The 103,427-nt window shown below is 44.5% G+C and overlaps 2 protein-coding genes across 3 annotated transcripts; one reads left to right on the forward strand and one right to left on the reverse strand.

Moving 5' to 3' along the window:
• Window positions 1-3,140: 3,140 nt before the first annotated feature.
• On the reverse strand, window positions 3,141-34,200 carry KXD1 (KxDL motif containing 1). Of its 2 annotated transcripts, XM_069216336.1 has the most exons (6): window positions 33,911-34,200; window positions 24,584-24,696; window positions 22,552-22,704; window positions 19,743-19,789; window positions 18,812-18,928; window positions 3,141-4,732 (listed from the first exon to the last, which is right to left on the reverse strand). In XM_069216336.1, the coding sequence occupies exons 2-6, from the start codon at window positions 24,676-24,678 to the stop codon at window positions 4,500-4,502; spliced, it is 645 nt and encodes a 214-aa protein (XP_069072437.1). In that variant the 5' UTR covers window positions 24,679-24,696; window positions 33,911-34,200; the 3' UTR covers window positions 3,141-4,499. The 2 variants fall into 2 exon arrangements, with proteins under 2 accessions (XP_069072437.1, XP_069072438.1); XM_069216337.1 differs by lacking the exon at window positions 18,812-18,928 and having other exon boundaries at window positions 33,911-34,191.
• REX1BD (required for excision 1-B domain containing) lies at window positions 34,175-89,199 on the forward strand. The gene is made up of 6 exons (XM_069216338.1): window positions 34,175-34,221; window positions 46,980-47,024; window positions 47,951-48,033; window positions 70,225-70,429; window positions 87,218-87,306; window positions 88,759-89,199. Exons 2-6 carry the CDS (start codon window positions 47,022-47,024, stop codon window positions 88,829-88,831), a joined length of 453 nt encoding a protein of 150 aa, XP_069072439.1. The 5' UTR covers window positions 34,175-34,221; window positions 46,980-47,021; the 3' UTR covers window positions 88,832-89,199.
• Window positions 89,200-103,427: the final 14,228 nt, after the last annotated feature.

Below are 103,427 nucleotides of genomic sequence, written 5' to 3' on the forward strand. Positions count from 1 at the left end.
CGAAGTGGACGTCGAGGAATGAAGGACTTCTATTAGCAACTTTGACTTCAACTCCGTTGTCAGAAAAGGCAAGTCCAAAATTTCAGGTACCTTTCTTATGACCTCATGGTAAGATGTCACCTCAGGAGGACGTAAAGCCCCTGGAGACAATAACTCTCACTCTGGGGAAGTGTCTAAACCACTTGCCACGTCTGCACCTTCAAATGGTACAGGAATTTCACCCTCTTCCAGTTCTGGGTCCTGATGGGAATCTAAATAGTGTTGCTCTTCTAGAAGCCTCAAAGCCTCTCTACAAGACCTCAAACTTTACGCCAGCAACAGCATCGGAAGAGAATACACCGGTGTTGGTTGTGGTGCCGGCACAGTCAGTGTCAGCACTGGTAACTCAGATGACTGAGCCGTAGAATCCCTTCAATCTGGAGTTAAGTGACGCAACGTTGGTTGTGACCTCTCCGATGTCGGTTCAGGCGCTACTGTCGGTCGGCAAAGGAGTCACCTTCCTTGGTGCCGTTGAAGGCCAGAGGTACTGAGCCATCGGCCTAAAGGGCAGGAACAGAGCCTGCCTATACGCCGCCGGAAAACCTTCAAAGGAGAAGGACAACGGACCTGTGGGGCCAGTCAGCGCACCAGAGGGAGTTATTCCCTTGTTGAAAATTCTATACATAGCGTTCAAGAAGTTCGTCGGATCTGTCCCGGGAGCTGGGAAAGCAGGATTCTCCCACTCTTGAAAGGATCCAGACGTCAGCGTGACCACTTCAGTCTCCTGATCTGCGAAGTCACCGGAGTAAAGTGTGCCACCCCAGTCATAGATGACACTGGGATCGCCACTAAAGACATGCCGGTGAAACTTCAGCCGACTTCAGAGGAGGAGATCGAGGCCATGGACTCACTTCGAGAAGACAGATACTGGGAACCATGATGTTGTCTCTTCTTATGCAACCTCGAAGACCAACGAGATGGCGACTCCACCCAAGGTCGGAACCTCCAACAGCCTTGCTTGTCCTCATTCGCCTTGGCCAAGAATAATTTCACTTCTCTCTCTCCTTCAGAGCCTTAGGATTCATACTCTGGCATGACGCACAGACCCCAACGTCATGATCAGAACTAAGGCACCAAAGACAATCTTCATGCGGATCCGTAACCAACATCTGGCCTACGCATCCCCAACAAGGTTTGAAACCTGACTTCTTAGGTGGAGACATAGTGGCCTATCGAGACAACAAAAGCTTAATTCCCTTGAAACAGTGTAACTAACACAGAGCAGTAGGAAAAACCGTTACACGTCAACGGCACAGAAAAGAGGGAACTGACGTCAGCAAGCCAGTGAGGACTTCTTATGGCTCTGACAACGTCAGATGGAGTCGTGTGTGGAGCCCTCCTATTGTGACAGCTTTGTCGACGTGGCGAGCTAGAGAGAAGAATTACGTCAAATGCTGGCGGTTTGGGGTATTCAAAAGGTGAGGAATCCACATGTAAACATATCCATCACAATGTCATTTTTCTCCTTATGTTTTGAAGAAGATGAATGACTGTGAGGTGATCCTGAAGACTGCGGCCTTTATAAGACCCATGAGTGGTGTTTTTTAAAGGCCTTTTTGGGCTGCTCACTAGAAGAACAGGAGTGAGGGGACCGGTCCCTCATTTGTGACCTTCTTGAGGACACAGATGAGTCCTCACTGTCAGAGCCAGACACAGGTTCTTTTCTTGATTTTAGCTTCTGGAGCCAAACCAGCAGCCTCCCTTTTCTGTCTTTTAAAGCTATATTAGAAAAGGTCCAACATACCTTGCAGTCCTTAGCTGAATGTTCCAATAAAGACATTAAATGCAATGTGTCTCCTCAAAGTGAAGCATCTTCTTGCCAAAGGTCTTACAGGCCCTGAAGAGACCTCTTTTCTCCTTATCTGACATGATTGGTGAAGAAAAAGTCAGAAAGACCACCAACACAATACTTTGGTGTAAGAGAGACAACTGGTGAAGTACAGAAATGTAGGGAAAAATTCCCAGCAGTAACTCTGAAAAGTTGTGACTGAGCAGAGCTCAGTGGAGGCTCCCTAGCACGACGTGTGGTAGAAAATCTGAGGGACTGAATCTTCTCAAAGGACTGTTCTAGAGGGCAAAGCAGCATGATTGGCTGAAACCTATATTTGGTCTATTTTTTACATGGACAAGGATATGCTACTAAAGTGAAGGGCCTAAGGCCTTCGTGCACTATAGTTAACATTACATTGCTATTGTAAGGTACCGGGGACTCCCATCTCAATGACGGGGAATGATTCAAGCATGTGAATCTACAAAAGTTCCAATACTGGAGTAACAAAGGTTTCTCTTGCACACAATGGGACCAAAAGCGCTCATACTTCATGGAGATACCAGTACGAAAACCATTCAGACACAGCTAAAACACTGATAAGTTTACTCATGGTTTAAATATGTATATGTATGTACATATGAGTGTGTATTTATGTGTGTGTGTGTGTATATATATGTGTGTATGTTGTTCTATGCTTAACATGTTCATAGGTCATTGCATAACTCCTAGATAAGTTGTTATATTAGATACTTATGAATACCTGCTCTCATTTTAAATCACACTTTGTCTATCCATCACCATATATCATGTCTCTATCAATCTATCCTCCATTCCCACTCTGACTCATCCCAAATCCATTTTACTACTTTCATCTCCTAAATAACCCTGTCTAAGCTTTTCCCTCCTCTTCCACATCTGACTCACCCACAACCTCACTTTACTACCATGATCTCCCAAACAACCCTTCTAAATTCTCCCTCATTTATCCCACCCTGCTACTATAATCTCCCTAACCCTTTACACAGACTCTTCCCTCCTCGATCCCCCCTTTACTCATTCCAAGCCTAAATCTTATTACCATAAACTCCCAATTAACACTTCTGGATTCTTCCCTCCTCCATCCCTCCATTACTCCACTCAATCCAACTAATAAACTTGCATATCCGCGGCTCAAATTAACTCATAATAATACTAAAACTGTACTCGTATTTCCCTATACTAATCCACCTCTAATTCCTTTTGGGTTCCGGAGTAGCGTGCTACTTGACAAAAAGTGCTTAGACGCCTCGTCAGGGGCAGAAAGCGCTACATAAATACTATTACAATAAGCTTATATTAAATAAAGCAGCTTTATTTATGGCGTCACTTTAATAAAAAGAAGTGTCCAGAACCTTGACAAAGCCCGCAATTACAGTGGTAGAAACTTTGTTTCATGTCATCTGTTTTTTCTAAGGCATGTTTTTTTCCTTGCATTCTCTTTTTACATGCATTTAGGTCTCAATGAGTTTACAATGATCAATATTCTGAATATAGTTTGCAAAATCACCAAAAAATCATTAACAGTGTCAACTTTAGTAAAACTCTAAACCACTAGAGTTCTCCACAGTACATTCCTACAAGATGATAGACAAGTATTCCCTTTCATATGAATAATTTAAATTTCATTTAAATAGTCTAGCAGAACACACACACACACACACACACACACTTCAATCATGTGCAGTTAATATTCAATTAACAAAGCAGGTAATCATTGTGAATGGCACACTGTAGAGGGCTGACACTGGTGACAAGTTGAACAATATAGATAGAATTTCTAATTATTTGGGGTTAATTGAAGCCTGATGACAGTTCAGTTGCATGCCTTTTAAACAGAAACTGGATTTTGTACGGCTAACAGATCAGAAAATACATGTTCTACATAGGGTTAGAGCTGCATGTTGGGCTGAGTTTATACATGCAAGCAGTGCCAAGTATTTTGTTTGCATGAGAGCCTGTGGTAATCAAAGTACCTGCCATGAGGGTGGGTTGGTCCACATCTGTCAGAAGTTAATACCTTAACTTCTACAGCAAGCTGAAGTATACAGAATAGATGAAGTATACTGGTTTTACTTCTTATACAAACAGAGAAATGAGTGGACCACAGACCAGATAAGCCACCTTTGCAAATTTGGGCACAAGTATAGCAAAGAATACTTATGCAAACTTGGAAATTCCAAAGCTGGCCACATTGTGCACCAAAACTCTTTAGGAAGATGTAGTTTTGAAGCTGAACTACAGCCACAGATACTTTTGTTAACTGACTGATCCCATCCTCTGGGGGCTTTGCCCCCAAGTGGGAAACTCTCTGGCCCTCTACATGGGTTGAAAAGGATGGGATATGTATGTTTGTGACATCCTTCAGCGACTTTTTGCTCCAATACTAATACAGGAAATTCAATCTCCATTAACGTGCCAAATATTACTGTTTATGAAGCTTTTTCTAGAGGTAAGTGGCTTTATCTAAGTGAAAAAACAATTTGGAGAGGGCACCTTTCTCCATTTTCACAAGTATGTGTTTGGGAGTGGTGGTAGAGAAAAGGAAGAGGGATACACTGAGAAAGAAAGATGCAGGCCATTGAATTTCTCATGGACAGTTTAAATAAGAAGTGGTTTGCGCTCTAACACAGAAGGAAATATTGAATATTTTCTAGTCCTGCTCCTGTGTCTCTTCATCTGTTAGATTCTGTCCATTCACAGACGGTGTATCTGACTGTCCCAGTGACAAATCCTCAAAATCCTGACTCATTGTGGGTGAAATTATGTCAGGGCTAGTGTCGCAAGACTCCGTGGCTTGTTCAGAAGTTGCAACGGTGGTGGCTACGCTTCTTGGAACAGGATCAAAATCGTCATCATCTTCCAAGATTGGAGATTCGTGAACATCTGAAAAGGATGAAACAGAAATCGCCGTTAAATTTATCCACAAGATTTCCAATCTTATATCGCTAACTGATTAGAATGAAAATGGTCTAAAATACGTGGAGGCCTTGCAAAGAGGCTGTTGGATAGCTATTTTAGCCATGTTCTAGACACGTTATTTTAGCAAACTAGGCCTGCAGCTGTGCACTTTAATGCAGTTACATTTTATTCAGCGTTGCTTTATTTTTCTAGCAATAGCTTCATTTGCGGTGCAGTTTTATTTTCTCTATCTTGTTGTTCTTTTGCCTAGGAAAGCATCATGTTCTTAGTAGGACATTTATTTTACTTTGTGCTTTCTTCAAGGCTACAGTCAGATAGGGTTCCCAACAAATGTGGTATGCTATGTCTCCAGCATTCACAGAAACACACAAACTCATACGTGGGGATAATTTCTTAGAATGTCAGCTGTTTTATTATAAAAACACACCTTAGTCCCAGACACGTTAGAGGGAGATTCCAGCCAGAGGACCACAACTGTATGCTGATTGCTGCAAGTTTCGCTACAGCTACTCGCTTAGACGGCCGAGCCCGGAGTCAGATGGGGATGGTGTCTCTCTAGACCTCAGGCTTCTTCTTCAGGTATGAGGGATGATGTTCTTCCAGGGGGAAACCCGAAGGGCAGATTACGCTTAATATGCTGTGCTCGTACTTAGCGAAGGTGAGGGGCTATAGATCCACTGCCCTGTTTTTAGACAGCATGGTAGGACTGTTTGTATGTTTTAGACTTGTAGTCACATGCCTGCTCCTATCGTCTTTTATTATCCTCGTTATTGCTATGCACCTGCTTTTATCTAAGATGCAGATATTTTGATAAATGCTTATTTAAATACATTCTGCCTCTGTTGTCTTTGCCGGAGTGAGATCTTGGTAACTGAAAGAAAGGGATGCGATCGGATGTACCACGATTCCCTGGGAAGTCTATCTTATCATAAGCCTGGTTGCCACAATCATCTCGGTCAGAGATGGGGCGCTGCTAGTTAGCCGGAAATCCCGGATTAGGCCGACAGGTGTCACCTGGTGTGGAATTGTACTTGGTACCCACAACCCAGGCGACCCTACCACCCAAATCCAGTAGCCTCATTGCCCTAATGAGAACCTACGCGACAAAGCTGCCTGTACGGGGTGCAAAGCAACAAATTGCAATGTGTACTGAAAATCCCAAAGGGCAACGGCATTCATAATGCACACTTTGTTAATGTTTGTGTGGCGCAAGTGAAAGGAAACATTACCTTTCACCACTGAACCACAAGGGAATTCCTCAATGCTTTGCTATCGCTTGCACATGTTTAGAACACTACATAGTGGACACCTTCCACCGTACCTGTTACGGCTGGCAGCAAACACAGGTCACATGTTTCCAATGCCGGTGTGTTGAGAATACAAGCTTAAATATCAGCTCTCTCTCTCCCTCCAGTAGACACTTGCGCCTAAATTTGCTGGTGTGCACAAGGTATACTACACTACCCAATTCAGTCTCATGTGGACATGCTAAGTAAGCATGCAATGCTGTGAAGCCACTTTGAACAATTGGTCAAACTAGTCTTAGCTTACAAATGTAATACTATATATAAAAAAAAAAAGTATAGGTCAAACATTTACATCTAAGGCAGGAATCTGGTAAGGATTTGTATCTAATAATTCAATGTATTGCTTGCTTTCACCAAGGCATTGTATACAGCAATATAGGAAAGGGAGGGGGGGAGGGTCGGGACTGAGAAACTTTATTAAAATATTTATACTACAAGGTAAAAGTTCCGCAAAGAAACATGGCTTGGGACGAGTAGGTAAGAGACAATCAGTGCCCAGTAAGGAGTGACGATTTTTGATAGAAATATGAAAAAAGAAGAAAATAAGTTACTTTCCATGTAACTATAGTTCTCCAGTATTGGAATCTTTCATAGATTCACATGCTTGAACCATTCCCCGTCGTCGAGATGGGAGACCCCGGTAACTTAGAACAGACAACGTCCCAAAGACATAACAGGTATAACATAAAAACTCTACATTTTAGCAATCTATCCAAGTCCTTATGTAAAAAGGAACAAACTTGAACCTTAGCCAATCAGAGAGCACCACCCTCTAGAACCCTCCTGAGAGAAGCCCCAGTACCTCAGATGAAAATAAGTTACTTACCTGTAACTGTAGTTCTCCAGTATTGGAATCTTTCATAGATTCACATGCTTGAATCACTCCCCGTCTCGAGATGGGAGTCCCGGTACAATTTTCACAAGTAATGTTAAAACCTATTGAAAAGAAAAAAGGCCATAGGCCTCTTCAATTTCATAGTCTATCAGAGTCATTTTGTGAAAAGGACCAAACCTGATCCTCCACCAATCAGGCGACAGCACCCTTCAGAACCTCCTGAGAGAAGCTCTAGAACCTCAGATTTTCCAAACACAAGTGCGTATATTATGTTGAATATATATAGAAAGAAAGAGGTGAAGTGAGCTTCTCCGGGGAGGCGGATGGGTCGCATGTGAATCTATGAAAGATTCCAATACTGGAGAACTACAGTTACAGGTAAGTAACTTATTTTCTTACTCCAGTATTGGAACTTTCATAGATTCACATGCTTGAATCAGAGTAGAAAGCAAGAACTATGCACATTGTAATATGACAACACCTCTAATAAACAAAATATCTTGAACCACAAAACGTTATTATCATCATGCATAAAATCATGAACTATACAAGTATACTCCCATGTATGTATGTATATATATATATATATATATATATATATATATATATATATATATATACTTATCTCTAACACATACAGATATACCTGTGGAGATACATGATGGAATTCGAAGAAAAAAACAGTAAAAGAAATTATTATTATAAGATACTACTGTAATATGATCAATGTCTGTAAACCCGCTTACTTATGTGATTGTGATAGCGTTCTTTTATCCTTATGTACGTTTCTGTTTTTCTCTTTTTTTTTTTTTAAATGTAAACAATGTGCATACATGTTATAGGATGGAGGGATGTAGGAGAAATGGCTCACCTTCACCTGTAGAGATTCCTGAGAACCGCCTGGCCCACTGTTACCTCCCAGTGAGAGAGGGATTCCAAGCAGTAGTGCTTAGTGAAGGTATGACAGCTCTTCTACGTTGCTGCCCTACAAGTGTCTTGTAGTGGCACTCCGGCAAACAGTGCCGCTGACGATGAGACTTTTCTCGTACAGTGAGCATGCACAGATGACTGCAAAGGTTTGTCCGCTGCTTGATGGCAAAAGCAAATGGCTGAGGCGATCCATCTAGAAATACTCTGCTTGGATAGTGGGTACCCCTTCCTAGGAGCACTGTACACCACAAATAACTGATTAGAGCGCTGAAAAGATTTTGTCCTGTCCAAATAAAATTGAACGCATCTTTTAACGTCTAAAGAGTGTAATGCCCTCTCCGCCGGAGTAGATGGATGAGGGAAAAAAGACTTGAAGACTAAAGGTTCGTTCATGTGAAAGTCTGACGGAACCTTTGGAATAAAATGCGGGTTAGTGCGCTTTAACAGTCTATCGTGTTTAAGCTGCAGGAATGGCTCTTGGATGGACAGCGCTTGCACCTCGCTGACCCGCCTAGCTGATGTAAGGGCTAGCAACCTTCAACGACAAGAACTTGAGGGAAGCACGGTGGATCGGTTCAAACGGATGCTTCATCAGTTGTGCCAAAACAATATTCAGATTCCACGAAGGAGGTGGTGGTCTGAAAGGAGGGTAAACACTGAAAAGCCCTTTTAGAAATCCCTTAATCAGCCGAGAAGAGAAGAGTGAGTGGTGAGAGTAGAGGGTCAATCCGACGCTGATGACACCAGGCACAGAATCTTTTCCATTTACACTGATACGTCTTGTTCGTGCTATCCGCCCTGGCCTTCGACAAAATATCCCTGCAGTCCTGCGGGATATTCAAATGTGCAAACTCTCTGTGGTGAGGAGCCATGCTGATAACCGCATTGACTGCGGATCGGGGTGCCGAACCTGGCCGTTGTTCATTGTTAGTACCTGAGGTAACGGCTCCAGTGGAATATGAGGTTTGACTGACAGAATGAGGAGCTCCGTGAACCAATGTTAGCGCGGCCAGTACGGGGCTATCAGTATCAGAGTGCACGGTTCTGTTTTCATCTTCGTGAGGACCCTTGGGATCAAGGGAATGGGAGGAAAGACGTAAGCAAAGATGTCTGACCAGACTATCGAAAACGCATTCCCCCAAGATCCCTTTTGGTGATGCCAACTTGCGAAAAACCGGCATTTGGCGTTGTTCTTCTTCGCAAACAGATCCACCGTTTGTGTTCCCCACCGGGAAAAATCTGGTTCAGTACTGTCTGGTCTAGCTCCCACTTGTGGCAGTCCGATTTCTGCCTGCTGAGTGCATCTGCTGTCTTGTTGTTTATTCCAGGCAAGTGTACCACTGATAGTGTGATGCCTTGCTGCGAGGCCCAATTCCAGATCGCTTGGGCTTCCCTGGAGAGGGTGAGAGATCTTGTTCCTCCTTGTTTGTTGAGATAGTGCATCGTAGTGGTGTTGTCCGTTCTTATCACCACTCGCAATCCTGAGATTCTTGGGAGAAACGCTTGTAAGGCCAGGTGCACTGCCCTGAGTTCTAGCCAATTGATATGCATTGATGCCAGATGCATTGGCCATTTGCCACTTATTTTCAGGTCCTGTAACACTGCTCCCCAGCCTTCCAGTGAGGCATCCGTTGTTATGGTCCACGGGGCTGGCTGTTAAAGAGACGAGAGGCCAATTGACAGATGGTGCTTTTGAGACCACCATCTGAGAGTTCTGATCATTATCTGAGTTATTTGTACCTGGTCTTCGAAAGTGCCTGATATTTGGAGCCATTGACGATTTAGCTGCTCCTGCAAGGGGCGCATCTTTAGCCGACACAGAGGGATCAGAGGTATGCATGAAGACATCATGCCCAACAGTGATTTGAAGAGACGGACAGTAACCTTTCGTCGTCTCTGTATGGAACACACTAGGGTCAGTAATCATTGTTGCCTCTCTAACGTGGGACATGCCATGCCGGATTCTGTGTTCAGTTTTGCTCCCAGAAATGTAATATTGCGTACTGGTAGAGGGTTGGACTTCTCCCAGTTGATTGTGAATCCGAGATTGGTCAGTAAGGAAACACACTTTCTTGTTGACTTGTGTGCTCCTGCGTAAGTCTTTGCCTTTATTAAGCAATAGTCTAAGTATGGAAAAACCTGGTGCTTTCTTCTCCTGAGAAAGGCTGCGACTGGTGCTAGGCATTTGGTAAATATTCTTGGGGCTGATTTGAGTCCGAAGGGAAGGACGCAGTATTGATAATGGCTCCCGGCTACGGTGAATCACAAATATTTTCTGTGGGCAGGGTGGATGGGTATGTGGAAGTATGCGTCTTTTGAGGTCTAGTGATGACATAAAATCTCTTTGATTGAGACGCAGAAGGACGTCTTGCAGGCGGATCATTCGGAACGATTGCTTTTTTAGGTATACATTTAGTTCCCTTAAATCAAGGATCGGCATCCAATCCTTCCACTTTTTCTTTATGATGAAGAACCTGGAATAAAATCCTGTTCCTCGTTGGGCCTGAGGCACCTTCTCTATAGCTCCCTTGAGAAGCAGCTTGTCGACTTCTTCTTTGAGTTGCTGAGGATATCTTGAAGGAGTCCTGCAGGGAGGTATCTGGATAAATTCTAAAGTATGGCCCCGTTCCACTAATTGTAGGACCCACTTGTCTGACGTAATGGTTTGCAAATTGACTGAGGAATAAGGAGATCCTCCCGCCCAGGGTGACAGGAGGAGGACTGAGCGTAGCCGGTGCCTCGAAAACATCAGGTTCTACGAGCTGAATCTTTTGCCGGGCGGGTTGAACGTCCACGGCCTGCCGGTCTACTATAGTCTGGTTGAGTCGGTTGCCTTTGGGAGTAGTATGGACGATACTGCTGTGAGGATGATGAATAGGAAGAATATCTCTGTTGTTGATATCCCCCTCTGTATGAGGGTTGGCCACACCCGCTAGGACGAAAGGACGATCTTCGATATTGCAGGGTCCCTAATGACCTTGCCGTGTCCGTGTCCGTCTTGATTGATTGTGGGGCTTCATCAACATGTTTTCCAAATAGCGCTTGGCCATCAAAGGGTAAGTCTAGGATTTTATTGTGGACTTCTGGGCAAAACGAGGTGGCTTTAAGCCAGCCCGGTCTTCTTAGTACAGCTGCACCTGCAAGCGGTCTAAAAGCAGTGGCCGCTATATCCATTGCACAGTCTATAAGCTCTGCAGACGTGCGTTGACCTTCTTGTACAGTTTTATTTGCCTCCGATCTCGCGTCTTCTGGCAGTTAGTTAATAAAAGGTGCAATATCCGCCCAAAGCTGCCTGTCGTTACGAGACAATATAGCCAAGGAGTTGGCAGCTCCAAGTACTAGGCTAGCCATAGACGAAAACCTTTTCCCTATGTTGTCTAGCCGCCTACCCTCCTTGTCTGGGGGTGCAGAAATCGGGGCAGAAGGATTCTTTGATCTTCTCTGAGCTCCCTGAGCTACTACTGAATCCGGAGGAGGATGTCTTGTTAAGCATGTTGGTGCATCATCAGGAGCTTTGTATTTTTTATCCAGACGTGGCAAAACTGCCGTGACTGTTGCCGAATTATTCATGACTTTAAGGCCCCCTTCCCACAGGTAGTTCACCATCGGGACAGAGCGCACAAACTTCTGAAAGGGTTCTTTAAAATCATATAGGAAACAGTCTGTTTGCTTCGTAGGTCGCGGTAAGGCAAAACGCTTGGCTGCCCTCTCTAAAAGATTGTGAAAACCTCCAATGTCTTCTGGTGGGGATTCCACCTTCGAATGAGAAGGAGAAGATGGAGCAGGGATAATGTACTCGTCCCACTCTGAGTGAGTGTCTATGAGCTCTCCTTCTTCCTGATCCCCTTCTGAGATGTCGGTGTCTTGGGGAATTGTCATGTCCGGAGTGGCCACATCTGTGAGATGCAAAGACGTTGGTCTCTGATGTGGAGTAGAAACACCAGAAATAGGCGATGGAGGAGGCTGTTCTCCTTGAGGAGGAAACCTTCTGTTGTAATCCACTAACATCGCTCTAAGGCCAGTAAGCAGGTCGGAAGGAATATACGCTCCCTGTTGATATTGCTGATGCTACGAGTAAGCCTAGGGATCATAAGCTTCCTCATATTCCTCCTCTTCCTGGTACTTTACATTCAATTCAGAAGGACTGTGGGCTGTTCCAAAAGGCCCGTCTTCATCTGAATCTTCATCTCCCTCCAAAAGATGTACTGGCACAAGGGAGGATACCTTACTAGGTGATGTGTGGGTTGGAGTTAACTTTTCTCCGCTTTTTTGCTGTTTTTCCCCGTCGACGACGTGTAAATCGACTTCGTCATGGACGGTGCCGTTGACGCTGGACGCACAGTTATTTTAATAGCAGAAAGCCTCGCTGACGAGTTCGACGGCGATAGGGCTGACACTGACATCAGCGGCGTCGACGATGACGTGGTGTAGACGGTCGTCGACGCTGATGTCATTGTTGCAGCTCTCGCCGACGGCGGTGTACTTGTTCTCGTCGATGATGTCGCCGGCGGAGCCGTCGACTATGGAAATCCAGAAGTAGCTGTTGTCGTCGGCAATGCACCCACCGACGGTGCCGTCGACAGGGAATCCGTTGACGAAGCCTTTTTTCCAGTCACAGAGGATGGCTTTTTGAAAGGCACAGATGGTGGAACAGATGAAGACTTTCTGTGCCTCTCAGGCCTGGAAGAATGTCTTTTCTCTTTAATTGAGACTTTAGTTGGGGAAGAAGATGGTCTGCGACCCTTATAAGACCCTGAAGCAGTCTTTTTGAGGGCTTTTCTTGAGATGTGTGAGGGAGATCTAGAGCGTGATCTTGCCCTTTTAGCTGATCTCTTAGATGTTGATGATTCCTCACTCTCAGAATCAGAAACTGGATCCTTCCTATGTTTTAGTTTCTGCAGCCGTATTAATAATCTGCCTTCCCTATCTTTTAAGGTCTTAGAAGAAAAAGTACAGCAAATCTTACAGTCTTTGGCTGAATGATCTCGGTACAGGCAGTAAATGCAGTCTTGGTGAGGGTCTTCAGAATGAAGTCTTTTCTTCCCACAAGTCTTGCAGTCTCTGAAGAGACTTTTCTTTTCCTTGTCAGACATAGTTGAAAGATAGCTGACAAATTCAAATAAATGAGTTTCTCTGAGAGAAAAATAGTTGAATAAAGGTGTGAAGACAGAGCAGAGCTCTGAGAAGACTCCCTAGCACGACGTGCGGTAGAAAATCTGAGGTGCTAGAGCTTCTCTCAGGAGGTTCTGAAGGGTGCTGTCGCCCGATTGTGAAAAGGACCAAACCTGATCCTCCACCAAAATGACTCTGATAGACTATGAAATTGAAGAGGCCTAGGGCCTTTTTTCTCTTCAATAGGTTTTAACATTACTTGTGAAAATTGTACCGGGACTCCCATCTCGACGACGCGGAATAATTTAAGCATGTGAATCTATGAAAGTTCCAATACTGGAGTAATTTCTACTGCACGTCGTGCTAGGGAATCTCCTCTGAGCTCTGCTAAGTCTGTTCTTGTGGAAGAAGATCTAATCACTATATCTGAATTTCTATTTACTCATTGAGTGTTTCTGACTTACACTCATACTTTCTGGAGCCTGTTGTAACAGCAGGATGTCTGACAGAGAGAGAAAAGGTCTCTTTAGAGCCTGCAGGGCTTGCGGGAAGAAAAGGCTCCATTCAGAAGACCATCATACAGATTGTATATATTACCTCTATCCTGAGCACTCTGCTAATGACTGTAAGGTATGTTGTACCTTGTCATCGAAGGCTTTGAAGGCTAGAGAGGGGAGACTGTTGATATGGCTCCAGAAGCTTAAATCAAGAAAAAACCCTGTCTCGGACTCTGGTAGTGAGGAGTCTTCATGGTCTTCTAGGAAGTCACAAAAGAGGCAAAGATCATCTTATTCTGGAAAGGGTTCAAAACAACCCTCAAAGACTTTCAAAAAGATCCTCCTCTAAGTCCAGGGATCGACCTTCAACATCAAAAGAGGTACCTAAATCTTCCTCAGAGCCTTCTACACCCCCTCCAAAAGGTGAAGGTGTTCGGAAAGCCTTCTACAGCTTCTGAAGACAGACCGGCGACGACGATTCCACCATCAACGGGGTCATCGTCGTTGACGAGAACGTACACAGTGGCTGCATCAACGACGACAACAGTAACCAGTCTATCGATGGTGACTTCTTCTTCGTCGACGACATCCACGACGACGGTACCAAAGTCTAGGCCGTCGATGTTGAAGATCAAGACGTCATCGGCGATGACTGACGACAACTCCGTCGACGACACCATCGACGACGAGGATTCCTATGTCTACGCTGTCGTCGGCGACACAGTCGATGGGAGCACTAGGGCTATCGGAGACGACTCTGTCAACAAGCAGAAAAACACAGTCTGTTTCTGGGAGGGGAGAGATCACTCCAAGAGCTACATCCCCAAGCAAGGTTACACCATTAATCCCAACTCATCTTTTGGAGGAAGATTCGGATGAGGATGGCCCGTCTGGGGCAGCCCATAGCCCTTCACAACTTCATGTTAAGTGTCAAGAGGATGAAGAGGCATATTATCAACAGTATTATTCTCCTCAGCGACAGCAGGCATACGTACCAGAGGACATGGTCAGTGTCCCAAGTTCCTTTATTTCTGATCTACAGTTTATGTTATCAGATTACAAAAAGAGGTTTCCATCAGCGCCACAATCGGACATTCAAACGGCGCCTCCTCCCTCGATGCCTGCCACTCCAGTGCCACAGCCTAGATCATATCCTAGATCGGCCAGAAGTACCCCGCAGAGGTCTTTCATGCAGGTTACTGACTCTTCGGATGAAGAGAGAGAAGAAGGAGAATTGCAGGATGCCAACTTGGATTGGGACAACTATATATTGCCGACACCCTCATCTCCATTGCCTACTCCGGTGGATTCTCCCCCAAGAGATATTGGGGGTTTCCATAATCTGATTGAGAGGGCAGCAAAGACATTTGTGATACCCATGCCATCCAAACAGACGGATTGTTTTTTATATGACTTCAAGGAGCCATATCAAAAGAGTTTCCGCTCCATACCGATAGTAGGCTACATCTGGGAGGAAGGTCTCAAAGTGATGAGAAATCCAGCTACGGTGACGGCAGTCTTGCCTAGGTTGGACAAAAAGTATAAGGCCCCAGAGGACGCCCTGGCGTGTCTAGTTAGTCACCCGAAGTCGGACTCCGTTATAACCCAGGCAGCGCAGAGGCGTTCCAAAAATCCATCAACGCCACTTTCAGCTCCTCCAGACAAAGAGGGGAGAAGACTGGACAACATCGGGAAGCGTTTCTCTTCCATGTCTGGTCTAATAGTAAGAGCAGCAAATTCATTGGCAATCCTGGGGAGGTATGACAGACAACTGTGGGCTGATATTGCCCCGTATCAGGACCACCTTTCAGAAAACTCTAAGACGGAGGTGAAGAAAATCCTCCCAAGGTGCATCTAACCACTCAGCAGAACTCTTATCAGGGCTAAGGGAAACTTTAAGATTCCCATTTCCACCCCTCCCCTTTGAAGCATCAAATGTTGGTACTAGCCACAACATGCAGACTCACATGGTGTAGGAAGCTGGCTTGGTGTGGGTACCTAAGGTGCTTACACCTTATACTATGTGCCGGTATCGCTATTAGTGTAGTGTAGGCAGTGACTAGAAGCCAGGCTCTCTAGAGGTAGCTGTGGATGAGCAGTCAAGGCTTATCTAGGAGACATGCAAAGCTCATGCAATACCACTGTAGTCACACAGCACTTACACACATGAAAGAAAACACTCAGTGTTACGAAAATAAAGGGTCTTTATTGTAGTAACATGACCAAAACACTAAATATGTACACTAGTTATCAGCAATAGGCATAGAAAGTGATAGAAAACAGTGCAAATGCAAGTAGACAATAGTGATCGCAGGGAGAGGCCAAACCATATACTAAAAAAATGGAATGCGAACACAGGACCTCCACCTAGGTAAGTGGAATGTGTAGAGGGGAGCTGTAGATCCTATGAACCCCCAAAGATGAGTACCACAGTGCCCTCTAGCGACCAGGAGCAAACAAATAAATTACTAGATTTTACCCCAAACCATCCAAAAGGAAGAAAATGAAGAAAATGCAATACCCAGACAAGACTGCAAAAAAAACAGCGGTAGATTCCTGAAGAGAAAGACCCGTGGAAGAAGGGGACCAAGTTCAGAAGTCACAGAAGAGTACAGGAGGAGTAGAAGCTACTACCCACCCAGCTGTGGATGCAGGAGTTGGTCGACGGAAGGACGAAGACGATCAGGAATGCAGCCCTGGAGCATGTGAAGAGTTCCTGGAGGATGCAGTCGACGTCCCACGCTGGATGGATGATTGCAGTCGGTCAGGGGCGTGGAAAAGCCACAAACAAGCCTTGACAAAGGCAGAAGTTGCGGTGAAGCAAAAGTGGAGCTGCCAGGGACCAGCAAGGTCCAGGGGTCTCAACCCACGTGGGGGAGGGGGGGGGGGGGGGGGAGGAGGAGTACTAGGGGGACCCTCAGTAAGGAAGAGAGTCCAAAGAAGAAGAGGCAGGCCCCACAGGATACCCACTGGATGAGGACCCAGGAGTCACAGAGGAGCCCACGCAGCACTAGTGGAGAAGGGTCCCACACCACAGGAGAAGCACACAGAGGGCTGTGCATCGCAGGAAGGAGGGCTGGGGCTACACAGAGCCTTAAGACCCCTTGGAGGAGATGCAAACAAGCCTTGGCAGCTACAACAGACGCGGTGCACTGGGGTACTGTCCTACATGGGAAGGCAAGGGCTTACCTCCACCAAATTTGGACAGCTGGCAGAGAGGGCCAAGAGGACTACTCTGGACCACAACCCATGATGAAGGATCCAATGAGCTCTGGATGAGAGGAGATCCAAGTAGCCGGTCTTTGTTGCAGTTGGTGCCTTCAGATGCAGGGGAGTGACTCCTTCACTCCAAGGGAGATTCCTTCTTCCTTCTTGTGCAGACTGAAGACTTGCCCCCCTCAGAAGATGCACAGTCGGGGAAATGTTGCAGAAGCCGGAAGGAGCTGTGGAAACAATGTTGCAAGCAAAGTCTTTATTGTGGATGCAGATTGTCGGTTCCTGGAGGGTCAAGTCACGGTCCCAGTGGCTAGAAGTCAAAGAAGAGGTTGCAGAGTAGTCCTGCTGGAATCTTGCAAGATGAATCAGAGGACCCACCCAAGAGAGAGACCCTAAATAGCCCTGAAAGGGGGACTGGTTACCTAGCCGGATGACCACCTATCAGGAGGGGGCTTTGACATCACCTGCCTGACCTGGCCACTCAGAGGTCCCCAGAGGTCCCTGCCAACTTTGGATTCAAGATGGCAGAACCCAGGTACCCTTTGGAGGAGCTCTGAGCACCACCCCTAGGGTGGTGATGGACAGGGGAGTGGCCAGCAAGATCCCAGTGAACACAGTCAAACACACTGAAAACAGGCAGAAAATGTGGATAACCATCCCAAGAAAGAGGGTAATTTCCTACTCATGGCTTCTGCATAAGGTTAGAAAACAAGGCAACAATAAATAACCCACAACCACTGAAAACATTCCCCGCATACTATGGAAAACAGGCAAACGGCCCCATTCCCCAATCCAGAGCACTCTCCTTTGGGGTTATTCACAACACAAAAACAGTGTGAAGAAAACTTGAACATAGACGACCGCAAGGAGTCAGCTCTATTATCAAACCAATCCCTTACAGACAACTGCTGCAATCAACACCCTCAAAAGAGCTAAGATACCAAGCAATGGGCAGTATCTTTGCTACACAAACCCTGCATTTTGTAACAGATGTCATGGTTTGGTGCACTGGGAGGAATACAACTTTTGAGTGATGAGTGTAAATGACAATCCAGGGAATAGAACTGACCTTTGCTAAGTGTTGACGGCCCTAATGTCTAGGTTTGATTACATAAAAGGAAAAAGTTACTGGTCTCCCCAAAGCACGGCTTCTCCTCCTATATGTTGTGCAACAGAGCAGCTCATTGTTTTTCTGGCATTCGCTGTCAGAACCACACCAGGATTATTGTGCTGTCTAAAAATCCAAGTAGGCCCTTCAAAACACCCAACTCAATCTACTTTCAGGGTCATCCACTACAATACCCAAAGTTACCTGATAGAAAAATTAACTCCAGTTGTAGAGTCACTTTGTTTTAAGAATTCATGTAATTCAGAAATTCAGCAAACAATAGAAGATCTTCAATGAAGGTGGTGCTAACCTAAGACACTGACTCAAGACTCTTCGCATTAGTAGATGCTTCTCAACAAAGATTAATTCCTTATGGTCTGAGTTAATGCTGTACACTGACGACACTCAAGTTATTGTCTCAGAAAACACCACTTTCATAAAGAAAAATTTGTCAAGTGCATGTCTAACGTCACCTTCTCAATGTATCGCCATTTCTTCACACCCATTGGAAGCAAAACTGACTTATCTTCAGCAACAAACCCTCCAAATCTCGTCCTCTTGGGGGCCTCCCGAGCTGCGACCACTGCCCACCCCGTCAAATTACGCTTGCAACCTTGTCTTTTTTTTTTTTTTTAAATCAATCATTCTTTTCGCCTGAAATAAATCAGGTCCCTGTAACCTATTTTTACATACCAAGGAAAATAAGGAAAATCATAATCTTCCTCCCAGTCTCGGCTCGTAAGACTGTAGTACAGGCTAATATCACCTCCTGCCTAGATGTGGTCATGTTTTGTATCTTGAGATCTAAACATACCTGTCCTGACAACTGCTGATGGTTTTGAATGCTGCAGCATGCCTCCCTGTGACTCTTCTTCCCCATACCTTTTTCTGTATTCAATGGGAATAGCTGCACTGGCTCCCCACCTGGAAGTGCTCTATCTCCAAAACCCTGTATATTACTCACCTTGGCCAATTCGGGACCTGTGTCTCTTGTACACAAATTTACTGATCATAACCCAGCTTGCAGCCTTTGCTCACCTGCTACCAACCTTGTTGCGGTTCCCGGCCAATGAGCAGGCAGCCGCTCTTTCTCCAACTTGGATGCCAAGCTCAGAAACTCATTGCCTGTTAGCATCAGGCTGATTATTGGCCACACTGAGTTCAGAGGAAAAAAAAAATTAAACATGACTTGTCCAGAACAATAAACTTCCTTTCCACTATTTTCTTCTTATAGGGTCTGGACGTCTTTAAGTGAAATTACAGCTTTTACATATCCTAGTAACATAACTGTTCTAGTTGCATGCTTGGATATCCCATAGGAATGCTCTAGAAGCTCAAGCCAGCAGTTTTTAGAGAGCCCTGCAAAGCGGAACCTTAAATGTGTAGCAACGAGTGTTTGCATATAGTCTTGCAATTCAAATGTTCTGTTGTCTGTTACTAACCTGAACCTTTCATGTACTGGGACAATGCACATCTGAGGGGAACAGTTTCAATGTGCTAGAGACATTAAAACCATATATCACTCAATAATTCTCAGCAGTTATATTTTAATCTGCTACAGAATGTCTCCTTCTACAGTCAGTCACTCCTAACTGTATCAGTCTTATGAATGCATCATCCTCTGTGAACAAGCTTACACACATCACTTAATGTTGAGCCCTTAAGGCCTAGTGACTGCTGGTACTGTTTAAAGTGACTAAACATTTAATGATGCAAAATTTAAGCGAGCCTCTTCCAAGTATGAGTAGTGCTCCATAGCCAAGGCAGAGTTTGTTTGTGTATAAGAAAAGTGTATTCTAAATAAGTATATTTCTACATCCAGATAGGGCTCCTGATGTTTGTGGTTGACATAATCAAGTCAGTCTTATGGTATGTGTTCTTGGTGATGGAGTGCAATAAAAATAAAGTCAACTACGTATAACAACATATAGCTGTTAGCAACAGATTTTTAAGAATAAAGAGCACTTACTGCTAAATGCTTCAGGGTATTGTTTTGCCAGTTTCCCTTTAAGAGTCCTAGAACGGGTAACAACAAATAGGTAAACAAATTTTCACTAAGACATCGTGTGTTAAAGAGAAAGCACAAACAGTTACATTAAAATTCTGTTATTTAAAACAAACCTTTTTTAAAAACATACTCATGAATATAATTCAGTGCTGAGCTCTGCAGCTCAAAATAAGTGTCACTTTGCAGGCTGCCTTCCCTGGGACTTGCTCTGTAAGTAACATCCTAAAAAGGGTTGTAGAAGGTCAGTAGGATGTATCATTGCTCATGCGGACAGTAGTTTTTAGGGTCAAGCGCACAAGCGCTCTGACTCTGTTGTAATCTCTCTTTGAGCTTTTAACCACGGCCATGTCATGCCTGTCACTTTCATTGGTTCGTGGGCTTGCCTTTTAAAATCCGCTTGATTTCATTAGTGAAAGGCATGCACACGTCATGCCTTTACCAGTGTTTAGCCCTCCTTGAGTGCACCGGCCAACTACTGAAAACATATGAGGCTCCATGTTTTCAGTCTGGTTTCTGCACTACTTTATCTTTTTATTTTCCACGCATCGCTCGGTTTTTTCATTTTCAATTTCAGTCTGATCGCGCTGCATTTTACATAGTGCGATCGCGCTCATTTTTTTCTTTTAATTGTGTTGCAAGAAAAGTCCGGTTGGGAGTTTACAACGCTAATACCTCTAACCCGAGCAAACGCGAGACCGTTGCATTGTAAATGTTTGTTTTCTAGTGTTGGGGCGGAGTCAGGAAAATGTCTGAAAAAGTGAGGGAGTCATCGGGAAAAGCAGAGAGATTTGATAAGGATTTTCTGGTCACTATATAATACTGAAGAACCTGTTTATAATACAACATAGCAATGTATACCACCATTTTAAGAAAGCATGGTTTTTAAACGATTGAAAGGCATGACCACTATTTTCAGAGTAGCCATACAAGCTTCAAAGTTTTTTTGTCTGGCTTGTTAAAGTGAAGGCTCTGAAGCACAATGCACATCGAGAAGATCTAGGTTCCAACACAGCTTTCCCACTTGATTATTAGGAGTTTCATTAGACTGGGAGAACAAAACCATTGCCATACATTGGTGATGCTCCTGCCCCACCAAGCTTGTGGTTCTCCCATCCCATTTAGTAGTGGGGCACCACTAAATTTCCTTTGGAAGAGCCTTAAATGGCTCCCCTAGCTGAAATCTTGGAAATGGTTATCTGTCCAGTACTGGACAGCCAAGTCAGTGGCAGTTATCCCATGTTGCAGACATGGAGACCCTGCAAGACATGGTGGGCCTGCAAAAGAGCATTTCAAATGTCCCAGATGTGCACAGAGAAAACTCTGTGTGCATTCAGCACATCTGTCTTTTGCTTTGCTGCAACAGTCCCGTGCTTTGGGGATTTGATGTTGCAAATTAAAAGTAAATGCTGAGTGGGAAACTACAATATGGCGGCCTACTTAAGAATAAACAATAATGGAAATTCAATCATCACACTAGCGGATGCACTACATTAAAGAGATCCTTACCAGGCAGATCACTAAATATTGTAGGCAGTCCTCACTCATGAAGGCATAAGCTTGGGCTTCAACCCGACCTGACAACTGGCAGTGGTCCTATAGAGGTCTAAATGTTTTAGAGAGTATGATCTTGGGCCAAACGCTTACTCGCCGTTTCCTTGTCTGCAAAGATTGAGAACTCTTACAAGTGGGTTAAATGCTGGTATGAACATAGGTATAAATAATTTCAAATTTACCTTATAAGGACTGGCACACACCTTGAACAGGCGTATTACTGTATAAAGACTGCTGCAGCACATATCCCACAAACGTATTAGAGCACCCTCAAATGTTCACGTGAACATGGACATATATACTATAACATTAAACAACTGTTCACAGGAAACTCATTTGTAATTTACATATAATGAAACAGGAAATCCTACATATAATCAATCAAATAGAAGAATATTTTCATTAAGACAGTCTACATTCTGTCAGGCATGAGTCAACAATCAACAACCAGTACCGAACTTGTAATTAACATGGAACACTTTTTTTTATTCATGTATGTAAAAGAGCAAGTCTGCCACATTGATGACCAAACAGAGTAGTGAGAAGGAGCACCCCAAGTGAAACACACCAAAACCAAAGCAAAAAGAGGTATCTATTTTTGTAACAATAACTGGTGTATTGGTACAAAGTAACAGACAGCCACAATTAATAAAAATACAAATGTGCACACAGGGCAAGTCCCTAGATGATATTGAGAAGCCCATGGGTTCTGTCTTTGATATTGTTGATCGCATTTCGACTCATTCAATGATACCAGGGTCTCATCGGGACATCGAATAACCTGGGGTATGGTTGCCTATTCAATAGGCTTAAGAGATCGAATGGTATCAGTCCTGAGAGGGCAGCTGCATTCGCCAGGGGCCCAAAGGTACCCAGATATAGGCAAAACAAGAACACCGCCACTACAGGTGCTTCCCTGTATTAGAAAGATGAACAAGAGGGCTCTTCCTTCTCTGTTTTAGCATCTCTCGGGTCGGGAGGCGTCCTATCCTTGCTGCATCGAACAACCTTGCCTCATCGAAGGCATCCAGCTACCCTGCAGTTCTTATGGGTATACAGGTGCCCTCCACCTCTCATGGTTTTTAGCGGAGTACTCTTTTAAATTCTATATCCCTAACACACCGGTGTTCTTGTTCCATTATATGTACATTATAAATGAGTTTCACATGAACAATTGTTTCATGTTATATCACACAGTTATTAGTCATACCCATCTCACCTGATTCTTCGAAACACCATATCAAGCTCCTTTTTCATATCCACCAAGGTACGCGTATGATTCAAGAATCTCTCATTCATTTGCTGCATTCTTCCATTGGAAAGGTTGTTGAAGTTCAGTAGCATCTCATTCGTCTTTTCAAACCTATCCAGCCTGTAGAAAAATGAGTGGAAAAAAGGTGTGGCTGATGTTATCAGGTATGAAGGAAGAAAGATTTACAAGTGTAACATTTCCTGGATACAGACTGCCATTAGAGTATTTTGCAAAATGTTGGTTCTCCTACCTTTAATTTGAAAGAAGTGTGGTGTCTTTTTTTAAATGATTTGGCAGGATTTATTTCATGTTTAAAATGACGACCTAATGAAAATAAAATCCAGTTGTCCCTACCCACTACTGCATTCTCAACAATACACGCTGAAGGAAATCCATTTGATTAATGCCTGGTCTCATTAATGTACTTTACAAAAGCAGAGGTTCCTGTTTGATACATTTTATGTTCATGCGCATTTCCATTTGATTAAGACATTTTACAGCTGCCTTGCCATTGGTCAGCGACAGAACCTTCAACTAACTGTGGGGCAAAGCATTACCCTGCAGGATTAAAAACCCACTTGGAGAAATGAGATCCAACCATATCAAGCAAATTAGAAATGGTATATCTTCGTTGTCGGCGAAAACTCTCTCAACAAAGTTTCCCAGGGATTTCATATGTACCTGTTATTCAACTGATGCATGAGTCCATTGCCGAGATTATCTCTCAGTAGAACCTGCAGTTACAAATGTATGCAGATGCTATGCAGCTGCAGATCCGATCGTGAAACAAAAACAAAATCTATGTTGAAAATAACACTTCATATTTGAAACATGTTTCCCATTGGATGAAAGACCACTACCACTGCCAGAGTGACCTAAGGATGGAAATTCTCATAGGCGAATAAGTGATACGCGGCAGTCTGGTTTTTGGCTGGCCTTATGAGTTAGGTCCCAACTCATATTCCGCTCTAACCGTGAAACATTCCCAGAGTATGACTCGAGGCTACAATTCAACATTCTGGGCCCGATTACAACTTTGGAGGAGGTGTACCAACAGCCGTATTACGAGTTCCATAGGATATAATGGACTCGTAATACGGCTGGTGGTATATCCGTCACTTTTGGGACGGATTAACACCTCCTCCAAAGTTGTAATCAGGCCCTCTATGTTGTGGTGCTAGAACAGACACTCCTCCTGCTTTAGTTATCAAAGCCATAGGAGCATTAGTTTTATTACGACGGGAATCCTATAACACTTTTCAGACTGGGGCCTTAAAGAAACATCTTGAAACTTCGGAGACTGCTGGGGGAAAAAATAAAGCTGCAAGACATTTCCACCCGGTCTTCAGAGATTCGTTCTGGCCCCCAGTGGAGCTAAAACTGACGTGCAAACATTTCTGCACCATTTTAAAAGCAGGGGTTTGATATGGCCCAAAATACCTGCAGTCTCTAGTCATAAACTACATACCAAACTGCAAACCGAGGCCAGGCAAAGCCAACCTACTTGCTCAGGCCAGATTACTCTTATAACCTTTGCAGAATTCCAGGCTCTCAGACCGTGGTAAGGTGCCAATCTAAGTTGTTAGCGGTCAGAAAAAAAACAAAGAAAAGTCCGTTTGGAAATACTTTTCCTTCAATAACCTACACGCAGCCTCCTACTTGTTAAAAAAAAAAAGGACATAGCTTCAGAAAGAGCAGTTTTACTCCATTGATATTTAAATTTATTACAATATTAAACGTCCGACCTAGTTATTACTTTTGACTGTCATCTAGGAAGAGACTGATATCCTTAAACTGCCTTTACTAATACAATTAGTACCTTCAATTGGGCCCCCGTAACAAGCCAGTACTTTAGAAGATAATACAAATAAATGAACAAGGTGGTCAAGTCATAAACATTTGCAGCTCAGGAATTCAGATTCATTCTCAGTAGACCTACATCAACAAAATGAAAAAGAGTTGTTTTTTTCTAGAAAGAAGGGTTTTTAACATTACTAACATGTGTCTCTGAGCCAAAATGATGGCATTGACATCTTCAGAGTTCACCATGCTTAGCATTCTTCCACAAAACACGCCAGAAGCGGTTGGGTCCATATTCCTCTTCAGTGTGACCTACAAGACAAACATAAATAGGTGAGGCAGATTTGAGAAGTAAACATGAATGTAGTTACATGTTTTATCATAAAGTTTATATATAGGTTCTAGCAATATATAGTTGGATACATCATAAATAAGTTTAAATCGTGTTAAATACAAGTCTTCTATAACTCTGCAAGTGTGTTCAGGCATTCACAGTGAGCCATTGCATTTACATGTCTGAAAAGCCATCTATTCATACATACCAACAAAAGTAGAAAATAACAAGAACTGGTGTGACCACAGAGCTGCTCTGAATATCAAAAAATATGGTGTCCTAATATGATGCAGGGAGTTCCACAACAGCAGGGAAACATGCAAGTGGTTCAGAGTCAGGGACGGGCGAGAGGAAGAGGACGTGGTGGAAATGGAAATCGTGTTAATCTGAAAACTAATGTTAATCCAGGTGATGCGCTGGCAATGAAGAAGATGTTACCTTGTCATGCATGCTGGAGTCTTGGACACAGGAAGTGGGAATGTGTTATGCAGATGAATGAACATAATCTTTTCCCAAATTTAAGAGGACCGAGGAATCGGAGTCCTAATGTAAATGTCCAGAATATGAATAATCAAATGCAGATTCCGCAAGTGCAAATTCCCCAACAGCAGATGCCATGTTTTCAGGTACCACAAAAGCAAATGCAACAGCAGATGCAAAGGATGCAGCAGCAAATGCAAATACCTTAAGCTCCAATGGCACAGCAGCAGGTAGTGGTTCCTCAACAGAACATGGGGCAAAGGTTAAGTCAAAATAGTCCACAGTTGATTATGCAGTACACATTATACAGTGATGATGAATTGAGTGATGAAATCATGAGTGAGTTCAGAAGATGAAGAAGAATGTGTGCTAGCAGCTTCATTAGAGGTGGATCAAAGTGGTCCTTATGTAAATGGAACAGTTATGGGTCATGAAGTTTCAATCCTGGTTGACACAGGAGCTACACCTCTACTGTCAGAACTGCAGAAGTTCCCAATGTGCCTCTTTCTGGGAGAACAGTACAGGTTGTAGGACGACTAGCAAATCAACACCTGACAAATCCAATCACTAAATTGATTCCTGTTAAAAATTGTACTTTTGAAGGTATGTACAAATATGTAGTCTGTGACTCAAGTCTAGTATGCCTTGTACTAATGATGGAATTGCCTTTCAAACAAAGAGTGATGTTGAGGAAACATGCATACCAGTTGGCTGTAATATAATTAATGAAGAATTTCCATTGATAACTCTTTTTCACGCATTTATAGTACAGGACCTAACAAGTGATCTACAATACACAGCAATTTTAAAGGTATGGGATCTCTCGGGATCTGATATTGGTCTAATTAAAGGAGTGGAACTAGTTAAAGTCACAGTTAAACCTAATGCAGTTTTACTGAAAACTCCCCAATATCACATGGCACCAGATATAATCGAATGATTTACTCCTGTAATTGCAGATTTAGTTGAGCAAGGAGTTTTGAAAGAGGTGCTGAGCAGCCTATGTAATTCACCTATTATGGGTTTGCGGAAACCTAGTGGAAAGTTTTGCATAGTTCAGGATTTGAGAAAAATAAATGACAGGGTGGTCAAATGTTGTCCAGTGGTGCCTACTTCAGCAGTGATTTTGTTCCAAATTCCATGTGATGTAGAATAGTTCACAGTAGTGGACTTGTCACAAGCACTTTTCTCAGTGCCTCTACATGAGGATAGCCAGTTTCTATTTTGTTTTAGATTTTGCAATCCTGTGTATTCCTGGTGTAGACTTCCACACGGATTTTCAGAATCCCCGTCAATGTTTAATCAGGTGTTGAAAAAGAATCTGGAATCATTGGAAATAACTTACCAATCTACATTTGTTCAGTACATTGATGACTTAATGGTTGCTTCAAATTCATGAGAGGCATGCAGGCAAGATTGTATTGCTTTGCTGAATCATTTGGGTAAGAATAGACATAAAATGTCTCCAGCTAAATTACAGTACTCTCAAAAAGAAGTTAAATATTTGGGACATCAAACAGAGAAAGATGTGAGGAAAATATCCAGAGAAAGGGTTACAGCTATATTGCAAAGGAAGCCTCCTGTTACTCACAGAGATGTCAAAATGTTTTTGGGAATGGTGAGTTATTGTCGCCAATGGAATCCCAATTTTTCTGCAATTTCCAAGCCTTTTCAAAGATTGACCCACAAAGATATTAGTGATCTAGTATACTTGGATGAAGCTCGTATGAAAGCTTTTACTGAGCTGAGAGAAAGTTTGTGCAGAGCACCAGCTCTGGGAATGTCTGACTACATGAAAACATTTCCACTGTTTTGCCATGAATAGGATTGTTGTGCTCTTTCTGTCCTGGCACAGGTTCATGGTGGCGTAAATCATCTTGTAGCATATTTTTCAGCTACATTAAATCCAGTTGCCACTGCTTTACCAGGTTGTTTGAAGCAGGTGGCTGTGGTTGGTGTTAGTCTTGCTCAAAGTAAGAGCATTGTGATGGAACACCCTTTAACTGTTTTGTTCCCTCACTCAGTTGAGGTCTTGCTTACCAGGACCAAGACACAATACCACAAACTATCATGGTCAAACTCACATTGGCAGAGATGCAATGATTCAAACATTTAAGCAATCTTGGTTCAATCCAAAATGTAGACAGGTTGCAGAAGCAATTTGTCATAGATGCATTACATGTCAGGAAATGAATGTGGGAAAAGAGAACTGCTCTCAATCTGAGTCACATTGGAAGAACAGGTGGTCTATTTCACAGAATGCAGATGGATTTCATTGAGATGGACTGGGTGTGGTGGTAGAGGTATGTGCTGGTGATTATTTGTGCATTTAGTCATTGGATTAAAGCCTACCCTACACGTAGAAATGATAGCCTCACAGTAACAAAGCTATTACTTAGGGAGCTAATCCCAAGATCCGAGTTTCCAGCCTCTTTAGATTCAGATAGACAAAGTCACTTCAATAACGACGTGATAAAAATGCTATGTTCAGCCTTAAACATTGAGCAGAAGCTGCACTGCAGTTATTGACCTGAAGCTTCTGGATTAGTGGAGTAAATGAATGGTACTCTGAAAGCTTGACTGGCAAAAATGTGAGCATTCACAAATCTGAAATGGCCTGATGCTTTTCCTTTGATTCTGATGAGCATGCGAAATACACCCGACAAAAAGACTGGACTCTCGCCACATGAAATATTGATGGGCAGAGCCATGAGATTGCCAGCTGTTCCTGCAAATGCGCTTGTAAACTGATGATTTGGTGCTGTATTACTGCAAAAGTCTAGCTGATGTGGTTTGCTCTTTGTCTCACCAGGTGGAAGCAACATCCGTGCCAGTGTCACAGTCTGTGGGCCGGTGATTGGGTGGTGATCAAGAAGCACGTGTGGAAGACTTGCTTCGGGCCTAGGTGGAAGGGTCCATTCCAGGTCATATTAGTAACAACGACTGCGGTGAAGTGTGCTGGAGTTACAAACTGGATTCATGCGAGCCATACTCGAAAAGTGCCATATCCTTTGGATGATGAAGATCTAATGTTCCTGAGAGCAAGGCAGTTCAAATGGAGCAAGTGACAGAAACAGAGCAAGAGACTGCAGGAGTAAAGACAGCGCAAACTAGTAAGGATCCTTATCCATATATCCCTCTGATAGCTGAACTTGAGGATAATCCTTATATTCTTCTAGCAGCAAAAACCGTGGTGAATGTAGCAGGAGAGTCAAGTCCAAGCAGGAGGACTCCCCCAGAAGCAGACGACTGGGAAATAGAAATAGAGCAAATATTGTTTCCTGAAGTAGCCGAGAGAGGAGATGAGCTGAATTAAAAGTAGTCCGATTTGACTCCTCCTGAAGTGAAGTGGCTTGTGGTGCAGGTGAAACAAGTCAAAGAACTTGTCAGTTTCCTGCTAGACCAAGTAGAGTTTCAAGGCCAGTTCTATCATCACTGTCTGGAAAAACTGTGAAAGGGTATCAGTGGCCGCCCTTGCCTGCAGCAGAAAGTTTCTGATGTGGTGTTAAGCATAAATGAGGAAGCAGAAACAGCAGAAGAAATAGATCTGAGTGAAGGAGAAACAAGTGAAAGTTGAAATTCAAAAAGGAAAAGAGTTGCAAGTCGAAGGTACTGAAAAGGCACACCTTGCAGCTGAAAAGTGGGAACATGAGTTTATGTCCTTTTGTTTTGACCGAGAGAATCCAGTTCAGCATTTTGGAACTTGAAATCACATTTGAACTGAGTTTTGAAATCACACTATTGAGTGACCAAGCGAGACATTATACACTAAAAGTGATATTCAATGAACAGCAGATTGTGATCTACTAAAGAGACATTTGAAACTGATTTTGATAAAGCATCTAAACCGAATTTTGACAAATTTTGGAGAGTCTGAAAGTTGCTGTAAATATTTGTAAAGAAGACCCAAGATTATTTTTGATTTTTGTTATGACTGCATAGTAAATTTATATTTTTCTTTCTTCCACTTTTTGATTCTTTACAGGCCAGGAAAATGAATCATAATAGAAACAACTGGTGTAAGTATGTGTGTGTTGGATTGGCAGTGATATGTATGTTGTTATGTTTGTTGTTGATTATAAGCATGAGTATGTATGATAAAGCTGAAACTACTTACACACTTTCTCCAATACAAGAGGTTACTACACTTTCTGAGTTAGACAGGTTCTATAAAGATGAGAATTACTTACATTTTGACAACTCACAAGAAGATCTTTCTTCTAATGTTTACTATTGTTTGTTGTACGAATATGTTGAAACTATGGATGTGAGAAGATGTTATGTTAAGTTCCTTCCTCAATACAAGAAGGGGTTACATATTATAGCTTACCACTAACATATGGGATCAGTTGTAGTCTTTTATTAACAAAGGTTTATAATCAGGATTACATACAGTATTTTTACTTGAATTTTGATTTAGTCTTTTCTGTTGTTCCAGTTAACCAACACTTACACAGTAATATTGCTAACGCTAGAAACAGACATTGTAGTGGGTTCCTTTGAGCCCACACTGACATTTGGTACAGCTTATGCTCACAGGAATAATTTAACATGCATGCTTCCACCAATTGAGAAGAATTTCCTGCATCAGGCTGATGATGGAAGAGAGGCAATTAAAGACAAAATTGAGAAGGGCTTAGTAAAACACAATTATAAAAATGATCATGCATATAGTGTAACTAACACGCAAGGAAAGCTTGCTTTAGATTTCCAACATGTAGGGAAGCTTTGTATAGAATCAATCCAGAACTGGTACTACGTTTGTGGGAGTAAGTGAATGCAGACATGTATTTCTAGTTAGAAAGATATGGGATCTTATGTTAAACGGACATGACCCTGCAATTCCAGGTGTATATTATATTTGTGATAAAAATGCTTATTTTCGTCTCCCTAGAGGATGGTATGTGGCTTGTTATCTGGGAGTGGTTTTGCCTAAAATGTACCAGATTGACAACATAAATGATATTCATGACAAATCAAGACCAAGATCAAAAAGGGCAATCTATTCAAAAATAATTGGGGATATATTTGGAGCAATTATTCCTTCTATAGGAGTTGTTCTGAATGATATGACGATTCAAAAATTGTCAATAATTGTGGCTAAAATGTCAACAGATTTTTCTGGAGAGATACTTCCCAGGAACACAGAAATGGCTGTGGTCCATTCAATGGTTCTTCAGAACCCTCTTGTGTTAGACATTCTTTTAGCAAAAGAGGGCAGAGTCTGTCAGATGCTTGAGGCGCAACAGTGTTGCACTTTTATTCCTGACAATAATAAAGAAATTAGAAGTTACATTACAAATTTGAGAAATTTGAATTCTGATTTAAAGGACCTGAAAAAACTTGGTGTGTGGGAAAGTAGAAGTAAAACTTTTACTAAAATGGAAAATTGGTTGGGAAATCGTGGTCATGGTTTTTTGGGAACAATACTGAAACCATTAATATTAGTGACTGTGGGGGTCATTCCTACTTTGGCGGGCGGCGGAGGCCGCCCGCCAAAGTACCCCCGCCAGAAGACCGCACCGCGGTCACAAGACCGCGGCGGTCATTCTGGCTTTCCCGCTGAGCTGGCGGGCGCCCGCCAAAAGGCCGCCCGCCCAGCGGGAAAGCACCAGCAACAAGGATGCTGGCTCCGAATGGAGCCGGCGGAGTTGCTGGTGTGCGACGGGTGCAGTTGCACCCATCGCGATTTTCAGTGTCTGCCAAGCAGACACTGAAAATCAAAGAAGGGCCCTGTTAGGGGGCCCCTGCAGTGCCCATGCCAGTGGCATGGGCACTGCAGGGGCCCCACGACACCCGTTCCCGCCAGCCAGGTTCTGACGGTGAAAACCGCCAGAACCAGGCTGGCGGGAATGGGGTCGGAATCCCCATGGCGGCGCTGCTTGCAGCGCTGCCGTGGAGGATTCCCTGGGGCAGCGGGAAGCCGGCGGGAAACCGCTGGCTTCCCTTTTCTGACCGCGGCTTTACCGCCGCGGTCAGAATAGCCCCAGAAGCACCGCCAGCCTGTTGGCGGTGCTTCCTCCGGCCCCTACCCTGGCGGTCTCGGACCGCCAGGGTAGGAATGACCCCCTGTGTCTCTTATATGTATAATTGGATTTTACAAACTGTGCATATGCATAAAATTACAAAAGGCAAAAAAGAAAGAGTAGGGAAGAAATAGAAATGGAAAAGGTGAGAAGCAGATACTTTCACGATTTGATCAATTTTGAAAAATTGATCAAACCTAACTGCAGAGATAATAAACAAAGTTTTGAACTGTCTTATTAATGAAGTGTTTTTTTGTGACTGCACATATTGCCATGAGAGGAGGGATTGTTGAGAGCCAATATTAATAAAAATATGAGTAGGGAAATCTCATAATTAGCATGTACTAAAAAAAGTTAATTAGAGAAATGTGTTAGAAAAATAAAACGTGCATGTTTGAAACGTGGTTGACATGGTGTCCGCCACACTGAGTTCTATGTGAAATAATAAATAACATTGACAACATAATTTGAAGAATCATGACCATTTGCACTGACAAAAGAATATTTGATGAATAAGACGAATAACTTGATTATTATTGAATTAATAATAAATATGATTTGAATATTAACATTTTTATTTCTTCATGTGTTAGCATTAGTAAAAAAAAGCCTAAGCTTTAGTATTTTACCACAGTACAGTGTTTGAGATTGTTATGCTGACTTCATTGAAATTCTTTTGTAAACTTTGTGTATTAACTGTTCATTGAAAGCTCACAGTAGAAATCTACTGTCTTGTTCCACTCTGTTCATTCTGTACTTCCTTGTGATAATTATTGTAAGTTCAAACGATGGGCTTTAGTTTCTGGTAGGAAGTATTGTTAGCTAGTGTGTCATGTTCTGTGCTGTTGTCTACAATCTTAATATTCTGCAGAAGCTGCCGACCAGAGGGGAGGGTCAACATGTGCCTATAAAGAAGAAGCCATGAGGAAACTTACAAATTGAAGATGAAGTGAAATTCAATTGGTTGTTCAGTGTAACAGTGCATAGTCTTGCCCAATAGGACTCTAGCTAGTGATTTAGGTAACTTTAATTTAGCAAAGTTTGAGATGATGTAGTTCAGTTGATGAGAAGAAGTAGTGTTATGTTTATGATACTAACAGTTTGGATACCTTATGCCCAACATTTCTCAACTGTTGCCCTTTTCATGTTCCTGAGTCATCACTGAAGACCTGATGTTTCTGTGCTCTGCTGACGGAGACTCAGCTAACTGTTGTTTCCTTTAAAGGTATAACCAATGTGCATTTGTTTTCCTGTTCAGGTTTCCTTTTAGAAATCCAACCACTATTTTTGTTAGCACTATAGTTAGATGTTTTCCAAATTATTTTTTTATCTTATTTTAATGTTTGCATGTGACAAAGCCCAGCCAACACATGCTTTTTGATTTAAAAAATTTGGTAGCAAGGATGTCTGACCCAATAATTAAAATGTTTGTTTATTAATCGATTATGACTGATTCAACTGCACAACTAATTAGATCTGTTGTTATTTCTCAATTAATTCTGTTGTTATAGTGTATAAATCGTTTGGAGAGTTTAATGGTTATTGCGCTTATTAGAGTAAGCTTCTACAGACATTTTGGACAACCTGTGTTGTTTCTGTATTGTTATCCTCTGGTTTCGCGTACTACTTACGTGAACTTAGCATTGTTAATATAAGGGCAATAAATGTGAAAACTTTACTAAAGTAGTGTGGTGATCCATGGCCACCACAGGTCATGGTGAGTGCAAATTACTGACTCCTCGTTGTATTTTATTGTTGTTTACGGCTATTGGTTCTATGATCTTATTACTCCTGTCTGAGTCAAAAGATTTGATTCGACCAATGAAGGTAGTAGATGTCAGTGCCCTATTTCATGTCACCTATCCTAATTTAGGAGGTCAGATGCCCACACCCACAGTTGTTTACTTATCATATTCTATCTGAATCCTGCTGCTATGGGAGATCAAGTCCAATCGATGCCTGCAGGTGAGTGCTCAGGTCTGCATAGTGCCATCTTATCATGGCTCAACTGTGTCCCATGGTAGATTTGCTGAGGAATGCCTGCTACAGTTTATGTTATGTAGCCCCTAGCAATCTCTGGTCTGTGTTTTTTTTTGTCCTTTACATTGCTGCCAGGCCATCACTACGCTACTTCTAGCAATGATTAAGACCATAAAAACCTACTTTAACAAAATATTTATTATAGCCCAGTTATTTACTTCATTTTCTCAATGACTGAAATGGTGTAATTAACCCAAAGTGTAATCCCATTTAATTTAGCCTGATATAAAATCACGTAGTGGTATTTATTTTATGAGATGAGCCGCCTGTTTCCAATACATAATCAAACAAAGGATTGTGTGTGGGGATTTATGGAGGCGGGCAAAGCCTAACTTCTGGAAATAGGACAAATATGTATGCTTATATACATAATTTGTAGCATTCTGGTTTTTATTTCTAAAACAACTTTAAAAATCATGCAGTTCCGGGGGAAGTGCATGGTTGTCGATAACAAGCGATACCATTTCCAAACTGAAATGATCAACTTAAAAGGAAGAAAGGCTCATGTTGCAGGCATATCTCTGCTGCTGACGTTGTACCTCGAGGACTTATTCCAACACGTGCGAGACATAATACAATGAAGAACAAAAGGCACGATGCAAAAAAAATAAGACAGGAAGCAAACAGGGGAAAGCGGATAACTCACCCAAAATTCAGCGTTTCCCCCAAAAATATAAACGGCATGGGCGTCAAACGTCACTGGACGGCAGGGTTTTCTAGAAAGACGGGAGCGGTGTTAAAATGTGCATAAAACACGAGCCCAGACAATCTCCCTCTCCCTCTCCTGCAACCTAAGAGCCTCAAGTCCTCCCACCACTGCTGAGCCATAGTTCTCGGCCACTTCCTGCATCTGTGCTGTAAGCTGCGCTCTGAGTGGCCCCACAGCGCGCCCTTCCTATTGGAGGATGGTTAGCCTGCCCTGTTTACCTGTCACTGGAGGAGTGCACGAAAACGCTGGTATGGTAGTTTGTTTTAATTTTTAGATGTTGCACAGAATTTGCAAGGTGCCAGGTTTCTAGTTGAAGTTTCAGATATGCGTACCCCAGCGTGAATGACAGAACGAAGGACTTCCTTGCTGCTTAGCAGCTCATAGAACGGGAACGGCTCTGGCCAATGGGAGGCGGCGATGAGGAACCTATCAGCGCCCAGGAAGCAGCTCGTCCAGGAAGTGCACTGCAGCGCTGCGAGCTGAGAATAACGTGCATTTTCTGTGTTTCGACCAGGGAGCAGTTTATGGTTTCTTTTAGTTTCGAGCTTCACTCGTTCACACTTTCTGTTTAATTTCTAACCTCCATTTTCAGGCGTTTTATATTCTTCATATTTGTGGATGTAATTGGGAAAATATCACGTCCTGGGAAAATAACATCTCAGGTGAGTTTCCTTATTTTTACGTTTTACTTCTGCAATGACATATTGTTTTGATGTGTGTGTGAAAAGGTTTATCCGGGCCTCCTGTTAGTTTCTACGATTTATTTATTACAGCGGGGAAAAACATTTCTACATAGGTCCATACTTTTTGTATTTATTTCATTTTTTATAACGCCCCACCAGTATTCTTCTAATTATTGTTCGCTTGCGATGCTCTTTGAAACTTACTGGTCTCATCGTGTGATCTCTAACTAGTCCTCTATTTTTAGGACATTAGCTTAAAGCATAATGAGAATTGTAAGTCAATTCCTGTAATGGGACAAATGAAACTACAAGTCCCAGCATGCTTTGTTTTGTTGTCTGAAATAGAGAGGACATGCAGAAGATCAATTCAGTTGACATGGTTCCTGTTGATGAAGTAGAGATGGCCACTGTAAAAAAAAAAAAAGAACTGTAAAAGGGACTACAGAAATAACATTATATAGTCAGCAATATATATAACGTAGCTAGTCTGAGAGGCTGGACCAGAAATGCACTGCACGTTCCAAATACTACCACGTTACAAGTATTTGGGGCACTTGGCAAAAACGTTATGGGGGTCACTTTTGTAGAAACTAATTTTATTACCCATTTCCCGCTAATTCAAGCCCACATTAAGCCAAACAATAGTGAATTATAAGTAAACGTTTAGAAACGGTGGCAGGCAAAAACAACTGAACGCAAAAGCTGCCTGGTGACCGATAGCCAAATACAACCTTGTGCGCTTGCACAAGTATTGACAAAGACAAATGATGAAGCCATTTATTTTTCTGCTTGGATCTAGATTTTGTTTGCCTTGCAGGAACGATACTCAGACCCTTCAGGATACTGCGGCATGAACAAGGACATCTTGTGGAACAACACACACACACACACACGGCACGCATAGTAGAAAGATAAAGTGTAGAAAAATGTAAATGAAGTAGCAAGTGAAAAAAAGAAGTGAAGTTAATACAGTGATCGGGAGAATGGAAAGGGAGAGAGAGATCAAGTAGGTAGGGTGAGTTGAAATAGGGAAGGAGGTACACAGAGAGATTAGTGAGAGGAGGTAATGATGAAGAAAGAGAGGCTGCTACAGGAGGCGCTAGCCAGAGGAAGTTAATAGAGGAACATGTAAAAAAGAGGGGAATAATAGAGGCAATGTGGTGAACAAAGGTGAGTTAAATGAAGAGGTGAAATAGAGAGAGGTCACCTAAGGGGCGTGGTGAGAGATGGAGGTGAGGTATAAAGGCAGATTGGGGTGAAAATGTGAAGTAGCTAGAGGACCGATAAGACATATCAGCTGGAAACAGAGAGGTGCGGTATAAAGAGAAAGCATAGGTCCACAGGTTAGATAGAGAGTGCAAGGTATGGATCTAAAAACGAGTAGAGCGAGAAAGCTAACGAGCTGAAAAGGTGAGGTGAACTAAGGAAGGAGAGGTAAGACGAAGTGGGTGAACGAAGTTACCAAAATAGAAGGAGGGATGGATAGAAAAGCTGGGTAGAGAGAATGGCAAGGATTTAAGAACTGGTGAGGCAGAAAATGATGAGATACAGAAAAAAGAGAGGGAGCGAAAAAGAGATGAAGTAGCTACAACTGAGGCAGAAAGAAAGATCAAAGGCCAAGAGAAAGCCAAAGAGAGTAGCAGGTGAACATAAGTTAGAGTTCTACAAAGAACTATCGAGGTGAATGGTGAACATGCTAGGGAGAGAGATAAGAAAGAACAAGAGGTAGAGGATTTGGAGACAGAAAGGTAGATTAGAGAATATATACAGAGAAGGGGTTGGACTCCCAATACAAGTGGCCCACAGCCGCATCCCTAAGGGGGATACAGCTTTGGGCCATTCTATGTAGCCTGGAAATTCCAGAAACGTAGTTACCTGGTCTGCAAATACGGGCCTGGAAATGTTGGCCCCAGAAACACCTCAGCCAGACCAATTGCAACTGAAGGCAACTACAGAACCCCGCCCAAGCCCATTCGCCTCCTGCACAGCGGCTACCGCTAATGTTCCTCTGGTCCACTGCAGTCTCCCAAGGCCCTAGACAGCCTGCTCTGCCCTCCTCCACAAAGAATTCTCCCCACTGTAATTTACCAACTGCCCTAGCAAGTGTACATAGTAGCGGCAAAGGCTTGTTAATGGGCGTGGAATCTGGACTATCCACGGAAAAATACCCAGTAAAACTGATTCCACTGGTTATTCACCATTAGGTGCTCATTATAATAGCCACATTTTGTGTGTGAATACTAGCCAGACTTTGGAAACTTTGGCTCCCTGTATTCTTGCACAAAAATCTGAATTACTCATAATAAGAGCCTCAAAGGTACAGGGAGGCAAAGAGTGGAAGAGCGTTTGAGATGGAGACCTCTGACTGACCTGATCACTTTATTGTATTGTAATTGCATTTATATAGCTGTTCCTACCCCCTCATGAGGCGTTGAAGTCCTATACGTTGAGACGCTCACTAATCCTGGGTCAGTGGTTAATCCAGGTATTCCCATGGAAGGTAGTGGCCCTAGGCAATTGCCCACTTTGTCCATGCATTTAAACAGCTCTGGTTCCAAATGGCAGCCATGTAAAGCCGGGCGATTGACTCCTGAGTTAATGAGGGCACAGGTCTCACATTTGAGAAAAGGTTTAGGTTCATGTCACACAAAGTGAGCAGTAAGAATGCTAATTCAGGACATTGCCTGTGCCATGGTTTTAGACTCATTCGTTGTAGTGGTGGTGCGTTGTCCCTTTAGAGGCAGTACATGTTAGTTTTTCCTGCAGTTTTATTTAATGCTATTTTTTTCCTTACAATTTCATTGTTTGACTCTTACAAAAATGTATGTCTCTTGGCATCTGTCTGTGTTCTGTTGTAAAAGTTAAGCTAAGGGCTCCATTTTGCCTTTCCTCCATTTTTTAACAAACAACTATTGATAAAGAGAGATCCTTCACATATGTGGAGCAGCAACCTATCCCCCCGGTTAATATTGCACAATTGGCAACAAAGTGATTAGTAATGAATGAAAGAAAATCCAAGATGACACTTTTTACACAACAAATGGTGCAGATATGCACATTCATTGCTTTTCTGATGCATGCTCCATAATGTGACTTTTAAATAAAAGTTTTAGTTACCTCTCCTCACTTTTGCATCTTGCACAGAGTTTACACCTCTAATATTTAAGGAATAAAGTACCCCTGCTGTATTTTATAAGGATATTATTGCAGGTGACTGAGGAATTCCATAACCATATAGAGGAATGAAGCCAAAGGCCCACTTCCTTTATAAGGTGATGGAACTCTGAGGTGACTTGCCATATTCTTATAATGTACGCCAGATGGTACTTTATCCCATAAAATACAAGGTCACACCATCACCTTTACCATAAACCACTTAAAACCTTGGTGCGTAGCTCTTTCATTTGAAAGAGCGAGCATGTTTGCAAACATTAAGAATAAAAATAAAACCTTTATTGCAAAATTTAACAAATCAAAAAACTGTTAGATATTAGACATAGTTCAATACAAGTCTGTTTAAAAAAAAAAAAGCTGCAGGAATGTGTAGAAAGATTTTAGCTTTTCTGTATTTAAGGATTGGCAAAAATAAGCATATTCTTTTTGCTTGTCACTGTAAGCTACTAAAACAGAGTGGAAGAAAGAAAGGCAAATGCTCAGTTTTCGTTGTTGAACAGCTTCTTCAATTATGCTTCATGACCTGACCTGCTGTTTACCTCTGCTGCTGGCAGTGGGCATTGTGACGTCAAAACTCAACTGTAATAACTTATATTAGTCGAGTTCTGCCGTCTTTTCTTTATAATTGGTGACACGGTGCGTCACAAGTCGCTGATTATATATAAACTAGAGAATGCATTTCTGCAGGGATGACAGAATCCTTTAGTGCAAAATTAAACACATCAAAAACCTGTTACATATTTGTTGCAAACCAATATTAGACATAGTTCAATACAATATTTACATTTTTAACAAAATAATCTTTCAAGAAATTATATGTACATAATTGCATTGAAGATCGTTCTCTGATAAATCACAATTCATAAATATAACTTGTTGCTGATCACCTGTGAAAAATACAAACCTTTACACAAGCCTAAAACTAATATAATCATCTGAAGAAGCTTAATCTCATAAGTGCAATAACCATCAAACTTTCCAAAAGAATTATACAGTATAGCAACAGAATTATTTGAGAAATAACAACAGATCTAATTAGTTGTGCAGTTGAATCAGTCATAATCGATTAATAAACAAACATTTTAATTATTGGGTCAGACATCCTTACTATCAAATTTTCTAAATCGAAAAGCATGTGTGGGCTGGGCTTTGTCACATGCCAACATTAAAATAAGATAAAAAAAATAATTTGGAAAACATTTAACTATGGTGCTAACAAAAATAAGCGGTTTGATTTCTAAAAGGAAACCTGAAAAGGAAAACAAATGCACATTGGTTATATCGTTAAAGGAAACAGCAGTTAGCTGGGTCTTCGTCAGCAGAGCACAGGAACATCAGGTCTTCAGCGATGACTCAGGAACATGGAAAGGACAACAGTTGAGAAATGTTGGGCATAAGGTATCCAAACTGTTAGTATCATACACATAACACTACTTCTCATCAACTGAACTACATCATCTCAAACTTTGCTAAATTAAAGTCACATAAATCACTAGCTAGACTCCTATTGGGCAAGACTTTGCAGTGTGACAGTAAACAACCAATTGAATATCACTTCATCTTCAATTTGTAAGTTTCCTAATGGCTTCTTCGATACAGGCACATGTTGACCCTCCTCTCTGCTCAGCAGTTTCTGCAGAGTATTAAGATTGTAGACAACAGCAACAGGACATGACACTCTAGCTCACATTACTTCCTACCAGAAGCTAAAGCCCATCATTAGAACTTAAAATAATTATCACAAGGAAGAACAGACTGAACAGAGTGGAATAAGACGGTAGATTTCTACTGTGAGCTTTCAATGAACAGTTAATACACAAAGTTTACAAAAGAATTTCAATGAAGTCAGCATAACATCTCAAACAGTGTACTGTGGAAAAATACTAAAGCTTGGTTTTAAGTTTTTTTTTTTTATATATACAGTGTATATATATATATATATATATATATACATATTATTTTTTTCTTTTTTTCAAACAAAGCTTCTGTAACATAACCCAGAGGAAAACTATCCATAGAATAGGGTGAGTCAAGCCCAATAATGGCCTCAAGAAACTCACATTTCCTGATACAGCGGTATAAAGAATTTACATTTATGCACTGTCTAGGGTCCAAGACGTGCAAGAGCCCTCACAGAAACTGTTTTGTGACCCTGCTGAGTGAGTGAGCATAGCTATCACCTGGTTTCATACCATGATAGTGACCTTCGTCCAGTCGTGAATTTTCACCTAATGGTACAAAGCATGCTGGAATGTGTAGGTGAAAATGCATGCTCAGTATTCTTGGTGCTGTCAGCAGAAGACTCGGGACTGGTTAAAGGTGACATGGAGTGAGTTGACTGCTACGATTGGGATTGGAATTGGAATAAAGTTATAATATATGGTATTCTGCAATACCTGTATAAAAACCTGTCTCTAATTTTTTTGAAATGAGCTAGTTGTGACGCACCCAGTTGCCTACTATAAAGAAATGACATCAGTACTCTACAGTAATAACTTTTTACAGTTGAGTTCTGATGTCACAATGCCTGCTTCCAGAGCCAGCAGCTGTGGTGAAAGAGAGGTCAGGTCACACAGCATAAATAAGGCAGCTGTTTAAAACATTGCATTTCTTTCTTCTACTCTGTGCAGTGACAAGCAAAATATTTATGACACCATATTTATTTTGTGCACTACTTAGGTAATTATAGCAAAGTTAGAATGTTTCTGCATGTTTATACACATTTTGAGCCACTGTGCCTTTTTTTTATTTAAAAAAAAAAAGGCTTTAACTAATTATAGCTTATTTCCACAAATATCTAACAGCTTTTTGATGCGTTTAATTTCCACTAGATTCTATTTTTATTCTTCATGTTTGCAAATATGCTCTGTGTCTTTCATATGAAAGTGCTATGCTCAAAGGTTTTAAGTGGTTAGTGGGAAAGGTCCTGTTGTGACCATATATTATTATAAGGAATAAATGAGCTCAAGTAATACATGATACGGATATTACAAGTCACCTTGTAGTTCCATAACCTTATAAAAGAACTCCCCCTTCAGCCTCGTTCTCACATATGGTCATGGGACCACTCAGTGACTTGTAATATCTTTATAATGTACGATAGGGTACTTTATTACATATATATATAAAAGTCTTAACAGAAGTAACTTTCTAAAGGAGCTATTACGAAGCTCTCAAACCCTTTGTCCAACATGCACTAAACCTCAGGCAGTGTGTTTCGTGATTGTATGGATTTGTGCCTCTGGAGGCACCATTTCCATCATCCTGGGCTTTCAGTTAACCACATGACCCATCCTGGGAGTTGGGTAATGTATAACGTAATTTGTCTTGGGGTATCAGGTAAAAGACCAGTCCAACACAGTGAAAATTGTGAATCCAGTGGCACATGTTTACATGTCTCCCTTTTGTCGGAGAGGGAGGCAGCAATACTTCCCTAAAATTCAATGCTTGAGGGGAACAATGTTTGTAGCAGCCCCGGATTGCCCTGAGTTGCTTTACTCTCTCCAGGGGAGCTAGAGAGATGAAGGTTGCAGGAAGCCATACAGTGACAAAACGGGGAGCCACAGTGCACGTGCCACAAGTCCCAAGCCTAGTATTGAGCACAACATTTGCTTGTCCTTCAGTGAAGAGAGCACATTGTTGCACACAGATTAGACAACTGGAGTGGGGATCCATATCCATTGGAAGAGGCCAAAGCATCATCAAGAAGAGTGACACCCAGCACCAACATGAGGCCCTGCAGAAAGCCAGTGAAGGGTAAGTCAAACATCATAAAGGGACCACACAGCCACTAACTAGTGCAGTGGGAAGGCTTGGACACACAGTAGTCTTAGCAGGCAAAGACATAGGCCAGGAAATCTTACTCTTGGAAAATATTTGTGAACTGCATTTTAGCACGAGCAAATATGGATGTGTAGATTTGCTCATGCGAAAATCTGTTGAATGTTTGCGAGTTCATTTTCCCTCCAACCACTTTTTTCCCCAACTGTAGGCTATTAGGGTGCCTAAGAAGAAGCCCATGCTCGGGTTATTCTCCACAAAAAAGGGGGAACTGACCAGTCACCCAGCTAAGAAGCATCAGGTGATGCAGACAAAGTAAGTACACCACAGCAGGGAGCCTTAATAGGTGGGATTCACAGCCACCAAGTGAGGTGCACAAGGCCATCAAAGAAAACAACCACAACCTATGATCTTCAGGGTTCCAGGTGTTCTGGAGTCAGGAAATGAAAAAACTACACAACTCTGTTTGGGAATATAATATGGGCTTTTATGAATTATGGCCGGGAGGGCAGTTCAGCTCAGAGACTGATAATGCACTCAACTTTGTCATCACAAACAACATCTTTTATAGTCTTGGAATACCTTGTATGCGTCTTATCACTTGCCATGCATATTAATTTCAGCGCTTACATTGTTATCTCTACTTATTTTAGCACAAAGCAATATTTCTCCTTGGGAAAGCATCTAAATGCGTGTTTAAAGGAAAGCGAAGGTTATACATCTGTCATGGATACGTTTTCTAATAATCACAATGCTTTTGATCTCACATTCTGTCCTTCCTCAGCTAGCTCCATGCTTGGAAACATTTCTGTCTATCCTCCCTTGCACATTTGCTGGCCTTCAAGCATCGAAGCTTATTGTATTCCCTTTCCAAAACCACCATGATGTACACTTTCCCTTGTGAACGTGGATCAGAATGTATGACCTCCCTGTGAACATGTTATGAAGTTATGACTCAAGCTTTCGTGTTGTGGCCTTCTACTTCCAGCTGCATTATGAATAAATGTTCTGTTCACCCCTGTCCTTGCACCCCCAGCATCCTCTCTATCCTTGGCTCTCTATTTGGATATCATGAGCATTTTAGGCCTGTACTCGTCTCTAACCATGTATGATTATGCACATTTTCCTCCTAATTAATGCATTAGCAAAAGTGGGCCTTCTCCTTTTTTCCACTTTTTCAGTAACACAGGGAATATATGAACACTGATATCAGCAGCAAAGAGCCACAGACAAACACAGTGGAGGGACATGCGCGGACATAGTTAAAGTAGAACCCTGGCATAGAACCCAGCAAACCATCTTTGCCAGCATGTTGATTTGTGCAGCCCTCCAATAAAACCAAGGCAGCTTCAAATAAAAGCAGGTTTTTTTCTGTACCATCAACTAACCCTTCCACGATCAGCCACTGCCACTACAGGAATCCCTTTATCACATTTTAGGAACCACTCCCACATGCACCAATTCTACAGCATGACAGCTTCATATTGCATAAAAGGAAAAAAAACACAACACTTCTTGTGATGTAAGGGCTAGGATAAGCAAGTCATGGTAAGCAGGGCTGTGGAATTCCTACAGCCCGACTCCCAGGACATATAGTTTGGGGTCAAGGACAACAACTTTTAATGTTTACTTTGTCCTTGGGGTGAGTAGGCTCAACCCCCTGCAGCACAAACCCTTTGCCTGCCAGTTTACAGTGTCAAATTAGGGATCAGGGAAGGGCATTGTCTGCAGTTAAGGTAATATTTGTGTCCACATGTTAATGCTGTTCGAACTTGTATTTATTGTTCAATAATGCAAAGTCTTTATTATTAGGGCAAGCACTCTGAGGAGATGTTATAAGCCTGGACTGCACTACTGACAGTGGTCCCAGTATAAAAATGTGTATAGGTTTGCAAAGTTTAACCGTATGATGCTATGTATAATGTTCCCAGGATGCTGTCTGATTAGATGCAGAAATTTGCAGAAGCTTGGAAGCAAGATTGACAAGTCTTTGCTTTCAAATAAAATGTTCACAAAAAATACTACTATGAAAAAACATTTTGCTAAACTAATGTGACATTTTAGATACAATTTCTTTGTAGCATCATCTACTAAAATGTGTTGATGCATGCTAGTATTCCCCAAAAATATTCGTAATGGAAAATCCTTGCAACCAGTTTCAAAATCATTATGGGAAACATGAAAATGAACAGTCGCTGCAAATCCAACAGGTCTGACACTGGTGGTCAGCCTTGTGGTTTTCTCAATGTGTGTCTTGTTTTGACATGTTATTTGTAAAACTTTATTGTTGTGGGGGCTGTCAGGCCCTCACAGCTATAGCAAACATTGGCAAAAGGCAGTGATATTTGTTGGTCTCCAAAAGAACATATTGCCAAAGTACTCTGGCACTAGACAAAAGGACTTTGTTAACTCAAGACCTAATTAGGGGCCAAATTCCTCAATAAAGTCACAAAAGTGCATCAATGGTACATGCCTTTACATTAGTGCAGATTTACAGCTTTCATTAACTCACACTAGTTTACAGACGTATGCCAGGAAATCCTACTGCCAGAAAATAATTGTGAAGTGCCTTTTTAGCACGAGCAAATATATGTGTGCCAAAATGTGTTGAGTGTTTGCGCATTCATTTTCCTTCCAACCATTTTTTCCCAACCGTGGAAGAAGAAGTTTTATTTTTGTCCTTGTTGGGAGTAAATGTCCAACCTTTCTCAGTGTGGCAAAAATAAGAGAACAGCTGGTAAAAAAAAAAAACCTCTAAAACATGCACGTTAGTGGGTTTGAACACACTCCAAAGCGCATTCCAACCCTGGAACATTTGCTTAACGCTACCTCCAGCCCCAGTATGTAGATCTGTGTAAAAGTGACAAAATGCAGGAATTTCTAGAATTGAAACCCTACTATGATAGGAGCCCTGGCATAATCAGAGAGGCTTTTATCAGAGTTCTTGTATAATGAGATGTCTGCCATAATTTATCATCACCCTACGTGGCACCAAATGGACAAGTGGATTTCTTTTTATAGGACAAGTAGACTTATGAAGCAACCTGTCCCATGGACAAGTAGATATTTTATTAAATTCCACACCCCGGGTAAATCTTGTAACTAAAATATGCCGCGCTTAGATGTATAGATGTCATGTGGCCTCCAGCGTTCTGTCAGGGCTCTGCCTACTGCCTCTTCACATTGGAACCACACAACCAGCTTAAAATCGATCATGGCAGCTGGATAGCAGCTTTGGCACATTTATGCAACTACCTGCAAAGGCCTGCATTCCCACCTATCCAGGCTCTGACATAATAACTTTGGACCGATCTAATGCTAGCTATAGCCTGCCTCGTCCTCAGATACAACAGTGAGAGCAGTGAATAAAGGTTCTTCCAACGCAATGATACTCAAAGTACGGTCCACGGCTGCACGGGGCCCTCGTGGCCTTTTAGATGCACCTCCCTGGTCAAAAGCAGCACTGGGTTTGTTTTTACTCAAATCGGCCCCACCATTAAAAAGATGTTAAATAAACAGGCAAACATTTGTTTTCAGGTTAACTGCAGTTAAAGAAAGGAAGTAACAAATGTTTCCTGTACCACTTAACTTTAGGAACGCTTTTATTTTTAAGACATCTTGCAACAAACATGAAAACATGATAAAGTTTCTTCAGAATTCAAAAAGTGTATTCCATTAACATGCAGAACTGTTTCTCCTTAGTACATCAGATTATATCAGTCCATTGATAAGTATTTTCATTTTTAACATGATATCACTTGTTATGTGCTTTCCTTGAGTGGCCTGGGTTGCTATTATACATTGACAACATAGTTTATTAAATCATACACAGGATAAGTATTTTGATAGCACACATCATGAAGTCATATATTTCAAGGTCCTCTTATATATGCTAATGAAAAAATAGGAGGGAAAGTAAAAGAAAACAATTGCCTAGGATCACATAGTAAGTCAAGTGGGTAAGCCGGGATTGATCCCATGTTTTCTGGTTTCACATTGTGCAATTCAGCCACTAGATGTACATGCTTCGCTTCCCCTACACCCACCTTACAGTCCCAACACCACCCTGCTTGCATCAATGCGGCCCTCAGTCACACCATAGACAAAACTATTTGGCCCTTGGGAAAATGGTTGTGTGCGCCCGTGCTCCAGTGCCTGGTAAGAAGGGCTGCTCTTCTAGGTATTTACAGGATCTGAGGTTCTTGAAGTCTTAGTTTCTTCACTTATTGATTGCAAGACCTTCATCCTTGTCACACATTGCATGTGACCTCACCAGCTGCACATATTAAATGAGCAGAAAACCATTGTGTATGTGTTATTTTCTTGATTGAGTACTTGTAGCTACTCGTAAGCCCATAAACCTGAAAAAACATGAACAGCTTCCCACCTTAGGCTCTCCTTCATCCGTTCCTGTCACCACCTGATTCTACACTGCACAGATATTTCAATGCTCCACAGTCAGCACCATCATTACATGCAGAACATCAACAGCAGCAAATCAGTTATGATACTTTGTACCAGGGACTACCTGAACCCGCTGAGCTGTGTGGTGGCACATGTTCCATGAACCACTGATATGTTACTAAGGAGCACTTATTCTAGCACGATCTAATGTCATTACTTATTTTTCACATCATTCCTTGTATGAGGAAGGGCCATGCAGAAGAATGCAGCTAAACTGTTGATCTCTCAGAACACAGTATTGAGTCCCATCATTTTATTATGTTTAACAATACGTTACCATACCATAACCTGGATATTGTAGTCTTTGTAAATGTTTGGGTCTGGTATGGCCCGCGATCTTGCGCAGCCTACCAGCTTTTTTTTCATCAATTAACATAAAGTAGTAGGAGTGGTAAACATTCAGCATTCAAGTTTGGTATAGGTTGCTTCTTTTAATGTTGTGGGATCTAACCTTTGTCAGTCTTTCCACTCCACATTCTCATTACAGTGATCTGCTAGCCTTCTTTTTACTGTGATCTACTTGCCTTCTGGGAACAATAATCTGTATATGACCGATGTGCCATGCGCATAAAACATTGGGGAAGACACTGTGATCCTCTTCGACTTGAAAATGTGGTTCGGATAAAGACGGCAATGCTTGCTCTGTGATTTTGGGAATCAAACTAAAACTGATTACGTACAACACGTTCACCTCAGCAAATGTAACTGGCACAGTTTAGACTGGCTCACTGCTCACATTTTGAGACTGGTGACCCCTACCCTTGATTGGTCCAGTCACTGTGCTTTTTTCAATTCAAAATGGCTCATCAGTGTGTTAGAATATTGGGGTGGATTACATTTACTGGTTTGTGTACCAGTAATTGTTAAATTTCTAAGAATCTCTTTTACTGTCTCTCTTCTTCTAGTGGTTTCTTGATTCTGTACTCTGTTCATTGACATCTATTGGAATGGTAAGTATTTCCATGTTTTTTTAATGTAAACGGTGCACATGTTGCCAACACTGATATACATGGGCATAAGCATGCCATATTTTTAGGATTATTCACATGGGAAATATTCCATACATTAAACCTATATGGGAATCATTTCCATTGCCACTGGCTATCCTGAAAATCTGAGTTTAATTGTGCCCTTGTCCAGCAGCGTTGGCTGCATCGGTTGAATTTATGTTCCCACTGCTGTCAGAACTCCTGGTACAATTGCATTCTCACAAATTCCACTTGTTTAATATTTACTAAGTAGGCATGTGAGAAATTAAGTTCATTTTTTTGTTAGTCTCTAATTCACCATTTTTTTAAATCTCTTCAACATTTCTTTTTTCAGCTCCCAGTGTAGTACAAAAAATACCTTTAAATGTTCTGAAACTGTTAACTGGTGCCACAATGTTTCCAAACTTGGGCAGTAACAAAATAGACGTTTCTTTTATATTAATTTCATACTAAGACATCTATGCTTGCTTGGGAAATTGCCCATTTTTGGAACATTAGTCTTGAACATGCATCTAAATACAACTAGTGTTGGAGCTGTATTGCACAGTAGGCTCACAGGCATGCTTCATAGTATCATTCATTGGGAGCCCTACAGCAGGCTGGGGTGATGTTCTTGATTCTCACCAAAAAGCGCACTGTCTGACAGGATTCCAATTTTGATGTGCCAGAGGTCCCGCATAATGTACTAATTTAGTTCGATAGCATCGTATATAACAGAGGTGCTCAAAAATGGCGCCCTTATACCCTTTCGTTAAATTTCGAAGAATGCCAGAGTAGGCTAAGGCCAGATTCAAACCTTTGGCCAGACGTCTGGGCACAAATGTCTCAATTGTTAGCCTCTTAAACACTCTGAGTTTGCCCTAATATATATTATTTTTTCCCTTAAGAGTGATGGTGAGTTCAAGGCCCTGGTGCAGAGATTCTACACCTTGCAAAATGAGCGTGTGGAGGCCTACCGGCTCTTTGAGGAGTAAGACACTTTTTTCATAATTCAATTTTTAATTTTTTTTAACTCAGCAAATTTCTTTGTAAACACACCAGGGGAATAGTCAATTCGGCACCAGATTTTGTTTTAATTAATTATGTACGATTTTAGGGATTTTATTGGATAATGTCCAGTACATTTTTTGGATTGATGTACTGGGAGTGGATCCTATGGGAATTGCATTGTCTGTTATGTTATGTTACATAGTATTTGTATAGTGCAATCTTCAGCTTTTCTGGTGCCCCCTCAGCATTGTATTTAACGATGAGTACATCTTAAAGAGCCACCATCACCAAAGTTAAAATCTTACATTTTCAAATTACCAGTCAAAATTGTGTTATTTTACTTCCTCATTTATTCTGGTTTGTTGGAAAAAATAATCTTCCAAATCCTGTGCAGATCTTATCTGATTTCTGCTTCGGCTTCACCTTCTCCGTTATGGGCTCTGATACACTTCTGTGCTTTTGGAACTTGTGCTCAACAGTATTATTCCATCCTTGCAGGCTCAAGTTTATTTTATAACTAATGACAGTTACTACAATATTCCGCAATTGCCACAATATTCAACAAATTAAAAACCTCATTACAACCTAGCCCTAGAAGCAATGAATTGTTTACATACTCTATATTAAAACACTGGAATGTTGAGAGCCCCATCTAAGACAACGAAGTGACTCGGGGCTAATAATGGCAGGTATATGCATCCGGCTCAAACATTCCAATGTTTGTCTTTCCGTTTCTTCCTTTTTAATTCATAGCATTTTACCTTCAGTGGGAGGAATGTTCTAATATAGCTATTGTGCCCCAGCCTCTACCAATTGTTAAAGGCCCTCTCCGTCGGTATAGGCCCTTGCTTGCAGCTTGGTTCTTTAGCTTGGTCGTGTAACAACCTGTACAGCCCTCGGCAGGAGGCTATCATAAATAAAACCTAATTAGCCCTGTACAACAAGATTAGTATTGGCTGTGAGATGCTGTACTGATATAACCAAAAACTTAAAAATGCATTTTATATGCAAAATCTACTGCCCCCAAAGCCTGTAGGGTCATTGCAGGTTTGAACTTTACTGTCTTGTCAAAACTTTCCTAAATGATTTGTTTTGCGGTCAGCAAAGCTGGAGTGGGACACAAGATATGAGCCAATAAATACTTCCTAGTGTAGACACTTTTACCACCCATCATTTGTCCCAAGATCCCTCTTATCCACTCCGGTTCTGGATTATCGGTATTTTGTCCTGAGTATTGCCTTTGTGCATGGGATTCCCTTATTTCCTGTGTGTACCAGCCCTGAAGGCCTCTTATTTACGTTGTTTATAGGGTCAGATTATAAATTATGTCTAATCCTTTAGTTAAAATCCTCCCACTAGACCCCAAACCTCTGGGACAATGTGAACGGACAACACGTAGCCCTTGATGCTACTGCGGATGAGTGTACATCGACCTTATTTTACTGTTTACCTCCGTCAGCAGCACAAACTTATCTAAATATTTTATGTTTGTTTAAATGTTGTAAGCTGTATTACTTTACGTTAATGTCTTATCTGTCTAATATTACCAATCGTTAATACCTTTGTGTAATCATCTCAGCACAAACACGCTTACGTATCTTCTTATTTGGCATGTTCATTACGTCTGTTAGGAAAGTTTACAAATCCTCGGTACATAAATGCATCTGTACATTGAGCTCGCTTTGTGTGTCTCGCATAGGCTCGCTTCTGACTCCTAACAGTTACAAGTGCAGCACAATAAAACATTTTCACCTCCTCTGGGGCGAGATGTCAGTTGTGCATACACTGTCACCATGTCGGTGTAGTTTTCTGCTGCCTAATCCAGTAAAACCTAAGGTTCCTCGAGTGGGGTGGTGTCAACAGTGCCTGCTATTCTCACTTAGACAGAATTTAGAGCCTTGAAGTCCCTCTGATGGGCAGCAGATGGCAGCATATGACTGTAGCATGCTGTGTCAGATATGCCTCAGTTTCCATATTTGCCCAGGGCCTGCTCTGTGCAATTGAGAAGCAGCGCGCAGAAAGCCAGTCTCTCGCAACAGTCTTCTCAGGAGTCTAACGCCCAGGGCTTTATGTGGGGTGGTCCCAGTCTTAGACTTGCCAGTAATTTAAAAAACCTAACATTGAAACTGGTCTTTATCGGGCTCTATGTTCATGTACTCAAATTAACGGCTGTAAAACCTCTTCAGGTAATCAAAGTCATCAATGTAATTACTGTTTACATTTCAAGTTTCACTTAATCTTGCATTCCTTGTGTTTGTTTTTTCCAAGATGCTGTGTTTCTGTAGTCTTTCTTCGGGAAACATATTACTCTTGTATAATGCCTACTGTGAAATGAGTCGCCTCTAGGTGTCTGTGTGAGCTGAGGTTGTGAGTGGCTGTTTTTAATGGGCCACTATTGAGAGTACTGGAGTTAAAGCTGAAGGCAGGGCAAGTTTCTTACAGTGCCTGTCACCGGGTCATAAAGTTGTTCCGAGAACATGCTAATCCAATCCTTGGCCTCTCTGCAGATTGCACACTGTACCAAATGTAATTGTGATTCTGTGTGGATGGATGTGAAGGAGGTGCACAGCTGTTGAAATAGTGACCCAGCTAAAGTAAAAGAAAATCATTCAAACAGGTGTTATTTGTATAGTGCTGCTTGTCCTCCGAGAGGGTACCCAGGCGCTTGCTGCAGGTATTTATTCAAAAAGCCAGGTTTCCAGTGGGTCAGCGAGGGTGCTGTGTGGAGGGGAACGCGTTCCAGACTTTGGCTGCAGGAGGTGAAGGCGGTGGTTCAGGTAGGTGGGTCCTTGGTTATGGAGGGCTTAGTAAGCATGGGTCAGGAGCTTGAAGTGGCAACTTTTCTGGATCGGGAGCCAATGGGGGCCCTTCAGGTGCTGGGTGATGTGGGTTCTCTTGGGCAAGTTGAGGATCAGTCTGGCAGCTGCATTCTGGAGTCTTTGCATGACTTCAGTGGTAGTGCCTGCGTAGAGTGTGTTGCCGTAGTCCAGTCAGCTGGTGATAAGGGCCTGAGTCTCTGTCTTCCTCATGCCGATGGGGAGCCACTTAAAGATCTTGCGGAGCATGTGGAAGCAGGCTGAGGAAACTTCGTTGACGTGGCGTTTCATGAAGAGTTTGTTGTCTAGAATGATGTCGAGGTTGCAGGTGTGATCTTTTGGTGTGGGGGTGGGTCTGAGCTCTGCTGGCCACCAGGAGTTTTACCAGAGGGTTGAGAGTCTGCCGAAGATCAGAACCTCTATTTTGTCCATGTTGAGCTTCAGGCAGTGGTCCTTCATCCAGACAAATACATTCTTCATACAGTTGTGGAATTTGTTCTTCGTCTTGGTGTGGTCTGTTGACAGCGAGAGGACGAGCTGCATATCGTTAGCATAGGAGATGATGTTCATGTTGGGCGATCTCGCAATGTCTGCGAGTGGTGTCATGTAGATGTTGAAAAATGTTGGGCTTCAGGAGGAGCCTTGGGGGAAGCCGCAGATGGTGCGCTTGACCTGAAAATTCAGGGTTTTCAGTGGATATGTTTTGTTTGTCGGGAGAATGGTGATGTGAAGACAATGAAAGGAAGTGCATGCAGGAGAGAAAGTGAACAGAGTGTGTTGCATAGGAAAGATGTGAGGTATGCAGATTGAGGGTAGCATAAAGATGTGGGGAAAACAAAGGCATAAATGTCCAACAGAGACTCTGCAGAGAAAAGTGGTGTAAAGTAAAGAACAGGAATGATTGGGGCACTCCAAAGAAGTACTTTAATTTGTAAAAAACAACAACAACAAAAACAAGCATTTACAATGCAACGGGTCTCGCGTTTGCTCATGTTAGAGCTGATCGCGTTGTAAACTCCTCACCCAACTTTTCACCTATTGGGCAAAAGTGCATTTATGGACATAACCCGAAAAAGTGAAATTAACTATGTAAAGCGCTCGACTTCTGCCAAGCGAGATCGCGCTCGTAAATTAGAGAAAAAGAAGTCCACGAGCCCGATGGAAAACAGCGAGCCTCGCATGTTTTCTGTACTTGGTCGCTGTGCTCGAGGAGGGCTAACCACCGGAAAAGGCATGACATATGCGTGCCTTCGACTAATCGAAGCAAGCAGATTTTATTAGGCAAGCCCACGAACCAATAAAAAACACTGACGTGAAGTTGACAGGGCTCCGAGCCCTTTTCTAAATACTAAAGTGTCTTGCTGCGATACGCATGTGCGAGCGCATGCAACGCAGGCTCGACCCTAAAAAACGAAGGGCCAGGGCTCTCATCAGGATGCCACTTCAGCTTATCCATTGACCCTGCCAATGCCACCAATGGCAGAACCAACACAACTTCTAACCATCACACTCCTACAAGTGTGACAGTACAGATTATTCCAGGCCCCCAACGCTTGGGTAGCAGGTATTAGTCATATTTAATGTATACTGAATTAATAAACAGCTGTTCTGTTTTTCTCCAATTTAGAAAAACAATGCCATCATGTGTCATAAGGGCAGGTGTTGACAATTAGGTGCCAGTGTCGAGCACCAGAAACCACTGGCTCAAATTAAGCACTGCTCCGAAGAGTATTTTCATTCCATAAATTCTAGTAATGTTTATTTCACTTCTTCTGTTTTCAGAATTTAAACATTTTCAATTCCAATTATTCACAAAAAAATATTTTCTTATTCATTTATGTACTAACAAGCACTGGCAAAAACAATAAGGTTGTCTTGTTTTAGATGCATGTTCGTTACTGTGTGATATGTCTGTCTGTAATAACGGAAAGCTCACACAGAGGCACAGGTTTTAAGCCACAGCCTTAATTCTATCAGCCATGCCTTTTGGAAAGTATTCCTATCTACGCTTCTTAGTACCCAAACCTTTTATAGACCCTCCCTACTTTTTTCATCCCACTTAACGCCCTGCTAATGACGCACTTCACTGATCTTGATATGCGCACAGAGTTATATTTTTATAAACTAATTTTATTAAAGCAAACTACAGAGTGAATTTTGTCTAGTCCCATAGTAATAGGTTTCAATACAAACTTGTTTTAATGAGCTCAGAAGGACTAAAACTGGGTTAGTCCTGATTTCATGCAGATAATCTGAATACATATATTTTTTTAATTCAGCCTTCCAACCAAATCTTGGCTGTTTCATAGATGTTGTACATTTATAGGAATTCCTATAGTTTATCAGTTTTGTAAGGATGGAGAATAGGACCAACCCTGTGAGGTTTTGGTTCTGTGATATGCAGGATAAACAGATCTCGACAGTAAGCATTTAGCTCACTGAATCATACTGCCCAGAGTTATTTTATGAATTTTTCAGGACTCAGGCAAGGCATATATTAGGGGCCCCTGTCCAGAACAAAATTTTCATTTTATTACCCGTTTCCTGCTAATTCAAGACCTGTGATGTGAACCAATAATGAATGTATAAGTCTGTGATGAAGATATGCATGTGAGAGAGACTGAAAGATCTTTTTCCCAGGGGCCTACGGGCAGGTGGGGGCCCTGGGCAATTGGCCACTTTGCCCGTGCCTTAAAAAGCTTCTGCTGGATTCAAATTTTAAAAATCTTTTTTCAGCACCAGGCTGTGCAGCTGCCACTTAAGTTAATAAGCTATCGTACTGAATGTACGTGGATAATCTGCCTCCAGCAGCGGCTCATCTGCAGCGGCCGAGGAGCGTCACCCCCCCACCCCCGCCAGCAGCAGCCACTGCAAACCATTAAAAATGAAACCATAATAAACTATGTTTATTATTGTTTTGTTGTTAAAGGGGCGGTGCATTAGGGATGACGAGGGAGAATGCACAGCACTCCCCCTCAGTGCGCATGTATGTTTGGCCAGCCATCTCGGCCAAACACACATGTGCACTGTACTCTTTCCAGCCAGGCACTATGTTGACAGGCTGGAGAGAGTAGGCACAGGCTCCCAGTTTGCCTGAGATCAACAAGCCAGGGCACTCCAGCCAGTCCTAACTCTGCTTTCATGCAGCATTAGGACTGGCCGCAGGGCGCTGGGAGCCTGAGACCAGGACGACGGAGCAGCAGCAGCAGCGAGGCAGATAAGTGTTTTATTTTTTTATTTTTTTAAATTCAATGTTTATTTTGCCATCCCACTCCTTCATTGCGCAGCGAGCCGCTACTGTCTGCCTCCTGATCTTCTTCAAATCGATGGTCACGATTTGTGAGCTATTAACATCTCGCACAGATATAGGGTCAGTCACTTGAGTGAAATGCAACGTGGCCTAGCAGTTTAAATGTTTCATGTGGAACTAGGAGACTAAATTGCTAATCGTCCCTTTCCCATTTCACCAGACAGTGTGATCCTGGAAAAATACATTATTTCCCTTTGTCACAGGTCCCTTAATTGCTGACCCTGGGATAGCCTACAAAATGGTTACTAACTCGTATCAAGCGTCAAATAACATAATTACATATAAACTGGTCACTCCTTAACAGCCGTTACTAATGCTCTATGTTCACGTTGGAGCCAATTATTCTTAACCTACAAATATAGTTGTGGAGATTTATGAAGCTCTGACTGGTCTGCAGTCTTTTTTTATAGTGGTTGGACAGAGGACCTTTCTGCCTTGGACACAGATCATAGACTTATTTATTATGGGAATCGCATCTCTGACGGCCTGAAGGTGAAGGCAGTTGTGTACTTGTGAGCTGAGCTCAGCGCCCCAGGTGTGTCTAGTTTCACTTGATAGCATGAAACATAGTCTTGCCTGTAGTAATCATCCAGCTATATTATTTGTAGTTTTTTCAGTATTTGATATTGCATGCACCTAGCTCCAAGGAGAAGCGGAGGGCTAAGCACATTTTTATTGTAGTGGGAGCATCTTGAACATAGGATTCTGATTGAGTTACCAAAAAAAGTATGTGGGGCAGGAGAAGGGCCATGTTATCTGGACAGGACTGAAAAACCATCTGAGTTGTTTTTTTTAATATACTCACTCCACTCGTATTGTTAGTTTGATGTACACTATGGTGAAGTGATTTGCCAGAATCACAAGTCTTTGCTCAAATGCTAAAGCCAAATTCGAAACCAGTGGTCTAGATTTGAAGGTGAACAACGTGGTGACTAGATTCCTCTCCAGGCTTCATTGCCTCATCCCAAAGTAAGAGGTGGGAAAGCCAGCAAATTAATAAGGAGAACAGAGCCAGAGTCGAGCAGGTGCCTGGCTTGGGTATACAAGCCAAAGCATGAACTGAACCGTCGAAATGTTTGGCATGTGAAGTGCACAACAAGTGCCATGTAACAGTCAGGACAAAGGAGGCCCAGTGAAGTAAAGTGATTGCCCAGGATTTCACAATTTGGTCAAGTGGGGATGCTGGGATCTGAGCCCAGGTTTCCTGGTTACACTTTGTGCCGTTGAGCCTGCTTGAATAGCACTGAAGAGCTCTCCTTTTTGTTCAATACTTTCAGGAGGTAAGCTAGTGCACTCTGTTAAAGAAATACAGATATCCCATGTGAATACAGTTTGATGCAAGCAGTCTTTTTAAAACGAACTACAAAGTTAAGCGTTAGGTAAGGCAGAACACTTTGATACTGTCCTTCCGTTGATTTAACAAAGATTTTTGAGGGCCTTGACAATGAATAGCACAACAAGGAGTTATGGGAGATTCCAGAGTTTGCTCTCTTGTTTCAAGCCTTCAGTGTGACAGATGCACCATGCAGCCTGGTTGCAGATAGTATTTCAGGCACTTGTTTTGTGTTTTACATTTTGGAAAACGCTCAGGTAGAAAAGTGCCATTCCATATTGCATTTATGCGCTCAACATCCCTGCCTTTAGCAGTGACTTTCTTACATCAGTTGAATTATGGAGGGAGAAGGGCACTGTCTTAGATGGTGTTTGGCTACATTTCATCTGGCCGGTCTCCATTAGACAAGGTCCAGGCCAGAGGCCAACATTAAACCTGGACCAGGCTGGTCCTAATGCTTGGCTCACCCACTGGTACCCAGAATAGGTTCAAGCTAAAATGGTAACCAGCATTTAACCACAGAAACCTACTAATTATAGAGCAGAAGCTGGATTCCAGCAACCCAACTTCATTGTTTTCCATTTCTTCCATCATTACTGTTATTACTCTCATTATTACTACTCCTGCCTTCTAGTTCTTCCCTCTTCACTTGATTTGTCCACTGCACCTTCCTTTTCTCTGATGCCCATTCCTCCTCAACCAGCCCTGTGATCACTCACAATTTCTTTGCATATACTGCTTTCTCCTTATCATGTTCTTCACGATCTCTATCTCCTTTACTTAATTCCTTCCCCAGTCTTTCCTGCTCTCCCTGTCCCTTGGTCTTCTATAAGAATCATCTACCCCTATATATTGGCCCCTCCCTCGCACACAATCCGTCCCCTTTGTTAGTCTTATCTTTCCCCCGCTCATTACCGCTCTGGCAGTATTTTCCTTCCAGGGTAGGAGACAGATGTTTGTGTAGAGAGCTTTGTGTTACAGTTTGTACTTCAGCTATGAAAGCTTATGTAGTGAGGTGTAACAAAGTGAAGTCTGTGCTTCAGAAGCACATCTCCCTTCCACCTATGAGGGTCAGTATACAGTAGGTATGACAGCGAAGACAGCGTTTCGGTAGATCTTTTACTTATGCCACCTTCATCAGGACAAGCAATAAGGACTTGACAGAGTGACAGAAAAGGTATCGTCATCAAATAGGAAAACAACACCTTTTCCTGCACGATGCACCCATAAAAGACATCAGAGACAACTTCATTAAAATGTTGGGTATGATGGACGCTCTAGTGAAGTAGATTAAAGAATTTTATATCATGACTCATGAGTAACCCATGTGTCTCAAACGTGTTATTATTATATATTTATATATATATGAGTGCAAAAGCCAGTATATCATATGGTCTTCCAACTTAGGCAATAAAAAATATGTCGCAGGCCTTGAAAAATCTACTCGCCCACTCACTATGGCAAGTCATATTTTATCATATTGAGCTATTTTTAGGCCCTACTCGCCCCTTTTGGCAGTTGACAAAGAAGATGTATTCTGCTCAGCCAGAAAGTAAAGGAGCAATATAAAACACCTTTAAATTTTGTTCTTGTCACATTTGCTCTATCTTTAGAGACAGAGGTCAAACGTCAGTTTGTCTTACAATAAATTTTCTTTCTGACTGCAGAGTTCCAGGATTTTGTAAGATGAACTGTCTGGCCTGCATTTAGAAAGCGTGTGAAATGAAAGGCTGTAGGGTGTCAGGTTTCACTTAACATTTAAATAACTAAGTCAAATGTACAAATATTTCAAAATGTATTTCAGTAGTTGTGAAAGCCCATTGTTTGTACTTCTGTGTGGTGAAAAAAAAAAAAATTAATCGAATGAAAACAAATCACACTTGACTTGGTGATATGCAAAGAATAAATATGTATTTTGAAACCCAGTTTTCACTGATTGTTAATACATTATATAGTTTTATCAATAAAGCTGCAAGTCAGTGAAAAGATTTTTTGACATTTCTTGGAAAATGATTGCCTGTAAATGACAGTGTGCAACCACATCATGCTTTATTAATTTATTTATTCAAAGTGAGTGTTTAAACATAAACTGAGAAACATTCCTGCCCTGATAGCAATGCTATTAGTAAACTAAGAATCAAGTCATGGATCATGCATCCCCTATATGTGGGCTAGATTATTTTTATACATGGAGCAAACGTTTAGTCTATTTAATTAAACAAAAGAGTTTTTTTTGTACAGCAGAAATGCTGAACTTCCATATTTGAAAGTGCACTCATATGTGAGAATGAAGAAAAAGGCAACTGTAAACTAAAATATTTGCCTAAGATCACATGATTTGAGACTTATTTATGGGTCAAGTACGTTACACTTATGGTTGAGTAGATTATTCTAGTTACTCAGCCTGCAGGTTTACTAACATTTTAATGATTTTTCGAGGCCTGTGTTGAATAATATATTGTGATCAAGATCAGAATGCTGTGTTGTAGGAAAGTACCATCTTGCCTGGCATGTTACCCCCATAATTCACTGTATGTATGTTGTTTTAGTCCATGTGTCACTGTGACCCTGCCAGGCAGGGCCCCAGTGCTCATAGTATGTGGCCTGTATGTGTTCCCTGTGTGATGCCTAACTGTCTCACTGAGGCTTTGCTAACCAGAACCTCAGTGGTTATGCACTCTCTGCTTTCCAAATTTGTCACTATTAGGCTAGTGACTAAATTTACCAATTCACATTGGCATATTGGTACACCCACATAATTCCCATGTATATGGTACTGAGGTACCCAGGGTATTGGGGTTCCAGGGGATCCCTATGGGCTGCAGCATTTCTTTTGCCACCCATAGGGAGCCGTGACAATTCTTACACAGGCCTGCCACTGCAGCCTGAGTGAAATAACGTCCACGTTATTTCACAGCCCTTTACCACTGCACATAAGTAACTTATAAGTCACCTATATGTCTAACCTTCACTTAGTGAAGGTTGGGTGCCAAGTTACTTAGTGAGTGGGCACCCTGGCACTAGCCTAGGTGCCCCCACATGGTTCAGGGCAAATTCCCCAGACTTTGTGAGTGCGGGGACACCATTACACGCATGCACTATACATAGGTCACTACCTATGTATAGCGTCACAATGGTAACTCCGAGCATGGCCATGTAACATTTCTAAGATCATGGAATTGTCACCCCAGTACCATTCTGGTATTGGGGGGACAATTCCATGATCCCCCGGGTCTCTAGCACAGAACCCGGGTACTGCCAAACTGCCTTTTTGGGGTCTCCACTGCAGCTGCTGCTGCTGCCAACCCCTCAGACAGGTTTCTGCCCTCCTGGGGTCCAGGCAGCCCTGGCCCAGGAAGGCAGAACAAAGGATTTCCTCTGAGAGAGGGTGTTACACCCTCTCCCTTTGGAAATAGGTGTGAAGGGCTGGGGAGGAGTAGCCTCCCCCTGTCTCTAGAAATGCTTTGATGGGCACAGATGGTGCCCATCTCTGCATAAGCCAGTCTACACGGTTCAAGGATCCCCCAGCCCTGCACTGGCGTGAAACTGGACAAAGGAAAGGGGAGTGACCACTCCCCTGACCAGTACCTCCCAGGGGAGGTGCCCAGAGCTCCTCCAGTGTGTCCCAGACCTCTGCCATCTTGGAAACAGAGGTGTTGGGGGCACACTGGACTGCTCTGAGTGGCCAGTGCCAGCAGGTGACGTCAGAGACTCCTTCTGATAGGCTCTTACCTGTCTTGGTAGCCAATCCTCCTTCCTTGGTAGCCAAACATCCTTTTCTGGCTATTTAGGGTCTCTGCTTGGGGGAATTCTTCAGATAACGAATGCAAGAGCTCACCAGAGTTCCTCTGCATTTCCCTCTTCACCGTCTACCAAGGATCGACCGCTGACTGCTCCAGGACGCCTGCAAAACTGCAACAAAGTAGCAAGACGACTACCAGCAACATTGTAGCACCTAATCCTGCCGGCTTTCTCGACTGTTTCCTGGTGGTGCATGCTCTGGGGGTAGCCTGCCTTCACCCTGCACCAGAAGCTCTGAAGAAATCTCCCGTGGGTCGACGGAATCTTCCCCCTGCTAACGCAGGCACCAAAAGACTGCATCACTGGTCCTCTGGGTCCCCTCTCATCCTGACGAGCGTGGTCCCTGGAACAGAGCAACTCTGTCTAAGGGACTCCCACAGTCCAGTGACTCTTCAGTCCAAGTTTGGTGGAGGTAAGTCCTTGCCTCCCCACGCTAGACTGCAAAGCTGTGTACCGCGTGATTGGCAGCTGCTCAGGCTCCTGTGCACTCTTCCAGGATTTCCTTCGTGCACAGCCTAGCCTGGGTCCCCAGCACTCCGTCCTGAGTGCACAACCTTCTGAGTTGTCCTCCGACGTCGTGGGACCCCCCTTTTTTAACTTTGCGTGGACTCCGGTTCACTCTTCTTCTAAGTGCCTGTTGGGGTACTTCTGCGGGTGCAGCCTGCTTCTGTGAGGGCTCTCTGAGATGCTGAGCGCCACCTCTGTCTCCTGCTCCAAAAGGCGACATCCTGGTCCTCAGCAGCACCCAAAAACCTCTACTGCGACCCTTGCAGCTAGCAAGGCTTGTTTGCGGTATTTCTGCGTGGGAACACCTCTGCAAGCTTCATCGCGTCGTGGGACATCCGTCTTCCAAAGGAGAAGTCCCTAGTGCTCTTCTTTCTTGCAGAACTCCAAGCTTCTTCCAACCGGAGGCAGCTTCTTTGCACCTTCATCCGGGGTTTCCTGGGCTCCTGCCACCCCTGGACACTGTCGCGACTATTGCACTTGGTCCCCTTGCCTAGCAGGTCCTCAGGTACGGAAATCCGTTGTCAGTGCACTGCTGGTGCTTGTTCTTCCTGCAGAATCCCCCTATCACGACTATTGTGCTCTCTGGGGGTAGTAGGTGCACTTTACTCCTACCTTTCAGGGTCTTGGGGTGGGGTATTTTTCTAACCCTCACTGTTTTCTTACAGTCCCAGCGACCCTCTACAAGCTCAATTAGGTTTGGGGTCCATTCATGGTTCGCATTCCACTTTTGGAGTATATGGTTTGTGTTGCTCCTATCCCTATGTGTTCCTATTGCAACCCATTGTAATTCTACACTGTTTGCATTACTTTTCTTGCTATTACTAACCTAACTTTGGTTTGTGTACATATAACTTGTGTATAGTACTTACCTTTTTACTGAGGGTACTCACTGAGATATTTTTGGCATATTGTCATAAAAATAAAGTACCTTTTATTTTTAGTAACTCTGTGTATTGTGTTTTCTTATGATATTGTGCATATCATATAAGTGGTATAGTAGGAGCTTTGCATGTCTCCTAGTTCAGCCCAAGCTGCTTTGCCATAGCTACCTTCTATCAGCCTAAGCTGCTAGAAACACCTCTTCTACACTAATAAGGGATAACTGGACCTGGCACAAGGTGTAAGTACCTCTGGTACCCACTACAAGCCAGGCCAGCCTCCTACATGTGTCCTTTAAAGCACATCTGTCAGGGGTACTTGTTGTCAGTCATAATAGGACTAGATAGTCGGATCTTTAGTGATAAATCGATTTTGGCCCCACACCAACTTCAAAAACAATAGTCAAAAATCTTGGTGTTTACCTGGTCGAAAACCTGTTAGTGTCTTATCATGTTAATAAGATTCTGTCTGCTTGTGTTTTTTCAGTTAAATATTGGAAACATCTTCCTTTTATTCATCAGGCAAGTCGCTGGCTAATGGCGCAGGCTTTAATGTTTTCAAGGATTGACTATTGTAACAGTCTGCGTTTGTGGGCTCTGAAGGCTACGAAGGCTCCCGTTACTTCCGAATACAGTGATTCCCCTGATTTTCGACCTTGATAGACAGTCACATATTTCAACGTTAGGTGTACCTCTGCCTGGTGTACCAAGCAATGGTGCACAATCTGCTCCCTTCGGATTGAAATATAGTAGAATTTTCACATTAAAAAAAAATCTTGGTGTGCAGGTCGAGCCTTTGACTATTTATGAGCCAATTTTTTAGAACTCGTCCTTCGCTCCCTAAAATATGTTTGGCTTGTTATCTCCCTGTCAAATTGAAAACAAATGCCCTGCATGTGTGATATGTTTAGGGTATATGTGTGCATCAACTTGAGCCGGTTTTAGCGCCAAAACACCTGTTACGGCAACCGTTTACGCTTCAAAAACCTATTAACATAACATCTTTCTTGATCTTTCCATAAGCCATTAGAGATTGGCGGCTGTAAAATGCACTACATACTTTAAGTGATAGCAAATTAATCGATTTATTGATCATGATTGTATTGATGGTTTATAATATGATGTCTTTTTGGAATTAATCTTGCGTACGGTATGAAGAATACGTAATTTGTAAATGTTGACATTTAAAGTACCTTTCTTTGAATGACTGGTAGGAAACGTGACCATTGGTGGTTAATATTACAAACTTGTATAGACTGTTCATTCTTGACCAAAAATCGGTATCTTGGTCTGCCCTTCTGTACTAAATAGAGTGTAAGAAGTTGCCAGTGCTGAAGTTTGCATATTATGTTTTTATCAAACTTCATAACGTTTGCGAAGTCTGAAATTTAAGAAGAAAAGAAAAAAAACATTTCCTTTTTGTGTTAATGGTAAAGCTAGTTGCAATGGGCCAGGAGGGGCAGTAGACGGACAGCCAAGTAACAGCTTGGCAGTAGTACCCCCGTCAGAGCCTGCCCACTGTCCAGGACGGACTGCTGGTCCTCAGTGTCCCTTCCTGCGAGCCCTCCACAGGGCCCCTGCCAAGAGCTTCAGTCTTCCCAGTCCTGCCCAAAACACTACCCCCGCCCACTGGTATACCGCCTACCAAACCTTCATGTTGCTGGAAGCCACCATCGCCTGCAGAGCCCACCGGATAAACATGGCCACCGCTAGGAATAACACTTGGTGCACAGTGGCCATTTGTGAGGATCCCACAACGCTGTGAGGCTCCCAACACCGGCGGGGCCAAGCTCATGCTAAACACCACCACAAAAAAGGACTGACACCCGTACACACCACCACTTATGGCCATAGAGCTTGGAAAATACCAGGGATACGCCATGTCCCTTTTTTCCTCGTTTTACTTAGCCATGTTTACGCCTGGCACGAGAAAGCCATAATGGCTACCAGATGACAGGCGTATGTACTTCAGCTATTGGTGGGTCGCTGCCTGCTTTCATGTACGCTACCTTGATTAACAGACCAATTTGCTTCGTTTTTCAAGGCACACTAATCCCTATTTTTGCTACAAGAGGATGAGGGTGCCACACACATTGCAAGCACTTCAAGAACGTAATCAGCGCTTCGTGCAAGGCTGGCGGACCCTGAGATCCATCTGACTTTTGAAGCCTCCTGGCCAGATCCCCACTGCAGGTCTGGAGTTTGTTTCGTTCATTTATTTTGATAAAACATACACTAAACATGTCCGTATGATGGCAGGGATACAAGGCCTTTCATGCCCGGTTGAGTTCTCAGAGCATGAAAGATAAACACGAGGCACTTAAACTCCATATGTTCACGGTTAGCCGCTTCCCAAGACGCTAATTGTTGACAACAATTGTTTGTGAACAGGAGCCTCTTCTCACGGTTGGAGCCGTGGGCTGTGGCCCACACCTGCGGCCTGACCTCCATAGCTGCGGCCTGGCCTCTGTACCTAAGGCCTGGATTCTGTACCTGCAGCTGGCCTGTGTACCTGTAGTTTCTGCTCTGCATCTGTCCCTTGGGCTTTGTACATGCGGCATGGCCTCAAACTGCAGCCTGACCTCTGTAGCTGTGGCCTGACCTCTGTAGCTGTGGCCTGACCTCTGTGGCTACGGCCTGACCTCTGTGGCTACGGCCTGACCTCTGTAGCTGCGGCCTGACCTCTGTAGCTGCGGCCTGGGGTCTGTACCTGCAGCTGGCCTGTGTACTTGTAGTTTGTGCTCTGCATCTGTCCCTTGGGCTTTGTACATGCGGCATGGCCTCAAACTGCATCCTGACCTCTTTAGCTGTGGCCTGACCTCTGTAGCGGCGGCCTGGGTTCTGTACCTGCAGCTGGCCTGTGCCTGTAGTTTGTGCTCTGTACCTGCGACCTGACCTCTGTACCTGCGACCTGTACCTGCAACCTGACTGATGTATCTGTGGCCTGACCTCCGAACCTGCTGGCTGGTTCTGTACCTGCAGCTGGCCTGTGTACACGTAGTTTGTGCTCTGCATCTGCCACCTAGGCTTTGTACATGCGGCATGGCCTCAAACTGCATCGTGATGTCTGTACCTGCGACCTGACCTCTGTAGCTGCGGCCTGACCTCCGTACCTGCAGCCTGGGTTCTGCATCCGCTGCTGGCCTGTGTACCTGTTGTTTGTGCTCTGCATATGCCACTAGGACTTTGTACATGTGGCATGGCCTCAAACTGCATCGTGACGTCTGTACCTGCGGCCTGACCTCTGTACCTGCAGCCTGAGTTCTGTACCTGCAGCTGGCCTGTGTACCTGTAGTTTGTGCTCGCCATCTGCCACTTGGGCTTTGTACATGTGGCATGACCTCCAACTGCATCCTGACGTCTTTAGCTGCGGCCTGACCTCTGTGGCTGCGGCCTGACCTCTGTGGCTGCGGCCTGTCCTCTGTGGCTGCGGCCTGACCTCTGTGGTTGCGGCCTGACCTCTGTGGCTTCGGCCTGGGTTCTGTAGCTGCGGCTTGGGTTCTGTACCTGCAGCTGGCCTGTGCCTGTAGTTTGTGCTCTGTACCTGCCACATGGGCTCCGTACCTGCGACCTGACCTATGTAGCTGCAGCCTGACCTCTGTATCTGTGGTCTGGGTTCTGTAGCTGCAGCTGGCCTGTGTACCTATAGTTTGTGTATGTATCTGCCACTTGGGCTCTATAGCTGCGTCCTGACCTCTGTAGTTGTGGCCTTACCTCTCTAGGTGTGTCATGACCTTCTTACCTGCGGCCTGACCTCTGTGGCTGCGGCCTGGATTCTGTACCTGCAACTGGCCTTTGTACCTGTAGTTTGTGCTCTGCATCTGCCACTTGGGCTTTGTACATGCAGCATGGCCTCAAACTGCACCCTGACCTCTGTAGCTGCGGCCTGACCTCTGTAGCTGCGGCCTGACCTCCGTACCTGCAGCCTGGGTTCTGCATCCGCTGCTGGCCTGTGTACCTGTTGTTTGTGCTCTGCATATGCCACTAGGGCTTTGTACATGTGGCATGGCCTCAAACTGCATTGTGACGTCTGTACCTGCGGCCTGACCTCTGTACCTGCAGCCTGAGTTCTGTACCTGCAGCTGGCCTGTGTACCTGTAGTTTGTGCTCGCCATCTGCCACTTGGGCTTTGTACATGTGGCATGACCTCCAACTGCATCCTGACGTCTTTAGCTGCAGCCTGACCTCTGTAGCTGCAGCCTGACCTCTGTGGCTGCGGCCTGACCTCTGTGGCTGCGGCCTGACCTCTGTGGCTGCGGCCTGACCTCTGTGGCTTCGGCCTGGGTTCTGTAGCTGCGGCTTGGGTTCTGTACCTGCAGCTGGCCTGTGCCTGTAGTTTGTGCTCTGTACCTGCCACATGGGCTCCGTACCTGCGACCTGACCTCTGTAGCTGCAGCCTGACCTCTGTATCTGTGGTCTGGGTTCTGTAGCTGCAGCTGGCCTGTGTACCTATAGTTTGTGTATGTATCTGCCACTTGGGCTCTATAGCTGCGTCCTGACCTCTGTAGTTGTGGCCTTACCTCTCTAGGTGTGTCATGACCTTCTTACCTGCGGCATGACCTCTGTAGCAGTGGCCTGGCCGAACCTCTGAGCCTGCGGCCTGGGTTCTGTACCTGGAGCTGGCATGTTTGTGCTCTGTATGTGACACCTGGCCTCTGTACATGCTGCATCCTGGCCTCCATACCTGCAGCTTCACCTCTCTGCCGTTGTGGCCTGGGCTCTGCACCTACATATTGGCCTTTGTACCTGTGGCCTGGGCTTTGTTCCTGTGGCCTGATCTCTTTACCTGTGACCTGAGTTCTGTACCTGCGGCCTGGGCACTGTGGCCTCGGGTTTGTACCTGCAACCTGGGCTCTGTACTTGCAGCGTGGACTCTGTATCTGCAGCTTGAATCCTGTACCTGCGGTTTGAGCACCGTACCTGCGGTTTGAGCACTGTAACTGCAGCCTGACCGCTCTACTGGGAACCTCAATCAATCAATCAAAAGGTCTTGTTGAGTGCGACATCTCACCCTAGAGGTGTGGGGGGGGGAACGTGTTTTTTGGCTTTGGAGGGTTTCTGCAAGCCTTGGCCGGATGGCAACGGCGGTCAAAGAGCCAAGTCTTCAGCTGCTTTCTGAAGTCCTTCAGAGATGGGGAGGTGCACAGATGGAGGGGGAGGTCTTTCCAGGACTTGGCGGTGAGGTGGGAGAAGGAGTGACCTCCGCAGTGGGCCAGACAGATGCAGAGGACGAGGGCCAGGGCGAGGTTGGATGAGCAGAGTTCTCTGGTCAGTTAATGGAATGTCAGGAGGTTGTTGATGTAGGTGGGTCCGGAGTTGTGGAGAGCTTTGTAGGTGTGCGTAAGGAGGTTGAAGAGGTAGCTCTACTGAACGAAGAGCCAGTGGAGTGCCCTAAGGTGAGAGGAGATGCTGGTTCTTCTTGGAAGATCGAAAATAAGTCTTGCTGCCGCGTTCTGAGTGGTCTGGAGATGGTTCAGGAGCTGCTTCATGGTACTGGTGTAGAGCGCATTGCCGCAGTCGAGTCAGCTGGAGATGAGGGCATGGGTAATTGTCTTCCTGGTTGAGATGGGGATCCATCTGAAGATCTTTCAGAGCATGTGGAAGCAGGCAGCGGAGATGGCATTAATCTGCTGCTTCATGGTCAGCTGGGTGGCCAGGATAATTCTGAGGTTGCGTGCGTGGCCGGTGGGGGGCCGAGTGCGGAGGGCCATCACGTGTCATCCCAGGGAGGGAGGGCTTATTCCCAAAGATGAGGACCTCTGTTTTGTCCGAGTTGAGTTTGAGGCAATTGGTCTTCATCCAGGTGGCAATGTAGGTTATGGTGTTTTGGAAGATGGTTCTTGTGGTGATGACGTTGTCTGAAGGATAGGACGAGCTGGGTGTTGTTGGCACAGGAGATGATGTTGAGTCCGTGGGTGCGAGCGATGTCTGCCAATCGTGTTATGTAGGTGTTGAAGAGGGTGGGGCTGAGGGAGGAGCCCTGGTGGACGCCATAGATGGTGTCTTTGCACGCAGAGGTGAAGGGTGGTAGGTGGATCCTCTGTGTTCGGCTGGAGAGGAAGGAGGTGATCCAGTTGAGTGCATTGCCTTGGATGCCACTGCAGTGGAGTCTGGTGACAAGAATATGGTTGCAGACGGTGTCAAAGGCTGCTAATAAGTTGAGGAGGATAAGAGCAGCTTCTCCACCCCCCCCAACCCCCCCCAGGTCGAGGAGGCATCTGATGTTGTCGTTGCTGCGATCAGGGCAGTCTCGGTGCTGTGATTAGGCCAGAAGCTGGTTTGGGATGGTCAAGCAGGTTGTTTTCTTCTTTGAGCTGGTGGTTGATGGCCTTTTCCAGGACTTTGGCGGAGAATGGGAGGAGCGAGATGGGAGAGTAGTTTTTGAGTTTGTTGGGGTTGGCAGAGAGTTTCTTCAGGAGGTGCCTGACCTTGGCGTGCTTCCAGGCATCTGGGACGGTGGCTGTGGTGATGGAGGTGTTGAGGATTTCCGCGAGGGAGTTTCCGATTACTTCTCTTCCTAGGTTGTAGATGTGGTGCTGGCAGGGGTCCATGGGGGATCGACAGGGGATGGCGTTCATGATAGAGATGGGGTCTTCGGCGGAGAGCTGCTTCCAGTCGGTGACCCGGTAGGGGAGGGAGGTGCAGGTTTGGGTGCACAGGTGGTTGAGGTTGGTGGGCTGGGGGTTGAAGTTGCTGTAGATGTCAGAGATCTTGTAGTGAAAGTAGTCAGATAGCATGTCACAGAGGACTTGGGAGGGGTGGATTGTGTTCCCTGTGGGAGAGGGTAGGAGAATTCTCTGATGATGCTGAAGAGTTCTTTGATGTTTTAGAGCTTGCCTCGATGCAGGTGGTGAGTGCTTCATTCTTGGTCTCCCTGCGCCGGAGGTGGTAGCTGTTGATCTGCGGATCTGAAGGAGTCAAGGTTGGTGGGGGGTCTTGTTGGAATGCCAGTGTTTCTCTAGTTTCTTGCAGTGGAGTTTGAGGGTCAGAAGCTCTGGGGTGAACCACCTGGCTTGGTTGGGGCGTTTACTGCCTGTGGTGCTCTTCCAGGGGCAATGGTGTCGGCGGCTGAGGAGATCCAGTTGGAGAAGTTTTGAACACAGAGTTCGAGGGTATCTGTGGGGATGGGTCTTGCTTCTTTGAGGGCAGTGGTCCAAGGGGTTTCTGTGACTTTGCCCCAGTTGAGTTGAGGAGAGTAGGGTGTCTCACTGGGGCTTCTAGCTGGCTGTTGATGGTGAAGTGGACGATGTTGTGGTCTGTTCAGGTTACTACAGTGGTGTGGGAGAATTTGGCTCTGTCTGTGGAGATGGGGTCCAGTTTGTGTCCTGCGCTGTGCGTGGGGGCAGTGACCAATTGTGAGAAGCTGATGATGCACATGCTTTCAAGGAGCGCGGTGGAGTTGGTGTCATCTGGGTCTTTTAGGTGGAAGTTAAGATCTCCCAGGAAGATGTAGTGGTTGGGGTTGATTGCCACGGGGGCTGTGAAGTCCAGGATGGAGTTGCTGAAGCTGTGGCTGTGGCTGGGGTTGAGGGTTCTTCTGATTGTGGTTTTGGCATCAGGTTTGATCTGGAAGTTGAGGTGTTCCATGATTGGTGTTGTGTTGTCATCCGGGGGCAGTGCAGTTGAGGGAGTCCTTGTAGATGATAGATGATAGCAAGGCCTCCGCCGTGTCTGTCAGGGCGGTCAAAGTGGATCATCTTGTATCTGGGGGTGTCGCGGTGACTATGTCGGGTGCTGATGTGGGGGTGAGCTAGGTTTCAGTGATGAACTTTACCTCAGGGGCAAGGGTGGTTATGGTGTCCCAGATTTCCTTTGCGTGCCTGAAGAGGGATCGGACATTGAGTAGTACACAGTGGAGCTGTGCTTTTTTGCTGGTAGTCTGCTGGGGGGTGATCGCAGGGGTTCTTACATCGCAGGAGATGCAGCAGTTGTGGCAGGTGAAGGGACCTTCTGTGGACCAAGGTGAGGCCATACTGCAGTTGGTGTTCCACATCTTGGGCATGAGGTTTCGGATCTCGTCAGAGGCGTACCAGCGTTGGGTTGAAAATCCAGGGGTCCTGGAGCTGGGTGCAGACGGGCTTGCCTTAGGTGTGCCTGCGCAGCGGCCTCCATAAAGTAGCCCTGGGAGGTGAGGGCAGTCCAGGAGGCGGGAGGCCTGGGGCTGGGCCTGGGCAGGGAGGAGGAGGCCAGAGAGTACCGGTTGCCAGCAGTCCTCGGAGTGCGTCAAGGGGGCTGGGGAGGGAGGCAGTGAACGGGAAAGCAGGTGAATGCAAAGCGCAAGGGAAGTAAGAGAAGAAAAAGGATAAAGAAATTGAGAAATAAGGAAGTAAAGAAGGAAGCTCAAAAGAATAAAACAAGGCAAGTCAAAGAAAAGAAAAACACAAAAAGCAAGGCTCAGAAAGCAGCGGGAGGACTTGGCAAGGGCCGGTCATGAATCACACTGCTCTGGGGCACCGCTGTTCTTTGAAGTGATCTTAGTGCTACTCCTAGCAGGCAGGTGGTCTTAGGGCAACCTGGCATCTGTGGCCTGGGCTCTGTACCTGCTGTTTAGGTTCTCGTCCTGATTTTGGTTCTGTACCTGTAGCCTGGCCACCCTACCTGAGGCCTAGGTTCTGTCCCTATGGCATGGGCCCTCTGTGTGCTGCTTGTCTCTGTACCTATGTACTAGGTAGCCAAGGGTTGATGTCACTCTGACAATCAACTCCTCACAGGCGAGGGAACATCCCCTGGAGTCCTATCGGACAGAGGATAGAGTGGACTGACCTGTGTGGCAAGACATCCTACCTGTGAGCAAGGCAAAGAAGCAGCTACCCTGCAGAAGGGGCTGATGTGAAACGTACTGTTGTGAAACTTTGGTGAGAGTTGATGGGAAGCTGTGTAGGAGGATGTATATAGAGGGAGAAGGGAGTACAGGGAAGGAGATACAATTATTTATTGCTTTAATGTGTTTACTTTAAAGGTTCCATGTAGTAGTTATTCTGTCAGCAGGCCACTTCCGAATATTTATGCAGGGACGGAGGGAAGGGGATGGATAACACTGACTTCCACACATGTGGACAACATCCCTGCTTTTGCATTCATTTTGTTTTCCTTTCTACTTTAACATAATTTTTTGAGGATTTTTTGCTGGTATTTGTGATTTTGCCTGTCAGACACCTTTCAGGAGGACCGAGGATGGCAGGGACTGCTGGACCACAAGAGTGGGAGTTGGGATCTTTTGCCACTGATTACCCTGGGCCTATCTTAATTTGGCTCTGAAAAGTAAGCCAAGTACAACCCTTTCTGCACTTAACTCGGTTTTAATGAGGCGATCAGTCACAGGCTTCGCAGGGAGGCTAATGCGAGGGTACTCGTGCATCAAGTCAATTATATGACGGTTTGACATATCAAGCTGATAGTTTTGATGAGGATAGTTTTTGCACCATGTTTACAGAATGTATTTGACTTGTGTGTACATGTATATTTTTTTACCTGGTGGTCAGAATGTTTTATTTTTCTCCTAACTGTATGAAACATTGCCTTCCAGGGGACATCAGGCCTACCTGAGGACCAGCCCGCACTATGGGTTTGTGCAGTATAGGCAGCTGGTCCATGAAATCACCCTGGCTTTTGGTGGCATTTCCAAAGAGATGATACAGATTAAAGACCGCTTCCGAGAGGTGTACGACCGCTCGGACCTGGCGCAGCACATTGAGAGAATGCAAGAGCACGAGAAAGAGAAATTGGAACTGGTACGGTGTGGTATGGGTACCTTCCGTGGGAGGGTTTTTGGTTCATCGACTGTGTAACTGACTATGGAACGTTTCGGTTAACAGGCAATTTATATAAAGTCTTATGCTCATTAAGCACCTAAGAAACAAACAATGCATACAAGATACAATAGTCCACTACTGTAAACCAACTATGGTACACAGACACACCTGGTCCCATTGTTCAATAATTTTCTGCTATTCCAAGGTGATTAAATATTTGATAAATAAAGCAGGTTGCTTCCCTCGTTGAGATGTTGGCTGCAGCCATGCAAAAGGCATGCGGAATACTTGATGATGTTGAAGCCCACCGCCTCCCCACACATTCTCTATTGATATCTTGTGAGCAGCATGATGTCTTCACTTCTTCATCTTCCATGTTTCTTCACCTGGGTGATTCAGTCCTGGGCAGGAGACGGCGATCTATCCCTTGGGGAGCATAGGCAGCTGAATTCTGGTTTCTTGCTCTTACTTGGGTGAGTGCCTAGTATTTGTGCTTCTTGGATATTGCGTTTTTATGCCCGGCTTAGGACTGTCCCTTACAGGCATTGGCATACAGAGCAACATTGAATTTAAAAAAAATGATCAATCAGCATATTATAAATAACAGATCTGCTATCTCGAGCATTAGATTATCCTACTGTAGGGATCACGTTAACCCATCATGTGGCCTCATTATAGCGAGTTTAGGTGCATGTTAAGTAAAATAACGTAGGCATAATTGGTCCCTCTTGATATTCTACATTGACGTTCACATCATTCCACCTACCTCACTGGGAAGCTGCGCTCCATGCGTGGCACAAGGCTCCTCGTGTGTGCTGTGGAAGATAAATCCTCCATTCCTAGGAGCAACTTTTATGGTGCGCTCTTGTGGTCTCGCATTGCCATTTAGATATTCATCTTATTTATAGCCTAGGTTTTGCATCTGCTATGCCCTCTTATACTAGCCTCCTATTTCCAGTGATCTGTCCCATCTAAATTATGACTTTGCAAGACACTCAAAATCCTGGAGTCCACCTGAAGCTCGGTTTTCTCAGAGTCTGACTCTCCTTCAATTCAGATCTCAACATCCACCCTCCTCCAAAGTGTGAGCTCCCTATATTAGGGATGGGCATAACTGGGTGGCCTTGACTTGTAAATTCTACCCATGGGGTCTCTCCTCCCCTTCCTTTGCAAGAACTGTGCAGAAGTTTGATCAGGTTCTTGCTACTGCGGTCACATTCTGTGGTTGTGCGTTTGACAGGATAGTATTCAAGACCTGTGTCTGGTTCATTTATGTCGCATTCAGAAGACCCCAAACTATGTATGGCAGAGGCAAACTCAGCACTTTCTGTTTTGGTTTCTTAGTTCTGCAGCAAAACAACTGTTTGAAGTTCCAAAAATAAAATATAAAGAATGAGCAAAAGAAGATCTTCAGTCCTTGATGGTCCCAAGGTATGGAATAACGTAAATTCCTAATGCCATCTGAAAAATAGCATTCTAATTTGTTTTCAAAGGGGATTAGAACTTTTCTTTTAATTAAATAACTAAACATTGTTGGACACTGTTGTCAATCCAAGTATCTCGGTGTATGTAACCTTCTCTGTTCTTTATGAACCCGCTGTTTGATGTATATTGGTTTGAACATACTTTGCCAAAGTAAACACCAATTACGAATTTTGGAAAACTTAGCCTTTTCAAACACATTCCTCTCACAATAATCTAAATGACTTTTCTACACCCTATTATTTTTTCTACTCACATTGCTTTTACCACAGTTAAGCATATATTCTTAACAAGGTTCAAATATGTTGGTTTTTTTCCTCCAGCTCCACATAACTATGTTGGGCCAGCAACATCTTCCCTCTCATTGATTCTCTACATAATGACTTGGCACCATGATTCCGACTTGCCTTGTCACTTTTGGAGCGAGTTGTCATCACAAAGATGGCACGCCTTCCGAAGCTGGTGTACATCCTTCAAAATTACCCATGCACATTCTACCTTTATTCGTTTAGAAACTTCCCTCCTTCCCTTTAAGAAGATTCACGTGGGGGTGGGTAAGGCACATTGTATAGTATTGTTAGAGCTATGTCCAAGTGCTTTTATTGGGATAGTAACTATCTTGTCATGCAACCGGTTCTTCAATTTGTTATAAATTATTGGATCTATGGGTTTGGTGGGCATTGAGTTATTGTAGTCCTCTTCACTACAGTATGACGGTGGTACTTTACTTTACAACCTCCAGCCACAAAGGCTATTTTGAGTGAGTCTTCCTGTGTAAGATTCAGTGGCAGGCTAGCTAACTCTTGACACATCCCTCTTGGCTGCGACACAGTTGGACCAGGGCACAACCCTGGGGTGTCTTAGAGTGAGATGCAATACATATTTCCCAAATAAACAACATCTTTTCAGCTGCAGTATTGTCGCAGCTGCAGTCAGATTGCAACTTGCACAGATCCCAGTTCCTTCACTACTTGCAATTACAACATGCATTGCCTCCCGATTTTGAAGACCTGGCGAAAATAGCATTGTTGTGTCTTTTAGGAGCTAGGCTTACTAGGGGAGTTCTTTAGAAGACAATGGTATCCAAACTTTACAGATCATTAGTCATTAATATTCCGAATATCTTCCCGGATTTGCTGTAGACGTAGGAATCTATTGCGGGTGATGTAACAGAGGGCGACGGGAGAGATGCATTCATGACTTCTAGGGAAGTGGCTATTTTTGCTCAAGATAGTCTCATCCAGTTGACATATTTACACACACTGCACTACAGTTGAGAGAGGTTGTAGAAGATTGACTGTGAATGCTCTCCTCTGTTTGTAATGTCACTTTACAAATGGCTCCTTTTTCATACGATTTGGAGTTGTCTGCTTATCTAAACTTTCTGGGGGAGGTGTTAGAAATTCTACCATAGTGCTTGGTTAGTCAGCTGAGCCCTTCACCAAATGAACCTACCTCATACAATGGAACGTGCGTATCAATAGACTCTTGAAGGCTTTTGTTTTCCTATGATTGGTAGCGATGCAGAGAGAGTTCACTCAACATTGGCGAGCTGGCATCCCAAGCCAATTGACTCTATGGATAAGGGGTATGAACATATGTCTTTTCTTGGAAAGAGTATGGTATTCTAAGTGTGAACGTCTCCCAGGAAAATTGCAAAGTAAAAAAAATATTCACAAGGTGTTTACGGGGTGAATAATTTCATGTAATTATCTAGCTCCTTGAGCAAAGCGCTCCCTGTTGAATTAAGATCTGCAGGTCTCAGTTGGGGCTTTGACAAGGCCTACTCAGTATTTCATTCTTAACAGGAGTTTGGCTTCTGAACTCTGAAACCGAATAGAATGTGAATATAGGGACCAGATTGCACAGGGTGAAATGAGTCTTCCCACCATCACACGATCTAAGAGGGTCTCCCTTGGGGAAAGTTTTGAAATGAAGCCAAAATGTGCATCTAACCGCTCACTTTCCCAAAGAAATGTGTTAAAAACATTCCCTTTAACCCCTTCGCTGCCAGGCCTTTTCCCCTCAGGTGCCAGGCTGCTTTTTGGCTATTTGGGGCAGTTCGCTCTTAGGCCCTCATAACTTTTTGTCCACATAAGCTACCCACACCAAATTTGCGTCCTTTTTAACCAACATCCTAGGGACTCTAGAGGTACCCAGAGTTTGTGGGTTCCCCTGAAGGAGACCAAGAAATTAGCCAAAATATAGCGAAAATGTAATAAAAAAAAAAAATGGGGAAAAAGGGCTGCAGCAAGCGGCTTGTGTTTTTTCCCCTGAAACTGGCATCAACAGAGGGTTTGCACGGCTAAAATCACCAGCTTCCCAGCTTTCAGGAACAGGCAGACTTGAATCAGAAAAACACATTTTTAAACACAATTTTGGCATTTTACTGGGACATTACCCCATTTTTACTATTTTTGTGTGCTTTTAGCCTCCTTCCAGTTAGTGACAGAAATGGGTGTGCAACCAATGCCAGGAAGCTAAACATTTCTGAAAAGTAGACAAAATTCTGTATTCACCAAGGGGTCATTTGTGTAGCTCCTGCAAGGTTTTCCTACAGAAAATAACAACTGAAATAAATAAATATTGAAATTGAGGTGAAAAAAACAGCAATTTTTCTTCACGTTTTACTCTGTAACTTTTTACTGCGATGTTAGATTTTTGAAAGCAATATACCGTTATGTCTGCTGGACTCTTCTGGTTGCGGGGATATATAGGGCTTGTAGGTCCATCAAGAACCCTAGGTACCCTCAGCCAATAAATGAGCTGCACCTTGCAATGGGTTTTCATTCTATGCCAGGTATACAGCAATTCATTTGCTGAAATATAAAGAGTGAAAAATAGGTATCAAGAAAACCTTTGTATTTCCAAGATAAGGTGTTGAGAAGCAGTGGTTATTTGCACATCTCTGAATTCTGGGGACCCCATACTAGCATGTGAATTACAGGGCATTTCTCAAATAGAAGTCTTTTTTACACACCGTCTTATATTTGGAAGGACAAAAAATGTAGAGAAATACGAGGGGAAATAACACTTGTTCTGTATTCTGAGTTCCCCCAAGTCTCCCAATAAAAATGGTACCTCACTTGCGTGGTTAGGCCTAATGCCCATGACCGGAAACGCAACATGGACACATCGCATTTTCCCAAAGAAAAGTGACGTGTTTTTTGGAAAGTGCCTAGCTGTGGATTTTGGCCTCTAGCTCAGCCGGCACCTAAGGAAACCTACCAAACCTGTGCATTTTTTAAAACTAGACACCTGGGGAATCCAGAATGGGGTGACTTGTGGGGCTCTCACCAAGTTCTGTTACCCAGAATCCTTTGTAAACCTCAAAATTTGGCAAAAAAAACACCTTTTCCTCACATTTCGGTGAGGGAAAGATCTGGAATCTGAGAGGAGCCACAAATTTCCGCCTACCCAGCGTTCCTCCAAGTCTCCCGATAAAAATGGTACCTCACTTGTGTGGGTACGCCTAGTGCCCTCGACAGGAAATGCCCCAAAACACAACGTGGACCCATCACATTTTCCCAAAGAAATCAGAGCTGTTTTTTGCAAAGTGCCTAGCTGTGGGTTTTGGCCTCTAGCTCAGCCGGCACCTAGGGAAACCTACCAAACCTGTGCATTTTTTAAAACTAGACACCTAGGGGAATCCAAGATGGGGTGGCTTGTGGGGCTCTCACCAAGTTCTGTTAACCAGAATCCTTTGCAAACCTCAAAATATGGCAAAAAAAACACTTTTTCCTCACATTTCGGTGTCGGAAAATTCTGGAATCTGAGAGGAGCCACAAATTTCCTTCCACACAGCGTTCCCCCAAGTCTCCCGATAAAAATGATACCTCACTTGTGTGGGTGGCCCAGGTGCCTGCAACAGAAAAAGACCAAAAACCTGGAGAGATTGAGGGAATAGCACAGTGAGTTGATAAGCACATATTTTTCTTTTATATCTCTTAAGACTGACTCTGCTTTGGGGACCCACATAAGTGAGGTATAATTTTACTTGGGAGACTGAGAGGAACGCTGGGTGGTAGGAAATGTGTGCGGTAGCAGTGATCCTACAAAGAAAAGTGAGGAAAAGATGCTTTTTAAGGAAATTTTGAGGTTTGCAGAGGAGTCTGGGTAAGAACATGTTGGGGGATCTACACAAGCCACACCTCCCCGGACTCCTTGGGTTGTCTAGTTTAAAAAAAATGTCTGGGTTTGGTAGGTTTCCCTAGATGAAGGCTGCAACCGGGACCAAAAATGTAGGTGCCCTCCCCACCCCCCCCCTCCCCCCCAAAAACACAGGTAGTTTTGTAATTGTGAAAAGAAACGCACTTGGGTTATGTTAAAAAGACCCCTCACCCATCAACCAAGTTGGTGGCATGCTTCACATCGGGGTCCCACCTGAGACACCTAGCGTGTCACGGGTGTGCTACGATGCCTGATTACAGCGCAACAGGTTTTGTCATTTTTATCACACATACTGGTTGGATTTGTCACGAGGTTGAGTGATGGTTCAGTAGATCAAAATAAATTAACGAGAGATTTCCCAAAAATGAAATGCACTGTTAATGACAGAAAGGCCAAAAAACTGAACCAATGACTCGCAGCTCGTGAGCTGTAAAGCCGCAACAAGGCACCAACCGCTTTACAGTCTATTCATACACCTTTCATACATGACATGCACAAGACCATTCACGCCGCCAGCCACGGGCCCAGCACATTACAACACTCGCATAGACAGACGGCGCCCCTCAAGGGCCCATCACTTTCATACACCCACATGCCTGATACAGCAATCACACCAGCTGATGGGAGTGTGTGGACTGGCGTTTGTCTGGCACCGCCAGCCAAGTGCCACTCCACGCACACCGCCAGCCAATCTCCACTCCACACAGACCGCCAGCCAATCTCCACTCCACGCACACCGCCAGCCAAGCGCCACCCCACGCACACCGCCAGCCAAGCGCCACCCCACGCACACCGCCAGCCAAGCGCCACCCCACGCACACCGCCAGCCAAGCGCCACTCCACGCACACCGCCAGCCAAGTGCCACTCCACGCACACCACCAGCCAAGCACCACTCCACGCATACCGCAAGCCAAGCACCACTCCATGCACACCGACCATCACTTTTTTGTTTGTTTTTAAACAACAAAGAAACCACTAACTAATTATAAATAAGTACAAAACTACAAACACAAAAGCTCTTACTGAATACATGACAGTAATGCCAACAGTGATACTGAACATATGAAAATATAAAATGGCAGGTTACGCTCACGGTAGTTCCTAGAAATTCTTCTGTGTGTGGCAACTCCTGAAACAGCTTGCCACACACAGCCCAGGCTTTGAAGGACAGTCCGGACAGTACATCCGGCTTTCCCTCCGGATACCTCTTTGGGCACAGACTCTTCATTTCTTAGCGGGAAAGTCTTTTTTGGGAGTGGGAGGAATCTGATCAGGAAATTGGCGATCTTTCAATCTAGCCACATCCTCCACAACTGCTACTCTAGGAACTCTTGCATGATCCACCATAACAAGGCTCTCTCTCACTGACTACTGAAATTTAAAAATGTCATCCTTGACTCAGGGGAACAATCCTTAAACACAATAAAAGCATTAAAAGTTGCTAGATTGAACAAATGAATAGCCAACTTTTTATACCACATGTAAGACTTGCGAACAGCAGCGTAGGGTTCCAACCTCTGATCTGCTCTACCAGCACCACCCATGTGCTTATTGTAATCTAAAATGCACACAGGTTTGTGCACTTCAGCAACTTGACCCCAAAAAGCCACAGGTGAAGTACTCTCATCATGGATGGTCGTTAGCATGTACACATTCCACCTGTCTACAGATTTCAGAGCTAGCAGCTCATCATTCCACAAGGCACTGCACTGTCCCCTCTCAAGTTTTTTTTACAGACAAGCTCCCTTGGATAGCCTTTCCGGTTAGAGTGGATTGTGCCACAAGCAACAATGTCCACTCTGAACAACTCCTTGAACAACTGAACTCCAGTGTAGAAGTTATCTACATACAAAAGGTGACCTTTATTAAACAGTCGTCTACCAAGTTCCCACACAGTTTTCTCGCTAACTCCAAAAATGGGCGGACAACTGGGGGGGTCAATACTGGAATCCCTACCAGTGTAGTGCCTAAAAACTAAACAACCCCTGAACAGGACCAAAGACTCGTCCACACTTATTTCTTTGCCTGGCACATAGACCTCTGAAAACCGATCTACAAAATGATCAAGGACAGGCCTAATCTTAAAAAGATGGTCACAATCAGGGTGATCTTGTGGCAAGGCTAAAGCATTATCAACAAAATGCAGCATCCGAAGAAGAAACAAATACTGATTACGAGTCATCGTTGCAGGAAATATAGCTGTTGCCATCAAGGGGCTAGTAGACCAATAAGAAGCCAGTGACGGCTTCCTTATCAACCCCATCAAAAAAGTCAAACCAAGAACTTTTTCATCTCTTCCCAATTTGTGGGAATCCAATGGGTAGCTCTAGACTGAGGCCCAGGTCTGGAAGCGTTGTCCTTCAAATACTGCTCTGCATACAAATTAGTCTGCTCATCAATCTCTTCCAAAAATACATCGTCCATAAACAACTCAAAGAAATTGACAGGCAAAAAAAATTCCGTATTTACTGAACACCCTGGGAGACTAGTAAAGGCAGGCAACTGTGACAGCTCCATGTTTGTGGCAACCCAGGTGTCAGGTCTTCCAATGGGAAGCCTTTCAGCCGCTGGCTGCTGCACCATTGGCACATCAATGTCCTCCTCGAAAACAGGCCCTTCATCTGTACTGAGAGTGGCTTCCTCACCAGAAGACTCCTCTTGGACAGAAATCTCACTGCCAGAATCTCTCTCTTCCTCCTCTGCCTCAAATGCAGAGTCCGTCTCATAATCAAGGTCAGACGACTCAAAAAGCATGCCAACAATCTGCTGAGCAGTCACTCTGCGGCTAGCCATGATCCTTTCTAATAAGTGTAACGTGGCAAATGCACCAACAACAACCAGCACTGTCTAAACTAAATAATAAACAAAGTGTGGCTTTATCACAAAGAGTTATGTACTCAAAAACTATACCACTCACTTGCCTGAAAAAGCTAGACTCACCAGCAACTAATCTGCACGGACACAGCAATCACAATTATATCCCACTAAAAGGAAAAGCATATTAGACATAAGACAACACAAATATCATTGTGCACAAATCTAAGGACAATTTCACATACAATCCTGCATTTAGTACACCACCTACAAACATGTCATTCATGCATGGCAACAATACTCCTTTGGAGTAAATTTACTTACCTAAAACCTGCACCTATGCAAACCGCAGGTCAACCACTGCCATAAAGAGCCACAGCAGAAGAAGCAAAAGCTTTGAACTAGAACAAAAAAAAACAAAAAACTGTTATAATCACACATGCAAATACTTCGCCAGTTGAGAAACACCCCACAACCAAACAGTTAAAAATGTTTCCTGGTGTTTAGTGGTCTCTGGGGCAGATGGGCCTAAAGAAAAACTGCCCAAAAGTGTTTCTCCCCTTGTCCAAGGGGCCGCCCCCCCACAAAAAAACAAACCACACAACATCCCTGGTGCCATCGTGGCTTCTGCCCCCCCCCCCCCCCCCCCAGAGCAGAATGGCTTAAAAATAATGAGCCAGAAACTGTGTAAAATATTATTACCCATTGGGGGAGCGGCCCTTGCCCAAGGGGCTGCCCCCACACAAAAAACACAATCACACAAAGAAAATCCCTGGTGCCTAGTGGATTCTGCACCCCTTTGGGGACAGATGGGCCAAAAACAAAAACGCCGATCTGCCCCCAAGGGAGGCAGAACTGCCCAAAAGTGTTTCTCCCCCTTTGGGGGGCAACCCACTCACAAAAAACAAAAAGCAGCACATCCCTGGTGCCATCGTGGTTTCTACCTCGAGCCCCCCCCCCCCAGGGGCAGATCGGCTTAAAAATAATGAGCCGATCTGCCGCGGGGGTTGGGGGGCAGAAATGGCATAAAATATTATGCCCCACTGCACAAAAAACATACACACACGCAAAGAAATCCCCTGGTGCCTAGATAATTCTGGGGGCAGATGGGCCAAAAAAATAAGGCTGATCTGCCCCCAAGGGAGACAGAACTGCCTAAAAGTGTTTCTCCCCCTTTGGGGGGCAACCTTTGCCCAAGGGACTGTCCCACCCACAGAAAAACAAACAAACAGTAACACATCCCTGATGCCATTGTGGCTTCTACCCCCTGGGGGCAGATCAGCTTAAAAATAATGAGCTGTTCTGCCCCCCAGGGAGAGGCATTAACGGCATAAAAGATTATCCCACGTTGGGGGAGTGGCCCTTACCCAAGGGGGATCCCCCACACAAAAAACACACACAAACATAATCCATGGTGCCTAGTGGGCATTCCTGCTGCCCGATCGCATCGTGATCAGGCAGCAGGAATGCTAGAAGAGGCATAGAGGGAAAGGAAAACCCTTTCCTTTCCCCCGATGCCTCTTTTGAAGCAACCCTCCCCCCCCGGGCCGAGGAGAAACCTACCACCTCTTCTCAAGACGTGCTGGAAGCAAATGGCTTCCAGCGCGTCGGGCTACTCCTAATGATGTCCGTGCGCAATCGTGTGCTGATGTCATTAGATGGGGTGGGGGTGGAAGGGGTTCCCCTTCCAGCCCTGCCTGGTAGGGGTGGGAGGGAGGCCATCTAGGGGGGGGGGGGGGGGGAACCAGCGCTTCCCCAGAGGGCCCGGTGCAGGACGTAACGGTTATGTCCTGGGCACCTGAGCGGTGCTGCCCAGGACGTAACCGTTACGTCCTAGGCATCCGAGGGGTTAAAGGTCTTTGTGTAGGGCCACTCCTGAAATTCTACACTAACTAAAGATTTGCAAAGTGTTCTATTTGTCCTATGTGCATTCAGATGTATCCCTTCTAAAGAAAATTTCTGAAAATGTAAGAAACGGTTCATTTTGCAGTACAATTTTCACTAAGAGTTGCCTTTTAATTCCACCCTTACTTTTTGACACTTTTTGTCCTACACAGAATATTAATTATATACTACAGCAGAAAATAAACTTCAGAGAGGCAAGGAGGAAACTTAAAAGTTACACAAGTCTTACAATATCAGAGCTCTCAGTCAGGCTGGTCATATCTTACACACTGAAACAGCAGAACCAGGCCACACACATCTTACAGGCTCAGGTGAAAGCAGACTAATATATCAACAGTTTTGCCTTAAAAAGCTCTGGTGTACAGATTATGACATGCCTCCACAGAAGTCATCAAATAGCCACAATATTTGTGATAATGCACGAAATATCGTATAGCATCATCAGTGGGACCCAAATAAGGATGTGTTAGGACCCAAATATAATTCTCAAATATTTTATAAGTTCCTCCTTTTGTCCCAGAGATCTACTTACTATGAGAAAACACAATTTAACTCAAAATACACGTCTGACAGACTGATGCAACAGCTGTTGAAGACTGTTGAGAGGGATGCAAGTCTCAGTAGGCCTTGTTGCATGCCAGAGCATCAGAGTACTTCATTGAGATGCAGGCGATGGAGCTCGGAGAAATGGTATAAAGCCACTTGAAACTAGTGAGAGTTCCCCCACTAAACTGCTTGACCCAGCAATAGCATGATAATGCTGTATTCAGGACACAAGTCCTAAAAAAAAAAAGAAGTGGGGGGACTAACCAAGTAAAGCAATGTGCATGCCACATCACAGCGCTTGACATCATGCATGACATTACGGGAAGTGGCATCATGACTTCACAGGAAGTGACATAAGAAGTGACATCAGATCTGAAGACCTTGCACATGTTTAGCAGGTCTATCATTACTACATTTGAGTACTTTACGAGATGTAATAATGAAAGCTGATCACTTCTTAAGCGTGTTACTTGAATTCCCTGTCTAAATGAATTAACAGCCAATGGGGATAAAGGCTGGTGTATCACTAACTACAGTAGATAAACCACTAAGTGCTACAAGCTAGGCACACTAGCTGCTCCCAAAAGGTTGTCACCCACATTTAGCAGCAGACATATCTCATGTTCTTATTCTTGGCATAATTATATCTAAACCAACCTCACATTCACCAGTGCAGTCAAAGGATAGCTGTCCCTCTAATCAGTACCACCAGAATACCCACAAGCATTCATCCATCACTTTTTCGTATATTTCAGTGTGATTTCACTAGTGGCATTATCAGCTCGGGGGAGCGCTCAATATTTCTAAGTTCATGTTTTCAAACTATTACTTTTAAGAGCTGCAGTCATGTAATCTAAAGTACTAAGGTGAAAAGCTTCCACATGTTATAAAAATACACTTTTTAAAAAGTCTGAAGCAACTTTATCATTTTTTTATATAACTTTCTTTACATGGCAAATATTTTCATGGCTCTGCTCATGTATGCTCCTTGAGCCATACCAGACCCTTTGCTCAGCTCTTTCTGTTAATATAGTGGCCCACCCATCAATACTTAGTCTACAGTGATTTGATGTCACTGTTGCTGGGTTGATCAGATTTTCACTATCAGGCCAAGACCTGACTTAAAAATGATTAAGGGGTGTCCCACCCCATCCCCCGCCCCCTGAAGCTACGTCCCAGGATTTAAACATTTTTGTTGCTTTGCTACTGCTTTGTGTGTAATCTTTATAGTATAGCAGTGCTGGAATTGGAAAATCTGTACTTTGGGAACCTATAATTTGGGGGTTAAGGTGTGGCAATGGCAAGGGGTGGATTCACAAGGGGGGTAGTCATGGAAAGCAGCCTGACAGTCAACGTCTACATTTAAAAAATAATCTGCTACAAAAAATTGCTAACACGGAGAAACATGACAGTAAATCTGTTCTGTCTTAATTGGTTGCAAAGACAACATTTTAAAATATCTTATTGGGGTTAAGGCACCTGCTGCAGAGATCTCTGTGTCCAGTAAAGCTCTTGGAATATTAGTAACAGTAAGATAACTCTGGTGGTTAATGCACTTGGTGGAGAGATCAAAGTTTTATCTAGTTCCAGTTTTGACTCAAAGTGGCATAGAGAGTAAATGTGTTTTCTGCAAAGCACACCTTGTTAATACAAATTACAGATTTTTATTTTAAGTAAAGAGTTAAGTGGATTACTGATCATTTTGTTACTTGTAGTTTATAAATTGCAACCCTTCTAATATAGCACAGTGATCTATGAAGGACATGTGACTCCTACAAATTGTAATCCTCACTATCTGTAACACATCCTCAAATTGCATAGTTCCCTATGTTAATCCATCACTAATCCTTTTTTGGGTTCCGGAGTAGCATGCTACCTGCTGAAAATGTGATGCCCTGTTTGGAGTAGTAAGCGCTATATAAATACAGTTACAATTCTGCACATTGATTTACACTCTTGTATGATTTATTGTCAATTTAAATTGTGTGATGTAAAGCATTCAGACACCCTACTTGCAGTGAGAAGCACAATTAATATTAAAGAATTAAATTAATAAAAGTGTTTTTTTTTTATTTTTGTGAGTGTAAATACTCGTCCATATCAATACATCCGACATTCTTAAAATGTATGCATGTGCACAGCAACTGAGCAAAGTCAAAAGCTTGCCTTCAAATGGTATCTTCTTTTAAGTACTTGTGAAAAGATAACCTAAGCCTTTGCTTCCTCAACATTGTGTTAGCACTTAAGTGTGGGGTCAGATAGCTCCCAGCCAGGATCAGTCTGAAACAACAGGAGAGCTGATGGCCCATTAACTTCCGTTTTTGTTTTTGGCCCAGCTGGAATCTTAAACATGAAAGCAGTGCCCTTCCATGCTTGCACGTTGCTGCTGTGAAAGGAAACCGAACAACGTGCAGGCGCTGCAAATTACACCGTGACAATTCCAACATATTATACCGGGGCCCAACTTCTTGGCAGGGAGATGGCGTCCACCCTGTGACAAAAGTGGGTGCACGCTGTCCACCTGGGTGTACCCCTGACTTGTGCCCTGGCTATAATGCATTGCTGCTCGGATTTTATAGATTGTCTCATGCCAGCTTGGTTCATAGGATACTCTGGGGGTGATTCTGACCGCGGCGGTCGGCGGTCGCCGCCTGCCAAGCGGTTCCTGCCGAAAGACCGCTCCGCGGTTAAAAGAACGCGGCGGTCATTCTGGCTTTCCCGCGGGGCCGGCGGGCGACCGCCAGAAGACCACCGGCCGGCCCAGCGGGAAAGCCCCATCAACAAGGAAGCCGGCTCAGAATTGAGCCGGCGGAGTTGAAGGGGTGCGACGGGTGCAGTGGCACCCGTCGCGATTTTCACTGTCTGCACAGCAGACAGTGAAAATCTTTGTGGGGCCCTCTTACGGGGGCCCCTGCAGTGCCCATGCCATTGGCATGGGCACTGCAGGGGCCCCCAGGGGCCCCTCGACACCCCATACCGCCATCCTGTTCCTGACAGGCGAACCGCCAGGAACAGGATGGCGGTATGGGGTGTCAGAATCCCCATGGCGGATTCCCATGGGCAGCGGAAAGTCGGCGGTACACCGCCGGCTTTCCGCTTCTGGCCGCGGCTGTACCGCCGCGGTCAGAATGCCCGGCGGAGCACCGACAGCCTGTTGGCGGTGCTACCGCCAACCTCCGCCCTGGCGGTAATTACCGCCAGGGTCAGAATGACCCCCTCTGTGTTCCCATGCAATCCTCAATTCTTAAGTGTCACCCTGCCAAATGTATTTATATAATTAAAAGTTTCTGCATCAGTAAATCCACATTCTGGGATCTCAATCAGTCTGTGTAGATAAATAAGCCATATCCAGCACATGGATCCGTATGAGAATGGGCAAGGTGACATGAGTCTTTTTTCTATTGAGCTATAGTGTCCGTGAGTACTAAGTTATGCGACGAACAAACAAACAGAGAGAATCTACTGCAATATGGAAGCAGATTGGCATGGCAAAGGCCTTGTTGTTTTCTCTGGCATCCTCTGTGTGCACAGCTAAATAAATTGGCCGCTTTGCGGTATGTTTTACCACAGTCAGTTCTTTGCTGACATGTGTTGTGGCATGTTTGTCAGAAGAAAATGGCCCCCTTGGCGCTGGCTGCGTGTAGGCTGTCACGAACGATGTAGGGTTTGTGGCAGGGCATAGCAGTGCTGCTGGGAGAGGGTGGAGGCCGTGTTGTTCCCTGGCAGTGCTGCCTACTCACCACAATGGAATCCAAACAATGCCATTTCAGGGATAAGCAAAAGACGAGGATAAACATTTATTTTTCTAATTTAAATGTTTAAAAATTGCAAGGAGTCATGTTGGCCAGTTGAATTCCACTTGCTTGCTTTTAATAGTCAATGAAAGAAAATTGGGAAGATTCTTCTTTCAACACAGTCTATAACGATCATCTTTTTATCACTCAATAGAAAGGTATTATAATTAGCTTAAGCTCTCAAAATACATTTTCCTGTTCTCTAATATAAACCCTTTTATTTTTAGAGAAATAGCTTTTACCCTGTAAACCACAGTGTACACGATGGATGAACACTATGTCCCTATTTCTGAAATCTCTGAGCTCGGAACATGATATTGCTGTATGGCTCTTTAAACGATAAGTAGCTAGTTGTTGGCAACCCTGTTATGAGAACTTTTGTGCCTAATGTGCATAGGGTTCCTGTCCAATAGAGCCTCTATGTAAGGTCTAAGATCAGATGCTAAAGGTCAGGGTTGCTTTTCCTTCAAAGGTATGAGCCAGATCCATAAAAGGTTTTAGGGTTAGTTGTTCCCCTGCACCAAGCAAGCCTTAGGATTGAGAATTTGTTGTCAGGACATCTTGCAACATCCCTTTGTGAATCACGGATGCAGCAAAATGGGTGCCTGCTGCATGACTGCCCCAGCCCTAGAGCACTAGGGAGTATTTATCGGTAAAAAGGAGTATTCATGGGTAAAAAAACAATCTAATTGTGCATGTGCTACACTTTGAGTTTGTGAATTGACTCGTGAGGATATATCTACGCAAGCAATCTTGCATAAAATATCGTAATAAATCTGTCTCAGTATATCCTTCTGTCTATCGGGGGATATGCATGAGGTACTTCGTTTTTATGGCTACAACCATACCTTTATTGTAACATAACTCTTTTGGAAGCAGTGGGTTTTAGCCCCCTTTTAACAAGCTGCACCACAGTGTCTTGGGGCCCTCTGATTCAATGGGTGCTTTTGAACGCAGTGGGAAAATGAGGATGTGGGATCAACAGTAAGCTGCGACCATCTGGACAAAAGGTCTAAGACCTTGATACTGAGAAGAGAACAATGTGTTGATATCCTTATCTAGCATTTATCTGCAAGATTTAACAAACACACTGAGGCATACTTCATAAGGAGTAAAGCAACTGAACCAGTGCAAGGTGTTTGTGGTCAACCGTGAATTTTCTCTGCATGTCAAGTGATCAGTGACTTGCAATCAGAAGGCTGGGCTGAAGAGGGGCTGTTCTACTGATTAACCAGCACATTCATTTTTTAATTTTGGTTTAGTGCTTAGGACAACAGAGTATCGCCTTTGACTGCTTTGTATACAAAAACCTAACTCTTCTCTCAATCCTTGACTTGAGGCATGATAGCCTCTCCCACTTGATGAGCACGCCTTCACATAGGTTGCCTCACTTTTCTCAAAACAGCTGCAGCTTTGTTATGCCCTGCTGCATTTGTACTTCCAAAATCGCGTGATAACACTGACCCATTGCTGTAGTCTGAATTCCAAATGTAGATCTGCAAATGAGTACAAAGAGAGTTTTTTCGTGGTGTTTATTCTTATAAATACTTTGACGTTCTGTAACCAAAGTGTGCTTGTGTGAATGAAATCTATATCAACTTTTTGGGAAAGTGGATTCAATAATTGTTAGTTGATAGAAGTGCTTTTAATATTATTTTTAGTATTTACATATTGATGACTTTTTCTCTGAAAATTCTACATGAATATGTGTATTTCAGCTACGAACAATATTTTGGCTGTGATCCTTTTTTTCTTGGCCATGCACCTTGTCTCGGCCCAAGAATGCTCATGGTTGGAACACTTTCCACCCCAGTCTACGATCACTGTGGTTCCTAAAGCCCATGTGCTTTGGCTTCTTTGTCCTCTCTTTTCCGCTGTTGATTGTGAAAGCTTTGGGTGCTAATCTTTGGTCTGCGCAGGTCTCTGGTTAGAGTCTTATTTTGTCTTTTCCCTGGGTACAGGCTGCCTTGGCATAATGTTATATTTGTGGATTGTGTGTCCTTTGGGTAGTATTGGTTCACTCTTCATCAGAAGTTTGCATTTCTTGGCTTTCAGACTGCCAGACTGCAGATTGCCAAACAGAACGTGCTGGATCACCCAGGGACAGAGACATATCAAGAAGAAGTTCAGGAACTAAAACACAAGTAGGTTGGATACCTTCTGACATGTTGAGTTCTGTATGTTATGTGTATTTGTATAGCACACTGTCACCACAAAGGTATTCTGGCCCTGGTAGATGGTTATATCACCACAGTGTACTCACATTGTTGGGGTCAGATCTCTATCCACAACTATAGGCATACTGTACATCTGGTTATTGTTGTTCATGCAAAATGAAAAGGTCCCATATCTTGCTCACCACTGCCTGATCGATGATACTAGATGTTTGAAACAAATACCATTAAAGCATCTCCAGAAGGGTCGTACCCAATAAAGCATAAACAAAACCAAAAATGACTACCACTTAATAACAAGAAACTAATACTCCAGGCCAGTCCCGTCCTCACAGCAAGAAGAGAGACTTGTTGTTATGGATAAAGCTTAAGGCACTAATCTTATTTTTTCCAGCTCAGCCACTCAAAAAGATTATTCTCTTTTTCCTTCACCATGGAGGGAAGATTTAATGATGGCAGTCCGGGATGATGGGTTTGATATCATGGATTGCAGATGTTGTTTTTTTGTTTTTGTTTTCGGGGCTGGTACTTTGTTAGTAGGTTGTCAGGTGTTTGCAGGTGGCACTTGGGGCAGGGAAGGGATTTAGCTGGAAGCTCATAACAAGTTTTAAAGTAGTTTGCATCCTTCATTTCAGTTTTTGGACCAGTTAGCACTTGTAAGTATTGCCCCATATACATTGGGAGCTTGGCACCTGTGAAAGATTAGAGAGTACAGTGACTGTACGCATCAAGTCAGTTGGCCTTTGTCTTACAACCAGGGCCTGACCGTACCTATTGACCAGCTAAGTGGTTCTGGTTCGTAAGGCAATCACTAACCTTCAATTTTCCATTACAACTGTCATCCCTTTAAAGAACATGGATTATAATGGTATCCATATTTTTGGGAGACGGGTCTACTGGTCCATGCAGGAGTCTGTACCTAAACAGATGGCCGTGATCACCACAGTGCAAACTTCAAGCCTTACTTCTGAGAATACAGAAAGCAGGCTGACCACATCCTGTTGCAAAGAGGGATTTTGCTAGGGTGCTATTTTCACATTGGCACTGGGAAGACCATGTGATAGAATTTAGCAAAGACACTGTGTCACATAGCCCTTGGCCACCTTCCTATATATGTCCCTTTAATTTTACAAAGTGTAGGGTACATCAATAAAAAACAGAATGCATAAATTGGCCTTGCTCTCTGTCGCTCGCTTCCTCCCTTCTGTCTTCCTGTCGGTAACGCAGACCAAACAAAGCCATTGCCTAGGGCACTCAGTAATTGCGTTTGTTTAGAGATGCCGAATATGCAGTGCTGATGAGATCTGTGGCATAATGTGGCTTCTGACAGGGTGTTTCATAAACAGTACCTAAAGTTATACATTCCAGCTGATGCAGCCCATGTGTCTTTTATTTATACTTTCCATCCATCCATTTTTCTAGGATAATTAAAACCATTGCAGCAATCAGCGAAGTGCTGCAGGACTTTAAGTACGATTCGGAGGAGGTGGAGTGACGATCACATTGCGGAACTTGCAGATGGCTTAAAGTGGGCTAGAAGCAAACCTTTGTTTGGAGAAGCAGCTTTTCGTAGAACTATTTCATAGGTGGTCTTCATGTGGCCCGTTTACTGCCCCTTGATGTAGTAAGCGCATTTTCTTGTCATGTCTTCTGCATCTCATGAATATACACAACATCGTGCAGATTTCTGGAACAGATGATGACGACTATGTTGACAACGAGATCTGTTGATGGAAGGAAGTTTCTACAGCTTTGCTACCCTTTGTGGAATGGAAGAATATCGGGATCAGAAATGTTTATGATAACATTGCAATTATGAGCATTCCGTCTTGGACAAAATAAAATATTTCCTTTGTCAACAAATTTGTGTTACTCATGCAACCAACAAAACCGGGTTGAATGCTAAGTAATGGGGTCCTTTGCATGAGCTATTGGTACCTGAGATATATCAAGACACCTTAAGAGATTGGCATGAAGTACCAGAATAGACAGTGGTGATGATAGGTATAATGAGGAGCCACGCACTGTCCGGAGACATTTTGTGGACGTGATGGTGGTACTGTGCATCATGGAGTCCGAATTTCTACCCAGTTACTCATAAGTTCTCTTTTGCTCCACCCATATCAATTCCCCTCTTTTACCCTCTCTCCATCTCTTACTCATATTTCTCCCTTGCTCTATCCCACCCCTACTCTCTCCTTCTCTGACATCTCCTGTACTTCCACTCATTTTTTGTTCTTCTCCCTCACACATCCATTAGCTGTTCTTTCTCCCAGCTCACTCGTTTGCCTTCTTCCCCACTCTATCCCGCCTTCTCATCCTTCCCTCTCTACCCTTGCTCTAACCCCTCCTCTTCTCCCACTTGTCTCTCATACAAATCCTGTTCCTTTCCTCAACTCACATGCTGGTTTCTCCATCATACCTCTTGCTTTCCCTTTTCTCTAACTTCTCTCTTAACTTTCGTACTTGTACATTCCCTTTCTCCCTCAACCTATCTCTTTCTTGCAGTTACTCATAGGCTAGCACTAAAAGCTAGCCAAGGCTAGATTGTAGTGTGGGGGAGCTGTCTTTCATTATGGCCCTCACAAAGGTGACTGGAAGTTGTCCTACGCGCTCCCAGAAGGCTTTACCTGTGGCAATCACAGCTGATCCTCATGTACCCCCCCTGCAACATCTTGACTTTGCCCATGATTCCACCAGAGGCCTCACTTGCAGCTTACTATCAACACTTGATAAAGTTTCACTTCTTTCACATTACTAGCTTTTATTTTCCTCACTTGAATATTGACGCCTGTAGTTTTCTCAATAATCCTTCATTTTGTTTTTTTTGCAATACTTTTCCACAAATATTTGACTTTTATTTTTTCATAGATACATTCTTTCACTGCGATTCACTCTCCACGTCATCCATACTGTGTTTCTAAATTTTGCCTACTTTTTGGGCTCCTATGACCGAAGATAAATATTATTTAAAACTTCTGTTTACCTGCTGTGGTAGCCACGGACTTAACATCCTCGAACATTCTTGCTAAATGTCTAAGATAGTGTTCATTTTAATTTTAATTTCTCCTTTCAATTTTTCAAAAAGTTGTTTACTGTATAAGTTATATAATGGAGACAGTGCCATTAACTTATTTGCACACATTTCTCCTCGAACTTTATTTTGCTCCATTATTCAGGGCAACCCACCAGCCTTCCTCCTTTGCGATGATTTTTCACAACCAAAAATAAAATAAGGTCTCAAAGAGGAATTTTACTTTTAAAGAAATTCTGTGATGGCCCTGGTTTACTTTGCAAAGCCCACACTTACTATCATGAGGCGGGACTTCCTTTACTGGTGTGATAGAGTGACCGTCACTCAGTTTTAGCCTTCCTGGTTTTACTCAGTATGCCAGTAGTGTACACCAACTTCGCATCAGTAAGTCTCCCATAAAACATAAGAGAGGAAGAGGACCATATAACAAAAATCCCTTCATGATAGTGACTTTGTAGTGAATCACGAAGGGACCACCAGAGACAAACGGGGACTGCATGGCTCCTACCATGTCAGGGACACCTCAAATATAAGAGACAGGCCTTGACATGCTCAGTATTTTCATTAACGTTGAGGTGCCTGAGGTGTTCCCTTTGCGGTGTTTTGCTGCACGTACCCCCTGACCCACCCAAGCTCAATGCAAGCTAAACAAGCACCCCCGTCTGTCATATAGAATGATCTCCTGCTAGTCTCTGTTCTGTAGTGTTCAGTTTAAGCCATGGAAAAATCACATTAAAAGTTAAATAAAAAGGAAGAACATACATTTTCAGAACAGGAATTCCGTCACAGGTTCGTTAGGCAAGAATTTTAAAATCTATATAATTCATGCCCGTTGAAGCCTGGGGAAGGAAACTCCTACATTTCCGGTGTTTATAAAAAAAAAAGAAATAAAAAAAAAGCAGAACTGTGCGGGAGTTATGAGCTATTATGGCAATTTTTGAAGCTCGCGTGGAAATCTGAATGCTGGATGTTGACAAGCTGTCAGGCCTTTGTTTTAGTTTGGAATTCGGCAGAACAGCTCTCTCAATTGAGACCAGCTCTGGAGCTGACTCTCCTGCGTCCCTACACACTTAACAGAGACGCTGAAAATGGATTTTTGCACCAATTAAAGGCGAAGCAAAGGTTTAGCATGCAAGGCCCGTCGTCCATTTTAGGGGTGATTTAGACGCAGACAGCAGTTGAGCCCCCTGTATCCGACCATGTAACTTAATTGTAAAGTTGCCTCCTTTTGTATTAGTTAGGAAGGAACTAGAAGAAAGCTGCTTCTTGCCGTCAGCCTTTTGATTTCGAGCAGTTTAAAACTACGTGTTTTTGGATCAAGTGTAGTTTTGGGGCTCCGTGCAGCCATTTTGTTTACACAACTTCTTTGGTATAGATTCGTGGGAAACTGTGCCACAAAATAAACTACATAGTAATGTTAATGGTTTAGTGCAAATCAAACTTCATGAAAAATAATGTTTGACGAATGACATTTTGGGTGGGTTGGGGTATTAACTGAGTACCCCATCCCGCAACCACAGCTGGCCTTTGCTCAGAAAGTGCCCTGGACAAAACCGAACATGGCACCCATCTCACCTGCCTTCTTTGTCTGTGTATTGAAAATGTGAGAGAGGTACATGGAAGGTGAGGGGGCAAGGATAAGGTACACCGTGAAAATGAAAGAAATCAGCCAAGGGTGCTGGCAGCCTCTAGAAAAAGTGTTTAAACACACTTACCTTTGGACCTAAGTGATAGGAAGACTGCTAGAGGGAGCTCTGGCAACCCTTTGGAGGTGACTGCCCTGGGCGTGAGGCCAGCTTTTAAGGCCTCACCTGCTTTTAACATTTCCTTGGGCCCTTCAGAATGTTTTTTCTCTCTTGGTACATAGCGAGGTGTAGGAGACAAGTTGTTAAATCATGTATTCCCGGTACAACGCCATCTTGTATCTTCTCTCTGTCTTCCACTGCTTCCTACAAGTGCCACTGAGAGCTCAGGCAGCATATCTTCATAAATTGGCGAAAAATGGATGCTGCAGCCACCAGCATGCCCACTCGCCTCCATGAACTTCCTTGATAGCTAGTGGGCGCCCACAAGAAAGGGGTGCTAGGAAGCAGAATAATGACCATATCCGGTGTGCTGTGTTCTAGGGTCTGGACTCAACCTCCTAGCAAAGAGGAGGTGAATACTGATGTGGGGGCGTAGTATTCGAGCTCAATCAGCAAGGTTACTTGATGATCTCCCAGAAAAACATGTTTTATTTAATTGCCAATTAATAATATATGTATTGCCCTGTTTTTTCTACGAAATGCTACAGCTGAGTAATGTTTTAAATAGTGTTTTCAAGAGTTTTGCATTGCTGCAAGGTTTGCATTTGTTTAGGCTGATAGTAGTTTTATTGGACGACTCCGCTCCTTCACATATTTTCTTAGGGCCATAAAATATGGGGGTGCCCATTGTTTGAAGCCTAAAGTTCAGAGGCAGACAACCTGACAGAGGTGGAGCTAAGGGTTTCAAAGAGCCTTCTGGCATGGGGAAAAGATAATCCTTTGTCTTCAGCGTCAATATGTTTTGGGATTAAATAAAAATCCATAAAACTAAAATGGAGAAAAATGTGTATATTTACCAAAGGTATCACTAATAGATCAAACCATTAAATATTCGTAAATCTTCTACAGACAAGTTTAAAACTATTCTGAGTCTTGCTTCAAATTAATCTGCTCAAGGGCACGCCATTAAACGACCCACATGTAGATATTATCCCTTCTCAGTCCAATGGGTCTTTCACGAACAGTTGTCCTTTTAAAAGTTTTTTCCATTTTCTCAAATGCAATAATTTGCGTCAAGAAGAAAGGGAAAACCTTCAGATCTGACAAACTGAGCTCCTGTAGAGTTGGAAGTCACCAGGACTAGGAGGTCAGGAATGTAGACGATGGTGAGGATGTGGAAGAGTGGGACTCGAAGTAAAGAGATCACGCAAGAATAAAAACTCATTACCTCTTCATCATCATCATCATCATCTCCTTTATTACTCTCTACACGTTTCCGAAGCTTAGTCGAACATTACATGCCTGCAACCTGTGTGCCCAAAGAACACTTAAAGCCACTAGGTTCCCGCTCCACCCATGTCTGCTTTATATCGATTATGCAAATCAGCGGAAGTGGGGGTCTTCATGTGCTGCACCAGCACAAAGTGGGGAATCTCAGCAATTGTTGCATTATCCCCCAAACAAACTCCTGCAACAATTTCTTTTTCGTCATTCTCATCTGCTACAACAAATTCTGCTATTCAATTTTTTTTCCCGAAGTTGGACAACATGGAAGGAGAAAATATCTGGTACCCCATACTGCTACGGTAGTGCCACCTGGGTGTGGTGGATGCCTTTCAATCTTGGAAGACCACCTATCCCGCTGAATATCTTTGCAGTTTGGTGAGGCCGCCTTTGAAATTGTTGAAGTGTCTTATTGGGCAGGACACAATACTCCAGGAGTCGCACTGGATGCTTCGACCTCTGTTCAGAAACAGCTGCTGGATAGTTAAAGGCAGCCTAAGCTGAACTCCAAACAGTTATAAACTGTACCATTTCTTGTCTGTTGTTTTTTTTTTTTTACATTAGTAACTGTGAGCCTACGACTATAACGAGTAAATGAAACTACTAGGAAGCGAGTAAAATTTCAGAAATAGATTAAATGCTCAGTCCATTCCAATTATTTCTGGCAGATTGCCAAATTATGTCCTAACACAGTATATAGTTCCGACATGTAAAACATCTTGGTAGTTGAAACAATAAAACCGTTTAATCTCTACATTTTTAAAATTAGGTACCTAATATCTTTCCTAATTATTGGAAATAAGACAACTGAAGGAGAAGCTGGAGATCAGGTGCTTGTTAGGCTGACAGAAAGAGCTGCTTGGGTGACAAGGACTCTGCTGGGATGAGTAAAACCGAGTGACCAGTAACTTGGTGGGCTAAGTGAAAACAAGAGTGAGCTGGGTTGAGTGAAAGCAGAAGTGACATCAAGCCTGCTGTGTAACCCACAGCAAGAGTGACGTGGAGTCTGGTGTGATTAGTAAAGCCAAGAGTGGCATCAAGTTTGCCGAGGTGAGTAAAAACAAGAGTGACCTAGAGCCTGTAGCGATAAATAAAAGAAAGAGTGATATCAAGCCTGTTGGTGTGAGTAAGGGCAAAAGTGGTATTAAGTCTGCTTGGGTGAGCAAAAGTGACCTAGAACCTGTTACTGTGAGTAAAGCGAGCGATGTGGAGCCTGGTGCGGTGAGTAAAAGCAACCGTAACACAAAGCTTCCTGAAGAGAGTAACAATGAAATGGAGTTTGCTGTGATAAGTAAAAGTAAGAGTGACCTGGAGTCTGCTAGGGCAAGTAAAAGCAAGAAAGCCATCAAGCCTTTTGGGGTGAGTAAAAGCAAGAATGACCTGGAGCCGTCTTGAGTAATTAAAAGCGAGAGTGACCAGGAGCCTGCTGGAGCAAGTAAAAGCAAGACTGAGTGGGAACTTGCTACAGTGTATAAAAACATGATGCTGCAGATCACAACAAATGATAAGAAACCTGTAGAATCCTACTAGGGATGACAAGGCGACTGCTGGGATGGTTACAAGCCGGCTGAGGGGCAAATTCCTGAAGGAATACTTTTTCAAGACAGTGTTGTGCTTCAGGTGAGTCCTTCCTGCAAAGACGTTTTTAGTGGGGTTCATGGGCATTAATGCCCTCATTACAACCCTGGCGGTAAATGCCGCTGACCGCCGTGCAGGCGGCCGCCAACATACCGTGTCCACGGCGGAAATCCACTACGGGTATTATGACCCACACTCAGAAATCCTTCACAATACAGACACCCACACAAGTCCACCACACCAAAGGTCAGTGATAAACTGGCGGTACCAAAACCCACACCGTCACACCAACAGAACTACGCCCACACTATCACGACCCACGAATCAACGCGGCGGTCATTCAACCGCGGTAATCCATTGGCGGTGCACAACGCTGCGCTCAAAATACACACACATTTACAAAACACCACCACATTGGATAATTCCAAACACACACACCTGACACACATACACATACCACACCCACACACTCACAACACTATAAAACTCACACCCACATTACCCATGACCCCTCACAACGGTAATTTTGGAAGAAGCAGAGAGACAGAAAAGCAAAGACAACAACAGCATCCAGAAGCACACAACGCCATCACTCATACACCATCCACGCACCTCAACAAACACACCCCAACACATCACATCAACCATCACCTCACATATCACCCACACCACATCATGGCACCTCAAAGACCCCCCAAGTTCTCTGAGGAGGAGCTCAGGGACATGGTGGAGGAAATCATCCGGGTAGAGCCACAGCTATTTGGATCACAGGTGCAGCAGACGTCCATTGCAAGGAAGATGGAGCTATGGAAGAGAATTGTCGACAGAGTCAATGCAGTGGGACAGCATTCAAGAACATGGGATGACATCAGGAAGAGGTGGAACGACCTACGGGGGAAGGTACGTTCCGCGGTATCCAGACACCAGATAGCCGTACAGAGGACTGGCGGTGGACCCCCAGCTCCTCCCCCACAACTAACAACATGGGAGGAGCACGTCTTGGCAATAATGCATCCTGAGGGCCTGGCAGGAGTAGCAGGAGGACTGGACTCTAGTAAGTCAAAGCTTTACTACTATATCCCCCACCCTACCTGCATGCCGTCACAAACCCCAACCCCTACCCTCTCACCCATCATCCCAACACTGCACATATACCCCTCTATCACAACCCACACATCCCAATACCAAGCCCTGCATGTGACAACAATGCATGGACACCCATCACAGACTTGCATGGACACCCATCACCACAGCACGCCCAGTAGAGAGACTCACCCACCCCACACAATCACCACTCACACAAGGGCCAAGGGGATAATGCAAGCACAGTAATAGAGGGAAACACACCCATTGCACAAGATGGCACACACAGATACAATAACAATGCATTTAACCCCAACAGGACCCCTACACAACATTACCGGACAGGAGGTGCCAGCCATATCCAGTCCACCCACAGAAGAGGCCCACAGTGATGACAGCAGCTCTGCACGCCTAGATCAAGATGACCAGCTCGGCCCATCAGGGGCCTTTGGACAGTCTGTTCCCCTGCCACAGTCCCAACCCACCACTGAACCTCCTCCTTAGGAAACACCAGCACAGCACCCACCCAGCGGGCCCATGGCACTGTCCCCAGGACACGTCAATCAGCAGTGTGTCCACCACTACAGGGACCCCAGGCAAACCCACTAACCCAGGACGATCAGGGACCTGGGGTCAGTGGCAGTGGGCACACGATTCAGGGGACAGAGGCACAGGATAACAGGGAAACTGGGAGGACTGCTGTGCGACAGGGGGAGGACAGACCCAGGGAACCCACTCTCCACAAGGCACTCTCCAACATCATGGGAGCATACCACCATTCCCAGGAGACCGTGGGCATGGTACTGGCCAAGTTTCAGGAGACCCAGCGACTGCAGGAGGAACAGTACCTGGGGATCAGGTAGGACTTGAAGTCCATTAACACCACCCTGGTCACCATTGCAGAGGTGCTGGCAGACATTGCCAACACCATGAGGGAGAAAGTGGCATACCCCCGGGCCCCTGAGACCAGCCCGAACTACGAACAGCCTTCCGCGTCCACAGACGCTAGTGGACAGGAGGTCCAGCCACAGGAACAACAGGCCACCAGCACCCTACCCCCTGCAGAAGGAGAACCACCCTGCAAACGGTCCCTGAGATCCAGGCACAAGACAGAGAACATTGCCAAGACCCTTGCCAGGAAATAGGACTCTTGTGATTGTCACCCTTCTGTCCCACTATATCACCCTGTCCACCTTGAACTGACATTGCTCCATTTCGTATGCCCCATTGGACAATGCACCTGTGACACAAACAGACTCTACTCTACCATGGATATTCCTCTACCATCACCCCAGCCCATTGCACATCCCCCTCTACTTATTAGCACTTAAATAAACACCCTTGAATCACAAAACAATCTGGAGTCCGTCTGTATTTTCACAAATGCATTATTACAACCTCTTAGACAAATATCAATTGAAATGTTCATTTGCACATACCAAAGTATGACAGTTGTTGGGCAGCAGTAAACATAGCAGAAGGCAGAATGTGGTACCCAGATCTGTGAAAAGGGAAGCCAAAGTGAACTGACAGGGTCCATACACAGAGGTAAAAAGGCAGACTTATACAATGTCCTACATTAGTCAGATATGAGATGAGCAGTGTCAGTCTTTTACCTGTGTCTCACTGGAAGTACTGCATGATAACGTTGTTTTGGTTGTCAATATCTTCTTCCTCTGCCTCCTCTTCCTTACTGTCCACAGGCTCAACAGCTGTCACAAGACCAACATCAGGCCCATCCTCCTGCTGAAAAGGTACCTGGCGTCGCAAAGCCAGGTTCTGCAACATACAGCATGCCACGATGATCTGGCACACCTTCTTCGGTGAGTAGTATAGGGAGCCACCTGTTAGATGGAGGCACCGGAATCTGGCCTCCAGGAGGCCGAACGTCCGCTCAATAATCTTCCTAGTTCGCCCATGTGCCTCATTGTAGCGTTCCTCTGCCCTTGTCCTGGGATTCCTCACTGGGGTCAGTAGCCATGAGAGGTTGGGGGAACCAGAGTGACCTGTAAATGTCAAGGGATATCTGTTAGAGATACACCAACCCTTAGGGATTACCCCATACCCAGACACCTATTCATTCTGTGTGGGGACCTTGGGCTCACCTATTAGCCACACACGGTGCCTCTGGAGTTGGCCCATCACATAAGGGATGCTGCTATTCCTCAAAATGTAAGCGTCATGCACAGAGCCAGGATACTTGGCATTCACATGGGAGATGTACTGGTCTGCCAAACACACCATCTGCACATTCATTGAATGGTAGCTTTTACGATTTCTGTACACCTGTTTATTCCTGCGGGGGGGGGGGGACAAATGCCACCTGTGTACCATCAGTGGTACCAATGATGTTTGGGATATGTCCCAGGGCATAGAAGTCAGCTTTCACTCTGGGCAAATCCTCCACCTGGGGGAAAACGATGTAGCTGTGCATGTGTTTCAGCAGGGCAGATAACACTCTGGACAACACGTTAGAGAGCATTGGCTGAGACATCCCTGATGCCATGGCCACTGTTGTTTGAAAGGAACCACTGGCCAGGAAATGGAGCACTGACAGGACCTAAACTAGAGGGGGGATACCTGTGGGATGGCGGATAGCTGACATCAGGTCTGGCTCCAATTGGGCACACAGTTCTTGAATTGTGGCACAATCAAGTCTGTAGGTGATAATGATGTGTCTGTCTTCTATTGTGGACAGGTCCACCATGGGTCTGTACACCAGAGGATGACGCCATCTCATCATCTGTCCCAGCGGATGTGGCCTATGGAGGAGAACGGTGATCAGAGGGTAATGTACCACATAGTTTGCACTAATGTGATTAAATCAGTGTGTGGCGTTGTCTGTCCGTATTTGTGCCCAAATGTGCTGTGATGCAGTTAGGTGCCCTGCCATGTGCCACCCTGAAATGGCGGCTGCCTGACCTGTAAGGAGGGACAAGGGGAAATGAGGTAACTGCGCTGGCATTGGGTAGCGTTGCGGTAGGCGGTCGAAGACCGCCGTGCTATTCTGCATTGGTTATCATTGGGACCTATGGGTTCCAGGAGCCAATGACGATGGACGCCTGCGGTGACGGTACACACCGCCGCAGACGTGACCGTCAGTTTCTAGCTGTTCACTCACTTGATACCTGACCTTCAACAGGTGAGGACCTACACTGCAAGTGCTGCTGTGACCTGTGTCTGGAAGCGACAATGGCTCGAGTGTCTGGGGAAAGGGCCCCTGCCTTCAGAGTTGGAGGAGTTGGAGAGACTAGTGGATGGGGTCCTCCCCAGTACACATTACTCTAAGTTCCTCCAGACAAACAGGCGAGTACACTGTGAGCATGATGCGTGGGACATGAATGTATGGAGTGGTATGGCTGGTAGATACATGTTGGGGGGGGCCTGAGGCCTGCATGTGAGGATGGCGAGTGTATGTGTGTCAGGGCATGGGTGAGAACTGGTGGCCAATGAGTATGACGAACCGGACAGGGGAGTAAGTTCCTTTCTTACTTTACCTTTCCTCTAGGTCAGCGCCCACCAGAAGAAGGGCATTTGGCGTGCCATCGCCAAGGAAGTACGGAACCTCGGGTCTATCATAGACGGAGCACCCACTGCCGCAAGAGATGGGAGGACCTGCGCAGCTGGAGCAAGAAGACGGCGGAGGCCCAGCTGGGGATGGCCTCACAACGTGGAAGGGGTGCCTGTCGCACCATGACCCTGCTGATGTTCCGTATCCTGGTGGTGGCCTATCCGGAATTGGATGGGCTCTTGAGGGCATCACAGCAGCCACAAGGGGGTGATTACAGTCTCATCCAGCTGACTCTGCGCGCTTTATGAGGTGTCTGGGTGGGTGATGTGGGCTGTGGCTTCCCCTAGGCCAGGGCGAACTTGGTAGGGTAAGTCCCTTGTTAGGCAGCTTCTGTGGCACTCCAACCCCAATAGTGGTAGTGGCCATCTACAACCAGTCAGGCTCCTGTGGGTTCCAGGTGTGCAGCAAATGGGTTTAGGCATAGTCCCCCATGGGCAGGTGATTTCCCTACGAACAGTTAGTGCATGGCCTAGTGCATAGGGCTGCTCCCTGTGTGTTGTGTCCGCCAACGGTAGTGGTGTTGCTGGCATTGACCATGTGTCTCCTCTGTCTCCCCCCCCCCCTTTTTATTTTGTCACCCTGTCCTTGTGTGCATTAGCATCATCTGGTAGAGGAGCAGTGGCACCAGAGCAGGAGGGAGCTGCAACCCACATGGCCCAGGAGGGTGAATGCACGGAGTCTGAAGGCACCAGTGGGACGGAGGGCGAGGGGAGCTCCACGACGGGGACAGGAGGGGACACCAGCGACTGCGGCGAATCCTCTGAAGGGAGCTCCCTTGCAGTTGCGGCCACCTCCGTGCCCACCGCAACAACAGGTACAGCTGCCACCCCCTCTACCAGCACTGCCCTCCCAGCAGCCCCTCAGCGTGTTTCCCGTGCCCGCTCACCCAGGAGGGTGGGCTTCTCCTTTGCCCCAGGCACCTCAGGCTCTGCCCCAGTCAGCCCTGCTGCCCTCCGTGAGGAGGATAATTGACCTCCTGAGATCCCTCACTGTTGGGCAGTCAACCATTTTGAATGCCATCCAGGGTGTCGAGAGACATTTGCAGCAAACAAATGCATACCTGGAGGGCATTCATTCTGGCGTGGCAGCCCAAAAGAGAGCATTTCAGGCTCTGACCTCAGCACTGATGGCAGCCATTGTCCCTGTGTCTAGCCTCCCCCCTCCAACTTTCCCTACGAAGTCCCAATCCCCTCACCCCCAGCCTATCCCAAGCACACCGTCAGACCAGCATTCACCCAAATCAACACACAAAAGTGGCTCAGGCAAACATAAGCACCACACATCTCACAGGCCCTCACACAAGCACCCTCCCCATGCAGACACACCAACATCCATTGCCTCCACTGTGTACCCCTCCTCCACGTCCTCCACCTCCCTCCCAGTCTCGTCTCCACTCACACCTGCATGCACTATATCCTCAGCCACTACCTCCATCCCCAGTGCCCATCACAACACACCGCTCACATGCAATCACCACCCCCACTACCATTCACACGTCCCCTGTGTCCTCTCCCAATGTGTCTGTGAGCCCTCCTGCCTAAGGAACACAAACGCCGGCACACACCCACTCAACAGCCATCCACCTCACAACAGCCTCCAACCCATGCACCTTCACTCAAACTCAGCAGACGTACGCCTCCTACAACCACTACCTCTTCCTCCACTCCCAAACCCCCTCCATCTTACCGTCCCAGTGTGTCTAAAAAACTTTTCCTGGCTTCCATTGACCTCTTCCCTAAACCTCCCCCCCCATCCTTCCCCTAGGGCCAGGTTGTCTAGAGCCCAGACCAGCACCTCAGCCACCAAATCTTCGTCCACTGTGGTCCCTGCAAGTCCAGGAGGATCGAAGGGGGCACCCATCAAGGCTGCCAGTGTGCCACCTACTGAAGCCAAGGACCACCCAATTCCGCCACCTGCCAAGGTAAAGAAGGGGCCAGCATGCAGAAGAGAAGAGCCGCACCACCCACCCAGCAAGGCCTCATCCAGAACCAAAAAGGACAGTGCCAAGGTCCCAGCAGTGACTTCCAAGGTGGGAAAGGGAGACAAGAGCAAAGCAAAGTCACCTCAGGGCATGGAGCCTCCGGGTGAGGGACTGGTGACCCCCATTTCTCAAGACAGCCCAGCAACCTGTACCGCGTTGAGCACTGCCGCAACCACCGCCACCTGCACGGCACCTGCCGCAACTACAGTCACCAGCATCATCCCCAGTGGGCAGCCTTCCGAGGCTGCAGGAGACGGCCTGGTGTCTCCCTCAACTACGACAGACACCTGCACCACGAGCAGCACCGGCAGCATCTCCGCCGCAGACACCGCCACTGCCACCTGCCCCGCGACATGCCCAGGCAGTGCCATTACAGCGGACATCAGCACCATCCCCAGTGGGCAGCCGACCGAGGCTGCAGGAGACGTCCTGGACCCTGCACACACCACATCAGGCACCACCACTAGCACTGGCACTACCAGCAGTTTGCAGCCTAAGTCATAGCAAGGTGGAGTGTGTCTCTGCCTCCATGGAGTATCATGCTACCTGTTACCGGAAACTCTCGTGGCTCAGACACCCAGGTGAGGGAATGGGAACTGCCACACCCCAGGTGCAGCATCACTGGCCAACAAGCCCCCTCCAGAACCAGTGGAGAAAAGCATCCACTAACGCAGTCCTTAGCAGGACGAAGCACTATGGGCACCAGCCCCCTCCAGAACCAGTGGAGAAAAGCATCCACTAACCCAGTCCTTAGCAGGATAAAGCACTCTGAGCTCAAAGCCCCCTCCAGAACCAGTGAAGAAAAACATCCACTAACCCAGTCCTTAGCAGGATGAAGGACTCTGGGCACCAAGCCCCCTCCAGAACCAGTGGAGACAAGCTTCCACTTTAGAGACTGTGGCTTTGCACTCCCCAGGACCAAACAGTGGGCACCCCACCTTGAGAGACTTGAGAGACTGTGCCTTTACACTCCCCAGGACCAAACAGTGGGCAACCCACCAACTTGAGAGACTTGAGAGACTGAGGCTTTGCACTCCCCAGGACCAAACAGTGGGCAAACCACCTAGTTGAGAGACTGTGGCTTTCCACTTCTGAGGACCAAACAGTGGGCAACCCACCAACTTGAGAGACTTGAGAGACTGAGGCTTTGCACTCCCCAGGACCAAACAGTGGGCAACCCACCAACTTGAGAGACTTGAGAGACTGAGGCTTTCCACTTCCCAGGACCAAACAGTGGGCAACCCACCAACTTGAGATACTTGAGAGACTGTGGCTTTGCACTCCCCAGGACCAAGCAGTGGCATGGAGCCCCCTCTAGGAGCAGTGGTGTTGTTCCATCATCTGGCTGAGGTGCCCCCCCTACCCCTGAGGTGCCTGTGTGTTTTCGACCTGATGCCCCTGCAGTGTTCTCTCCGTTTTGAGGCAGGTGTCATGTGTGGGCTTTGCCCATGCTTTTTGGGACCAGTGGTCCACGGACATTTAATGGGACAGTGTACGGACTTGTGTACTTGCTGCTAATATTTGTATATACTGATGATTATAAGTTGTCTTGGCCTATCTGATTGTTCGATTATTACACTTGTTAAACTCATTTCATTTGGTCCTTGCGTTCTTCCAGGGGGTGACTGAGTGTATCTGTGATGTGAATGGATATGTGTGTGTGTGTTGTTGTGGGTGGGGGGTGCGGGTGTTGCATGTATGTGTCCCTCTTTTTTCCCTCCTCCCCTCCCCGGTGTGCTAGGTGCAGTACTCACCATGGTCGTCGCCGCCGTCTTTGATGTTCCTGGTAAATGAGGAGGTAGACCAGCATCGGCA

Source organism: Pleurodeles waltl, chromosome 12, assembly GCF_031143425.1.
Source record: "Pleurodeles waltl isolate 20211129_DDA chromosome 12, aPleWal1.hap1.20221129, whole genome shotgun sequence".
In the NCBI taxonomy this organism is placed as follows: domain Eukaryota; kingdom Metazoa; phylum Chordata; class Amphibia; order Caudata; family Salamandridae; genus Pleurodeles; species Pleurodeles waltl.

Bases quoted from the DNA above. Each gene is read 5' to 3' on its own strand.
- KXD1 (XM_069216336.1), bottom strand. From the start codon at position 24,678: ATGGACCCAACCGCTTCTGGCGTGTTTTGTGGAAGAATGCTAAGCATG. The intron at 19,790-22,551 runs GTGAGATGGGTA...TACCCGTTCTAG, and splicing joins ATGGTGTTTCGAAGAATCAG to GACTCTTAAAGGGAAACTGG. The intron at 4,733-18,811 runs GTGAGCAAAGGC...CATCCTTTTCAG, and splicing joins CGCAACAAGGTTGGTAGCAG to ATGTTCACGAATCTCCAATC.
- REX1BD (XM_069216338.1), top strand. The intron at 70,430-87,217 runs GTACGGTGTGGT...CTTGGCTTTCAG, and splicing joins AGAAAGAGAAATTGGAACTG to ACTGCCAGACTGCAGATTGC. The intron at 87,307-88,758 runs GTAGGTTGGATA...CCATTTTTCTAG, and splicing joins GTTCAGGAACTAAAACACAA to GATAATTAAAACCATTGCAG.